The sequence below is a fragment of the Trichoplusia ni genome, chromosome 6 (assembly GCF_003590095.1).
Source record: "Trichoplusia ni isolate ovarian cell line Hi5 chromosome 6, tn1, whole genome shotgun sequence".
NCBI lineage: Eukaryota > Metazoa > Arthropoda > Insecta > Lepidoptera > Noctuidae > Trichoplusia > Trichoplusia ni.
Genome location: NC_039483.1, coordinates 6,260,595 through 6,404,773, shown reverse-complemented (window position 1 = coordinate 6,404,773; position 144,179 = coordinate 6,260,595). Strand labels below are relative to the sequence as shown.

The 144,179-nt window shown below is 34.6% G+C and overlaps 2 protein-coding genes across 3 annotated transcripts; one reads left to right on the top strand and one right to left on the bottom strand.

Moving 5' to 3' along the window:
* Positions 1-25,411: 25,411 nt before the first annotated feature.
* Positions 25,412-95,333, bottom strand: LOC113495121 (octopamine receptor beta-3R-like). The gene is made up of 5 exons (XM_026873718.1): positions 95,325-95,333; positions 90,786-90,912; positions 39,979-41,088; positions 28,966-29,077; positions 25,412-27,402 (listed from the first exon to the last, which is right to left on the bottom strand). The coding sequence occupies exons 1-5, from the start codon at positions 95,331-95,333 to the stop codon at positions 27,186-27,188; spliced, it is 1,575 nt and encodes a 524-aa protein (XP_026729519.1). The 3' UTR covers positions 25,412-27,185.
* A 34,464-nt stretch (positions 95,334-129,797) lies between these two features.
* On the top strand, positions 129,798-136,100 carry LOC113495407. Of its 2 annotated transcripts, XM_026874112.1 has the most exons (3): positions 129,798-132,255; positions 134,664-134,781; positions 135,095-136,100. In XM_026874112.1, the coding sequence occupies exons 1-3, from the start codon at positions 131,992-131,994 to the stop codon at positions 135,892-135,894; spliced, it is 1,182 nt and encodes a 393-aa protein (XP_026729913.1). In that variant the 5' UTR covers positions 129,798-131,991; the 3' UTR covers positions 135,895-136,100. The 2 variants fall into 2 exon arrangements, with proteins under 2 accessions (XP_026729913.1, XP_026729914.1); XM_026874113.1 differs by lacking the exon at positions 129,798-132,255 and having other exon boundaries at positions 133,924-134,781.
* Positions 136,101-144,179: the final 8,079 nt, after the last annotated feature.

Genomic DNA, 144,179 nt, shown 5'->3' with positions numbered 1-144,179 from the left:
CTCCCAGTGTTCTTAAGTCTACAGAGGGGTCTACAGCACCACTTATCCCTACTTAACTTCTTACAATCGTCGAGAAAACAAAGGAAAGGTGTTAAAACGTCAATTAGTGCAACAAGTTAAGCAATTACTTTCTAAAAGAATTTTGTTAATTTATGGACGAGATTTTAGAACGTTTTATTCAATTTGATTTCTTTTTACGGTGGAGTTTTTTTTTTTGCCTGGAAGTTATCTAAAATAGTAAAGCCAATTGTCTTTTGGTAATCTATTCTGATCAAGGATATTCCAATTCTGATTAGTTTTATACTGAAATTTTATTTTTTCTTTCTTCCGCTTTTTTCCTCAAATAATAATGAGCCTAATGTACGCTCTCATTTTAATTTTAAATTTAACACCGTTAAACTTTTCAATTATTATCAAAATATAGTGTGTTTTAAACCAACAAACCAACACGTACTTCTCGAGTACATAACCAAAATTTCATAACAATGATGGTTCTGTTATCAATATAAATCGCTTAGACCTACATACTGAACCCTACCACCTCCTACACGATAACCAAACATTACTACATCATTATCATTCCTTATTCCTCAACTCAAACAGCTGAACGTCAGTTATACAGCAATGAAACGCGACTAGTTTTCAACTTTAGTAATTACGAGAGAAGTGATCTGGGTAGGTATCCTCGTTTCATTGTAAATTAAACCTTATTTTATACGATTCTAGGGATTTTTATTTTACAGGGAATTTAAAAAAAAAACAAAAAGAATTTGTTTACTAAAAAAGGTGGACTTTGGAGTATTTGATTTGTGGGCGAGCAAGCGAGAAATATTTTACAAAAAAATTGACACAGGCTCTGTGCAACCCCTTCTTTTTGGACTTCTTCTCGAGGGGCATGTATACAGAACCCACGCCTCACTCCTCATACAGAGCTTTTCCTCTTTGGCCTGTTATCTTTGTCACCTAAACCTTATAAATATCCCCAAATTTGGAACAAAATATTCATATCTAGAACACCGTGGGATCGAAATAGTAGAACAAAGCAAAAACTTATCGTTTCGACCTCAATACTCTATCCGTGTTATTTAACTGTTAGATATACTACGAGTATGTAGGTAACAGATACTGTCAGAGTATATTCTCATTTTATGAAGTAGGTAAACGGGTTTATCTTTCTACCTTTATCACACAATGCATAACAATTGTATTTGTCTCGTACCCATAACATGTCCTGTATACTAGTTGGAACTTGCGGTTTTTCTCGTTATATTTCTGATGATTTCTGAAACTTTTCATTTTTTTATTGTATCGTAATTCGATTGTTCTTAATTTCATTTTATGGTAATTTTTTTTATTTATTTAGATTGAAGTCTTACTGAAAACCTTCATCCCTGTAAAGTTTAATTAAAATCGGAAAAGCCGGTTTGACGATCACGGGAAACACATAGAAAAACAAAAAACCTACTTTCTCAGGTATCATGGAAACTATATTTAAAAATATAGGCCTTCAGTATTATAAAACCAATAAGCTTTGACAACTGGGTGTAAAAGGAAAAATCTTTTTAGTTCATCAGATGCATACCTATACCCATGTCATTAAAATTTGATACATATTTCTGCCTTTATCTGAACAATAGAAATGACAAAGATAAACTGCTTTAAATTTCTGGTGAAGAGCTTGTGACGTAACAGCTTTGCAAAATTTAAATACAAAAGTGACGTCACGCATATGTTCGGTCACAATTTATCCATTGTTATTTATAGAACTAGTATCTATTCTTCTGGTCGTAACAGACAGACTTTCTAACATAATTTATTCATATAGATTCTTCTCTGATACCACAATAGTCATATGCATGAATACTTTACTATCAGAACGTTTGTCGTAAACAATAGAACGTAAAGTTCACGTAAACCCCACGTAGATATCTGTTTGTGTTATAGAATGAGATAAACCGTACGGTGCTTTTAGTTTTGTTGTAAAACTATACTACAGTGTTATATTTTATAGTTATTTTCTACGCTGTTTAAATGTTTGTATATAATATGGTTTAAATAAAAAAAAAATCCTACTCCAAATAAAAGACTACTAAGATTCTTTATAGACCGAATTACAGCTACCAACAAAATCGGTTCATGTAGTAAAAAAAAACCTAAAAAAATGCCGACGAATTAAAATCTTTTCTTTTAAAAGTTGGTTGAATGGTTTGAAAAAAGAAGTTTAGGAAATATTCTAACAACCTGTGTATGAAAAACAGAAAACTACTCAAGTGCGAGTAAGACTCGTGACGAAGGATGTTTCATATGAATGGGTTATTTCTATTACCACTATAACAACAAAAACTAAGAATAAAGACTGAAAAAGACTTGTAGATTGTAACAGTCGCATATTTGTCACCCAATCTTCCTTTCTCTAGCCCATTTATACAAAACTCTCATTCTTGCGATTCCGACTCGCTCTTGACCGGTTTTTCATTAAAAAGGTTTAACGTCAGTCAGTTTCCCTGAAGGAATAATCTAATATTAGATAATTGAATAAAAAATGTTAATTGGCGTTAAGTTCAGTCTCACGACGGAAAAGGCTTCGCAACTTATTCGGTAACTTAGTTGGCTTGCTTATTGTACTGAAATTATGTGACGGTGTGGCTATGAGGTAAGCGATTCTCTTTACTTTGCGAAGCAGTATGTACTTTGAAAGAGTATCGGCCGCTTTCTATATTCGATCCCGAATCTAAGATTCCGATCAATCCAGATTTTACTCAATCCCTCGATTGAGCTTGAATCTGCATTTCATTAATCGATCTCGTCTCGAAATCCATCGAAAAAAAACGGATAGATCGCCCTGCTAAACGTTTTGTTTTACGCATGTGCAAAAAAAGTACTTCAGCGATTATTTGTGAGTAAAATGGTGGCTTTTTCTTAAAGCTTATCTATTTTATGTATAATCACTAGAAATTGCAAAAAATACAAAAATAAAAGATTGGGAAGTCGTAGCGGACAAATACTGTAATTCTACCTCAAGATTAGAAAAAGCATAAACGACAATAAAACGTTTATTGATGAACAACGGAACGTCCAGTCAATCAAAAAGTTGTCAGTCAGTTTGACATTAACATAATATATTTTAAAATCGCAAGTTTATTTGTTGTTTGTTTTTCCGATGTCTCAGTTATAGAATAGAATACAGCGGTAATATTCGAGCGCGATCAGAATAGTTCACGCGCCATCTGTACAAGAAACTGTATGGGGTGTATCCTTTCTACCTACTCATGGATCCCACTCTATTCTGGGCATGGTTGGCAATAATCAACTGTATATGAGACGGGAGGCTGCACTGTCGTCTACTTGGTGAAGGTGCTTCGTGGAGTGGAGAATCACCCGGAAGTATTGCAGCGCTTGAGTGTGTGTACCGGACCGCTACGTGTGGCGGCGGCGAAGCCCGCACCTACTGATGTTCCTACAGGGAATATATTTGCTCGCCAAAGCACCTCTTACAAGAGCTCTCCACACCACCAACTTCTTCAAAATCAGACTGACGTGTTTATGTGTTTTTAAATAATGTAATTGTTTCAATTTTTGTTTAGTTTAAGTTCTTTGCTGTCGCATTAGGGTAAACCCTGTAATGATACTTCATGATTTTAAATAAATAAATCAAACGAGAATATTATAATCGTTATCTATTCATTCCAGTATTACAGATATTGGTAAAAGTGTACTTAGTACACAAAAAACTATAATACCGAAGCAAAAAGTTTAAGCGTCAGCTTATGCTTAGCAATCCAAAAGAATTACTGAGCGCTGGTCTTCAGCTTAAATCCTTGACTCCCGTTTACAAGTAAAGTACAGAACAACCACTCGATACCTACATCACAATCACAATTACAAATTTTAAGGACAGAGTTTGTTCTACTTCGCTGTCACTACTATCCCAGTCCGATAGCTGAGCTAATACTTCAAGATCGCTATCACTATCACTTGAAAATATTTCCATTTTAACAGATTTCTCATTACAATCCGTAAAAAATTGGGGATCGCAATTATAGATCTAAAACGTCAAAAATCGATTTGTCAAAACCAGAGATCGGTTATAGAAAACACATAACTGTCACTTTCATACAAATACCAATCTAAAATCTCGATCCGCCCTCCCAAAGATAGATTGAAGAAAAAGATCGAGAAAACGATCCATGGATCGGTTATAGAAACACTAAAAGTTGTAAATGGATTCAAATGTCCATCTCGATCCGTAAATTAGGGATTGAGATGATATAGAAAGCGGCCGTATATAATGTACTTTGAGAATCTTCTACCTAAGTAGTGCAATAGTTTTCTACGAATATTCATCGAGATATAGAATCATGAAAGGGTTTGCAGAGCCTTTGCACAGCAGTGTGATACAGTTGGCTAGAAAAGAGAGTAGAGATTGCCTGGCTTCGGATCCAATCGATACTCTTAATTTTGCATAGTAGTTATAAATCGAATTCTTCTTTATGTATGTAACTTGAATGTCTGTAAAACTCCCACGGTACATGGACACCACTTCTCCTACGCGGGTCTGCTGGTAGAGATTTCTTTGAAATAAGCAGCACCCTTGTACATCCTATTTTGTAATGTTGTGTTTTTCTTTTATTATTTTTGTGTACATAAATAATTAAATAAATAAATAAATGGATAAAATCACATACTGTGAAAGTTTATTTAAATAAAAACTTTTTCTTTACCCGAAATCGCTTTTCTAATGGCCAACTTTCATTGCGTAGAGTCAGCAAGAAATACTAGTGTTCATTTAAGCAGGTGCTTGTTCACACGCGGTGCAGAATTAGTAGGAACTTTACAGGAGTTGCAACTTAAATTAGTTTTTAAGTGGAGTGTGCAACTGTGTATTTCTTTAAGCATGTTTTGTCGTAGATTTTTTCTTTATATTGCTTTTTTCCTGAAGCATTAGTTTGTTCTAGTGATTCAAAACCATTTTCTGGTCAAGACAAATGAAAGAAAGATGGCATGCAGTACGATATTATATGTGATTATATTATGACGACCTCTGTGGTCGAGTGGCGTACGCACCGGTTTCAAGGTGTCGCTAGCTCTGATGTCCTGGGTACGATCCCCGGTCGGGTCAATGTAAAAAAAAATACATTTCTACATTGTCTCGGGTCTGGGTATTTGTGGTACCTTCGTTGTATCTCGATTCCATAACATAAGTGCTTTAGCAGCTTACTTGGGTCCAGAACAATGTATGTGATGTTGTCCGCATTTTTATTTTTTTTATTATATACCAGAAATAATTATTGTTTTTATGGGGCGATATCCAAACGGTAAAAACGGACCTTTGTACGTTCGTTTACTAACAGGCTGTGTCTTATTACCGTAACAACTAGATAGAACTATGCGGTTGAAATTTTCAGACATCTTTTTTTTCTTGTCATTTTAACGTAGAAATAAAGATTAATAAAAAGTAAAGTAAGTTTTAATAGACATCATAAATTTTATGTTTCAAAACTTTTCTCAGATTTGATTTCTAAATTTATGTTTCAAAGCTTTCTTTGACCGGGATGGTTGGCGCTCTTTGGGGGAGGCCTACGTTCAGCAGTGGACGGCGATAGGCTGAGATGATGATGATGATGAAAAGCTTTCTTTGGAAATTTGATTTTCTAAAGCCTCCTTGTATATAACCTTCAGTGTCACGAGTCGGACTAGCATTCCCGGTTTTACGGCACTCGAAATAACGACTGCACGGATAGCTGTGTGCTATCATGTATATGATTACTCAAATTGTCAAAGTTCGCTACGTGCTGCGGTTGATTTGGTCCCTGTGTGACATTACGAGTATGATAGGCATTCGTGTGATCTACAATTCCTGTTCTTAGTCCGGATGCCCTCGAACGTGTATTGAATCTTTGTGAAATCCTATGACACAAGGATTAAAGAAAATGCCTTATTTGAGTAACCTTTGTATGTCTTTGTGAAATCCTATGACACAAGGATTAAAGAAAATGCCTTATTTGAGTAACCTTTGTATGTCATGACAAATTGTATTAATTTAATACAGTCTTGCCTTTAAAGGTTGAACCCTTCAAATGGCATTTACGACAAAAACATCTTTATCTAATATCAAATACTAATTATGAGAATTGAACTTCTGAATGGATTCATAAGATCCAACGATCGGAGGTCAAGTTACACTGGTCCTCTCAAAAATTCATTTTAAAAGCTAACGTTACTTGATACTTGAATTTAAGTAAAATGGCCGACGTTCAGAGCAGGAATCTTCGAAATAACTTTAAGGAAAATGTAACGTTTCTATTCGATAAAAGTATCTAATACGATTTAAAGTTGTCCCATAAAAAGCGGTCAAAATGGACTGGGATGAACTTTGACAAAGTCTAATTGTGGATAGTGATGGGACATTTCGTTGAATCGTTGGTCGAAATCGAGAATTCATCTGGGTTGAAAAATGAGTTCTCAATATTATTATTCAAAAAAAGTTTTTTTTTATCGAGATCTAAAGATAATCCGTCCACCTGTCTTTCAGAAGCCTTTTTCTAATGAACTGTAATATTAAGATAAGAATTTATCGTGTAAACCTTCACTTGTCCTGCACCTTCACTCACAAAAACTATTAATCTAATTATTTTTTATTTGCATTCTCATCCATTTCAACTATAAACATATTTCAAAACGATAGAAGATTTTTGTTACCATTTTCTTTTCCTAGCCCATGTTTTGTAAGAGAGTCGCGACCTATTTTCTTACTTCATTACAACTAAGGGGTGACAAGACTAACTTATACTGTTTTAGTTTTTATTCCTTGAATTAATAAAGTAGCTTTTGCTTTGAACTTTGTTTTTTATTCATTGTTCTTGTAAACTTGTCTCAAGTTTTCTTTGAGTTAGAATACTGGCCATTTTGCCGTCTCTTAGAAATAAATAATGGTTTTCTCTTAACAATATTTGTGAATTCTTCCTTTCAGAATGATTTTACGAACGGTTGGAGACATGTGTTCAACTTTATATATTTCTTTAACTTGTTGAGTGAGTACAAGGAATGAGAGAGTTGTTGTATCTAGAGATGTGATCAATTACCTTCATGGCGATACACTAGGCTATTGAAATTTTATGTGGGATGAAAGTAATAAGACAAAAAAAGTGTGAGTGTGACGGCGAGAGAAAACCGAAGAGATGAAAGAGATACATAATAATATACTGAATTATTGTAATGGTAAACCCCGGGTATGTAAGACTTTAATGAATGAAAATTAAGATTCATCTAGAACTGTTAAAATTAATTTAGTTATTTTTACGGATCCCGTTGTAAGGATTTTAATCCTTGTATCGCGCGGGTTTCACAAACATTCAAGTCACTTGCACAAAGACACTTTGAAATTGGATCAAATTCGTGACACTCCGCTACCAATGGGTTAGGCATGATCACATCAACTGCTCAGGCATCCATGCAGAATCAAACAGTTTAGTAAGAAGACGAACAAATTATCTACAACACTTTTGACTTCAATGAGAGTAACAAAAATCACTTCGACTTCTCCCCTTACTCCATCTTCGAAATTAAATCACCAACGAGTGGCTACCAAGATTTCAAAACAAATATCTATCTATAGATGTCTATAAATTGATACGTTGACACGTATCTGGGACGCTCTCGTTTCGAGTTATTTGTGAAGTTGCATTGATTTTTCTAGTAATACTTTGACTTGGGGTCGAGGCCGGAAATAATGATGATAACATTGATTACTAATTGTTTGTTGAGTAATAATAATTCATCGTATCGATAGTACAGTTTTTGTCAGTTAGTGATACATTTTTCGTTTTATTTTTCTTGGGTTCCGCTGACAAAGGTGCAAGGCAAATGGAGCTAGACTCTATTATTAAGGAACCAAAGTTTTTGTCCAGGTTGTATCTCAAAAACTCTGATAGCAAAACACTTTTAATTTTCACAGTTAATGCAGGATTTCCATTGCCGTTATAACAACAAATACTCGCGAAATTGAGGGTTCTACATAAATTGGTCAAAAACAACCGTCAGTTATTGTTGCTGTATCACATTATTTATCTGACAAAGTTCATGACATACAGCGTAGACTTTAATTAGCATTAAAAAAATGTACCGACGAATGTAGAAACTGCCGCCTTTAAAGCCTGCTGCTTAATTAACCCTAAAAACACATTTCAGAATAAAGTAACTCAAGTACAGATAAATGTTAAGTTTTAAGTCCATGTGTAAGATATAAGGCAATAGGTATATTTCCCAAGGGTACTGATGCAGTAAAAGTCACAGTAAACAAGACAAGACACATGTGAGCCATTAGACAATTTATGAGCGTTTCTTGTTATTTCATGTAGCAATCAAAACCTTAGTAGAGATTCTTCGAATTTTAAAGCCTTTGGAACGATATTTACAAGAATTTATGGGGTTTTACTGTGCCATTATGCCAGCATTAACTTTTCATTTCACTAAATAATTTATTTTTCGTTAAAGTTAATTTTAGGGTTAATTTTTTATTCATATTTTTTATTAGTAGTATTGTAGTAAATAATAGATTTTTTTATTCAAATTAATTTATGTAAATAATTGCATTGGGTTGGCATTTAATGATAGTAGGTTACTAATTTTCAGAAAAAAATATATTTCTACGTAACTTAAATGTTTTGGTAGAAACTTTTATATATAAGTTACGTACACGTTGATTTGCTCATAACAAAAATATTTTTAATTAATATTAATACAAAAAAAAATGTGTTGTGATTGCCTACTATAAGTTACCACATGAAACTTTTTCGTCTTTTATTGTTACAATTGTCACGTAGCCAATTGAAATCATCAAGCAGACTCTATATTCAATATCTTAATGGAAAATAATCTGATATCAAATAACAGCGAATAGCAAAAGTGATTTTAATCTTGAAATTAAGATTGACTCGAAGTACAAGTCAGTTCTCATTTCAGCAGATTTTACTGCAGGTTATACATTACCTTGATAGCCAATAAATATCAAGAATTCTGTCTGGAAAATCTGCATCAGCCAATCAGCGTCGTATATCTCCATAACTCTTTTCCTCTCAATATATTTTTACGACTAGACGAAGATAAACAGTAAATCTTCTGGAAACGGTCGAAAGACACTGGACCGGTGTCTTTTTAGGGTACCGTAAGGACAAGGTAAAACGGAACGGTTGACTTCACCGAAAGGTTGAGTTCCCCACGCCAAACCCACAGAACGCGACGTGTCGCGTGATCAACAAGCATTGGTGTGATTCAGGGATGCTTGGCCTGAGTCTGGGGGTCTTTGTGAATGTGGTAGTGCTTGTTTGTGAAAACTCCCACGACTCAAGAATTAAATTCCTCAAAGCAGGAGTTGTTCTTTCTTATAAGAATATCTATTTCTCTTGCCACTATATCGTTAACAACAATTACTAATAATCATTTCCGTAGAAGAACAGTTGGTACCATCACGTAATTAGATAGGTAACCATTTTGTTTGAAATTTGTTTATTAGGCTATTTATTTATGGAACCCTTGGTGTCAAAGTCTAATACGCTCTTGGCCGATTTTATTTTTAAAGTCTAATAAAGGTGTCACTTCGTTTTATTTTTAACTGAATTCGAAGGACCTTTAACTGCGATTTTGCTATTTTTATTTCTTCACAATCTTCACGTTTTTGATGCATTTTTTTGTTAAACTTTTGTCTTTTATTATCACATCAGTCATGTTCTTAGGAATAATCACGAACTTACGCTGTCACTGTTACAAATTATAATCAGATGTCTTGAAATTAATTTTGATAGTAATTTATTTTATTCACCAACAAAACAAGAAGTAACAAGATTAGTAATAGAAAATTGTACTTCCAAGTTATTTAGTTTCAAATAACCTATTTAAATAGGAAACTTGTGTAACCTTATCCAATTCATTATTTATCATTATTAAAGGTCCCTATTCCCCAGACAGGAATATTGGATGGTAATGTAACATTTTATAAATTAGGTTTCAATTCACTTCCATTTTCCATCGTCCTATCACTAAGGCTTATAATAAACTGGAGGTGTTGAAGCGAGACGGCATATTATACGGTGTATTGTGGCATCCCTGTGTTACAATAACAACATTGATTCCTATTGAGGTAGTAGGTGGCGTGGTCATTTTGTTGGTACTGGAAACTGTGGGCAAATAGTTCTCTTTAAGCCGTGGAGGTTTACTAGTGAACAGAGGGATGGGAATTGAATAATTCCTCTTTTTAAGCTTATCACTACAGAAGCATTGTGTGGGTATAAAATTGACTGTTTTCAATAAAGAAAAATAAACCACCGCTCCGTTTGCTCTAAGGAAATGAATCCTTTTCTTGTGAGGACTTTCACACACATTCAAGTCAAAATAATGACACCCAGACTCAGGACGAACGTTGTTAGATCACACAAACGTTTGTCCTATGATGGTACCGATTGACATTTATATTATACTAGCTTTTGGCTGAAGCTTCTATCTCTTGAATGTCTGTTACCCCTGCAAAAAGGAGTTAATACAATTTTTTGGAAGTTGACCTATATCCTAAGTCCACCATTGAACTGCTAAGTTCAAGGTTGTATGTTCAAATTATAGCACGCACGTATGTTTTTTCAAAACAAAGTAGACATCACATGCTAAAATCAGTGAAGAAAAACATCTTTAGGAAACCAGCACACCTGAAAATCACCCAGGGGTTTGTTTTTCTTTATTAGAACAAGAAATTTTGAGTCTTATCTACGTGGTCAAAAAGCACACAATTATTTGAAGTCAAATGAGCTAAAATAAATACATAATCTAAATTAATCATACGAAAAGAAGAAGATGACCTTGATTGTAAAAGAGGGAACAAGACTTGGCCTTGAAAGCATGGCAGACAAATAGACTAACGGACCTACTCTTGCATATTAAATATAAGTATGGATACAATAGAGAGTAGTTTCTCTAAAATTAAGAACAGTTATAAATAAAAATCACAGTCATAATTAATCCATGGAATCAAAGTTACCAGTAGTTAGCATATTAATTAGACAAGTTGACAGCAATTAATCTGCGTAGGGCTTCTAATGATTCCAATCTTCAAATTGTGGATCAGCTTGAGTCATAGTGTTGGCGGTTTAATATGAAAAGTGGAAAAACCAGTTAAAAAGGTAGTGGGGATGAGGTTTTTTGTTATGTGGATAGTTAGATAAATAATATTAGTAACGTATTCTTTCTATTAACCCAAATAAAAGATAATTATCTAATTACTGGGAATTTAACTAACGCGTGACATCATTTCGATGTATAAATTTTGCTTATTCGTTCCGTTCAAGACCCTTCTTCAGTTTAAATAAGTTTATCTTTGTCTATTTAATTGTCTAGATAAAAGTAAAAACACTTGTGAAATATTTTTTACTCTTTTTTTTGGCTGACTTAATAGATTTTTATACGTTTATAGTACCCAAGTTTTAAAACTAAAATTCAAAAATACGTAAACCACTTCCGTGGAACAAAAATACACTAACTCACGACCTGACATGTATTTTAGGCCAGACTAGACGAGGTCGGAGTTACTGGTATTGTGGAGCAATTCGGAGAATATAAGACATAAGATTTTCATCTGAACTTCCACTGTAAGGCACATCCTTTAACAAAACTTATTTACAATTAGTTAAAGAAAAACCTGGCGTCAGGTGCTTATGAGTAATAATTACTTTATAGTATGCAGATGCATCGAAAAAACATTTAACTTCAAATGTCATTATAATCATACTAGCTGTTGCCCGCGACTTCGTCCCCGTGGGTGAAAGATATAAGTAATGATTTATACCTGCCATGTTTTTTTTTCACATTTTCCATTGTATCTTCTTGTTCATCTGTAGCTTAAAGCCTTCCTCAATGAATGGTCTATTCAACACAAAAAGATTTTTTCAATTTGGACCTGTAGTTCCTGAGATTAGCGCGTTCAAACAAACAAACAAACAAACTCTTCAGCTTTATATATTAGTATATAGAAGTATAGATGAATCACCATCTGATTCAATCAGTCCTCAGCTGAACACAGGCTTCCCCCGTCAACCTCGACAACGTTTAGTCTTGCTGCTCCCGTCCAACGTTTTCCTGCGATCTTGATCAGATTGTCTGTATCATTTGTTCTACGGCCACATCATCAGCCTATTGCAGTCCACTGCTGGACATAGGCCTCTCCAAGTGCACGCCACTGAGATCGATTTTCGGCTTCTCGCATAAAGCTCCTGCCAGCCGTCTTGCGCAAGTCATCACTCCACCGTGCCTGAGGACGTCCTACACTACGTTTGCCGAGGCGTGGTCTCCACTCTAGAACTCGTTTACCCCAACGGTTATCGGTTCTTCGGCTAATACGGCCAGCCCACTGCCACTTCAGCTTGCTGATTCGGTGGGCTATGTCGATGACCTTGGTTCTCTGACGGATTACCTCATTTCCACGGCCACCGTTGGACACCGTTGAACACCGCTGCCAAAAAAATTGCTACTCACCATCCTTTATTTGTCTAAATCGCTTCTCTCATGGTATACCACCCCACCCTTACACACACATACTCGTATCCATTAGCGAACGCTCTTAACGCTCACTTTGACTGGAGTCACAAAGATTAAACCGATGTAAACTTTAACGACTGCCACGATCCTCAGATAACTGTGGATGTGGAAGATGGTTCAAGGTCAAAATATTACTTGAAGCTTGCAATATGTGAGTAAACGTTTACCGTAAGACTAGTGAATAAAATATTTAGTGGATGAAAGAAGAGATATATGTCGATGAGATCTTATTGCAGAATTAATTTACAAGAAAAAAAATGTGTTTTAATTTTATTGGACAAAATGATGATGTCACTCGTTCCTTCTTTCCCAAATCGTTTTACTCTCTGAATGTAATTATGGAACATTATGGAAAGGAGAGTTCATTATAATTTTGTAAAATATAAATATTTTAGCTGAGACGTAACAATTTCTCATCAAGTTTTTTTGACATGGATCTCAAAATCTTTGAAAAAGTCACGTTTTCATTACTTTAGCCACAAGAAAGGGTCCCTTGGCCAGAAATCCCAAAAGATGAGAAGAAAAAAAGGGACGCCTTTGCCCAGCTATGGGATCTCAAGGAGGCTCGATGTATAAGTAATTAGATCTATATAAAAATTAGATCTAAAGTAGCATAATTGCATAAATTCTGCGCAAAACCTTTCGTCACATATCACACCCAATATTATTAAGTTACATACGCCATTAGTAACTTCTGGATCACAAAGTTGTCGTGTTCGTACTTAATTTAATTAGTTACGCCGTTGGCTTTATGTCTTTGAAAATTCTGTAAACAATAGTTTGTGCTCGCTTAGTTTTCAAACTTGTGTGATTTGCAAATTGGATTCGGCTTTACTTACGCATGTACTTAGAGTACATATGATATTATAAATTCACGTGAGAAAGTTTATTAATATTCCCTAGTATGTAATATACGAATAATGTTTCATTGTAATCAGCTAATAGACCAGAGAGGGAAGCCTAGTCCTACGCGTCGAGGAGTGTGGACTCTTTTCATTCACCCTTCGAAAAGAAGTCCTTAGTAAGTCTGAGACCAGATAAAGTTAAGTATAGAATGCCAAATTGAATCCGTGGATCTAGCTCAGGCAGCTGAAGGGGTCCGGGGTATTTTTAGACAGTGAGAGTCCGATATATCTTCACTCTGTGCTTTTGGTGTGGCCTGAAGCCATTATCTTTTTGCGCTTTTCTTACAATTATTATGGGAATACTAACTATTCTACAAACGTTGTTTTGTCATAGTGGAGAAAAAACATTACAGACGAATCTATACTTCTATACTAATATATAAAGCTGAAGAGTTTGTTTGTTTATTTTAACGCGCTAATCTTAGGAACTACTGGTCCAAATTTAAAAATTATTTTTGTGTTGAATAGACCATTCATCGAGCAAGGCTTTAGGCTATAAACCATCACGCTGCGACTAATAGGAACGAAGATACAGTGGAAAATGTGAAAAAAAACAGGGCAGGTATAAATCATAACTTATATCTTCTACCCACGCGGATGAAGTCGCGGGCAACAGCTAGTAAAAAATATTGCTCTTTGGATTATGAAAAATTGGTGTTCGATTCTCAGACCTACCGAATATGTACACAAAATTTCATAACAGACATCTCACTCTTATGAATTTTTTCGAGCCGTTTCGGAGTATTTTATATATTAGATAATTCGTTTATAATGTGTACTATACACCTATATGCATAGACTACCAACTACCTAGTACTAGACTACCAGCCGTATTCAGGAACTCTTAGAAATATATAGATAATACATTATTACATTTAAAAGACTCCAAGTCATGAATGCAGTGTTGGCAAGAGGATTTTTGCAAATGTCCACTGGCGTTTATTTTTACTGGACTTTACTTAACTGGTTTTAGACCGTTCCTTTTAATACTCAATTAGTCGACGGCGGCGTCAGTAATTAAATAAGTTTTAAGGTCATTTTGTTTTGTTTTTATCGAGTTATAAATTGGTGAGTGTATCAATTTTTTTTTAAATGTGCTCACCTGTTAACAAAATATGATTTCATACGTTTCGGTAAAAGTTCGTGGAAAAATATGCCAAATATTTAATTGATTAAATAATTTGATCTGTTTAAACATTACGGTGTCTTTGGTCACTTAACTAACATCCCACCCATTCTTTAATTTTACTTATGGCACGGTACTAAATTGTAATCGATTATAATTGTATCGATATAACAATTTCGAAAACAGTATCGATAAAAATACTGTAAAAGAATCACGCGACCTACTTCTAGAATGAGGACAGTCAGCTAAATACGGAGAAACAAATGAAAACCGGCTGGAAAAATCGTTACAAGTTATACAATGGAGCGTTAGACAGAAGAAGAAAGAGTAATTAAAAATTGGAACAGCATGTATAACAAATCATTACCGCTCGTGAAAAGTCATCATCTTTATTCAAGACCTTTTTATTTTTACTTTATCAGTAACCAAATCTTGCAAGTTGTATTTCATCCTCCTATGGGTTCACGATTGAGTTGAAATTTCTGGTGAATGTTATATATAATATGACATGGAGCTGATCTGGTGCTGGAGTTAGAAAGCAGGTGGTCATAGGAGCTCCACAAGAAAGCGATACACTTTCATCAAGTGTGGGATAATTCAAATGTCTTGAGAACTTGCTAGTTTATCGGCAAATTCTTACATTATATAAAACTAGCGGTCACCTTAACCCGACTTCGACCGCGTGGTATATCATTGAAAAGCATAATCGTGTTTTTTTAATTGGTAAAAATAGACCCTATTTTACTTTTAAGCTCTAAAATAAAATATGTGCAAAGTTTGATAACGATCGGTTCAGTATTTCTGCGTGAAAGTGTAACAAACATACTTATATTCATATTTATATAAAGTGGGATAAATGAAACAAATTCATACATTTATACTTTTATTACTGTTTACTTAAGACTAACTAACATTACGACATTAACATGTTGCAACAATACTCAATTATTAATTGTATTTAAACATAAAAACATTATTATTGAATGTACACACAACTATTACCTTTAACAACTATTATTGCTCTTATTTATTATTATAATAATATTCATTTACAATATATACATTTATGCTAATTAATTTATAAAAAGCGTTTAATGAGATTTGAGTTTAAAGACATTTTTGTAACAAAAACAACAAAAAATGTGCCGCAATCAATTCTCTTTAAGCGAATGGTAAACTTATAAAGTGGAGTCTCTTTAGCTTTGCAAAATAAATTTGAACAGACTTAACTGAAGTCTCCATAGATTTGCGAAATAACAAAGACGTGATGCCCATTTTAATGAGACTATTTTCAAGGTTACATAAATATTTGGAAAACCCTTTTTAGCCCAAAAGTTAGAACTGCGTAGGAAGCCCAAAAAGCCAGTGTTTTAAAACAAATTACACTTTAAGTTACAATTACGTGCAAACATATTTACTTAAACTAAAAAACCGTAATCATATTTTTTTATAAATTAATCTTATCATTTAAATTACATACATTTTAAACCTAAGCCTTCTATAAAAAGCTGTCGTTTACAACCAATTCATTATAATAAATCTATTTACATTATTAATTAATTAAATATTTTACAACACTTATTAATTACGTATTTGTTTTCCCCTTTTGCAAAATTACTACAAAGGCCGGTGGCACCAAACTTCATCTTAATCACAAGTTTAACCGCAGTTAATAGTTGAACTTCGTTTGTTGTAATTGAATTTTCTGGTTTTCAATACAGAGCGTGTTTGTAATAAGTTTAGCTTCTAAAGTTGTTATTTCGATTAAATCGACAAATGTATCTGTAAATTCAATTTGTTCTGAGCTTCAAAGCCGATTATTCTCAGTAAAAATAGAATTTTGCCTTGATTATAATCTTTATGACATACTAGCTGTTGCCCGCGACTTCGTCCCCGTGGGTAGAAGATATAAGTTATGATTTATACCTGCCCTGTCTTTTTTACATTTTTAATTGTATCTTCGCTTCTATGAGTCGCAGCGTGATGGTTTATAGCCTAAAGCCTTCCTCGATGAAAGGTCTATTCAATACAAAAATAATTTTTCAATTTGGACCAGTAGTTCCTGAGATTAGCTCGTTCAAACAAACAAACTCTTCAGCTTTATATATTAGTATAGATTAAGTAACCCATGTCGACAAAACTGTTTCATGAATCGCCATCAGCTATGCACCAGAATTCAGCAATTTATAATTAATAAGTTATTCATTTACGTATGCAGTAAGGTTGACATTCGCGTAAACATATATTTCCATAGTAACGACATTGTTAAGTGTCATTTAATTAAGGAATTAGAAATGATCTGTTACGGCCACTTTGCAATAACATGGAAATTCATGTTAATTTGTTTTGACAAAATTCTTGACTAATTAATTTGACGGCGCGCGGATTAATTGAGAATACTTTGTTTATTTAGACGATTTTAATTGATTGTGGAAATGTGTATTAAGATAGTCCATAATTATTATTATAATGAGTAAGTGGTAAATTATAAAAGGGAGCGGGTTACCCCGAATAGAGTAGTAGGTGGCGCTAGGTGCGACGACGTTCGTTTTGCTTGTCAAGACAGTTGTCATAAAAATAGCGAGCACGTACTAACCTATTGGCTCCAAATAATATTCCATCTCAACCGTCCTATTGTATTCTACTCCATAATGTTATAAGTTCACATTATACAATCTACAAGATAACATTGACGCTTTTATTTCGAACATCCCGTCGCTCATACGCCCAAGATGGAGGCCAACCTAGACTGTTCGGAAAATGTTCCTGACGCTCCCACATCAGAAGTGGGATTACCAGCGACGCATCGTAAAAGATAAATACAGGTCAGCATGAAAATATGTCCTCAGAAAATTATTGCGATTGTTGGAAATATCTTTTTGCAATGCAACTACGAAAAACATTTGGTGAAGATAATATAGACCGTTTCCTGGAATAGCATGCCTGAATTGAAGACGTGTTTTGGCAACATTTGATCAATTGAAAAAAACCCCAGCTGCAAATTTATGGCGATTACTCAATAGAAGTCGATGATTGATATGAGTTATGAGCACCTGAACCGCACGGATGAAGTTCCTGTCAGTGGAGAAGACTGCTATTGCTTTTACATTGGCGCACGCAGCGATGATAGAACCACGATTGTACAGAATTGCATTTACCACAGATATTAAAAGTCGCAGTAGACTGCAACAAGAACTCGTCGCGCTTACTTTTAGAAAACAAAGCCTACTATGTATGAGTATACCATTTCGCCGATAGTGGCAATGAAGTCACGAGTAGAAGACGTTCCAAAGGCCTATAGTTGTGGCAAGCAGGATTACGTATCGAATGAGTGCCGCAACCGTATAAAGAAAACAATCAAGTTCCTGTATAAGCTTCTAGAAGACAGAAGTGAGGTTGTTCTGAAATCGGTATCGACGATAAAGCAGTTTGTACGAGAAAAAGCAGGTTGACAGATCAAGCATTTGGAAGAAAGCGGATTGATTTGGTTTGAAATCTAGATTTGAAAATGAAAATTGGCCAACTATATACTACGTTGCTGTCTTACAATGCGTACTAAATTGAAATTCGGCAAGACGTTTAAAGGTTTGATGGTTATTGTACTAAGTTAATAAAGAAAAGCAACGCACGTAAGTGAATTTGTCTTTGCTAAATGGAATGTAGCATCATCACTTCGAGTCAATTGTATGTGGTCAAGTCAGTTGTATGTCTTGTGTTTGAAAAAAAAAAGTGAGTAAGTATAACGATTGTAGCCATTAGGCGAGGTATCGGAAGTTTAAGCAAAATGTCTTGAGTTTGATTTTTGTATGGTGCCAATATTGACAACTAATTATTGCTCTTATTACAGCTTGTCGTCTTATAATGTCGATTCAAAGAGACAGTTATTTGCGGAGGAGGAGCGACCTATGTCGACCGCTATGTCTGTACCTTAAAGTCATCGAGGGAAACTGGTGCGAAGTGCGGAGAGTGATCTGATCGTGTTGCGCTGTGTGAGCTCCAGCGAGTATCGAGTTAATTTGAACTGGGTGCTTATGGTCAAGCTTTCCTTAGGGTCACTAACACAACGGTGGGTCGATTACAATTTATTTTTGATAAGGAGCGGCATATTTATCAGTATGAGTTGATGGCAGTTTCGTTAAGAAGTTGGTTATTTAAGATTTTAAAGTTATTGATTTACAAAAGGGGCTATGTATAGGACAAATAAAGTGTCAAATTGAAAGAACCAAGTTTAATGTTATTTTGATCAAGGTTTGAGAAAGTGAGGTTCTCTAGTAGTGGGTGTTGTGTTTGTAACCGGATGGAAGTTACGTGTGGTAGTGACTGGATAGAGGTTACCCGTTGTGATCGTTACCTAAGGAGGTTGCATGATCATGCCCGGAGGGAGGTCATTTTGGTTTGATGCTTATGATTGGATTAAAGTTATAAGTGTGATGATGAACATTTCCCAGGGTTAATCAAAGTTAAGCACTGATATGTTATAATAAGTTTCTTATTGTTTGAATGATAATAGGTGTTATTGCACATGTCATTGGCAGTTATGCGTTCTGAGTATAAGGCTGTTAACACTGTTGTTACCACTAGTAAAGATTTTATCCAAAGTGCCTATATCTTTAGTCCGAAAACTAAGTACCGTTCCAAATAAAGAACGAGGTCGAGAATGGTGATAGTATAGAATTTTAGGTCAATGGTCGGGATCGAAGCAGAGACCGTGTTAACTATGGCAGAGGTGGCGACTGAAGAGACTATGGTGACTCTGGCTGAGATTGGGTCTTGGAGAGGCCATGGAGTCGGGTGGACTCAGTATTCACATGGAATGCGTGCGGACTTTGTATGACTCAGATTCCTGCTTTGAGATTCGTGATTAGTTCCAGTAGTGAGTTGCTGGTGGCAACTGTAAGATTGTAGAGTTACTTGGTAGCTCTGACTTAATGAAAGGTTTCTGGTAAAGAAGATACAGATGTTAAGATAAAGTCAACTATTATAATCATGATAACGAATGACCGAGTGGTGAGTACTGCTGTGTTGTTCTTTGATGCATAATGATCTTTAATAAAGCAGACTTTAGCTGACAAGTTTCCAGGCTAACGTAATACAATGCTGTGCAATACGTAGCGATATTTTGGGTTGAGTCAACGCGGCCGTGGCCGTGCGGACTTAAATGACTTTGTCCTAAAAATTAGGATTTCATATTTTTCATAAGTAAACATAAAGAAATATTCTTGGCTGAAAACAAATGTTGAATTTTGAGCTACGAGGTTTCCGTTGGTCAAATAAGACCCAATCCACGTAAGTGTGGAGCCTGAATTTGGAACTTAACTGAGTGAATTTTTGTTCTTGGTTTCTTGTACTTTTGATAATTTGTCCCTGGGATACTTCATGAGTAGAATGTGCCGATGACGGCGCGGGTAAGTGAGTCCTACTTGTGTGGTTAGAGGAGATCACTACTTAGCAGTTGATTCAATTTATCAGTTGGACTGTGTGGCACCGATTGGACTGTGTGTTGGACTGTGTGTTGGCCTGTGTGGCAAATGGCCTGTGTGGCAAATAGCCTGTGTGGCAAATAGCCTGTGTGGCAAATAGCCTGTGTGGCAAATAGCCTGTGTGGCAAGCCTGTGTGGCAAGTAGCCTGTGTGGCAAGCCTGTGTGGCAAGTAGCCTGTGTGGCCAGCCTGTGTGGCCAGCCTGTGTGGCCAGCCTGTGTGGCAACGATTAGCCTGTGTGGCGACGATTAGCCTGTGTGGCGACAACTATCCTGTGTGGCACAAACTAGCCTGGGTGGCGAACCTGGTTGGCATTCAAGGGCCTATGTGGCATTGGTGAGCCGGTGTGTTTAATATTTGCTAATCTATAGCTATAGCTGTAGTTGGAGTATAGTTCGGAGATGGATTTTATAATTTTTAAGATAGATTTGTGGAAAATGTGTCTTATGAGAAATGATAAGTGATCAGCAGTCACCCAATTGGTCAGGAAGGCCAAGACGAGAGTGTAGTGTATCATTTTATCTAATGTTTGCAGACAACAACGATGCACATGAGACACACGAGGACGTGTGACGACGCAGGACGGCCGTGACGGCGCGCGGATTAATTGAGAATACTTTGTTTATTTAGACGATTTTAATTGATTGTGGAAATGTGTATTAAGATAGTCCATAATTATTATTATAATGAGTAAGTGGTAAATTATAAAAGGGAGCGGGTTACCCCGAATAGAGTAGTAGGTGGCGCTAGGTGCGACGACGTTCGTTTTGCTTGTCAAGACAGTTGTCATAAAAATAGCGAGCACGTACTAACCTATTGGCTCCAAATAATATTCCATCTCAACCGTCCTATTGTATTCTACTCCATAATGTTATAAGTTCACATTATACAATCTACAAGATAACATTGACGCTTTTATTTCGAACATCCCGTCGCTCATACGCCCAAGATGGAGGCCAACCTAGACTGTTCGGAAAATGTTCCTGACGCTCCCACAAATTCATTAACATGATATATTAAAAACGGAAAAATACGGAATATGATGTCAAAAAAAAAAAAAAATAAGAAAAAATTTCATAACATGATTATTGTGGTTTATCTAAAATGTAATCTGCTCGAGTAACGACATGGTTTAAAATTGCATGGATTGACTTAGCTTGCTTTATTGTAATACGTTCTTAGTGTTTAAGAGGATATTCTTTGTTGTTTTAAAAGTTTCAGACGATTTATAGTTAAGATGGGTCATTACTCAATTTTGTAGATAGTATATTTCAAAATCAGTTCGTAGAATTCTGCATACCACTTAGATCGCAGGGGTTTCATCAACAAGTGACTTGCACAAAGACACCCAGACTCAGAACAAGCGTTCCAGGATCCCACAAATACTTTAGATAGAACTGGAGATACGTTGCGTTTAGAGGGCGTCTTGACCACTAGGCTATTCCAGCAATCAAGAGGCTTAAATCTTACCTTTACATAATAATAAATAAATAAATAAATGCGGACAACATCACATACATTGTTCTAAACCCAAAGTAAGTTGCTAAAGCACTTGTGTTATGGAATTCAGATACAACGAAGGTACCACAAACACCCAGACCCGAGACAATGTAGAAATGTGAATTTTTACATTGACCTGACCGGGGATCGAACTCGGGACCTCAGAGCCAGCGACACCTTGAAACCGGTGCGTACGCCACTCGACCACGGAAGTCGTCACATCACTTAATATAACCGAATATCTTTATTATTCGTTAGCTCTGAGCGTTAATTAAACCGCTTAATACAAAGATTTAAATTGTTTTAATCAGTTCCTTCAGTTAATTTTGCCTTATGACTTTAATTAGATGCTTAACAATGTGGAACTGGTATTCAGGGTAGAGGTTAAACTCAGTTTACTGAAAAAGTTTGGTGCAACCGACCGCGAATGCTACTAAGATTAAAGTTAATCCACAATCTAATCAAATAAGCTTCGGCTTTATTATAAGCCTAGTTAAATAGATAATACTGTGGTTTACGCACAAATAATTCTTAATATACTTAAGCCTTATTATAATAGTAGATTTATATATTGTATTAAAATAAGTTGAAATTCCTTTTCTTCTTTAATTTACAGGAATTTCTACCGTTAAATTAACCTTTTTTTGCCATGAGGTATAAGAAAATCGAATTTAGTGTACCTACATAATAAAAAATGAGAATGCAAATTATTACGCAGGTGCATTATAATGGCGAGTTCTCCTTACTCAATATTTTATACCATACACGTACAAACGAAATTTTTTAAATCATTGAAAGATTTGGATTTTTTTGATTGAATTATTTTTCTGTGTATCAAACAAGATAAAAGATAACAATATACAAATCTACTATTTTCTATCGCCTACTAATAATATCACAATCAATCTAATTAGTGACTAAAGTTTAGAACAAGTGCTTAAACATTTTAATACATCAACAGTCATAATATCTTTTCGTAAACCAACGAAATAGCTAGCTCAACGTCCTTTGGAAAAGTAAAAAAATACGTTTTTTCCATAGCTCTAACTGCCGACTAAACGTTAGCGTAGAAAACTTAAACGTATTTGAAGCGTAGCAGCTTGAATAAATACTTTTTTTTTCGTGTGATTCACATTCAACCTGGTGTCACAGTTCAATTTACACAACTCTTTAAATAATATAAGTTCCTCTAGCTATTTCACTTGTTTACATTATGGAAATATAAATATAGTAGGATTTTTTTAAGCGAGAGTTAACGAAGGTTTTTAAATATAATACACTGTATATTTTTCTATTCTTTTGAAATTTTTAGTCATTTGTTTTTAACGGTTTTGAATGCTGATCTGATCTAATGGTCGGTTAAAATATACCGTTTTATGTATAGTATTTAATAACTGAAGGACATCGTATCTTAGATTATTCGAAGTGCATTTAAAGTAGAGCTAAAAATATATTTTTTTTTTATTTATTCTTTTATGTATTTAGAAGTTCTACTGTTTTTTTTTTAAGAAAAAATTAAGCTTTTTTCTCCTTTTTTTTAAAAGAATAATCAAGTTTATTTTTTTGTTTTTGTAAGGGCGCGAAAGGATCTGACCTCTAGTGTCTATAGCCGCCTATTATCTTATTTTAAGATATCAAAATAAGTAGTTAATTTTCAACAAAGCTTGCAGCAAAATTATTTGTACCTACAACCTGTTAGGTTTTCACTTCAGTACATTATCCAATCGTAGTCCACTGCGTTCCGATTCACGCATCGCTTGTTGGGGCGCGTCGATGCGTTCCAAGTTCCATTGTTAGATCGTTCAACTAAAACGGAACGTAACGTAAGGGAAGGATTGATTTATGGTCTGTGAACCGAGTTATGTCCGTTTTTTGGTTATGAATATATATTGGAAAAAGTTTTGGTTTTACAGCCGAAGTTTTTACGACCGGACAAAGTATGTAGCTATGATTTTTTATTCTGCTTTTCTTCGTTTGGCGTTGTGGATTGAGACTTTTATATTACTTTAAGTTTAGCTGTCTGTGTGTGTGTGTGTGTTTCTTTATAGATCAATGTAGTTACTTTGGAACAGTTTATGTTTGTTTGTCTGTTGGCTTATATAGTTAGGAACATGCTTCTCTTTTTAGAGGCCTAGGTATCATCAATTAGAAAATAATCAATTTAACTTTAAGTTGGCTCATCAGTTATCACTGTTTATGGAAGTATTTGACGTTATTTGGATTTCAGAATGCCGTATCGAATTAGTAAAATCGGAACAATAACAGAGGCACCGCTGTTTATCCATCTGTCACCAGTCTGTATCTTATAAATCATGATCTGTTGTCGTTCAACATCAGATCTAAAAAATAAAGAGATGGATTTTTTAATTCAAATTACAAGAAAACGATGACCTCAAAAAATAAAGCTTTCTGCAAATCATTTAACAACATCAGTCTTAAAACCAATTTCCGAAATAATATCAAAATGGTGTTCTTTTGATTGAGCTTTTTACTCTTACGCCTCACACCTGTTATCCTCTTTCAACATTTATTTGACGTACTGGGCAAATATTCACGGGCTATTAAACGCCATGTTGGATACCTGTCATGCGTGAAACGGATTTTTTAGACGCGAAAATTCTACCGTGAAACGAAACGGTTCGACGAGCAGCGATCATTTTAAGCGGCGTTTAGATTTTTATGACTTAAAAAGTGTCGTGTATTGAAAATTATCGGTAAAAGGATTTACAGCAAAAAGTTGGTGTGAGTTAGGGGATATTTTCTTTTCATTAATGCATTTATACCTTTTCATGATCCTGGAAATGCGAAGTTGAAAACAAGGAGTGTTTTATTTAGTTAACTAAATTTTTAAACTAAACTAAATTTTAATTTAAAAAACGTAATGTAACTGTAGGTCCTTTTTTTTGTTTAAAAAGTCTTTTGATATTTTTGTTTCGTTACCATGTCATCAACTAATCCAGATTTATACCATCATAACTAATCTAGATAAAAAGTCCAGTTATTTCAATAATTAACAACAATTATTTCAAACAAGTGCACAAGAAAAAACATTAATAATATCAGTAATGAACCAAAGTATTTTTATACAAGTTACAACCCTATAAATAAGTCACCGCTCAAGGTCAGTATTTCTACCTTCACGTACCTTCCTACCCGATAAAAAAATACAAAAATAACTTCCTCGTTCCAAAGTTACAAAACTTATAATCAAAATAACCGTAAAGAATTTATTATTACAATGTAATATACCCAACACTACAAGCATTGAGATATAATTTATTATTTTGTGTATTTCTATCGAAAACACGTAACATCGCATGTTGATAAACATTTAAGGTTTCATACCGAACAATTATGGCTGCCGTTTAGCACGATTTCGGATTTAATTACATGTAAATATATCTTGGTGGGAGGCCTCGGAAGCGGTGGCGAGACGATCTTAACGCTTACCGGGTTGGTTCCATGGCGGCCAGAATAGAGAATCGTGGAAGGATTTGGAAGCGGCCTTTGCCCAGCAGTGGGACACAGTGGGCTAGATAAAAAAAAAATATCTTAGCGTTTTTAGCCCCTGACTACCACAGACACTTAAAAGGAAATCGTAGATGTTTAAGAAAAGAGATGGCGCTATACGCGGTATAGAGCGCTGTCGCAACTGGGGTATTTAACTAAATCTACTAATAACAAAAGAATTAAAAAATCTAAAAAACACCTTTTTAAATGTTACTCAATTCGAATTTTGACAAATCGGTTTTTATAGTTGTAAATTATATTGTCATTGAGTTTGAAGCTTCCGTGAAAATTTCAGCCTGCTAGCTTATGGGGAAGTGCCTCAAAACTGAGTTGCAAAAATCCAACGCTCAGTATATTGCTTTGACAATGCTAAGAGTTCTCATTAGAGTTGATAGCGTAGGTATTTTTAGTAACACAGGTATAGAAATATACCTGTCATCATTCTAACATTTGCCTTTTTTTAAATAATATCATTCTTCGCTTCTTTCTTCTAAAATTTCAAATTTTAAGTTTTCTAATCTTCTCATTTGTAAGATTCAAAGTTTAGTATTTCAATACGACTCTCAATAAATCAATTTTAAGTAAGATTTAAAAATCATACAAAAACTTCCGATCGCAAAATTTACCGAAAGATAAAATCATTTTGTATTTCGACTTCCGAATCAGCGTATATAAGCGTAAAGGTTAACCATGTTCTAATTTATGCAGGCCCTGATCCGCGCATGTCATGTAGAGATGTCAATGTGAACCTATAGGTATGTGTGTGTGTGTTACGTAACTAACCAACCTTTTTAGATCAAATCAGCGGGCAAACAAAGGACCGAGAAAAGAGTTCGGATAACGAACTTTAAAAGTTCTATTTGATAGTTATGATACTGGCTGAGAAAAAAAGATTTAAACGTATATTTATAGATTCTCGAAAGCTGATTTTAGTATTTTTTTTAATGCTTCGTAGGGTTCGACTCTAGTACGGCAATCCCGATAAATACGCGTGAGTAAACCGTTGTATCATTTAGTAGGTTAACCTTTGTCAAATCAGCTGATGACAACTGTGATTGGATGACCACTAGACCTAAACCCAATCACACGCTAAATGTATTTGAAAGCCGATTAACTAATTGCGTGTAGATCAGCTTTCGAGAAATTTGGGTAAGTGATATTGTACCTATTACAAAATATCGGTATCATATTAGTATTAAGTATAGAGATTTAGGGCTTCAAGAAAAATAGAGGAAGATTTATCTATCACTATTAGTAGGTATTTTATATACAAACGAATAACAGTTATCTACATATATTCTCACGATATCGAATACTTATACTAATATATTTAATAAATGCTTATTGCCATCGAATGGACAATTTGAGCAACTATTATTATTAAACTAATATTTCACCGACGAATATCTACAAAATTACGAACAAAAAAATACTAGAGTATATTTATCTGTTCCATCACTCCTTAACATTATTGGTGTTTAATATCTGTGACAAATTTACCCTAGTATTTTTATTGAAATATCAGCAAAAATTATTGCTATACCAAGTATAAGACTAGTATCAACTATTTGTAGACATTGCACCCGTACTACGAACTTGTATCAATACATTTCAACTAATCACTTATTCAAACAGAACCTAATTTTATTCTAACGTTAAAAATAAAGTCTTCTCTAGACGGGACAGTAATATTACTGCGATTTAAAATCGCACGCTTTATCAAATTTAGAACTACTACTTTACCGAGCGACACTTTTTGACATTTAAGTGAAGGTTCTACATTTAATTTACACTCATCATAGCTACCTTAAGTTAAGCTTCGAATAAAAAACGCAAACATACAGACACCCTAAAGGTTATAATAATATTGCCACCTTATTATACATACAAGAGCAAAAAACAATTTTCCGTCAAAAAAATCTTTCCTATACATTTTAGTTCTAATCGTATTACAAAGCCATTTATTCCATCTGATACATACAATACAAAACGTTTACAAGTAAAAGCTTACATAAAAAACGTTACAGCGATTTTCGATGCGGTAAATAGTCTAAGGGCGTTGCGATTTTTAGTCGCAGTTCTGTAATTACTACACAAACTGGGCCGTGCCGGTGTCCTTCCAGCAACTGAAGCAGCAAGGCAGTGCGCACATGAGCGTGTTCTTGAAAGCGTCTCGGAAGTCGCGGTTGAAATATGCGTATATGAGAGGGTTGAGAGCGGAGTTGAAGTAGCCGATCCAGAATAAGACGCCGACGACAACCGATGGCGTCTCACAGGGCTCGCCGCAAACATTTGTAGTAACGTACCTGTGGAAAAAGAGATCGTTAAGTATTTGTTTTGGGAGAATATTAATGTTGGTATTGCATGTTGAGAGTAAAAGGAGGATGTTGTGATGCGTCTTTGTGTGTTAAGACGAAAAAACATATTTCTTATCGGTTATCAAAATTGGTCTTTGGCAGGTTCTTAGGGTTTCGTGCCATAAGGATAAACACGAAAACCTATAACTGAGGCTCCGGTGGCTTTCTCTGTTAGTCTGTCTGACGGTAATGAGGCTGTATCTTATGAACTGTAAAAAAGACAGTTTAAAATTTGCAGGAAAGTATGTTTGTTGTCACTATATCAATTAAACATAAAAATTAAAGCTCAGCAACGATTAGTGAATGACTATTTTTTATTCTAAATTTGCTTTATTTCAGCCTATTTGTACTAAACATTCTGTGTCGTGAGATCGGTTAGAGACCGATAAGTCGGTGAATGGTGGCGTATATGTAATCGATTAAGTAATTAAACATTTACTTTTTGGGGTATTATTTTAATCAAACTAATGTGTAATTTTCAGCCAATTGCCTCAATCAAAACGATTACAAAGTCATTTCTTCAGCCTATACAGTAAATGATGATCAATTAAAACATTGATCAATCTTGTACCTATTAGAAAACCGGTCCAGTAACAGTTAGACTCGCGACACAAAGGATTCTGTACAATGAAAAATAACAAAATATAAACAAAATGTTCGACCACAAAACCTGGGTCTTTATTTATGATATTTGCTCTTATAGCGGCATTACAAAGAAATCATCTGTAAAAATTCCAACTGTGTATCAACACGGTTCTTGCGACACAGCTTGGTAAGAGACGGACTGAGGAGAATCGACAATAGGCTCTTCTACACTTTAGTTTACTCTAAAAATTGAATCAGACTAGTAAGACTGCATGGTGACTAATGCTTGTTCTTCCTCTCCTAAAGAAACGTCTTGCCCACCAGTGGAGAAAATTTTAAGCCTTATCATATTATACACAGCTGGTAACAAAACCTTAATAACACTATAACGGATTTCCATTTGTATCCAAAGCAATATATGGAAAGTTATGTAATAGAAAAACCCAATCACACCTTCGGGCCGACCTGAAAATTGAATCTATCCCAAATCCTTTAAGCATAAAGCTCTCACATAGGTAAGCCGTTAAAATGAAATGTAATATTCATTTTTATTTTATCATGTATATGCCTTAACCAAGCTCTTTTAAAACGTAGGTATTGGCAGGTATTACTGATTTTGAAAACTATACCTAAATTACACACTAATAAGTGTAATTTTTGAATGGGCTTAAGTGCAAGTTTTTTATAGTATACAGTTTTTTTATAAGGAGAATGTGTAATCATACTTAAGACACAATTTTAGCCCATGTATGAATAAAAACTCTAAGAAAGCCAAAGTTTAAACACAACTGCAGGCATTAAGAAAAAATGTTTTTTTCTCCCCAATGAAAACGAATAAGTATTTCCTTTACCAGTTGTTTACTAAGTAACGGCTAAGCCGAAGAATAAACCTCATCGTAAATCCAACATTAATATAGTTTTACTCACCAAAGAAAAAATGGCAGCCAACACAATAAAAACGCACCGACTATAATACCCAGTGTGCGCGCGGCTTTATGCTCTGCTCTCCACGACTTGCCTGCCGCGCGTAGCGTTGCTCCTGATAACAAAAAAAATATTACTAGTATTATTAATATTGCTATAACTGTACAAATCGGACGATCACAGATTCAGCTAGGTTTGACACGTTCGGTCCGCGGATGGGTGATCATTTATCACCTATTAACGAGTTACCCCGTGTTTCGGAAGTCACGTTAAATTGTGGAGCCCGGCTTTTATTCATACTTCTTTGACAGTCAGACAAACAGTCTTACTAAAGGGTATCATGTTACCCATGATTTCGCTTTTTATAGGTGTTAGATAAAACATTTATTGACATTAGTAATTCATTCATTTAGCAATTTGTTCTGATGTCTGGGTGCAATTTATCTATAATATGTATGTATTTGGAAATATATAAGTAAATTTATCAGTTGTCTGGTTACTATAACACAAGCTCTGCTTAGCTTGGGATCGGATAACCGTGTGTGAGTTGTCCCAGGATATATTATATTATTATATTTATATCCAGAGGCAGAAAAAAAAACATGATTTATATATTTAGATTTTATCCCTCTGTGACCTGCTTTTCTGTAGCTCATTTTACACACTTGCGCTACAATTTTTTAAAGCGAGACTATTCCAAAATATAATCTCAACTATTTTTTCCAGGCGTTGTAAAACGAACTTGTTACACAATGTAACTTTTTACCTCCTGGCAGCTATAAACATTTTTCAGTAAGAGTTATGAGAAAAATGTTTAATGGTGTAAAAATAAATTCTCAATGCACGCAACGTTCCCAAGAAGTTTCAAAGTTAGATGTAACAGATGGTCTCACTGAAAGTCAGGAAGTTTTCTCGAACCAAGTGAATAATAATGCAATGTTCTGGTCCATATTTTTCGAAGCTGAGGAATTTTTAAAGCTTGCTGAGATGCTTTTTAATATTTTGGAGAATACGTGTTGTAGCGAATGTTACTACATTTTTGTTCTAGTTTTGCAACGCCAGGATTGTTCAAGGAAGTCCGTTCTGAGTTCTGACTTATATTACCTTCTACCTTGGTGAATCCAATTATTTATTTCTGTTATCCTCTATTGCAACATGGTGGACTTACAGTTCGATGTAGGGATTTATATGCGGTACAGTTTAGGTCCAAATCAGGCAAAGTATCGATGTGACTTTTTTATATTCTTGCCTAATCATTGTTTGACTCCGCTGCCAAACGGTGAAGGAAAACATCATGAGGAAATGATCAATCCTCAAACGTTCTATATACAGACTGGGGCCTGTGCCCAGCATTGGGACGTATATAGACTGGTATCATATTATAATTATTAATGTTATCATACAACTGCAGCAGGTCGCAAGTTAGTTTTGAAACGACAATATTGAATTTGCAGATCAGATTTCAGATCCAAAGTCGCGGAGTTTTTTTAAAAAAAAAACGAGAACTTAAAAGTTCATTAATCATTAATATTGATATTGAAACTTATTTGCGGACTTGCTTTACAATGCAACAATAATATTTTTGCTATCTTATATTGCATTCATATCAATAACCCCACCACAAACATCTTTATAACTGTCAAAATCAATGTCTTCCTATAAACCCAGCTTCCAATCCACGCCTAGTCTGACCCAAGCTACAATCTTGCGGTAAACGTGACCAACATAATCCCACCTGAGGCACGGAATACAACCGATGAATATTATACCCGAAACCACTTTGCTAATCGACCTTCCATACCTTAACGGTTATGTAAAGAATTACGTTCGGTATTAGAATAATTTTATGAAGGATATAAAAAAATATGAGATCAATTTGACGTCATTCGTTTATGAGTTAGCTAATGCTTCATGTAGCTGCCACAGTACTCGTAAACAGGAGAATTTTAGGAGAAAGTTTTAATATGATGTGACTCATGTGACAGAAAGGTTAGTTTTAAAGGCTTGATGATTTGTCCGGGATATACTGGCGTCAATTACAATTTGAGTGACTGTTGTAGCTTGTCTAACCTGGAAGATAGTTTGATATTTACAGTTGGCTGGATATTTTCCTGACCGAATTTAATTCGTTTAGTCTCTATACAATACATTTGTGATAGCATTAGCACATCAAATAACCCCAAATATACATAGTTAAAGTGATGAGTCAAAATCTAGTAACTGTCTTGATTTTATTTTCATACACGTACAATTTCACCATAATTAACGCTTTCAAAAATGCCACCGATCGACGGAGGCTCATCATTAAACACCGTTGTCTTTGAATAAATTATAATCAATGAAGAAAGTTTTAAATCGTCCAGATGTTTAAAATTCCTCTTATCCAATATAACCTCTATCAACTACTTGTAGGAACAAGTCTCATTTATTACCTGCCACTATCGGATAGAACTTGTTTAAACTTGGTCTGACAGTGTTAGTAACATCCCTGATATTAGCTGAAAATTGGAAGCAAATATTCCAACTAATATCAAAACTTTGATTTCATCATGGAAAACTATTCTGTGAAGCTCTGAATAGTTTTAAGAAGACAGACTTCTTGGAAAACATATCTGTCAGTAGTTTTTTTTTTCTTGTATTTCAAATTGGAAAACGAGACAAAATAATCCCTTTCTTCTGCACGCTTTGTATGATATTGTTTCGATAGCTTTATTCACCTAGAACCGTAAACAAAGTTTTTCTAATTCAACTCATAAAAGTCGAATCAAGTGATGAGATACTTAAGTTACAGGAAAAATCAAATTCTGGCAAGCTGGCGTGATCAATTTTCCCTCCTTTTTGGACTAGAACCATTTTCTAGACAGTGCAGTAACAAAGTATTTTCCCGGTTATAAAATTTCAACTGAAACGCTGTAATTATTTCAACAAAGTTTCAAAACTCGAAATATTACTAAGAAACTATCCTACATCACCTACAAAGAACTTGAGAACCATTAATTAAAAGGAATATTCTCCAAGCGTCCCCACTCCAGCAGTAATGAGGAAGATAAAAATATAATGGATGGATTCATTTTACGTCACAACTTGTTACGCGTACTAATGTCTCTGAGATAAGAGACATTTGAACTTATATACCATTATTGCACGGTACTAAATGAGCTAGAATTTCTCCAAAAGGTACGCCTAAGATGGGGTAGCTTATACATTTGGCATAATGAGTACCGGGGTTTCTGGTTGGACTACGGTACATTTATGGCCTATGAAGAACCCAGCTTAGTACCACTAAGAATGGAAGAGACAAATAAACGGAAAATTTATAATATAAGGAACTAGTTCGCTATTTGGCATTCGAAAGTAGGCGGAGAAAATCAACAGGCACATGAGGTAGTTACCCTCAAAACATCAGTTTCAAAATCCCTCAAATGAATTTATTGGTCACGAGAATTGGTCATCCTATCTCTCTACATTTATTCAATTAGATTAGCTTTACCGGTTGTTTAATATCATTTGTCTAGGCGAAGTCAGTCTGAATAGGCATTCAAAGGGTTAAATTGTTAGGAGGATCATTTTCATGATTTACAAAAGCATTTCACAGAAGCAAAATTATGATAATTTTACGTTCGTAAATTAAATATGTCAGCATTATTAGCGTAGTGTTATAGAACATCTAGGTTTTATGTTCTTTCGTAAATATCTTAAAGACATCATTGACGAAGCGGGAAAAAAAAACATCGTGCGAAAATCTGGTGGTATCTAGGTTTTCGTTTTCGCCTTGAAATGTAAATGCTAGTGTAGAATTCAATGCTCAGACCTTAGATGGCGGGATGATGATGATGGTAATAAATTTGCTGGTATTATTCTAGGTTATCTTTACAATATATCATCTATATAAAATCACCTTTGCATAGGACAAAAAATTGTTTGTGTTTGGTCTGGGTAGCTTGTGTATATGACTAGAATGTCTAAAAAACCCTAGCGACGCAAGGACATAATTGCAAAAAGCGGGAATCGTGTATAAAAATGTAGAAGTTTATTTCAGAATAGTATACTTTCTACAATAACGTATATTAGGGTTGGCCTCCAGTCTCTCGAGATTTACTTGATTGCGGGTGGATGTTTCTTCATTTGTGTGAAGAGGCTTTAATATAAAACAACTGCCTGCTTTACTACCTCGAGTCATTTGAAATTGATAGATTAAAATATACTCCTCAAATCTATTCTGAATATTCAAATTACTAATCCAGACTTTTTCTAACTAAGCAATCAAGGGACCTCATTTTTCTAACTCTGTGACTCTATGAAAAATTATATTCGAGAAAAATCTACGTTCAATTTATTGCCAGCATCCATCTTTCATGAATTAATGACGTTTCATAATATTCTCATCAATTTTCTTAATGCATTTTAATCTGACGCAGCGACGGGAATATACTAAAACCCTCCATTAATAAATACTCTGGTTTATAATGGAAAATGGTAGACTTAAAAATGGTTTCTTATTTTCTGGAGTGTAGGAAGAACGGTTTGTCGAGGGATTAAATGGCAAGTCTTATTAGCGGCTTTTGAGCGTATGAGATTGTGAAAATCAGATATTGTGAGAAATTTGTTCGTTTGGTGATAATAATAGGTTTCTTTTTATGAAATTAGGGAGACTGTACTTGTACCTTTTGCTACTGGCATTAGAAAACAGGCCAAACAGCTCATCTATTACACGGTATCTTACAAACTAATTAACCGATTAGAATAGAATAGCTTTTGGATATGTTTGAAAAAAAAAAAATGTAAGCCATAATTTACTTTTCATCTCGATAATTTACACTAATTTGGGCAGATCCCGGGCAAAAGCAGCTTTTTAAATTATTTCTTAAAAAATAGTTTATGAAAATAAACTAACCAGAAAAAAATTCGCAAGACACAGACTTAAATCGAATACTTTTAGGAAGAGCTTGCGAGTTTTAAATGGCTGGCCAGAAGGTTTGTAGAAATTATAGGCATAAAATTTATCTAAAAAACTTCATTCAAATCTGTACACCCGTTTATAAGGTTCGGCGCCAGTACCAGACGCACAGATACAGACGAATAGCGTTCATCCTTCTTTTTGCGTCGGGGCTTGGATTTACTGGCAAAATGTTAGTTCAGAAAATAACGAAACCGTATCCTTTAGCCGTTAATCCAGACTTGATTAAAACCTTTTGGAATTTGCTTAATCCTTAATAGGTCAATTTGGGGATTAAAAGTAGGTCCTAAAGTTGGGCTACTGTGAACTCAGAAAGCTGGAATTTTAAATAGGAATTACGTGCTTTAATAAGCGTGAAATGATTTGATTAAATTGTTATGTGTAAATTATAAATGTTTTACATTTTCATACGAATAAGCCATACAAAAAAAATATATTTGGCGGTAAGTTACTTAACGGACCCATCAAATTTCTGCTCGTAATAGCTTAACCTCGATTTTTTTATTTGAAGTTATAGCGGCAGCAGAAAACATCTGTAAATTTTTCAACTGTCAGGTATATGAGATATAGCGACACTAGTGACACGTGGCTTTAGTAAACGGAACCCTTCAAAGACAGTGTCGTGGGTCGTACTTGTGATAATTGTTTTGTACGTGTGTTATTAAGAAAATAAATTGCAATCTTTCTTTATAGACTTTCATAAAACGAAATTCTCCATTGGTAATATCGTAGTGGAAAATGGACAAGTATTCACATTTTTGTACCCCGACTACATTAGTAGCTACGACGGCACGTTTTCCTGTTTGCATAAAGAAGCCGGTCTAACATTTCTTTCCTTATATTTTCATCTCGAAATCCTTATTCACTTCTCCAGAGTTTATTAGGTGATAGTTCATATTTGCGTCTCAAATTTTCAGAAGAAGTTTCTAATGGAGAATCTTTGCTTCAGGGTAAGGCGAAATTGGGATTCGGGGAATTTGGTCCCAGATGTGACCGTTCAACTATAAGCTAGTATGATTGATTGCTGGAACAACAGGAAAACAATTAATGTGTCATATACAGACTAGCTTATTTGGTCATCTGATTGGATTTTAGATGAACACACAGATTTGAGCTAATGTTTTGTAGTATAATATTTTTAAATACTTTTTACTTTTGGCTTGGTTTCTGACGTGCCTTAACACACTATTGACAAATTCTTGAGTATGCATGCTCCTCATCCTTTAATAAAGTGATAATAACTCTGTAATTAGCAGATACAATCGTTAAGACATTAGTGCAAGACGGATTTTAACCCAAAACTTGCGACTTGGCAGGCCAACGATCATACCATTAGGCCATCTCTCAGTGAAATTATTTCTATATAATATGTACTTTTTAATGTAATTTTTTTCTTGGTCTTAATCGACACAAAATGATAATATTAGTTGCTGTAAAATACGATCTAGTTTTACGTTTTAACTGAAGCTTACAGTAATGACGCACATATTCGTCGGCTGAAAATAAATTTTATCAAAACCTTTGGAGTAAGAATGCGAATGATCAAAGAACGTATGTCATTAAACGTAAGTCTCTAACTACCTAAAGATAGGGTTTAAAATGGACTGGTCACTATTTACGTTCGGTTTGAAGCCTTAATGGCAAAACCTTACTAAAATTGTCTCCATCAAAAGTATGTCAGCAAAAAATATCAAAAAACCTCAATCCTAAAATCAAATCAAAATTCACTGACCCGACAAAAACCAAGCGTGATAGATACCCGGTTGGGTCAATCAAATTCATCACTAACAGCTCCATAAGCTTTTAATCTGAACTTCGTACCATAAAAGCGTAAAAAAAAAACCTCGTTTGATTTGTTAGAGTGAATTGAACAAATCATTGAATTAATTAAGGGGAAGCATACTCTTTTCACCGTTTACCTCTCCGTATTGACTAGCGAAACGTGTAGTGTAGTTGAATGCCGTGCATTTACGATGAATGCCACCCTATTAGGGATCGATCCAAGCAATTTGCAATCGCACAAGATCGTATGTTGTTGAATTAGTAGGGATATCGATGCGATCATTTTGTTCTTCTATGAGTCGTGTTTAAGCATCTTTAGTAATGCTTTTAGGTGTTTTAATCGTATTTATATTTATCCCATTATTTTTAGAAATGATTCTATTATTACATTTCATAAATTTATTAGTATCTGTTGAAACGAATTTTCTATTCTACTTTTGTTTGCAATTGTTAAAACTGAACCATATTGCTAAGGCTACGCTGACGGCCAGGCAGTGTTTGTTTGTCTGTAATCAGACTGTATCTCATGAACAGAGATAGTTAGAAAGGCTGATGATTTATCTATTTTTTATAAATTGTTTTTTAAACCTATTTTCTAAGCCCTCAGCGTTGCCAGTCTAACTCTCACTTTACCGTTTTTTTTTATTAAATTAAACCAGCTATTATGAAAACCTAGTTAAACCCCATGTAACGAAACAAACCATCTATCAGCAAAGTAACCGAAGCGTATCTCGCAATAACCAAAACAAGATTAATCGTATTTGTATTGACTGGTTTCTGGTGGGCATTTCGACGGGCCCAGCCAACCTCTGTCGCAAGCAATTAAAAGCAAATCTGATTGCCCTAACCCAATCTTCAGCAGAAGATTAAACTGCTTAGGGTTGTGCAAACAGCCTTACACAGATTAATTTAGAAGGTACCTTTAAACTGTTCTGGGGTTCATCGAGTTTGCGTTTTGTTTGTTTGTGTAGTTTCGAAACTTTTTCTTGAACAACTTGAAACTAGGGATGTCTTGTTAGTTGTGAGTATTGTTTGCGTTTCGTGTTGATTTTTTTTGGAGTTATAGTGGTGTTATGTGCTTATTGGAAAGTTAAAGAAAAGGGTACTTGAGGCAAAAATTGTATTAAATAAGTATTACGAAAACTAAATTGGAAATATCAGAAAAAAACCGGTTCGCATATGCAAGTCACATCATATCACAGGCAAAGAGACTTCCAGACTGAGAAAAAGCGTTCGTGGAACATACTACGTTTAATTATCCTTCTCAGGAATCGAAAATGGGACAAGTCACTCACAGTGGGTTTGGTTTGGTGGCCTATACCACTCAGCTATCCATGCAGTCGAACTCAATGAATCCGAGAATATCCTTTAAGCATTTATTCTATTAGTTAGAATTAGTATCGTACAAAGATAGCATATAAATACGGGTAATTTTATACAAAAACTCCACTTACAATTCAAGTCACAAGGCCTACACACTCATACCCTTATACAGGAAGTGAAACCATCATAAAAATATAATAAAATCTTGTAACTAAGGGTCATTGAGACGAGGTCAAGTTGGATCATTGGATTGGAGGCCTGGGTAAACTTTGTATAGGGGATCGTACTAGATATAGCGATTTTATTTCTGAAATACCTAAGTTCTCTTGTAAAAAACGATATAGAATAGTATTTTTCGAAATACACGCTGTATGAGTAAGAATGATGAAGGAATGGTATTAATTGAATGCCATAAAATTATAAATTCTCAAATCTATTGCACGTTCCAATTATATTTATTACAATGTAATATTTGTCTAAAAAAGTGACTAAAAATATTATTTGTCGATGTAAAAAAAGTGTTCTGAGTAACCGACGTAGTTTTTTAGAACAAATTGTCTTATGACGTTCAAATAGAAGCATAAAATTTTGATATTAAATTGCAAAACAAATCCTAATGAATATATTTTTGTCGTGCTGTTATTGATGAGATAGATCCTAGTGACAGACGTACGGACAGACAGACAGACCGCGAACCTTCAGTAATGAGATACTGTATTTGCCTTTTGATACGAAACCTCTAAAAAAACCCACAAAAGTTAAGTAAAAATAGTCTCAAGTGAAAATATTTTCATTTTAGCAAAATCTATTTCATTACAAAGGGGTTTTCGTGGCTGCATCTTCAGAGTACGTAGTTACATTTTATGGACCACTTTGCGAGTACTACACGATCATTCTAACGATGTTGTAGCTCGAAATTGGTACTTATATTAAAGTTGTCTTAAAAGAAAATATCTTTCTTGAAAGTGACATTCTGTTTATTTCAGCTTCGAATATTATGGGTACACATTACCCATGATTAGGTTTCAGTTGGAATTTCTTTGTCGCTTTGTGTGTAATACTTGGAAAATACAGGCCAAATGCGAATGCGACTTGAAAACCAATTCTACGCATCTTTGAAAAATAAATTAACTGTTTTTTTATCGGTCTATTGTAACAGTAGCAACAGAAGAATAATAATAAAAAAGAAAAACGACTCCCGCACTAAGAAATGTAATATTTGAATGTTAAACAGTCAAGTCACCAGACTCAGAACAAGCGTTTGTGGATTATAGGTACAAATACTTCTCCTACGCGAGGATCGACCCCGCGACACGTCGCGTGCATTGAGTTGTTCGTGTGAACCTATCTATCTGTGCAGTTAGTCTTTGAAAATTGCAATTGTTTAACTATGGGTAGACGGACCGATGGACAAATAGCTGATTCATAATTTCAGGGTTCTTATTGTAAATCTTGGGTTTTATCCGTAAATCTTAGAGTTTACCAACAGAGTCTGTAAGTTATAGAATTTGTAGAAAAGAATGAGTTTATAAATACAGACAACATCACATACATCATTCTGAACCCAAAGTAAGTTGCTAGAGCACTTGTGTTATGGAATCCAGATACAACGAAGGTACCACAGACACCCAGACCCGGGAAAATGTAGAAATGTGAATTTTTACATTGACCCAAATGGTGGCAAAAGGCCAACATAAATTATGATCATAGAACGTTTTTTACCATTAAGAGTTGAATCTTTGGAATTACTGGATAATTTATGTATTTAACGTAGTTTTTCCTTTTACAGTAACTGATACATGTTTCTACCCCCCCTCCCAAATATATATACCAATAGTAGTGAATATAAGTCAGCCTAGAATTGAATTTAAATAGCTTGTACATTTTTAAAGAATATTGCTTCATCAAAATTCTAGGTGTAAAATGAACTGAGAAAAAAAATTTCCTTAGAAATCATTTATTATTCATCTACCAGATGAGGTATAAGAGAAAGAAGTTTTGTGTAACAAAATAAGTTTTGATCATTTCCTCTGAACTTAGTCTTTAGAATTTATTGTATTAGCTTACAGTACTTTCAGTATGATTGAAAACAAATGTTACAATTAACAATAAGGTATAATGGAAATACGTGTCCTTTTCAAAATTCCTACTGCCAAAGGAAGTATATTAAAAAAAAATCCGAAACAATAAAAAATACCATTTTCCACGAATATCTTTTTCTACTGATCTTTTTTTAGCACGATAAGTTGGATTTTACAAGTAGAATATATTTTCAGGAATAATCTATCTTATTGTAGAAAATAATTTCTTTAATGCGCAAACGCGGTATTTTAAATATGAGAACGAGTTTCTATTACTGCCTATTATACGCCATCATCAAAAGTCTGTCATGTTCTGAAACTTCAACATGACTGAGTTGAAATAAGTTTTAACTTTGAGCCTTAACAAGGATTTTCCGTTATCATTAACTGTCAAAGTGATCCTATCTGCATGACAAACGCTTTAAAATTTAACTTTCCATCCTACAGACACTCGGAATTGTCTAGTTTCAATTCGTTATCTTTATTAGTTCAAGACGACTTGCTTAGCATCGAGAATTTCTGTTCAGCATCGGAAGTTTGAATATTAATAGCCTAAGCACTATCTTAGCTCTGGGTTTGTAAAATTAATGTCGAGCCAACTTTGTTATCGTGAGCCATTTGTTACAAAAAGCAACAATTTATTTCTAGATGTAGGAGTTGTGATAACTTTATAGGTAGGCTCTCGCAAGATCTTGGCGGAATCTTGGACGATTTTTCAGACTGTTATTTTGCTTGGAAATAAATGGATGTAATTTAGAACATGTATGTGAAACTTTTTGTTTTTTGTCATCTTTTGTAGATATTTTAGGATATGTAAGATAATGTAAGTACTAATATTTAGTGTTCGATTCTTAACTGAAATATTAAGCTTACCTTGTGCATTGAGTTCGGTAGCAGCCTTTGCTAAGTCTCTTGTCGCCACAGCAGAGGAACAACTCGGTCTCCATCCCGGAGGTGGTTGCCCACTTGAAGACCTCTTATTGGAACCTCCAGAACAATATCCAGAACTCGCGGTATCACAGCTCACATTCACCGACTTTCTCGGACTAGCCTCCTTACTTGGACAAATGTCCCCAATCGACATCACCACTTCTCCACCAAATTCAGTCTCTTCGGGCCCTACTTCTGTAAACGTGCTGTAGTTCGGACTAATATCAGAAGGTCTTCTGTCAGGATGTAAGTAATGTGAATGATGAGCTGAATGCGACGTATGCTTCATATGGACAGAGTTCAAAAGAATATTCGACGAAGTTCTTGTCAAAGCTTCTCTTTGCCTAATAGCTTCCCTAAATATTCGACAGTACATTGAAATCATAACCAAACTTGGAATCCAAAAGGAGACACTCGATGAAACTATAGCGTAGACCATATTAACTTTAAAAGCACAAACATCGGGGTGATGTAATCTCTCTTGTCGATGTTGTTCTGTCGTATACCAGCCCATGAATATTGGCACAAAACTGATGAAGGCAGGCCATAACCACACATTTGCAAGCATAAAGCAAACAGTTCTGTGAGTCATAGTGACAGGGTATTCTAAAGGTCTCACTATAGCGTAGTATCTATCCACTGATATGCAACAAAGATGGAGGATTGACGCACTGGAGAAGTATACATCGAGAGAGTTGAAGATATCACAGACTAAAGGGCCGAAGAGCCAGGCGTCAGTCAACTCAGCACTGGCATTGAAGGTCATCGCGCATAGTGCGACGAGCATGTCAGCTACCGCAAGACTGACTACGTAATAATTTGTCAGGACTCGAAGCTTTCTGTGTCTATGGACAGATATGATGACGAGGGCGTTGCCGAAGAGTGCTCCGATGATGATTGTTGTGAAGATGAGGCCTTTGAGTATGAGTGATAGGGTGTGCTGCCAGTCGTGGTCGGGCGCGGCAGGGGGCGCCAGCGTCGAGTGTAGCTCGCCGAGGAACGCTGACTCCGTACCGCGCCCGCGCGCTTCTACCTCGTTCCTGAAGACGCCATCTGGTGACAAAAGATAATTATATTATAAACTGATCTATCCAGATAACAAAGCCCCATTGATAAGTCCAGAATGTCTTACTACTAGCACAATCCTGCCAGCCTGAGAAATACTGGTCGAATGAAATATTTATAATTCGGTATACCTACGGCAAAAAACCGTCGTCGATAAGAGGTCAGTAGTTAACTAAACTGAGACAAAAAGTTTATTCAATTTAGCATCATTAATCTATTTATTTCTGCCTGAATAAAGTCAGTTTGTTTGTTATGCTTGTACTTGTTGTACTAACACAACTAACAGCGTTAAATTTTAACTTGTACGGCGTGTACGACATAAATAACTTGTCTGGTTGTTTCGAGGGCAAAAATATACGGTCTTATTTTTCTTCAACCAGAATTTATTTTACGAAACAAATTAAATTTGTCGGATTTATGGGCTGTTACGACCACCTAAAGCGCGGTGGTTCGCAAAATTATTACAAAAAAAATCTGTAGCTTTTTAAATGACATGGTACCTCGAACAATTTAGTTGTTATCTCATACAACTTTTACAGGTATTTAATCTTTTAAATTAGCTTTTTTTAATGAATGCTTTTATCAATACAATTTCATACAAATAAAAGCGTAAAAAAACCAAAATTTTCACCAATCTGGTCTGTTCCTATCTGACTCGTCCGATCAGATAGACTTGTAGATATACGTATATCTCCCATATAAACAATAACGGACATAATATATGAAGGTAAAGCGATATACCGGAAAAGGAAAGCCGATATTTCTTGCTATAGAGATACCTTTGGCTTCCAATGAAATTAGGAGAGACTTTGATTTTATGATTGGCTTCCTTTGTAACTACGTATTTAAAGTCACGTTTAAGAATAAAAGACGCTTCATAAGAAATGTTATGGAAAATATTTCGATTAAAAAGAAGTATTGGGTGACAGGAAACGGGATACTTATTTTTGTCAAGACCTTTGTGTGTTTTTATTCTGTTACAGAAATATTGATCAAAGTATTTTTACAATCACAAAATAATATGAGTTTGGTATGATAAAACGATACACATTTTTTAAGTTCATGTTCACATGTTCCAGATTGCACGGATAGCCAAGTGGTTGAGTTCACCACGCCAAACCCACTGTGCGCGTCGTGTCGCGGGTTCAATCCCCGCGTAGGACAAGCATTTGTGTGATCCACGAATGCTTGTTCTGAGTCTGAGTGTCTTAGTGCATGTGAGTTGTATGTTTGTAAACCCCCCGCGAAACAAGGATTAAATTTCTTAGTACGGGAGTCGTTTAAAAAAAAAGTTTTGAGATACCAATAACTGGAATGATGTCTGAATACAGAACATTTAAGTACCTAAAATAAGGTAGACTCGGAAACCTTTTCCAAAATACCGTCTTGAAAATACATGACAAAGTAACATCACTTCTTAATGTATTACACGCTGTGGGACCGTCCAGTACAAACAAACCTTTCACCGTTATTAGGAGGCCATCTGAAATCCCTATCTAGGAATTGTACTTTCCAAGCAATAATATACTTAAAGAATCCAAGAAGCCTTGGATTTCGATCTTAGGAATCTAGATCGAAGAGTCTTTGTTATCAAAACTTGTCTCACAGAATAACGTTGAATAAAGAACGTCTTCCAACTGAAGTTTTAAAATGTACGACTTAATTTTGTAATGGGACGATTGTGAAAAACTCACTCGGAGATAATGATGTCAAATACAATGGTAACGCAAATTAGATTTATTTCTGAAAGGGAGTTTTAAAAGCAGAACTTTATTGTTGTAAAAGGAATGTCTTTTCGATTCCACAATTGCCATTGTCGTGTTTTAAGAGCTCATACTACAAGCATTGCTGTGCTAAAGAGATTAAAATTGCAGTTGGGAACACAACGGCGAATTGACTTTGCAATTAAGCCAAAATTGGAAAGCCCCGAAATGGATGAGACATCTGCAACGAAAAATACTGTATCCGAATTTTAACCGTCGTTGCAAGATATTTGTAATTTAGTTAAAAATCGATTATACTTTCAACAAGTAAGTAAGTGGTAATTTTACAGTCATAGTAAATAATTTTACTCTTACCAATTAAATCAATAGTGGCTCAAGTTGATTTACCAAAATGTGACTACACATAGACACAATGATATACTGTCACAAAACATATCTAACTATGACTTGACAAAATATAATTTATGTGTTTCGGATTTATTCCGTCATTTTAGACGCTACATACATAAAAAAGGCCAAATAAAATTGTTCCCATAAATTCTCTTAAGCTGATTCCCAGCCGAAGTCTCGAGGGTTTAAAGAAAATATTAAAGACAATCTTATTACCGTTTTAGATATAATCTAATATCGAATTCCGTACGACGCGTTGTTACAAAATCCGCTATCGATCGTGACCAGCTGAAGGTCATTATCTGACCGTCATTTGGCAGAGTCTCTTGGAAGCTTTCCAGGGAATGGTTTTGGGGGTAAGAGCAACAGGGGGGAATTTTATTGTCTCAAATGTAGTGTAATTTTTACGAGGGCTTCTTAACCAGTCAAGGTCGGAAAAACTTTCGATTCGACCTTTCGCCTAAGTTAAGTGCCGTCCCAGGTAATATTGTTTCATTTTGCGCGTCCAAGCGTTGTTGGGGAAAGAATGGGATTATTAAGATGAAAGTTATTGTTTTTATGATGTTCTTATTATGCTGATGGAGAAATATTTTGGTAGGGTGTTCTTTTGTGTTTTTTGTAGTTGTGAATATTGCAATTTGTGACAATATGTTTTCAGTTATTGCAAAAGGAGATTCTTTCAGAGTCTCAGAATCTCTGAGGCTGGAATCGTAGCATAAGGAAAACGTACATTTTTAAAAAAATTACCGATATGTTTTTTGAATGTAGTGGATCCAATAACGTTGTTCTTAGCTGCATACAAAGCAAAGTATCTCTTTAATCTTCAATTCCGTACAAACTCCTTGGTCCCTCCTTGTATTTGCTTATTTCAAGCTAGAACGGACGCAGGTGACTGCATAACTAGTTTGGCGGGACTTTAGCAGTTGCATGTTAGTAAAAATGTTACGTATACCAACATAGCTGTGTTGTACAACGGCACGTGTATTCACTGGACATTGGTAGCGCAATGCGTCGAATTCGTTTTATGCTACACGATTTGCTGACTGACCAAATTTTTAATAGGTTCGCTGTCGCTGTGTCACAGGTGGACGATTTTGGTTGGATCACTTGTTTTTTCTGTTTGGTTCGTTACAAAACTGGTTTTTTTGCTATTCGTTTTAATAAGCTGAACCGTATGCAGGATGACAAGTTAAATTTTGAAAGCATTTTATCACTTTGACAGTTGCTGATGTAATAGATAGTATATTATAATTATGCTTTATAAGAGCTTTTACTGAACACAAAAAATGCATAAGAGCCATATTTGACTTAACCCCGTTTTAGCCTATGCTATAAAAAGACTTTCTTTTTTAAATAAATTAAGTTTATTCAAATAAACAAAATCCATGATCCATCCATAAAATAACTACATTTACTGCACTTTTTTTGATGTTGGCATCGTTTTTGTTTTGTCCAGTGGCGGTCAACATTGTAAAGTGTCTTACGCTAATAGCTTTGCTAATGAGGTGCACATAAAAAGCGAGGGTGGTGAACTTAACAATCTCGTCCCTTGTCCGTCGCTTCACTAATTTTAAGAGGAATAGCAAATTTAACTCATTATAGTCACCGTATCGGCACCCTAAGGTTAACGGATTTCCGTTTATTGACCAGAATTTTACTACACATAGTTTAACACACAGTGTTTTTTGCATAAAAAAATCCCCGTTCTAAATAGCCGGTGGCAGAGTTTCTGAAACATTCAAGTGACATGAACAAAGAATTTTTTTTTCTATTTTGTGTGTACCTGCATAAATAATCAAAAAAATAAAGAAACTCAGAACAAGCGTTTCTGGATCACACAAATGCTTGTCTTAAGCGAGGATCCAACCCACGACACGTCGTGAACAGGGGGCATGGCGTGACATACTATACCCCTCAGCTACTAGCGCAGACAACATTATTTATACCGTTTTATCAATATTAAAAATAACTTCACCTCGAGAATAACATTGATCAATTTAATTAATTTGTGGAATGATGATATTATCTTGTACCGTAAACCTTTTTTTCTGTAATACCCTAGCAATACAAACGGAAAACAAATTCTTACAATTATATAAATAAAAACTTTAGATCTACCCATAATCATGGACCCTTAAAATTACTTTCTATGTTAATTTATGCCACTGATGACGCTCTGTTTCGTTTTATTTCTCCCTCGATACAAATATCTGTAAAAAAAATTATTACGCAATATAAAATAATATATCATGTTTTCATTCTTTGCATCACCAATTTAAATCTGTAAAACGTAAACGCAAAAAAATAATTGTAAAAACATTACTGGTTTTCATCGTATAATTAACAATTACAAATAACGCGACAAGTTGAATAACAAACAGTAATATTTCAAAGGAAAGTCAGAAAGCAGCGTCATATTTTACAAACAATATTATTCCAAATTCAGCTTTCGGTTTAAATCAAATCCTTGATTACGGTAACAAAAACTCGTAAGATTTACGGATTTTGGTCGGCAAAGGTCAAAGTGCAAGTTTTTGTCCTTGAGCCCTTGAACCTTTGTAATCCACAAAATAAATTCAAGTTTTCAGTCCATTTAGTATTTGTGGAAGCGAACCTTAACATAATCTCTCATTTGTCGGAGTTTGGGTCACTTCGAGATAGTCGGTTTGATTATGTTGTGTCAGAAGATTTATTTTTGAACTTTTGGGACCTTTGAAGACAACTTGACTACAAAAATGTAATCAAACCCAATAAAATGATGAAACTTTTGTTCTGTACTTCTTTTATTTACTATTTATCATGGACATCCATTCAGTCATATAAGTAAATTTTAAAGTAAAACTGACATTCCTGTTATTCAATCCTTCGTTTTGGATTAATAAAATTACACGTCCACATCCGTTACACAATTTCCAAATATCAACATCACCGTGTGAATGATTCGTCAAAACATAGAAATTCAATTCGTATCTTAATGTAAAGATTATTTCATTTCCTACCAAACCCCGATACATCCATTTCGATCTCATTAAATGAGCTTCGGTTCAGTTGTATTGAAACCGCCTGAATGCTTCAAAACGTTCCGGAGAAACTCGTAATGATGATATATTTATTTTACGTACACCGCATTCAATATTGTGGAGACAAAAACAGATGCTTACCTCATTCAAAGGCCTTCGTCAAAACTTGAAGTCCTTGAGGGACCCGGTTTCGATGGATATTTTTATTGAAGTACATTTTAAGTTGGTAATGTTATGTGAAGAAATGTCTAAGATACATTTCATTTTGATCAAACCTCGCATGCTGCCTGACTATCCAACTGAGTTATATCCAAATACCCAATTTACATAAGGATGAAAAACTGTGCTTAAAAAACAATTGTTTCAAAACGATTTAAGAACAATCCTCCACGCATAAATTCAACAATACTGTAATGAGCATCCTCCTAAAAATAGAATTCTCGACTGCATTGCATGCGGTCATCAAGGAAAAATATTTTCATATTTTTTCAAGCTCATTGAAGGCATAATGAGAGCTGTCTGGCGGAACGCCATTTACCGTACCATCTAAAAACGTTTGCGGAAGCTAGCAGCAATCGCTGCAAATAATACCGAGACTTTTTACTGCCATTACGGTGGTTTTTTTCTGAATGCTTACTAAATGCATTTTATATTGCTTGGAAATTTGTCTTTTGTTTGCAAATGTATCAAGTCGTTACGGCGTTTTGTTTTGTAGATTTAATTGCTCCTTTTGGAATATTTCACTGGTTATTTTTCCTCTCTCGTTTTCTTGTCCTTATGCCAAACTGCGTTCTCAGTTTTGTGTTATTCCTCTATATATATATAGACAAAACATATGTTAGTTATATGTATGTTAGCCCTATAGTCTTTCACAAAAAGTATTTAATTATGTTGCGGTCGGCTTCCAATCTATCCTGATGCAGCTAAGTAATAGTATGTAGTCAGCCTGGTTGTCAGACTTTTCAGGTTCCGTCCAAAACACGGAGGAAATCCTCATGATATAAATGGTCAACAATCCACGGACTGACCGTATCAGCGTAGCTTAAGCTGTTATCAACTTGTGCAATTGTATTTATTAACGAATCCTCCCTCTCAATCTCTCATTTTCATATCTTTGTGATAACCAAAACAGCAAGCTTTGGAACAGAGCTCTATCGTAAGAGGACTCATTGAACAGCCTCTTGCCCTCATTAGCGTACTCATAGCATGTTGAGTTTCGGATGTGCTTAAAACCCGTGCAACCCGTGCCCCTATCACGTAACTTTGATGTTAAAGTTCTATGAAATCATTATTTTGTTCCGTCCCCTTTCCATACAATATAATTCGCTTACTTTTGGATTTTGTCTAATTCCGTTGACTACATTTTTTCTCTCTTGCTTTGGTACGATTTTTTTACCTGGTTTCAGAATTTAAACTCCGCATCGGTTTTTGACGTACACGCTCTTAAAGAAAACATATTCTGATTTGATTACTTTGTTATACGCAAATGTCTTTAAAAAGACATGAAGCGAAAATGTCTCAAGTATTAAGAATTTCGTTTTCTTGTTCTTTAATAACGTGCAATGGTCGGTAAGTTCGTGTGGTCAACCTGAAGCAAGCGAGTGCTTGTAAGTAAGTTATCAATCGGTAAGATATGTGTTTCATAAACTAGTCATTTTCATTAAAGCCCGGAGAGCGAGTTCCTGTGGTCACGTACAAAGAAAATGAATATTCATTTTGGGTGTAAAACAAAAAGTTCCCTAAGGATAATTAATTATATATCGTTACCGACTCTACAAAATTCGGTCTCAACTTTAACTCAAAGGGTCGCTTAAATTTTATAGACACTCATTAAAGCAACGATATCGGTTTCAGAAGGAAAAACCCAACCCAAATTAATATTTTATTGAAAAATATTATATCCCAGTGGATCTTAAGCTAAAAATAATATATTAAATTAAATTATATATAATAAAATATTATTTAGAGAAAAAACATTGAGCTATAAGAAAAATTAAACTTGATGTGTTTTACAAGGAGCGACTGCCTATTTGACCTTCTCAACCCAGTTACCTGGGCAATACGAGACCTCTTAGTGAGACTGGTATTCTTTCTTCTTTCTAGCTACTAATTACCCGTAATGATTGTCAAAGTTGAATAAATAATAGCCAGGAACCACATTTAAGCGCCATCGAAAATACTTCGGAACTAATTATGATAACATTATGTTATTTATTTTGTGGATCCGAATTCTTTATTGATGAGTCAATAAAGTGCTGACAAGTGTTATATTCTCATTAGTTTTTTATTAAAGTCATGACCCAAAAAACCTACTAAGATAAAACATGGGAATATGGAGACGGCAACAATATTATTATCAACGCAAACGAAACAGCAGTATATTTAGTTAGAATGACTAAAAATGAAGCTCACGAAACTCATATTCTTACCATATTCTTTACGAAAAACTTATTTAGCAGAAGAAACTTTCGACCTCCCACAGAAAAATAAAATGATTCTCAAGTTATGTTATTACAGTGCCGACGATCTAAATGATGTTAACGGCTGTCATAAATAACAATAACATTGGTGTTTCAGTTCTACTGCAGGGCATAGGCCTCTGCTCTTAGGAGGGAATAACATTGATCGCCTCACAAGGTCATAGCGTGTTGCCCATTACAAACGAATTACGTTCTTCAGTTTTGTTTTGTTTTCCACGTTGATTAGCCTTAAGGCGATTGTACCAAAATAGATCTTGCTAAAAATAGCATTTTTGCCAACTCCCGCATTAGAAATTTAATCCTTGTGAAGGGAGTTTTAGAAACATTAAAGTTACAAGTGTTAAGATACCCAGACATAGGACAAGCATTTGTGGATCATTCAAACGATTGTCTTATGCGAGGATCGAGCCGAAACATTGTGGCCACTAGGTTATGACAATGTGGGCAGTCATTTTTTCTTATGAAGAATGGAGTGGTGAATCCATCAATCCTTAATTATCAAGTGGAACTTCCAGCTCCAAGTTAAGAAAAGTATAAGTTAGTTATAAGCTATTTTTTGTATTTTATTCCTCTTAAATTCGTTTCGGGAGTTATTCAGGTAGACTGACGATGATGGGCAGCAGACTAGCATTAATCGGGCAAAAGACAGAAGAAATTGGCATCAACCGATAAAGATCTAAGCCCAACAGTGTTTGATAGAGCGATGATACTGGACAACCTATTATTGGTGACTATGTATCATGTCACATAGCCTTAAGTGTAATATTTTATGTTAGCAAAAGCTGTGAATACCTTAACTAACGCATCAATGAGTAAATGGTAATTATTAGTGGGACTAATGCTGAAGCAACTCGTATCAACAAATTAACCCGAAAATCGAATAACACGTATGATCAACCGCTAGCCTAATGAAACGTTCGATCATAAAATAACTATCTGAAATCCAAATCCCTATTTCAGATATTCGGATACGACCCCTATAAGGCAAAATTAACATCTAAACTTCTCGCAAAGCTGAACGTTGAAGTTTAATGCGTGTTCATTTTTGCGGTTTAGAGCCGATATCCGATAGTTTCGGATATTTGGAAATTCGGATTTTCAGTTTTGCAATTTTAGATTTTGAATTTAATAGCTTTTGTGTTATTTTATTTTAATACGGGTGTGCATTTGGACGTACGAAAAATCATTTTTCACCTTTTTTGTTTGTTGATCATTTTTCCATTTGTTTGCGTGTTCGGTAACATCAAAGGAAGTCAATAAATAAATACTCGGCGTGATCCATTGAAATATTTTGAACTAAAAATATTTTTACTATATTTCCAATGTTTCGATACACGTATTTCGTAACTCACATCAAAGCAACATGTTCGATATTCGTCTATTGAATAACTATGGCTTTTAAAATATAAAGTTTTCATTCAAAGTCGGTTTACTTTATCTGATAGTGAAGAATGGAAATAGTAAGGCCCAAAGCCTGCCTAGGTTTATTCAATGCTTATAAAAAAGATACTTAAAATTATCTCATTTGAATTTCTTTTGAATAAACGCATAACCGAGTCGTATAGGTCAATACGCGAATCATACTGAGAATGATTGCTGAGAGGTCACGAATTTGATCCCGATCTAACAAGCATTTATTTTGTGTTATCCACTGGGTTTCTATAAATTATGCAGTTTTATTAAATAGCCAGCCAAAGATCTATTTCTAAAATCTAGTCATCACAAACCTTTTTCAGGTCGAAATGACATGTGTAAATAATAATAAAATTTATCTCAGTAAATCTAATTAACCAATATAGGCTTAATTACTTTAGGTTGTCAGCTAGGCAGGTGTAATGAACTGCGGGTTTCCGCTCTATATATAGGCTGGGGACAGGCTATCAATCAACTCTATATAAATAGCTGCTATTACTCATATTTTAGAAGCCTGCTGCCATTAGCCAGTTTGAGTTTAGTTGGGAAGTATATGAAGTTTCGTTGCTTTTCTGCTCTTCTTAAATTAGTTGCTAATTGGTATTTTTTTTTATATTATAACACAATTTTGACCTACATAGTTGGTCAATGTTTGTCTGGAAGGTAACGTGTTGGGAGCCCCTTTGAAAGTGAATGACCTTCAAAGCGATTGCGATAGCACCAAACGATATTTACCCATAGAAAAGATAAAATAAACTAGTCAGTGCAAGTTGGTATCACGGCATGACGTACTAATATTGGAAGGCTAAAGAAAAAGGAATGTGCAACATAATAGTTATCTAGTATGAAACCTTTTAAAAGAACGAGTCGTGACGTCACCAATCACTACGCTTTTTAATAGCAAGTGACGTTTTTTAGATCCGAAAAATTTGCCACGTACCTTTCCAATATTTTTTGGAAATCTGTCTAACGGAATAAACAGATTTACATTATTAGATTAGTTAAATACCCTATTGCATGACAATTTTCAATAGAGATACGTATTTAAAATGACGTCACGCTTTCGAAGAAACGCCATATTATTTTCATGGGCTCAAATGCGATGGATTATTGATTTTTCTTAGAAGTCTCAGTGACATTGAGTTTATGCATTCTTAAGTTCATATGCCCTAGAATTTTGCCTATAATTTAAATAAATAATGTTATAACTATGGTAAGTGCTTTTTTTTGATGATTTAATTTTCAATTTGTCTTAACTTGAGGCTTTTAAACGACAATGAGACACATTTCTAATACTAATTATCATTTTGAGGTTTCCAGTCACAAAATAAAGAGATTTTGTTTCTGAATATTATCTCCAGAAACGCAGAAACAAAAACTCATTTTTTTAGTTTTTGAGGATCAAAACTATTTAGAAAACCTACTTCAGAGATCTAGTAAATAGTTTTAATAGATTTACTTGGAGTCCATATTCTACATCTAATGTAGCTGACGGCATCTCTATCTTACATTTTACAGCAAGACCTACAGTTACCTATTTAAGTATGATTCTCAGATATACAACAAAAATCAATAGAAATAAAATATGCGAAACATCACTCGAAATTAGAATCCCAGCCTCACCTGCCCTAATCCAAGGGCAAAATTACAATTCGGGTCCACGAAACACAACGGCATAATTTCCATTAATTATTCCCATTTCTTCTTAAGTTGTGACGTCATCTCTCGAACAAATCTCGGGCGTAACTTTTTAAACTAACTTAAGTAAAATGGCGCCCACAAAACGTTACAGTAACTTCGTTTGTCAGAATTGCTTTTAGGGATTATAAGCCGATTTGAGTGAAATGTGATTATTGGCGTTTTCTTTTTCGTTCTTTTGAAGTGAGTGAGTATATGTAGGTATATGTGTGTACATATGTATGTATAACAAAACCTATACTTTCCAACAAGTTTATTCCTACGTCACGATATATATTTTTATAGCTAAGTAGGTACGTATTGCTATTTAAAATCAATATTTTCTGACGACTCTATCTTTATCTCACGGTTATTTATTAATGAAGCACTTGTTATTAGGCTATACTGCAGTGTTGTTAAGTGTCTTAAAGACATTATCAATTTAGATTTCATGAACGCTACCTGAAAAAAGGATACTTAAGACAAAAAAGGGGCAGGAAAAAGAAATATTGTTGATCATGAAGTATGACAACTCAAATCCAAAAATGGTGGTATTTGGACAAACAGCCAGTTTAAACAATTAAACGCAACCGTAATAGATCAAGAAGTAATCCACAACCCCAATAAATAGATGAACAAAGGAGGAAATTAAGTGGAACACTATTTGGGCCGTTCACATTGCTTAATAGCACTTTAAGGTACCAAGACATTAGGATAATTACTTTATTGCTACTTAACGAATCCTTCACTTGGAAGTTCAGGAATGATCTTGATGTCTTTGTGAATAAAATTAATTTAGTTTTTAATTTTATAGCGAAGATGTGTTTACTGAACTAGGCTTGAAAGAGATTCAGAGCTGAAGTTATAGATTGCACGAGTTGCTATGTGGTATCATGGTATACTTTCATCCCTGTAGAGAAAAGCAATCGTGGGATTTATTGATACTTTATTTTAGGAGCTGTTTTTGTGCTTTTATCTAAATAACTGTGAAACCCCCTTGTTCTGGTGAAGTGAGAAAATATATTGGTGAAACCTCATTTTGGTTTAGTGGGAGGATCTCCTTGGACATCTACCAACCGGAGGACGTAGCGGAAGGTTTCAGACTTACTGACTAAACCTAAACCACTGTCTAATATCTCCTGCATTAAGTAGGTGCATGAGATTGAAACAATTGATCATGCAACATCTGTTGAACACTGCGGAGAGCAGGAGTCGTAAATAAAAACAATACCAAAGCAAAACCTTCAGCTTCAACTTTCATATTAAAACTTCAGCAAAATTAATTCGCTTGTAATAAATTCCAATATTGGTCAACAAATTAATTCTGAACAGCCAATAAACTGATGAGTACAGTACCCCCAAATAACCGCAAACCGTTCCGATGGACGCGACAATTAACTTTAATTCGAACATATTTTAGAGAAGGACAATTTTTTTTTATTATAGCTGTTAATTTGTATGCCATTGAAGTCGTTTTGACGGTATTAACAGTCATTTGGCTTTTTTAATTGGGTTGCCCATCAGCTATGCCAAGGTTTTATGATTTTGTTTTTAAATAGGTCTTTGTAAATTTTTCGAATATCATGGTTACATATTTTGGACACACAGTTACCAAATTTTATTGCACTCTAACTATAACTAAATATTTTTATATGAATATTTTACTCAGATAATGTTAGCAACATTTTGTTTCGAAAAGTGATGTTACCTTGATTAGTCAGTTCAATATGTTTGAGGGGTTCGTCAGCGGTAGCGTCTAACGTTGTAACATATATCTACAATTTTTGTGGGTAATATTGAGTATCCTCAGGGATACCCATTGGGGAAGAAGTTGCACAGCAAACCGTTGTACAATTTCTTCCGCATGCGTTCGAGTCACAATTCCGATGAAGAGTCATAAAACAAGTCGATCGTCCGAAATCCGTCTTCTGTCGTCAAATCATTTGACATCTGTTATACATAGGTAGGTAGATGATCTTGAAGTAATAACGAGTGCGTTATTTTTTGCCTGAAAGACATACACATAGTTTAGTTACTTTAGTTTAAAATACTTTCTTTTGCTACACGCTTCAGTGTCGTTGATTATTGAGGCCAAAAGACATATCTATGAAATAAACCGAAGTGTTCTCCTCCCCCTCCCCCAACCCTTTAATTGTAATTAAGTCAACAAGTATTGAACACATAGTCAAATATAGGCCTTATAAAGTCACGTAAAACAACTATTACCCCGGAAGCTACTACGTATTTATTTACACGTGCCTCTGAAACGTTGTAAATAAATAAGTTTAATATCAAAAGTTTGAACAAAAGCTTTTAATCAAACATAACTCAGCAGCTTGTTGGTTATGAGTTTCGAATTTGATGTCAATTAAGTATGCTTAAACAAATGAAGTTGTACGGAAATTAATCCGTGTGGAGTAAATTATTTATGAAGTTTATTGATCGGGTGGTAAATAGCAGAACGTGACTTTGTGTAGAGCCAGAGGAAAGTGGTTTGACGAACTCGGTTTTTCTCAAAAATATGGATCTTGTTAGCTGTAGACCGAGATAAGAGGAAGAATGGGAGGACTCTGTACCCCGCAGTGGGACATGAATGGCTAGTAATAATAAAGAAGATAGTAGAGTCCGTACCGTACATTTAAAATTAAAGTTCTAAACAAAGCCTCAATAACATATTATGTTGGACTTGTGTTACCGTGTAGATCTTTTAAAAAGGGGCTGAGTCTTTTCCTATGAAATTAATTCGAGACTGAAAAGAGAAAATATTGGTGCTAAAATACTTAAGACAAGACGGGTTAGAGGACTAGTACTTAGAAATTTTCTTCGAGTTTCGGTTCATTTTGTAGCTTAAACAAAGTAGATAGAATAAGTATGGCCAGCCTTATATGGTCTTTCAATTTGGTGTCTATTATAAACGAAAAATACACAGGCAATTTTGTTTTTATCTATACGACTAATGCTCTAACGAATTCAATCTTTGTGTCAAGTGGATTTTCATAAACATACAATTCACATGCACAAAGACACCCAGACTCAGAACAAGCATTCGTGGATCGCAAAGTGGTTATCGAGTGATGACCTCAACCACTTGGCTATATTTTGACAGCTATGAATAATTGTAGGTTTACATTTGTTTTTTTTTGGCAGCCAATTATAGCCTTTTTCAACCTCAGCATTTTTCATTTCATCAATCCTTGTTCCATTCTTCTCATGTAGCTTAAACATTCGCCGTACCCAATTAAAAATCCCAGAAAAGCAAAAAAAGGACTTCCAACATAAATACGATGAAGGCCTTTATTCGCTGAGCCAATCAGGATGGCAATTAGTTAATCAAATTATTAATTACAGATATTTGTCGGCCCTTAAACTGCCAATCGACTTAATTAACCGCGAAACAAATAAATAAGGGTCGTGGTCCCTTTTGGTATGTAGTCAATTACAAACAAATCAATCTTTAGGCTGTGTTTAAACCAAGCGAATAGTCGGCTTAACGTGAGCGAGGAGCACTTAGCATATTTAGTTTTTTTATTCACACCAAATTGACATTACAAATATATACAACGAATTATAACAGTATTTGTAGATACTGACTAAAATAAACACATAATTTGTAAGTCATGAAAGGAGATTGTAAAATTTAATTTCAAATTCTTCTACTACAATAAAAGCCGCATCCAAATCGATTCACCCGTTAAGGAGCTACAAACACGCATAGCGGTCAAACTTATAGCATCACATTGAAATGGCTTAACCCTTGACATTGTAGAACCTCATACTTTGTTTACGAAATAAAAAACAAAACATGATTTCGAAAATGTTTCTTGCAACATGAATTTGTTGACATTTATTTGTGACTCATCAACAAACCTATGACCGTAGAAAACGTTGCTTAATATCAATTTTTATTTTTGTAATAGGAGTAACAATAATTAATACATCATCTGTGAAAATTTCAACTTTCTAGCTCCCACGAGTCATGGGATATAGGCTGGTGACGGAAAGACGAAAAGGCGGACAACGGAGCCTAAGTACGAGTAATAGCGTTCAGTTTTCAGCCTTTGTTTGCGGAATCCTAAAAATAACAGTTCTTTTGAATGAATAATACTTTACAACGATGTCAAAGGCGAAGTGTCGATTCGTTTTTGTTTCTACTGCAGAACAAAGGCATATTTTCAGGAACGGATAGTGTTGTATGGCGTACGGTGATATTGTGTACCAAGTTTTTAGAGATTTTGATTGCACGGAGTTCGATCCCAGTGTACGACAAGCATTTGTGTGATTATCGATTGTCTCGAGTCTTTGTATCTTTGTGCATGCCTTGAATGTTTGTGAAAAGCAACGTGACAAAAGGGCTAATTTCAGTTAGGAATTGCACAAAAAACGATCTATGACTTCTTTATTGATAGAATTCCTTTAACATGTTTGCTAAAGCTTCAAAAAAAAGATCATATTGGTCTTCAAGCTTTAGTTCCAATTATTGTTGGTCTGACTGACATACACCATCTATATAAATTATCTCATTATCACTTTTCATGATATACAGCCTGATGACAACAGTGCCTCAGCTTTAATTTTCCGTTTCTACCCCTTCAGATACGGAACTCTTAAAAACGTTTCTCTTTTACCATTATCATTTAGAAAAATACATTCTACCGTATTTCTATATTCTTTAAAAATGATTGCGGCTTTGAAACGTTGCAGCACATTGCGTTGATATCGTTCAAATTTCCGCCGAGGGAAATGAAGTGTGAAGATTACAAGTCCCTTTTCTAAGACTGCTTAGAAAATAATATTTCTGAAGCGGTTTCTGGGCGGTAGGAGGCATTGTGTACTTTTGTGGTCTGATCTAAAGGCAAGAATACAGGCAGGTATCGTTATTGAACAGTTGCTTTTTTGCTTTTAAATGAATTTAAAAATTATTTCAATGACATTTTGATTTCAATTAGACTATTGGATATTTTTTGAACTTTATGAAATGACACGAAACTATCCGACATGGATATTTTACTGGAGTAATGGATTATTTTCTTAAATGAAAGACAAGGTATGTACAGCAGTCCGTTTGTTTCTAAATTTTACTTGACAATAAGAACATGATATCTTTCTTCTTTTTCATATGCAAAATCGTTAATTAACTCCAACTCAAATGTTGTATGACTAAAACCTACCCATGTTCCTTGTTTGACACTAAATAATGGTTTTATCACTAAAGCCCGATTGCATTCTTGCTATGCTTGATAAACTTTTTGTCAGGAATTATAAAAAATACTTACTCAACCAAAGTTAAGTGACAACATTCTAAGAATGTTCATCCAATTAAAATCGTCCGATAATCCTACTTTCGCAATTAATTTATAATCGATTCAAAATTATCGATTCTCAAAATGTCATTAACTCCATCGATAAAATATCGAGTAGTTGTGGCACAACAGTCGTTCCGGGCGCTGAATTGGAACAGCTAACTGTTGTTCTGAATTCAAAACGATAATGACTTGATGGGAATTCGATATTCAATTTATACTGGACTCTGAATATAACTTGTGACTTCGGTTTCGTACCGACGGCAATGGAAAGTGGTTTTCAATTTTGTATTGTTGGTATTAAGATTTAGGACTTACTATTTATTGGTAGCCTTGTACCGTCTTAGTAAAATTTGTTTTATTATGATGAAATTTTAGTTGATGGTCTTTTTTTACATGATTAACGCATTAAGGAATTTCATTCTAGGCTCACGGGAGTTTTCACAAACATTCAAGTATTTTTTTTAGTACCTATCAAAGATTTCACAATGATTTCTACGCTGGCTTCATAAATAGAGATCTTTTGAAACTTACCTCGTTTAAAAATCTATAGAATTTAAGTGAAATTATTAAAAGCTATGCCTATGTCTTTTTAATCTAAAAAAGAAAAGAATCTTACTAAATTAGTTTTTAAGCACTTCAAATGTAGTTAACATTCTGTTTCACGTAACAAAACTTAAAAATAGTTTCGTTCAAGAAAACGAGCCAACTTTTTCCACTTCTCCCACTTAAATAGCAATTTCTAACTTGGAGAAGCCATAAAAATACAAAAATAAGACATTATCGCGAATTCCCACAATCTTTCCCATTAAAATGGCCATAAAAAATAGATCAATTGCACCCTACCTTGGAACAGCAAGGTTACGCTTTACCAAGGGCACCCATAGCGTGAGAGGCCGGCACGGTAATTTCACTAACCTTGCCACTTGTGGGGGTGATATTTTTTTGTTCTAAGTTTTTGATTACTTTGTTAAGTTCAACATGCAAAGTTCAGGAACCTTGTGATTTTTCGGGTATGATCGCGATGGCGTTTCGTGTGAAAACTATGAAAAAGTATTTGTCAATGGAAAGGATAGGGAAAATTATTTTGGTATTTTATTAACTTGAATTTTATTATGGCTTTTATATATGCCTGATCCGATAGTCACACTTCAACTCTTCAACACCTTCAAAACTTGTAAACTTACACTTAGTTCGCAATAAAGATATTTGAATTTGAATTTGAATCAAATAAGAATTTGGAAGGCATAATTAGTGGATATTAAGATTAATCATCATCATCTTTTTTTACTTCACTATGATAAAAAATATTTTTGGAATAGTACAAAATTGTGAAATTTCCTAAAAAGTGAATTTTCAAAATGAAAGATCATCTCATCATCTCAGCCTATCGCCGTCCACTGCTGAACGTAGGCCTCCCCCAAAGAGCGCCAACCATCCCGGTCCTGGGCAGCCCGCATCCATCCGCTGCCAGCCACCTTCTTCAAATCATCGGTCCATCGTGCCGCAGGACGTCCTACACTACGTTTGCCTAAACGTGGTCTCCACTCTAACACGTGTCTGCTCCATCGACCGTCTGTCCGTCTGCAGACATGGCCGGCCCATTTCCACTTCAGCGTGCTGATTCTGCGAGCAATATCGGTAACTTTGGTTCTCTGGCGGATGACTTCGTTACGAATTTTATCCACCAGAGATACCCCGAGCATCGCTCTCTCCATCGCACGCTGAGCAACCTTGAATTTATGGACCAGGCCCACGGTGAGTGTCCACGTTCAAATGAAAGATATTGATCCCATACAAAACCCCATGATTCAACACACATTTATAGATCTATAATCACCATAACACGGTATGCTATTCACGTAACCCATTGTCGTGTGATCGTAGGCATGTATATTAGGTATACCTTGGTTCGGTGTGACGTCATCGAACATTCAGTCACCGAGGAATATATGGATCCTTTTGACGTGTACCAACTCACAACCATTAGGCTACGAACATCTGATTGTTAGACCCACTATTTGTAACTTTGTGAGAGCTTTGTGTGAATGTTTTGGTAAAGGAGAATGACTGAATGGATTATATTAATGAATGCTGCATTGAAATCTTAGCTTGGGTGTCCGGAAAATGTCCGGAATGTCCGGAAAATAAATTACTGATTTTTCTTATAGAAATAAAACCAGACAAAAATGTATCGACTACTCTGAAACGAAGATTTAGAACCCAAAAACTTTAAATTTCGTAGAAATCTTTGATAGGAGTAGCTTGTTTTCTTGTCTTTTCCTATATTTGATTTACAAACTTTGTGTCAGCGTGTTTAAGCCATCTCTGGCTCCTGACGTGATTTAGCACTCTCACTCTTTCAAGTGCACCGTAATTAAGTATAACATATTTAATAAGCACACAATTTTGAACATTCGTCCGTACCGGGATTTGAATCAACGAATTTTGCCTTGGCGGTCTAATAAAGTTCTTACCACTAGCCTCCCTCTGCTGTTAAAAATGGTTTCATTTTTTCGTATAAAAAGGTTGAATGAAAATGTAACGAAACTCTTTCGTTGCAACATGACTCCCGACGTAGTCTTTCCAGTTAAACATTCACCAGTGACTTAACAAGAAAACTAGTTACAGCACACATACAGTATGAATAAAGGCCGTATGAACAAAGAACAATATAGATCGATAGCTATCCATTGTAAAATGGAACATATTATATTAGTACGACCTAGTCGACGTACGAGTAATTTATAATGAGGCCAACTAACTATTGGTGCAATAGAGTATTTGGCTTAAATCTAATAATATTTGGAAACAGTTAAGACCGTTAGACCGATTTTCCAAAAAAAATTAAAGTATTTTTCACTCATTAAAAAGTAAAGAAGATTAAATAAGAATTTAAATTGATGAAATGTATCCTAGCGTAGTGGAAAGTTTCGTCACACGAGTTTATAAGATCACGTATTTCTTTGTTTGTTAACTACAGCAATTTTGCTGCAAATGACTGCAATCATTTCGGAAACTAAACAAAACTGTTTCATTTACAATAGCCATTATATGTGGTAAAAATCTTAACCCAGTTTCGGTGATGAAAAAACAAAATTAAACCATAATAAATAGGATTACTTAATGAAAATTCTCTTCCCAAGATTTATTGTATTCGCATGTGTCAAAACAAGTATTTTTTACATTAACTACGACCCTCGTTAACTGACCAATCTTCATAACACGAACATTTTATGAGGCAATTAGTTTAAGATGCCCACATGAGGAAGAACTTAATAATTGAATTTATGAATACTTTACACATCTTTGAGCTCTAGAAATGAACCATAAGTTACGGCATTTGGGCTTTATGTTACGCCATTTGGCGCGGCGGTAGGACCATGAATGGCCTTCTTAACAGTTTGTTTTATTACCTTATTTTATACCACAAGTATGATACCACATCCGGAAAGTTAGTGCAGTAAGTGTAATAAATAGGTATAATGGTACAGTTTTTGATAAAATGTTAGTTATTTATTTCATTAGGGTTAAAAGAGGAAGGAGAGACAAAAGAGAAAAATGCTTTAATTTTTCAGTTTATAATTCAGTAAAAAAGGGAACGTGCTGGATTTAAAACAAAAAACAAAAATCATTTATTTTAGAATCTTCATTAATGTCTTACTTCAAGGTAAGGTAGCTCAGAACAGGCCACAAATAAGGTTACCCATATCCACCAATAAAATAGAACATGTTTTAACACGACGAACACAACTATGCTTATATTAAAAAAAAAGGGTTTACTCAGAAGTTGGCCACTTGCCCAGTGAATGGAGTAACTGGGATATCGCATGGCATTTAATCCAGCCTCAATGATATAGGTGTGCCAGCATCCTGTCAAACAGTTTAAATTAGAACGTACCTGTCTAGGTTTGTTTAAGGTGTTAGTAACTGTTTTATTTGTTTGATTGGTCCACGGGTTAGCTGGTGCTTCGATCATCTATGAGGAGGTCGGTTAAGTTATGGTAGAAGTTACGTCTATTTAATGTGAATTTTGAAGAAACTCCTTGTAGTTTCAAGCGATATAGTCATTGTTTGATTTTGGATAGAGTACAAATATTCATGAAGATATATCATTAAGTTATTTTTCACCAAATACATTTTTACGAAAAATTCGTTAGCGAGTCGATAAAATGTGTCAAATTTTATTATTTATTTTGTGGAATACGTACATTTATTTCTGACATGACGTGTTCACTTATCACATTTTCCGAACATGAAAAACAAAAAAACAATTCTCATTCTCGATTCCACATCTTCAAAAATAATACATCTTCATAATCGAATAAATAAATTTATTATTCTATCCGGCTTACCACGACACATGTTGTTATATTTCCCCATTTCACGCTTACCCCGAACCGTAATAACGACTTAAATTTCCCTTAAGCTGTCAGATAAATGGTTATACATTTATAATAAGCGGAGGCGTGCAACAAATTTATAGAAGAACTTATGCGCGTTCGAAATGAATGGGGTAAATAATGTAGTCATCATGACTTGGCGGGACGCAAATGAGATCGTGCCGAAATGTGGTGAAATTGGGCTGTTTCCATATAGTTTTCTTTTGTTTTTGTTTACATGCACGATATTCCACGATTTCTCCAAGATTTAGATGGTATATTACTTGAAAGTACAGTGGAATATGCCATGTGAGATGTGAGATTGAGAGAGTCAAGGCTTAGAAAATAGCAAGTGTCGATCAACCTTAGCATAAACAAAATCCGGTCAAGTTCGTTTCTGATTCGCGACGACAAGTTCCAAAAAGGTTCACCCACCAAACATATCCATGTTCAACCTCGATTTTTATTTATATCTTTATTTATTTGATTTACAGCAACAGAAATAACTCTGACGATCGACTGCCTCCCTCATGGTCCATAAGAAATCTAATAAACTATCCGTGTAATGATAAAGGGACGTGACACCTCTGACAAACTGTCAAGGAAAACATCATGAGGAAACTTGGATTCCAAGTATTAGAACCTGAAATCATTATTGCACAGTCAGTTTAGCGAGTTAATCAATTCTTAAAGTTTCCCCTGTGTGGGCAGAGGCCTGTGTCCAGCATTAAGACAACTGTAGGCTGGTGTAAGTATTTTTATTACTGACAATTGAACATAAATAGTTCTAATAAATAATTCATACTATTCGTTATTCTTTTGTCAGTATTTTTCGACTCAATTTCATACACAATCAATCATTAGTGATAACGTATTAACTAACGTAATGAACTTATCATGACTGGGCAGAATTCTGCACCCGGCAGTAAATGAGTGTGAGGAAAATCTGTTATTATTTATTGATTTGGTGTCCTTATAGTAAATGGAAGATTACTATATCAAATATAGATACTTAATAATAATTTATCAGTATCAGATCTTAAAGTTAGATTCCCGGCTTCAGTCGACTGCGTAGCGTTAAGCGTAGCGGTCTACGTTCGTAGCGGCGTAGCTTACTCATTAGTGACAATTCAAATATTTAACTGCAAACTCTCTTTAATTTGCCCACAGTAGAGTTGATTTTTAATCTGAATACATATTGTAGCATGCTTTATTAAACTTGACAGTATTACATCCTTAACAGACAAAAATAACGCACAAAAAAACCCTTCGGAAAACAATCATATTAAAATTATATTTTCTAAAAACAGTATTATAAATTCAAAAAGGTACACCCTAATACCCTGTTAATACAGACCGACATTTTATTTATTTGGCATTTCTGTACCTCACAGGCAGTCAGCAATTTTTCGTCGACCACAAGTTTAGACATGTCTCGCCAGTAAGTGATGGGGGCCACTTATCTTGGGTTCGGTACGTGCGGTGTTAAGCCCAGGCAGTTTGAATTTACTGCGCTTTTAAGAGTCTCGTAGAGTTTTTCTAGAGGAGAGAAAAATGGTTTTTGTTTGTTTTATTAGGTGAGTTTTTTAAAAGGATTTTGTTCTGGGAGTAAATTTACTTGTACATGTATTTAATTAATTAATGAATGTGGTTGGTGATTTATTTATCTAGAGGACTTGATTTATTTAAGAATTGCCTCCCATTTTTTTAAGAACAATTTGCAAGTGATTAATTATCGATAATTTAAAAAAATCTTGTATATGCCTTGCATAAATCTTACACTTTGAAGAATATAATATTATTACAGCCAGTAAGAAAGAAAATAGAAAGAGAAGAAAATGTTAAGATTTTTTTTATTTCAACATGAAGTTTCATTTAACCCACAATTTATTTCTTTTAACCTTCTTATGTGTTACAAAAACCGTTTACACAAATAACATATATCAAAACAGAACACATCAAAAGCAACACTTTCTTTAACTATACGCCTTAAACAACAAAGTTCCTTGATTAATTTCTCAACATATAATTTTACATTTTACTGGAATTCTTGAGAACAACGTTAAAATATTGGTAATTGAATGAGTTACTTAACTCTGAACAAAGAGGCAATAAAGTTACGTATACTTACGTATTCGTAACAGCCGCTGTTAATTTAATTTCTTTGATATACTTTCAGTAAGTATGTAGGACTAGCTGTTGCCAGCGGCTTCGCCCGATCAAAGACGAAAATGTTCCCACGGTAACACAAAATCGAGATAAAAACTATCCCAGCACTGGATCTCGCTCTTGCTTTGATTGAAAAGTATTATTACAGGACTGAATCGAGAAAAGAATCAATTTCGAGTTTTTTTATATCTTTTCATTTATGTACATTAGTAATTAACATAAAGCATGTATTTACAATCTATATACACTTAAAATAAATACTAAAAATAGAAACAATAATTAAAAACATTCATCATCATCGCTGCCAGCTTTAATTCGAGTTAAAATAAAAAAAGAAAAAAACTCTTTTCTTAAAAAAACCTATAGGTGCTTGAACTAGCTCGACTATCACCATTAGGATGAGTTATTCACAGTTTAAACCTTTATTAAAAAAGTAACCATATCGAATATGCCAATACTTTAAATTAACCTAATATACCCAAAATTGATTTTCAAACTTCACGTTTAATTTAAAATTAAGTTAATTACTTCGATTTTCTTTCATCGTGTAAGGTTCAAAATATAATTATGTTTTGCTATCGAAACTCCTTTCTCGTTTGATTATCGTATTAGTGAAAGTTTGGCTCTTATGTTTCTGCAATGTCATCAAATGTCATCGAAAATAATTATTTTTAGTGACTGACATAATTATACTTAATAAAAAATATTGGGGAATAGTTTTTGCCCGTGCCTTTGCTTGCGATAATATTTGAGTTTACCGAGTATAAGTAGAATAAAACCAGTTTAGCAAAATTAATTCTTGGTCGTATAAAAATATTGTTTCTTTTATGAAAAATATGATTTTTCCTTCGTTACTCTCATCTTATTTTTATGAACTAAAATTACGTCCTATTCAGACAATTATTTGGATGTTTTTAAATAGTGCTCCGACGACTTCAGTAGAAGCAAAGGCGCTTAGGTATGTTTCTATTCTAGTTCAACACAAGTGATTAAAAGTCATTACATTTTACTCCCAAAAATATTCAAAAAAACAAATATAGAAACCTATATAATCTCCAGTGCAACAACCTCCATTAAATTTTTTACAAAGTTAAAACATTAATCACAAACCTTGCTTCGCATTGGCTATTTTGGAATCCATTTTAGGCCTTTATTACTCTACTGCTGGGTAAAGAACTTCCTCCCACTCATTCACAAAAGGCATTAATCATTTTAAAATTAATAAGTTTGCAGATTATCTTCTGTGAGATAAAATTTCTATCACATATATCTATACTAATATATAAAGCTGAAGAGTTTGTTTTTTTGTTTGTTTGAAAGCGCTTATCTCAGGAACTACTGATTTAAATTGAAAAAATATTTTTGTGTTATATAGACCATTCATCGAGGCTTGTAGGCTATATAACATCACGCTGCAACTAATAGGAGCGAAGATACAATGGAAAATATGGCAAAAACGGAAAATACTCATCTTCGAGGGCTCTCGTTCAAAAAATCCTAACTTATATCTTCTAAGCACGCGGACGAAGTCGGGGGCAAAAGCTAGTATTGATATTTTGGGTACAAAATTTTGTGGTGAAATCGAAATATATGACCGCAAATCGTCATCAAAATTCGTCGATCATTAAGTCTCGTTACGTGCGGTAAACGTTAATTAGAATTTCGGATTTGCATATTACTCTGTGTTATATGTCGATTGGTTGCGGTAAATAATTTCGTCTGTGTATTTTATTATGAAGTTAGGTAAATTTTGTTTAAACAAAATTGAAAAAAGTTATGTCATGTATTTTGAATAGGATCTTGGGAACTTGAGTTTTACAGTGTACAGTGTACAGCGTAAGAATTGAGCAGTGCATATGATGCTGTAAGATATGCCAATATGTATCACCTTACATATTGTGTAAGCTAGACCGCGTGTTTCAAATAACCAAATCCATTATGCGCGATTTATAATATGGAAAAATGACAACAGCTTCGAATGCTCAATCAACCTTCTTCCTTCCTTAAAAATAAAACTTTGGTATTGCGGGTCCGTTCTCCACGAAGGAAAAGCATTTGCTTGATCCACTAATGATTGTTCTGAGTCTCAGTTACTTATGCATTTGATTGACAGTCTTCGAGCGCCACTCGCGACACAAGGATTAACTTCCTTGGTGCCTGAGTCGTTTAAGTGGACTTCACTTTTACCTGTCTTTTCTGAAGAGAAATGTCGAAATAAACTTGGGTTGCAGTCTGTCTTACAGTCCAGACAATTTTAAAATGCTAGTGTTAGTGTATAAACTAAAGCAGAGTATTTTTGTGCACTGGCATTTTGAGGAAAGTACCAGATCAATATCAGCAAGTCTGTGCCAAGAAGCGGCGTGCAATATCTAGTCATAAAATGACTAGTCATAAATACGCTACAACTCAGGTTTAACTAATGTAGCCAATGAGGCATTCGCTTCAAAAGAGAACAAAAAAGATTAGCTTAACCTGCGATGTAAACAATATACGATCTAATAATAACCGAAACACCTACGCATATAGCGGCTTTATCTCCAAAAATATAATAATGGCTACTTTCTCGTTATTATTAAGTCTTAGGTCAACCGCATGAACGGTTCATTAAGGCCCAATGGCTTGCGAGTAATTTGCGCGCCGAAGTTACTTATCAAAGGTAGTCTTATCAATGTGGTAGGTATATATTTTCATACCTACACCGATTGTAGGTTTTTGTCTTCACCTTGACTGATAATGACTTCTGTTGAGGAAGCTTGTTAAAATGGTCTAAGAGCCCGTGGACCCCATCCCTACGTTATTTTATAAAAGCTGAAACATTGTCAACAGGTGCTCCCAATATAGGTAAGAACAATGGTCGATTATGGAGTTCAGGTCATGGTGGCTTTGGCAGATAAATGGTCCACGGGCTCTTACTCCAGAAGTAACACTGTTCAGATTCATCCATTAAGTTTCTTATCGTGAAGCTGTGCCCAGCCAAAATGGGAATCATTATAATTCAAAGCGCTCTCTTATCCAAATACAATATCATAGATAATGTTAATTACTAAGGTACTATATCCCAAAAACTATACAAATACGCAGGGTCTTCAAAGCGTAAGCTCATTATTTATTGACGTCTCTTTCTTACAAGCTATCACTACGTCAAATGTTGTTGTGTACAAATGAGTTAGCATCATTTCCCACAACACTATCACTGTATAGGATACTGTAAGGATAGTTATTATGTGTACTACTCATTATAATTATTGTTTTTGTTTTTAATACTTCTTTTTAAGTGCACATAATAATATGTAGATCTTATTTTTGTGAATCTATACTTATCTATACTTATATATAAACCTGAAGAGTTTGTTTGTTTGATTGTTTGTTTGAACGCGCTAATCTCAGGAACTACTGGTCCAAATTGAAAAATTATATTTGTGTTTAGGCTAGTGTTTAGGCTTTAGGCTATAAACCATCACGCTGCGACTAATAGGAGCAAAGATACAATGGACAATGTTAAAAAAGACAGCGCAGGTATAAATCATAACTTATATCTTCTACCCACGGGGACGAAGTCGCGGGCAACAGCTAGTATGTAATATGTACTTAGTATAATGTAAGAATATACTTACAAGGAAGTCCAGTATATAGCCGCAGCCGGTGCGAGCTTAACGAGCCTTATAAAGCCATTGAATCACCACAAATTTTCGCTCCCGACATAATTCATTAATCATAATTAATAGGCTGTAGGAAGTACTATATTTGTAAGCTCAAGGCTATAAAAATAAGTGTCGTTTTGACGGTGCCTTTGTATATTCTCAAAGGGGAATATAAGCTTGATAAATGATGGAAAAATCGAAGGCTCGATAGTCTACGTTTTTTGAAGGAAAACTACTTTGACTTGTGAAAGTTGCAACACACATGACGAATGTCATAATTAAAAAAAAAACTCTGTAAAATATTTCAAAAAGGGATACATTTTTTTAATTTAAATAATCAGTTCTATAAAGAAAATTATGCTTTTGTAATATATCGTCACAATGATACAAATAACCAATTAACACAGGGGCTACTTCTACGTCCCAAAGACGTTACTATGGTAGTGGAGAGTGACAGCGAAATACATGGTATAGAACAACGTCTCTCTTCCACACACAGAGAAGTATTTCTCTAAGACTTGGTGGTAAGCCCCCGTGAATATATTATGTTAACAGTTATACATAATTTTCAAACCCAAGTTCTTTAAACGTCATATTAAAATTTTATCAAAATCGGCTAGCCGTTTTTATAGTTGTAAAATCCATTGTCAGGTTTGAAGTTTCCTTGAAAATTTCAAACTGATAGCTTATCGGGATGTACCTCAAAATTGAGTTACAAAAATCCAACCGGAACGACAAACAAACAAGAGAAGTGGTGGTATATTTATAAAAACGTGGGAACATGATCGAAGCGATGACTAAACGCTGATAGAAAAAAATATCCTTACTCTCAGAATTTCAGCAAACAACAAATCCTACTACTATTATAAAGGCGAAAGTTTGTAATTATGGATGTATGGATGTTTGTTACTCTTTCACGTAAAAACTAGTGAATGGATTTGAATGAAACTTTACCACAATATAGCTTATACATCAGAATAACACATAGGCTACAATTTTTGAGGTTTTTCGCGCTTACATTGCAAACGCTGACTAAATCCTAAAAGATAGATAGAAGGCAGATAGATAGATAGAAGGCAGGTATAAATTATAATTTATATCTTCTAACCACGCGGACGAAGTCGCGGGCAACAGCTAGTACTAAATAAGAAAACATTACAACTGCAAAGTTTTAAAAGTATTTGACGTTTAAAGTAGCGAACAATAAAGATAGCTTAAAAGGTATATAAAGATAAAGTTTACGAGCTTGCGAGTCGTAAGTTGTATTCTGACGATACTTGGAATGCTGATGGTTAATACTTAAGCGTGCATACGATGTTGATTTCACTAAATAAATGCACTATTTATGTGTAGCATGACGGGTGTTGTCTGAGTATAAATAGAAAGAAGGTTTATTTAGACGAATCTATTAATAAACCAGCTAGCCCAGCAAACGTTGTTTTGCCGAATACTTTTTTTTTCTAGTTGTATGTATTTTTAATTGGCACAACAAACAATTTCGTCCAAAAAATAAAATATATTTTTTTAGCGTGAGCAACCCTTATCACTTAGGGATATGAAAAATAGATGTTAGTCGATTCTCAGACCTACTGAATATGCATATAAAATTTGGCTAACATCGTGACACGGGAATTTTATATATTAGAGATAAACAATTGTGACTGTTTGCAATATTGTTATAACCTTAATGGACAAAAATTAAATAATAATGTATCAAAATAATATTTTTTCGTTAATTTGTTGCGGTTAATCTTTGAAATGGCTGAACCAATTCGACGGGACTTTAGTTGGTAGCTAGCTGACGTAATAAGAGGAACTAAGGCTTAGTAGAGTAACCTAGTGCTTGGAGATTTGTTATTTACCGACATCCCGTCCCCTCTCTTGTTCATAAAATAAAACATCATTAAAAAGAAATATTCGGTCAGTGTTATCAACTTATCAATACACTCATACTATGGATACCTTAAACTTTAATACTACATGATTAACGACTATGACCAAGGTTACAAAAACAGGATGACACGTGACATATCCAACAAACAAAGCTATTAACCCATATAATAACAAAATCCGTTTAGCAGTTACCACATTATGGTAAGACAGACAAACTAACATTTTTTTTTTATATCTAGCCCACTGTGTCCCACTGCTGGGGAAAGGCCTCCCCAAATCTTTCCACGATTCTCTGTCCTGGGCCTCATGGAACCAACCGGCGCGGTAAGCGTTAAGGTCGTCTCGCCACCGCTTCCTACATCCGCTGGCTGCCATAGTGTGGTAACGTTGGCCCAACGATCGCTGTCCATGCGGCTGACGTGAACCACCCAATCCCATTTTAGCTTGGCAGCCTTTTTACCGACGCGTATGATGCCAGTTTTGGAACGCAGCGTGGTGTTTGGTATTCGGAGTCATAACATACAAATAAACACAATATACAAATATTTCCTCATATTTGTATTAAATCAGGATGTGTGTTTTGATCTTCGGACTATTCAGTAAAAGCTTTATTTTTTCTATAATACGAATATAGCCCTTCCCAAAGACAAGAACACAAGAAGAATTTGAAATGAGAAAGGTCCACATACCTAGATTACCAATACAAAATAATAACAAAAGGGTATGTTATCGACTTATGTCAGCATGTATAAAAAGATTTTCAACAATTTTATTTGGGCGGTAATCCTTTTGTTTATGAGTCAGCTATTGTGTTTACGTAGTTTAGAAAATATAGAAGGGGCAAACAATGCAATGACTGGATATGTATTTTTTTACTTTCGACCCTTAATTCCTTCATAGATAATTCTCATCCAATCAGTAAAAATACGGCTTAATTCCAGACACCTGTAAAACCAGTACAAAAAATTAAAATAGTGGTAATTCCACTACCTGAAAATTAGTAAAGTTTTTAAAAATGAAACTACTTAAAACTTTTTTTTTGTTTACTGGTTGAATGAAAAATATTATTCGGATTATATCGCAGAGAATATAATAATAATATTAATTACAAGAGATACAAAAAGTCGTTACCGAATTGATGAAACCCCTAAAACATAATCTCTGCTTCAACGAATTGCTTTCTATAGAAATTTTCAAGTCCTAAAGCAAACAAAAAAAACCTCTTATATTTCTTCATCTGAACGAAAGATTTCAAATTAATCTTCGATTTTAATCTAACAAAGATAATATTTCTGCCGTGGGCAACGATTTTCATCTCATTTTTTATGCAACAAGTAAACCAGCTCGGGAACTTGTTTAAATTTTTATTTGTTATTTTGCGTTAGCTGAATTTGTTTTTGTCATAATGCAAAATAAACAGTTGTAGTTGTGTGGACTATTTGAACGTACGCTTTTCATACACTATGTATTCATAACAACAAGTATTGGGCACTATTGGAAAAATTAAGAGACAAAATCTCCTCATACGGATCGCTAATCAAATAATATGCTTGAGGTAAAAACATATCTAAAGAAGCTTACTTAACAAACTATAATAATTAACCAAGGTAATTAGTACCTGTCAGAATCAACGCTCGTAAAGACTCATCACGATTCACTACTAAAAACAGACATGACTAAACAAAAACGAATTTAACCAAACCCAAAACATCTGTAAACCGAGAAAATATTTATTCGGTACGGAACCAAAATAAAAGACTCCCCGAGGAAAAGCCTATCGTGTCACTACTTGATTGATTTATTTGAAATCCCAAAACAAATCAAGTAGAAATTGCATTTCGAAAAGATATAATACTTTTTGCGACACATTCGGGTATCAGCTTGGGAACTGAGTATTGAAAGTTGTCAGACCTTCATCTGTCAAAGTTTGGGTGCACGATGTAGGTCGTATATGGAACTCGAATAAATTACTTTCGGATAACAGTGTTTGGAAAGGATGAAGTTATTGAGGAGGTGTCAATGAAATGAGTTATGAAAAACAAATGAAATGGAGAAAGGGATGGCCCAGATAATGTGATTTTGGGAGTTCGGAAAAGACATGGGTAGACTTGAATTATGTGTTAGCATTGAGATGGTCTATGTAAAACCGATAAAAGACGAAGGTAAAAGTTCGGTCCTTACTTTAATTTTCACTTGATTTTCGTCAAAATGATGGTATCATTTTACCATGTGAGCTGGATCCTTGTGGTCTACAAAAGAGAGTCATGGAAGAATATGGGGGACTTTGCGAGGCAGTGTAATACAGTGGACTAGATAAAAAAAAATCGGTATCGATATTTTACATAACGATCATAGGAAAATACCGTATAGTACACAATACAAAATTACAATACCGTTTAAATGTACCATCTGATCAAAAACTTACACCAATTCACCAATAAGTCAGCCGCCCAATATCTATTCATTTGTCAAACCTAATTTACCAAGTATTGTTTTCGATCGCTACCCTATCTCTACATGTCATCAGTGAATCCTCGTCATCCCAAGGAGCTGAGCTGTCAATACTTTGGTATAATCATGTCATAAGAGTACGTTATGAACATATGCTAAACCCACTTGTCTAAACAAATTGCTGTTTGAATATTGTGTAAGACACATAGGTGAACATTGTTTTGGTAAGGATGACGTGATGATAATATAATATTTCACAACTTTCATACAACGCCATCAAGTTGCGAGCAAAACAAAGCTTTAATTATGAGAACTACTGATAGGTATACTTAAATACATACATAGTATAGTAGAGCGTGTGTAATATAGTCGTTACAGGTAGTCAGAAGCTTGAAAAGTCTAACAACCAGTCTAGCCAAGTGGTATCGTGTTGCCCAGGTAACTGGGTTGAGGAGGTCAGATAGGCAGTCGCTCCTTGTAAAACACTGGTACTTAGCTGAAACCGGTTGGACTGGTAGCCGACCCCAACATAGTTGGGAAAAGGCTAGGCCGATGATGATGAAGAGTATAGTATAGCGTGCTAAGTTATGAAGCGATTAGCAAAGTGCTGTAAGTTTGACGTTTCTTACTTTCTGTCCGTGACATCATAGCTCCAAAACGGATAGAGCGATTTCAATTTAGTTTGTTTTGTATCAAACGTGAATATTGTTCGACTGTTCTTGCACATGTTTGATAAAAATCGGTTGAAACATTTAAAAGATGTGGGGGAAAGTTTTTACGGTCGGAGTTTTCTTTTTAAATCAAGAACCATAAATGTTTTATATTTCTACACACCTCCAAATATTTTTTCATTTTTTAAGAGTAGAACCACTCTTCCGGAACATACAACCTAATCTTCCTTCTATACAAAATGAGGTTCTCCTAAAAAGCGTCTATACGAATTGTGCTAATTTTTCCCCATGACATCTGTCATTTGAAGTTGACATCAAGGTAAGCATTGTACCTTATGCACTTGTGATAAGAGCTATATCAGCTTGTCAGATACGATGGAGTGGGGTAAAAAGGTCATGATTTATTATGTTCGAGAGTAGCCAAGTGTGAATGAGAAGGGTAGGTCGCACCTATTTTGATGGAGTATAGAAATTTAATTTAATGGTACGCGATTTTTGTCACCGTATACAGAATTTTTATTTTTGGACGACCTTGGTTGTTGATTATTATTGTCGTAGTTGATACCACCATGGGTTATAGTTTCAAACTATTTTACATTGAGCCAGGAGTTGCAGGTGGAGAATCAGTGGTTCAGTGACTACCGGGTGGGGATTCTCGGTACACCGAGCTCCATCACAGAAGCCTGTAAACGTCCCAGAAGATTTTTGCGCTTCTGGAGGGATTTGGCAAGGCTGGACTGGCAGTCTCGAAAAGCCATCTGACTCACGATGGGCTAACTTGGAGAAAATCGAGCCCATTAACTAGGAATCCTAGCCCGCTCTAAGATTTAACTGCGACTGTATTTAATTGAAAATACTTTTCGCAGCGGTTTCCGCGTGCCTTAAATGAGTTGATTCAAACATAAATCAAGTTTGAGTTTAAGTTCCTTTTTGTATTCATATCATTAGTACCACAAATCCACTTAATCTACAAACAATTTTAATTGTAACCCTTGAAATAACTCAAAAAAATACTTGAAGTGTTTCCATTTCAGAGTAACGAAATGAAAATTGTTTACACCCCCATTTGTTCAACGTCAACGCAATTAGCTTATCGATGTGTTACCAAACTTGACATGACACAAGCACTTTAAAAATCTCTCTCAGTTTATTTTCTGCCGACAAAAGACATTTTCAATCTTTCATGTAAAATCTGAGCAAAATTTAGCTCACGATTTTCACAAAGGCTGTTCATAGCGTCACGCTGTATGTTCGGTCAGTATTTTTAACTATCCTACTAATATTATAAACGCAAAAGTTTGTATGTATAGATGTCTGTATGTTTGTTCCTCTTTTACGCAAAAACCACTCATCGGATTTAGACGAAACTTGGTACACAGAGAGTTTATAACTAGGATTGACACTTAGGATATTTTTTTTTGTTCCCGTGGGATCATTTTCAATTTCCAGTGGGTGGGCCTGCGGCCAAGAGCTAGTTTTTTATCTATGTACAAGTAATGCGGCGTATCCTTAATGCTGTAGGCGACCTACAGGGTTTCAACGAGACCGCGGGCATTTTTGGAGTGCATTATTGTTTATTCATTTGCGATAACTCGCGATATTGATAAATGGCTGACGTTTCCGACGGCAGTTTTGTTTTATGATAATTCTATCTGGAATCTACTTGTTTTTGTTGTTCCTATCGTGTTAACTTGCATTGTTTGTAAAATGAAAGTTAATGAAGAATAGCTGAATATTTTTATTAACTTGCATGTGTGTGTATTTCGAAAGGCACGTTCAGGTCCAGGCTGTTTTTTAAACATACTTTTTAGACAATCGTTATAGATAGTCGGAAGCTAGAAATTCAGACAGATAGCCTAAATAAGGAATATCAGCTATTTTACTTCAGTGAAAACTTTTCTTACGGAATAAAAACTACACTCACTACCACCTAACAATGCACAGTGTAAAATATGAAATAATAATAATAACCTCAGAACAAAATTCATAATTGGAGTTGAACAACAAAACAAAATGCATACAATCCCAAGATACCGCTAAATTCAAAGCACTAACAATCAGGCTAATTGGCATGAAATGCTTGCTCGTGACGTCATCATACAATTAACTAGTACACACTGATATGCCTTGATGTTAACTAAGCTAATTCGTATGCAAATATGACGTTTATTTGTAAACTAGCTGTTGCCCGCGACTCCGACTGCATTGATTTCAGCTTTCAGTTCTCGTATCTGTAGGAATTCTGGAATAAAATGTAGCCGTAGTACACATAGATAATAATTGTAAATAAACAGTATTTCATTCAAATTTTAAAGCCGTAGTTTCAAATATTCAAAAAAAAAAGTTTTATATAAACACTAGCTGTTGCCCGCGACTTCGTCTCCGTGGGTAGAAGACATAAGTTATGATTTATACCTGCCCTGTTTTTTTCACATTTTCCATTGTATCTTCGCTCCTATTAGTCGCAGCGTGATGGTTTATAGCCTAAAGCCTTCCTCGACGAATGGCCTATTTAACACAATTTTTTTTTTTTCAATTTGGATCAGTAGTTCCTGAGATTAGCGCGTTCAAACAAACAAACAAACTCTTCAGCTTTATATATTAGTATAGATATAGAAGTATAGAAGTATAGATTAACCCATATTTCAATTTTTTTTCTCATTAAAATGTAAGGAAGATTAGAAGCATTTCTTTATGGTGATTAAAAACGTACTAGTAAGTAACGTCATACGAGATTTGAAATCATTGTAATGTTCAGTTTATAAGACAAAAGAAAGAATCTTGTCATAATATCTTTTTTGGAAACCAGTCTGATCCGACTAAACAGGTATTTTTTTGTCAAATATATTATCCCTATTCATCATCTCAATCAAAACAAGTTGAGCTAAAGTTTCTATGACATCATGTTACTCCGTTTTACCTCTGAACGGTTTAATACCGTCTCATAAACCTTATACGCTTACCTCTCCCTTAGCGTATTTCCCTTTACAACTCTAATTAAATTTTTGGACGTTTTACGTCAACGGTTTATTGCACCCATGCATTTTCAGCTATTTACGATTGCTAGTTTATTAATATGTAATTTAAACGCAACTCCTGCACTAAGGTATTTAAGGGGGGGGGGGGGTTCACAAACATTTAGTTTACCTGTACACAGAGACTCAGGACAAGTATTCGTGGATCACACAACTGCTTGACCTACGCTTCGGATTCGATCTCTGAATCAGCAAGCAGTTCCCTTTGTGGGTTTGGCGTGGTGACTACAACCACTCGGCTATTTGTGCATTCAATATTTATTTTCGATTGCTACTTTATAAATAACTCCCGCACCGCTTGCAACGATTGTTTTATAACGATTCAAGTCACTTGCCCAAAGACACCCAAACTTAGATCAAACATTAATTGAAAACATCAATTCTTGTTCCACGTTGAGTTTGAACTAAGGACATGTTTTGGCGGAGACCTGTACCAACATATCAATGCTATACCAGAAGGATCAAAATTAACATATTATTAACACGAAAATAAAAAATCTAAATCGTTACAAAACAAATTCAAAACTATTGATTCAAGTTAGAAATACAAAAGCAATAAAAATAATCAGTTTCAAAATCATTCACATTAATTTTGAATTAGAACGCTTAATTGTAGTTTATCTGAAGTGCTTAAAACAACATTTGTACTATGAACTCTTAGACTAAGCCTTAAGCCAGTGTGGAAGGGAGACACCACTCTATATTGCATGTGGCATTTCACTCTCGCAACGGCTAAAGTCTTGCTTTAAACGGATTCAGTATTAGTTAATACGTTGAACTTTGGTCATAAAACTTTAATCTTGGTTGTTTAACGTGATTTATTATTTGAATTGGGGTTTTAGAGAGCTTTCCAAATAATCTTTATTTTATTAACTTTATTTTCTTCGTCTGGCTATTAAGTTCTATTTCTCTAGATTGTCTAAATACAGATCAGATGCATTTAGTTTTGATTTTAATTGAGCTCTACATGATTCGTAAATATTTTAGTGTGATTCGATCACTGAACAAAGGTAATATATTTCTGTTTATAAATATGTAAGTATTTATGAAAATAGTTTTCGTCTATATCTCCACAATTGGTGGGTTATATTTATCACTTACACAATCAAATTATTAATTATTATTATGCGTTAGTATAACTGCAAATAATGTATATTCGAGTTTTTTGAAACAAACAAATTTTGTGCAAATTATTTTTTTTTCACTTTATATCAATTAATTTGCAATTAATTGATATAAAGTGAGGGAAACTTATTTTCAATAAACTCGGTTATTTTTACTATTCTCGGTTGTTTCAAAAGCAACAAATATCCGTAAAAAATTTAACCATTTTAAAACCTAAGGTTAACCTAAAAACCTTATAATAATATGCAATATTTTTTTGTTCATAGTTTATAATAGATATCGTTAACAAAGCTAAGAGGCTATACTCTGCAAAGTAAATAGCAAATTGGCCCTATTGTATTTGTAATCATTAGCACGTGATATCACTAGTTTTTGATATAAACATGTTGACTACTAGTTAATCAGAATCAACCGCTTTACAATGTAAATATAACAAGCCAATTCACAAGTGAATCGGTGAGTAAACATCAAAGCACAGAATTCAATTATATTAAAATTACAGAGCACTTGCTTTCGGAATTGTGCTATTGGTGTGGATATTCCCAAGCGGCGAATTAGCTAACTAAAATACAGTCGGTTTCATTTCAAATTTTAGTTACGATGTAAATAATTTCAGTTTTTAATTTGATTAGCTTCGTATCAATTTAGAATTGAAATATAAATGCCGAAATGGTCTTGAGAATTAGGGAGTAAAGTTTATAAATGTATTTAATGAAGGTTGAATTAATTTATTAATATATTTTAAATAGTTTCATTTGTATAAAGCTACTCTTAATTTGATATGTTTTGCTGAGATTTTGACTTAATTGGTATGTTAAGGGAAAGTTATTTTGAAAATTGGAAAACTCTTGGGTATACTGTATTATCAAGGTACTGTTGGGTATTTTGTAGTCAAATATGGTTGGCAGTGTTTTAAGCTAAATGATAAAAAAATATTATTCTTAAAAATTTCGGAGTAATATTTAGAAACTAGTCGATAAATACGCGTGATTAAACCATTGTATAATTTAACTCTTTTTTTATTAACTCTTGCACCAATTCTGGATTAATGTCTGATGGAAATTGTTTGATTTTAATTGGTTGAATACTAATCATAAATATCCATGTTCATGTATCCTAGTAAATAATTATAAAATATGCGGTGTAAAATTCATTTTTTTGCCCCGTAAACTTGCGAGAAATAGTATTATAGACCAGTGTGCCTCTGTATAATAGAACCCGGTCCACTTTAAAAGGAAAGTGTGAAAGTTAGTAACTTTGTGCCTCTTCCCAGTTGGAATACAATTTAAAATGCATGAAACTAGTGTCCGTTGAGCACTTACGACAGCTTTTAGCCTTTCAGAGAATAAAGTATGTACTAAAGTTGTGCTTATACTTAAAGATGTAAATATAATTTAAGTCCTACTAATATTATAAACGCGAAAGTTTGTATGTGCGTGCGTATGTACGTTCCTCTTTCACGCGAAAAGCACTGAATGGATTTTGACGAAACTTGGTACACAGATAGTTTATAACCAGGATTAACGCATGGGATAGTTTTGATTCCGATTTTATGTTCCCGTGGGATCATTTTTGATTTGTTGTGGGTGGGCCGGCGGGCAAGAGTAGGTTTTGAATAATATTTAAATTACGTCCGCCATAAGACGGCTTACCAACCAGGCTGGTTCCATGAGGCCCAGAATAGAGAGTCGTGGAAGGATTTGGGGGAGGCCTTTGCCCAGCAGTGGGACACAGAAGGCAAGGAAAAATAAATAAAAATAAGACGAGTGGTAGAGGTCCCCAAACCAAACCTACTGTACACAATTTGTTTCGATTTTAATACCCGACAAGCATTTGTGTGATCCACGAATGCTTGTTCAGTGTCTGGTGTCTTGTGGATTTGATTTGAAGTTTTGTTACACCCACCCTGAAATAAGGTTTCAATTACTTAATAACGCTGGAATGAATATTCTCAATAAAGTAGTCCTTTATACACAATTCATAAAAACACAGCTCCAAAGAGACACTACACAAATGAAAATTAATATAAAATTGGAACAACTGCTCTTAAAATTATGTCAACTACGTGTTTAAAAGGACACGTATTTAAATCCAGGGTATATTTTGATTGTCTTTCGTTAACTTTTGTTGGAACAAAACGGTTGCATTTGTTTTTCTGTCTCTCGACTGTCGCAAATTATGAAAGTCTGCGGTTGACTTGTGTTGTGTGTGTAAGCATTGTATCCTCTGTTTTTTGTCAACTGAAAATTGTTCCAGCCGTTAGTAGAAAAATAGTGTAGCAAAAGTTCTGACGGTATTGTATGTCGTGAATTAAATGAATGTTGTTGTTAGTATCAAAATGGCGAGTGGTTAAGTCTAGCTTATTTGTTTAGTTGAATGATTGAGGTGGCAATTTTCAAGGTTCCATACCCAAAAGGAAAATTGGATCACTATTACTGAGGGTCAATAATTATCTGGCCGTCGGTCTGTCCGTTAGTGCGTTAAATCATCGTCAATCAAGGTAGTCAGGAAAAGTCCTGAAAAATGGGACTGAACTTTTTTTTTCTTATTCCTACGTTTTTATATTCTTACTTTCTTGTTTGTTTGTTTGTCGTTCCGGTTGGATTTTTTGATGCACTTCCCGATAAGCTAGCGTGCCGACATTTTTAGGGTAGCTTCAAACACGATGACAATTCAATCTACAACCATAAAAACGGGTATTCCGATTTTGGTAATTTGAATGGAGTGATAATTAAAAAGGTGGTTATTTAGATTTTTTTAATCTTTTTTTTTCACGAGATTCTATCGACGCTATTTTTTTGTGCGTGAAACCTTCGGTTAAAGACCATCTGCCCACGCGATATTAATTCAATAAAAGTCGAACAACGTTTAATGATTAACAAAAAGCTTATCCGGCAATAATTTTTGGTATTGCGTGACATAAATAGCAAGGGAGCGGTTATCGTTCAATCATAATATAAAAATAAATGTACAGAAGGTTAATAGGCTATTTGACTAAATTTAATAATATAAATCAGTTTAGCCCGTCAGACAGAATAGATGTCCAAAAAATTATTGGAAAAATATTTGTCATGTTATCAATTTATTCAAAAGTAAGTAGTTCCCTATTGTTTTTCCATCCACATTTACATGTATATCTCAAGTTGCACGTCAAGTTTGCACAAATATAGAAAGAAGAACGTGACATGCAGAAAAGTAGCATGAAACTATAAAATGTACATAAATAAACAATCACATATACAAAACTACTTTTACGGATTTTATTGCAGCTACCAACCATGATACCTGCAAAGGTGTCGAAACTTCTGGAACTAAAATCTAAAATTAAACCGCGATAAAATCCGTAAAAGTATTTTTATTTCAATGTCTAACATTCTCCTAAACCTACGAAACCACCATATATACAAATTTAAACAACATCATATTTTTAAATGCGAAAATATCACAAAACGTTTCAACTTAAATTGGTTACATAAAATTGGGTCTTCTGCCAAAACTTTTTCTGTGGTTAAAACGTTATTAAAAGCAGATCATTGGGTTGCGGATTTAATTATCGAAATGGCCTCGTTTGAGGTTTTTGATAGTTACCTGTAGGTACACGTTGTGTTGTGATCTCTCTGGTTTAAATCATTAATGGAAAACCGAGCATAGAGGTTTGATAAATAAGTAGAACGATTTAAAGTTTTTGAAATGGAAATGAATGATTAATGAGCATGTAATTGATATTTAAAGAGACTTTATTTTACAGGAGCTCGTGGCTAAGCTGTAACCGCAGAAGTGAAACGATCACAGGTTAAGCTATGCTTGACGCGGTTGGTCCGTAGATGGGTGACCATCTTTGTCATAAGGAGTTCCTTCATGTTTCGGAAGGCACGTTAAATTATGGGTCCCGGCTGTTATTCTTACATCTTTGACAGTCGTTACAGGTAGTCAGGAGCTTAAATAGTCTGAGAACCAGTCTAACCAAGGGGTATTGTGTTGCCCAGGTAACTGGGTTGAGGAGGTCAGATAGGCAGTCGCTCCTTGTAAAACACTGGTACTTAGCTGAAACCGGTTGGACTGGTAGCCGACCCCAACATAGTTGGGAAAAGGCTAAGCCAAAAATACTTTATTTTACAATGTTTATTGGAACTCATTTTGGTCCTAAAGGACTTTTCTACTTCGAGTCAAATCTTGGCTTGAATACTGATATTGTATAGAAGTATAATATTTGAGACTCCCAAATTAAAATCTCCACCACGTTGCTACAGAATGCAGAATTTATTTGCAGTACAAAATATTTTTTGATAACGTAGATGTGTTTTTTTATAACAGAAAGTGGGTATTACTGTCTATACTCAATCGCCATAATATATAAAGATATGATAAACATACTGGTCTAAATATTTGGTTATGAATTATATAAAGAAGCGTAATCTTTTTCTACAAAACTTATTAACATGCACGACATTCAACATAGACAAAGCCACAATCACAAAACATTATATCTCTATATTGCATACGTATCCTAATCGGTTCACCCATTTAGGAGATATGGTGCCACAGACAGACATACACAACATATAACATAGAAAAATACTAATTTTCCTCAAAAAATCCATGATACGCGCTAGAAAACATCTTCACACAGATTTAATCACAGGCACAACTCAACAAAACACAAACGCACAAATCAAAAACACAGCAATTTTTGCGACGGGGTTTAAAAATGATAGATGGTAAGATATTCTAACTAGGTTCAATTCTATCTGTATGTTAATCTCGGCTACGTATTACCATTCAAATATTTTCACCGATACGAACAAAAATAACCCTTCGCACATCTGTGATATTTCTGACCATGAATTATTTATTACTTGCTTCTGTAATGCTTTTACGTACCCCCGGGTCCCATTTTGAAAAGGTATTTTTGGCCATAAGAAAAATGTATAGTATTGTAACCTTGCCAATGTTGTTGAGGACTTATTTGCCAATTCTGGATATTGCATTTATATTTTATGTGTATATTTGTATGGTCGGTTGGTCTAGTGGCTAGTAGCCCTGACTGCAATACCGAAGGTCGTGGGTTCGATTCCCACAAAAGACAAATGTTTGTGTGATGAGCAAGTTTTTCGCGATTTATTCTTTCACTGTTTGTGAGAAGTGCTTTAAAATGATTAGGAAGGTAGTAGCAGTTGGTACTTTGTCTACGTTTCGATCGAAGCTGCACATCTATACTATCTATACTAATATATAAAGCTAAAGAGTTTGTTTGTTTGAACGCGCTAATCTCAGGAACTTACTGTACTGGTCCGAAGTGAAAACATCTTTTTGTGTTGAATAGACCATTTATCGAGGAAGGCTTTAGGCTATAAACCATCACGCTGCGACTAATACGAGCGAAGATACAATGGAAAATGTGGAAAAAACAGGGCAGGTTTAAATCATAACTTATATCTTCTAACTACGCGGACGAAGCATCGCGAGCAACAGCTAGTTGTGTACAAAAATCCATGCATAAAACTTCAAGGCTATCACAGCATTGTTTTTAAGACAACCAGACCTCAAACTTTCCCAAAAAAACACGTTCTTTTCGAGAAAAACATTTGTTTATTTCGGTAGCCGTTAAGAAACATACCAACAGTCTCTATTCATTTGTTACACAGCATGAATACCTTCGTTAAATATAGATGTCAATGCGTTTCGTCGAGGTTATAGTGTCGACACACGAACGCACGTCCTGTTAGAGTTCCGAAAATACAAAGGACCTTTTAGTTGCGATGGTTTGTTTGCTCATTGTGATGCGTAACTGGTAAAGTAGGTAGTTGAATATTCAGTGTTTGGATACAGTGCTTAAATTAGAGATTCATTTAATTACTTGTTTTACTGTTATACAGAGTTACCGAGGGTTGGTGAGTGAGTGGTCACTCAAAGACTCGTCTGTTCCAAAAGTGACGGTCCAAGAATAGCGATGATGACTGGGTATAAAAAGAAAAAATCTCATTAGTCCCTCAGTTAGATAATTGAAAAGTATGAGACACGTATTTTTTCCTTTATCAGAAAAACTAGAATTGACAAAGATTAATGGCTTTAAAGTTTAGGAGAGGGGGCTTGTGACGTAACGATAGAGTAAAATTTGTATTATATATCATTTTTTTATATATTTTATATTATATATCAATTGTGACGTCATGTGTAAGTTTCATTCACTATAATTTGGTCAATTTATGTTTGCGGGACTAATAAAAAAATACGTATCCATTATTATACAAAAAACTACAAGAAGGACACTGCAAAAAAAATTGTCGTCATCCCTATTATGTGAGTACGAAATCGGAATTAACAGGCTTCTTCCAAAAAAATGAAGTGTGGGATTGGATTAAGTTCAAAATCAGACTGGACAAATGCATCAGTTGCTTTAGTAAAAAAGGCAAGAGTCACTGACTAAGGACTAAAATTTCTCCATTGTGTTGTGTTACGTCTTATTGGCGGAATTATGTTCCTTAAATTTCATTTATTCATAAATTTTCTATTAAATACTAGCTGACCCAGCAAACGTTGTTTTGCCTAATAAATTATTTCCAGTTGTATGTATTTTTAATGCCACATTATAAAAAAATAAAAACAAATAATTTCATCCAAAAAAAATTTTTTTTTTTTTTTAGTTTGAGCAACCCTTTACACTTAGGGGTATGAAAAATAAATGTTGTTCTATTCTCAGATCTACCCAATATGAATACAAAATTTCATAAAAATCTCTCGAACCGTTTCGGAGGAGTACGGTAATTAATAAAGTAACTCATCGTGACACGGCAATTTTATGTATTAGAAGATATCCTTTACGCAACATATCATATACTAGCTGTTGCCCGCGACTTCGTCCCCGTGGCGTGGGTAGAAGATGTAAGTTATGATTTATACCTGCCCTATTTTTTCACATTTTCCATGGTATCTTCGCTCCTATTAGTCGCAGCGTGATGGTTTATAGCCTAAAGCCTTTCTCGATGAATGGTCTATTTAACACAAAAAGATTTTTTCAATTTGGACCAGTAGTTCCTGAGATTAGCGCGTTCAAACAAACAAACTCTTCAGCTTTATATATTAGTATATATAGATATAGAAAAGAAATACCAAACCTATGTAGACCTTACTAACAAAACAACGGAACGTACTAAAACAATTGACAAAATAAAAAGCTTCTCGCAACTTCTTACTACAGTTTTCAAATAAATGAATCAAACGCCTTTTAATTTAAATCCGATTAAAAACAGAAGTGTAAAATCGTGTTATCACACTTCATTAAAGAGCACAAAATCCCCTTCAATTATAACTGGCCTCTCATTAATCAAGTCAAATTAATTCGCATCGGTTCATCTAAACTCTAGAGACATAATTCATCATTATTAACATTTCGCGTCAACCAATCAGAGATGAGCATTCTGAATTCATTCTGACAATGATTAAAACATATACGGAACTGCGTCAGAGATGCTTCTCTGACAAATTGTTTTGTATTTATGTACGTATATTTAATGTATTTATAGCTCTCGCGTTTAATAACTGTTGGAACTTGATTTATTAGTCAGATAGTGGTGTTTTGTTGTTTCGTCGTTTCCGTTGTGGTTTGTATATGTGTGGGATATGTCTGCAGATATACATAACGAATATCTGCAGTTGCTTTAGATCAAAAAGTTCACAATGTTAGTTACAATGCTCCTCCGCAACACCTAGATCGATTTTTATAAAATTGTCTGTGGTTACTAGGCTAAACATAATGCAAAATAAACAAAATTGTCTTGTTTTAAGTAATAGACAAATAAATACATACATTTAATCGATAAATTACACCCAGATATAAAACAAATGATCGTGCTCATCACACAAACAAGTGTCCTGGGTGGGATTTGAACTCAAGACCTCCGGCATAGCAGTCAAGGCTACTAACCACTAGACCTAGACTAGACCTAGACTAGACCTTAGGTCAGTCAACCTTATAAAAAGATAATCCTGTTAAAAAATTCCCAGTATCCATCATATGAAGTACTAAGCTTCATCCGGTACATATCCGTTTATACAGCTCTGCGCACATCCAACGAAATGTTTTTAACATTAAATTTAACGTTTAAAATGCCGCCATGTTAAACTGTTAAATATTCATTTCAAATTATTAACGCCTATCGTCTACGTTCCGGCTCTTAAATCTTGCTTAATTGACTTACTTGTGACTTAAATGCTGTATAATTAGATCGTTAATTATTCTTTTTTTTGAATAAATTTTGAAATCTATTGCTAATGTTGATAAAAATTGCTTTTGTTATCTATTAGACAAAGCTTATAAAATTTGTTTTGTTTTAAGTTTTCGTGTATTTTAAAGAGTCGTTGCTTGTAACGTTATTTTTAATGGATTTTGAGATTATTTTTATGGATGTGAAATGTCAAAAGCTTATTAAAAAAAAGTTAAAGCGTCATTATTTGCGAAGAACATGGGGTAAGAAAGCCAAGCCACATAAAAACTAAGTCTTTTTCCAGAATTGAGATGATGAAACCTACACTATCATAGAAAGATTAAAGATTAAGGTAGATATTGTACTTTAAGACCAGATTTCAAATTATTATTTCCAAGAATCCTTATTTCAAACTACACTTAATCACACCCTACAATAATACAGCTGCACATTTCTTTTAATCCTACAAAAGTGACTTTAATCATTTTTGTTCGTTAGTAAGGAATCTTATAATTTCATAATCTTTCCTTTGCACCCGCCATCATATTTTCTTCGCTGCGACATGTGAAAGCTTATTAACTGAACACTGGGAGCCTACAATAATCTCCTAAAATAAAACTCCTGCTATTGAGGAAGCGAGACAAAGCTCTACGCTGGATATCGTGTCATTTCACTCACACAACTGCAAGCCTTTCATCAAGAGATGTTGATAGACGCCGTTGGTACTGAACAGTTTTCACTTGAGTTATTACAAAATGTTAAATCTCTTTGGACGTCTTAAAAAAAAACCTTCTATAGTAGCTGCTATTTTTTTGCTGATGACCATCTAAGGACGTTAAATCGTGGGTACCAGCTGTTATTTATACATTTTAGGCAGTGGTTTTTTTTGACAACCAGTCTCTCAAAAGTGTATCGTGTTACCCAGGTAGCTGGGAGGTAGGAGGTCAAGGAAGGAAGCCCAGTGTTTGCTCTGATACTTAGCTGCACCCGGTAAGATTAGAAGCCGACCAATGCATTGTAGAAAAAGATGAGACAATAATGATAATTGGTGCTATTTTTCAAGTATGACAAATAATAAGCAAACTGTAATGGTTTTATGTTTTAATTATTTATATTTGATTTTGTGCCGGAAATCAATATTTTTATTTCAATTGATTAATTATGACTTAAATGTAAAACTTCTTTTTAATAATTATGATTTAATTAGTAGTAGACATTACTAAGAGGGGACTATTGTGTCAGCTCTCACCTATTTTTAAATTTATTTAAGGTCCTTATACGAAAATAATCTTTGTCCCAAGTTGACACGTAAGTAACATTATTATCTCATAGAAATACGAAGGCTGTCGCACTGAAATACATTTTCCTCTAAAGATATGCACAGTGCATGAACTGAAAGGCAAATAGTTAACACACTTCACAACGTCTACCTAGACAGGTGGCGTAATTTGTCACTCTAAAGCGACTGAAGCTAACGTAACATGAAATAGTAGAGACATATACGCGTTTATTGGAAGAGAGTGTAAACGCTTAATTTATCAAGAGCAGAGAGCGGCATAGCAAAATTAAACAGAGTTTAGGAAACAGGTAAATAAATTGTTGAGGGAGTATCGCTATTCTTGTTTAAATTAAATTTGTTTGCTGACTGCCTTTTTAGAGTTCAAAACCCGAATGTTATAATTGTATCCCTATTATTAAGCTTACTAAGACCTTGTTTGTTTGTTTGTATATTTATTTTTGTTAGATTGCTGTTTACAAATTTAACGATGGCTCGGATGGCTTACATCAAGAAAATAATGATATATTCATGAGAAAACAAAAAAATCTGTAATGATTACTTCATATATCATGTTGTGCGTATGTCTAAGTTGCATGTAAAATTAGTTCAGTTTAATTTATTGTAAAAAAATATATTTTGTATAATAAAAACAAAATACTCATGTAAAATTATATTTTTTTAAGTTTTTAAGTTTACAGCCATCGTAAAAAAAAGCATAATTTTCCACTCATTCTAAAACCAATGAAGCCATGAGCATTAATTGAAGTCAATCGTTTATCACTATAAAACCAATTACCTGACTTCAATTAGTGACTTAGTGACTAAAAGTGGCTATTACACAAAAGCTTGAAATGTAATGCATGTGCAGACTACACCGTGTACACAGTTGTCATATAGCAATCGATGCATCGACACTTCAACATACACCGGCCTTTCATACGCCGCTCCGACTGGCATATCTCCATTTTGAATGGCTTTAGGCATAAATACGCTGGGATTGGCTGATATTTCTCTCGTATTGTGTGATGCTGGTGCGATTTGCGATTGCGTTGATATTCGGTGGATATGTCGAATGATTTTTGATGATAGGGATATGGGGATAACGGTTGATGACGTGTCAAATAGTTAAGTAAATTGAATATTTCGTCAGTAGTAAGTTTTATTCTGCAATTTTATTTCCATTTAAATATCAAAAACGCACTTGCAGATAAATCGGGCCGTCGGTCAGACAGCAGAGCCTCAGCAACAGGGTTCTATTTTTATCTTTTGATACAGAACCCTTAAAAAAGTCTCATTACTCAATATAACAATATTAAACCAGCCTGTAAGGTATTTTACTTTTTCAATTACCACCTTTATTTATTGAAAATGGTTTTTCATTTGTTTACAAAGGAATTTACTAAGGCGTTGGATTAAAAGTTAATTGCTTAACTTTTTATTAATTGCCTCGTTATTCTTCCCTCCTGTTCGCGTCCGTCTAAGCTCTCTCTATAAGATTGTCGCGATAGCACCTATTGTAATGAATGGGCTTCTGTAATTTTCCGTCAATTACTTTGAATAAAACCTTCATTCCTATAAGCGAAGTATTTGTTTTATACTTCTGCCTGTAATAACGGTAGTGGGTTTCTAGGCCCAAAATAAATACCATACGATTTAAGATAATCCTTTCATTGTTCAAAGTTAAATTAATGCCCACTTTTTTATATTCCTGTATTGCAAAATTCGTGCCCTTGGATTATATATCGACTGCACGTGCACGGATAGCCGAGTGGCACAGTCACCACAGTAAACTAACTGTAAGCGACGTGTCGTGTGTTCGATCCTAACGTAGGATAAGCATTTATGTGATTAGTAGTAAATTATAATACGATTCGTTTTATTTTCTGAAGGAATAAAATTGTTTCGTCCGTCAGTTAGATTTGGAAAAAATATTGGATACGTATTTTTTTTCTTTTATGGTCGTAAACAAAAAAAGAAGAGGATGCGGTGAAATATAATTGCGTATGACGTCACTTACCAGTACGCTATTTAAAATGGCATTGTCGTGGTTACCTCAACCTATTGTCTAAACGTGCAAACTATGGTTGGTATAGTTGATTAAGGTTCATATTGGAAAATAATGATGACTCCTTACGCCCTTTGTAATTCGAATGAAAATTAATTTCCCAAGATAGAATTCAACTTCTCGATTTTTTTCCCCATAATCTCATCAGATTTAAATGAGACTACACTTTAAGTCGACAGGGCGAACTCTTAAAAAAATAACGAACAAAAAAACTTAATTCAATAGATTGTAACAGTTCCCATTTCCGTGAAACTCCAATTAATTGCAGCCAAAGAGGCTGTTAAACAATAATAAAAAAATACAAATTGATCTTCAAATGGGGTCTTCGGAATCTAAATTGGATTTGTAGAGTTTAATTAATTTGAAGATAATCTTAATTTATATGAATAAACAGGGAAGTCCTTGATTGTGTTTTGTTTAAATTTGTACTTTACTTAAATACCAGGAATCAGCTTTTGCTCTGTAAATAGGTTTAAATCCTTTTGACGAAACGATTGTGTAATTTGAACAGTTAGAACAATAACAGAAAATTTTGTTTTTTAAACAATAAGGATGATGACTGGGTATAAAAAGAAAAAATCTCATTAGTCCCTCATTTAGATAATTGAAAAGTATGAGACACGTATTTTTTCCTTTTTCAGAAAAACTAGAATTGACAAAGATTAAGTGCTTTAAAGTTTAAGAGAGGGGGCTTGCGACGTAACGATATGATAAAATTTATACTCAATCGTGACGTCACGCGTAAGTTTAATTCACTGTAATTTGGTCAATTTATGTTTGCGGGACAAATTAAAAAATACGTATCCATTATTATATAAAAAACTACAAGACGGACACGGCAAAAAAAAATTGTCATCATCCCTATTATAAGATTACATACTTTACGGAAGTGACAAGGCAAAATAGTCGAATTTATATACAATTTTGACAACAACATTATGATACGTAAGCTGTCAGTCAATGACAGACATTTGTCCGATTCATTATTTTACACTTATGTCAATGCAGAGGCGTCAAATTGGGTGACATTTGAATCGAGTAATAAGTATACTCATCAACTATATTCGAATATTCGAATACTAGTCGAATATTCTCGATGTGTTATGGTATAGTCGGCTATTAATACCGTTTGGTAGCAGGTAAAGTAACACGTTATTTAACACCTTAACATAGGTCCATCATCATCATCATCGGCTCATATTCGTCCACTGTTAGAGACAGGCTTCCCCAATTGCATGCCATCGATCTATCTTCTATCAGTCATAGGTTTTTCGACACAAAAGAAACGCCATAAAGAAACTATAATATAAGTAAGATCCTATTTTCACAAAAGCTCTTCATCATTGGCCTAGCCTTTTCCCAAGTATGTTGGGGTCGGCTACCAGTCCAACCGGTTTCAGCTAAGTACCAGTGTTTTACAAGGAGCGACTGCCTATCTAACCTCCTCAACCCAGTTACCTGGGCAACACGATACCCCTTGGTTAGACCGGCTGTCAGACTTTTTCAAGCTTCTGACTACCTGTAACGACTGTCAAAGATGTAGGAATAACAGCCGGGACCCACAATTTTACGTGCCTTCCGAAACACGGAGGAACTCGTTATGACAAAGATGGTCACCCATCTACGGACCAACCGCGTCAAGCATAGCTTAACCTGTGATCGAATTACTTATGTGGTTATAGCTTAGCCACGAGCTCCTCTGATTTTTTGAGCTTTTTCACAAAAGCTCTTAAATCATACAAATGTTGAATGAATTTATTGTATTCCATCGCCTTTTTTATTTATCATGTTATGTAATATTTTTCTCGCTTGCTACTGGCTATAGTTGTATTTAATCTGGTAATATTTGAATAATTTTTTTGGAGCTGTTTTTGAAACAAATATTAAAAGCGAGTTAAGTGTTTTCCTTTGGTATATTTATAAAACCTTATACACGCGTAATTTCTTTGCACTGTCCTCTTAATACACATATTTGTTAAATATGTACGAGACAGTCATATGTAACCTATATAAGGACAATGAATTTAATAAAATGAATTGTCGATATTTAAATTTATAATATCCCATTAAATGACTATAACGCCGTGGTTCTATAAATAGAAGCTAAATTTCAATATATGAAGAGTAAATTACGCTTTACATTCAAAAGCAAGTAATAAGTAACATGTGTACGTAATTAATAATTCAATTTAATGGAAAACAGAATTACAATTTAATTAATAATTGAATATAATAATTGATTTTTTCTTCTCATCCCATTTTATAAATGGGAAATTATAATTAAATTTTCTTCGCGACGATTATGCGGCCGTAAACAATTAAATGGAAAACGCCAGGAATGTTTTTATGGAACGTGACAATAAATAATGACTTATAACGGTTTTATTAAATATATTTTAGTCTGATAATAGGTGTATTTGTAATATACGTTGTTCTTATAAAATGTTTGCAGAATAACTACAACTTGTTTAAAGATGTAAGCTTATAATTAAGTAATATTGTATAGAGTATTTTTAATTATGATAATCGAACTTTCAGGTTATAATAATGTACCAACAAACGCGAAATAAAGTTAGTATGCTGCGAAAGAATGGGGCCAAAGCTGGAACACAAAATATAATCTAGACAATATTGAAATACGTAAATAACCTCTTTTATCACCTGAAAGTCAGTTATTAAAGGAAAAAAGAAAAATATATCGAATTATCACACCGGAATCAAGAAAATAAAAAACAAAAGAAACTTTTAAATAAAGTATTTTCATACCATCGTCCAATCCGTACAAGCCGCTACCATTCGCTTTCACAATTATATTGTACGTTGAACTATCGGACAAAAACTTATCCACTTTTTTACATAACAATATGACACACAATGAAAACCTGTACGCTTGCTACGCACACAAACATAATTCCTTTTTAGATACTATGAAAATTACGAAAGTTGCTCGACCACGTAGGCGCGCTACGATAGGAGTCTACGATCGGACTGCCGTAGCTTTTAGCCCGTAGCTACGAAGCTACGGCATCTTATATCGGGCGTCCCGCTCGCGCGTCATTGTTTTTGTGTTGCCGTCCTTGTCGCTAAATACGGTATCTCAAATAAGAGTAGACTGTTTGGTGAAGGCTTGAACTAAAATCATTGTTGCCGTTTTAACGTTAAGAATTTTTCTTTTTATGTGTGTGTGTTTAGTGTATTGCTTGATTCTTGTATGCGAAGTGTGAAAAGGGTTTATGTAAATTGACAATGTAAAAAGGGGATTCGTTTGAGGGTATTTTGGTTTTAAAACATGGGTTGTGGGGATTGATGACCCGAGTTTTCTGCGGTCGGATTACTCCGCAGTTCTGGAAACAAAGGTGGTTTTTAAATATTCTATAGGAATTAGTTAGTTAGCACAATCATATTTTGCGGTTAAATTCGCTTGTAAAATATTTGGGTGTTTTTTATGACGGTCTTGTGGAGGGTAAAAAGAATTTTATATGTACCAGCTTGCAGATATTGGGATCGAAATGGGTAATGAGGGCAATTTTCGCACCTATAGCCAGTTTCGATTTGGAAAAATCAGAAGAAAATTGGACAAAAGGTAAACGTGCGGTACGTCACTTTAGTAGAAAATTTCTATGAAAAAAGTGGGAATTAAACTCGAAATGGAACGGGAACTTGTCTTGTTTTGGGGTCAGAATTTGTTCCCTTGGGTGCTATAGTTTCCAGTTAAACCAATTTCATAAGTTAAACTCATTATGTGGCTAATGCAAGTTGGCTGAAATGGTTACGAAATGGAATAAGAAGACTGAAATTACAAAGAACTATTTCGTTTCAAGTCAATTAAGTAATTAAATTATATATATTAGTCGACCAGCGGCATGATCTAAAAATAAGGCTTCATTCTACGTAATAATTTATTTAAAATTAAACTTTAACACATCGCGTATTCTATTAATAATGCTACGTCCTTGTGCTATAATAAGCTGGCGATGTATGTCGTCTGCACAGCTGTAGGCTTATAAAAAAGTCAAAGTTAAAATCTTGACCGTGACACAGATACGTCAGCGCTGTGTATGCGGAACCTTAAAGGCTTTACTCACGAACTGCAAACAATAACCGTGAAAAATATAACCAGCAATTTATTTTTATTTCAAAAATTTAAACCTTTCTAAATACTACATGGCCATGCGACCATTCTTTTTTCTTAAATGAAAAGTAAATCATTAGGAATCTAATTTTTTTGCGGGTGTTTTCACAAACATCTATGTCATATGCACATAGACAACAAAATTCATACAAGTATTCATGGACCACACAAGCGCTTGTCCTACGCTGCACGCCCATTATGTTTAAGGACCTTTACCACGCGGCTATGAATGCAGTCGATTATTCAGACTGAAGAAACACAATAGAAATTAATGATTTAAACAAAACAATTTTAATATGAATATTAATAACTAATTAAACATGTCTATTTTTGGATCGCTCAGTCAATTTCTAATTCTACAGAAATCAAAACACGTCAGATCTGTTACTGGTATAGACCTTTACTTCAGGTCTGCTGATTTTTATACTAATTTATATTAATTATAATAATCTTTTACAGTTTTTTCAGTGAGAATGGGTCTTTAAACATCGGATACAAGACTACGAATACAAAAGAGGTGTGAATGGAAGCTCGTGTGTTAATATGCACGAAGTAAGCTGCACGCCTCCCCGCTTTTAAAGTAAGACTGTTGTAAAGAAAGCGAGACAAAACATTGCACGGTGTAGAGCGACGTCTCTGTCACACACTTGCATTTTTTTAAGGTGGTTTTGGTAATGTCTAAAGGACGTCCACAGGCACGGAGTGATGGTCTGCACAAGATGGTTGTTAGGAGCTGGATGCGAGCAGCCGAAGATAGATCTCGATGGCGTGCAATTGAGAAGGCCTATATCCAGTGGACGAATATGAGCTGATTATGATGATGCTTGGTTTATCTGAAAATTTTTGGAATCATGCCTGTATTAATATAGATGGATTTAGGTGCGAAGAGACTAATATTAAATTTAAGCTTGTTTTTACGGGCTATCATATACAAGAGTGAAAATATTGATCTATTTCTTTGGAATATTGTTACAACAGGTGTAAATGAAATAAACTGCATAATATTTTGTAGATTCCAGTGTGAAAAAAGTTATAGTCTAGAACGAAAATACCAAAACATTGTATCACAAACAGCGTTTTAATTGCAATACAAAGAAATAAATGTATACATGTCAAGTCTTAGTCACATACATAAGTTAAAAAGGTCAATGTGTAATAGCCGTCCTAATACCTAAGACATTTTCCACAAGTCATTTTGGGCAATAGAACATAGAATAGATATGTGTTGTAGATATAACATAAAAACGAAGGTGGAATTGGAATTACATTTATTTGTTTTAATTATATCGTACTTACGATTGTTGCACATAAAAAAAATTGCTCTATTTTAAGGTCGATCGCACAGGAACATAAAATCGGGCTGAAAACTATCCTGTGTTTATCCAGGTTTAAACTAAATGTGTGTATAGTTTTGTCTAAATCCGTTTAATGGTTTTTGTGTGATAGAGTAACTAATATCAAAACTTATGCCTTTATAATAGTAGTTGGATTTTGTTGATTTTGAATTGATTTAATGGTAGTAAGTTCTGCTAAATCATCAACGGTTAAAATTCAGATACCAAAATCATTAAACCAAATAAGGCTAATACGTAGCACGTTTTGAACGCCGTCGGCAGTATAATGATTTTTCCAACCTTCAGCGCTTTCGAATACTTAAGACTGTGGAGAAAAAAAAATGCTTGGCAGTACCCTGATTACGCACTCATCTTCACCATTTTCAAAAACTCTATCTAGTGGTTTCTTAGGTTTACGCGAATGTTAGACATTGAAATGAAACGACTTTTACGGATTTTATCGCGGTTTAATTTTTGGTTTTAGTTCCCGACGTTTCGACACCTTTGCAGGTATCATGGTCACGGGCAGACTGAGATGGTGTTCGTCTTGACAGAAGATGTTGCTCGTTCTACCTTCATATTTTTAATTAATTATTTATGGTCCGACCTACGCAGTATGAGCTCACTGTGTCGTGATGTCTTGCAGCGCTGCTCTTGGGTTTAGCTTTGAGTTTTTGTATTATTGGGTCCCAAGTAGGTGATATCTTCCAGCCATCTTCTCTATTGAAATTAGGGTGTTTTTTAATCTCAATAGCCTCGCGAAACATCCTTGGTAGGAATTTGGATTCTTTAGCGAGGATCTGTGGTTGATCAAATCTAATATAATGGCTGGAGCCTTCAGCATGTTCGGCGACTGCAGACTTCGTTGAGCGGCGGTGTTTGACGTCAGCTATGTGTTCTTTTACGCGGGTCCCTATGCTTCGTTTAGTTTGACCGATATAAGAGAGGCCGCAGTCACAATCTAGTTTGTATACTCCTGCATCTTGTAGAGGTATGTGACACTTGACAGATGGTAGGGACTGGCTAATCTTCTTGGGCGGCTTGAAGTATGTTTTAATTGAAGCTCGCTTCAGGATGTAACCAATCTTGTCAGTGACTCCTCGGACGTATGGTAGTACAGCAGGCAAACGATCAAATGTGGCTGGCTTCACTCGGTTTCTGTGACGGGGCCGTGGAACTTGGAGCTTGTTGTCTCGCAGTACTTGCTTGACGTGTTGAAGCTCAGCGGCAAGGTGTCTGTCATCACAGAGTCCGTGTGCTCTCTGAAACAAAGATTTTCCCACGGTAGCTAACTGTTTCGGGTGGTGGTGAGATTCACCGTTTAAGTACCTATCTGTATGGGTCTTTTTGCGATACACGGTGTGACTTATGGTCTGATCAGGATTCCGTTTAACTAATATGTCTAGGAAGGCAAGAGATTTGTTATCCTCCAACTCCATAGTGAATTGAATTTTGTTATTTATGGAGTTGAGATGTTTTAAAAATGCATTTACTTGGTTAGATGGTAAAATTGTGAAAGTGTCATCTACGTACCGTTTATAAAACCTGGGAGTGAAAGGAGCTGTTTTTAAGGCTGTCTCCTCGAAGTCTTCCATGAATATATCAGCGACTACAGGGGATACAGGCGAGCCCATCGCTACACCATCTACTTGTACATAGAAATGATTGTTCCACAGCATGAAGTGAAGGATTCATACCACTTTGTCAATGAGATTAAAAATCTACATCTTCATGACAATGAAGTAATGGTTAGTTTCGATGTACAGTCCCTGTTTACATGCCTACCAGTTAAGGATTGCATTGAAATTGTCTCCAAGAAGCTAGCAGAGAACAACTTACCTCTAGCATATGCAGAACTCTTAGAACACTGCCTCACATCTGGCTACCTGCTGTGGAACAATCATTTCTATGTACAAGTAGATGGTGTAGCGATGGGCTCGCCTGTATCCCCTGTAGTCGCTGATATATTCATGGAAGACTTCGAGGAGACAGCCTTAAAAACAGCTCCTTTCACTCCCAGGTTTTATAAACGGTACGTAGATGACACTTTCACAATTTTACCATCTAACCAAGTAAATGCATTTTTAAAACATCTCAACTCCATAAATAACAAAATTCAATTCACTATGGAGTTGGAGGATAACAAATCTCTTGCCTTCCTAGACATATTAGTTAAACGGAATCCTGATCAGACCATAAGTCACACCGTGTATCGCAAAAAGACCCATACAGATAGGTACTTAAACGGTGAATCTCACCACCACCCGAAACAGTTAGCTACCGTGGGAAAATCTTTGTTTCAGAGAGCACACGGACTCTGTGATGACAGACACCTTGCCGCTGAGCTTCAACACGTCAAGCAAGTACTGCGAGACAACAAGCTCCAAGTTCCACGGCCCCGTCACAGAAACCGAGTGAAGCCAGCCACAGTTGATCGTTTGCCTGCTGTACTACCATACGTCCGAGGAGTCACTGACAAGATTGGTTACATCCTGAAGCGAGCTTCAATTAAAACATACTTCAAGCCGCCCAAGAAGATTAGCCAGTCCCTACCACCTGTCAAGTGTCACATACCTCTACAAGATGCAGGAGTATACAAACTAGATTGTGACTGCGGCCTCTCTTATATCGGTCAAACTAAACGAAGCATAGGGACCCGCGTAAAAGAACACATAGCTGACGTCAAACACCGCCGCTCAACGAAGTCTGCAGTCGCCGAACATGCTGAAGGCTCCAGCCATTATATTAGATTTGATCAACCACAGATCCTCGCTAAAGAATCCAAATTCCTACCAAGGATGTTTCGCGAGGCTATTGAGATTAAAAAACACCCTAATTTCAATAGAGAAGATGGCTGGAAGATATCACCTACTTGGGACCCAATAATACAAAAACTCAAAGCTAAACCCAAGAGCAGCGCTGCAAGACATCACGACACAGTGAGCTCATACTGCGTAGGTCGGACCATAAATAATTAATTAAAAATATGAAGGTAGAACGAGCAACATCTTCTGTCAAGACGAACACCATCTCAGTCTGCCCGTGACCATGATACCTGCAAAGGTGTCGAAACGTCGGGAACTAAAACCAAAAATTAAACCGCGATAAAATCCGTAAAAGTCGTTTCATTTCAAACTCTATCTATGCAGAACTGCGCATCCAACACTGCCGCACACTTTACACATAATTTCCTTCTCACACTTACAAAATGAACAAAAATGCTCTCCTCTATTATTTATTTCTCAAACCGCCGATAAAGGAACGCTTTCAAATACAGATCGCTTTAATATAAATCAGGTGTCGAGCGGTGATCGAGAGGTAGTATTGGCGGGAGATTTGCATAGCTAACTGAGTTCAATGGATGTCTGGAGATAGCTTATACGAAATCGTTGAAACGAGTGTATAAATGTAACACCTGGATTTTGTACTTGGAGATAGAGGTAGAGCCTTTTGAAATGACTTGCTGTTATTTAGGTGTGAAGAGTTTATTAGTAGTTTCAGTATTCTGTTTTGAGTATCTTAGGGAATGTAGAAAACTTTATTTTTTTGTTGTTTGTTTGAATACATTTTGATTTTGTGTGTTATTATAAAAGTTCATCACTCATCATCATTGTCTTAACATTTTAACAACTATGTTTGGGTTTACTTCCAGTCTTACCAGATACAGTTAAGTACCGGTGCTTTACAAGGAGCAATTGCCTATCTGACTTCCTCAACCCAGTTACCTGGGCAACACCATACCCCTTAGACTGGTAGTCAAACTCTCTAGCTTCTGTCTACCCGTAACCACTGTCAAAGATGTATGAATAACAGCTGGGACCAAAAATTTAACATGTTCTCCAAAACCTGGAGTAGGTACCTAGTTATGACAAATATGGTCACCAATCTACGGACCAAGCGTGTTGAGCATAACTTAATCTGTGATCGATCAACTTTTGCAGTTGTAATATTTAGCCACGAGCTCCTTAAATTTTGTTTTATTAAATTAAACAAAGAAATTGCTTACAGATAGATATGGTAGATAATAAAATCTCAACGCCTATTGAAATTCAAAAAGACTATAGGAAATAGGTAGACATACGGTATTGATGTTAAAAACCTAACCTAACTAAACACTACACACATAAAACAGTGCAAGTCATCGTTAATATAAAAACAATAAAAAAAATATGAATGCGCCTTAATCTAATAAAAGCATCGATATTATTACCTATATTATTCAGGTAGCGTTGGGGATTATATGAAAACGCTCAAGTCAACGGCAACCTTTGCGTCGAAGGTGTTAATATTCTAGTCACCTGAACTATCATGAAACACGGACTTGGAGAATGAACAGTATTATTTTTTAAGATTTTTATTTCTAATGGAAAAGATGGAGTCCTTTTAAAGAAGTTGCCGTTATCATAGATAGAAAGTATGAATTTCTTTGTGGATAATTATTAATAAGTATAGAAAAATAAGATGGAGATTTGGAGGTATTGCGCTGACATGGATCAATGCAATTAAGTAAACTGCCGCATGTAAGGGATGCAAAAGGGCCATACGCCAACAGAAGAAAATAAGGTCAGGTTTTTGTGACTTAAAGTATTATTTATAATATTTTTTTGGTGTCATGTAATCATTAACAAATTGAATTAGAACAACGCACAAGTTAAAAAATGTCACATTGTTATGTATTTTCTTCTTTTTCCGAGGCGATCAGTATAAAAATTAAGAGTCATTTCCCCAGCAGTAACACAATATAACAAATGTTTGTTTTCACATGCAATTATAATAACAGTACCTTAATTACATTCAATTAATCATAAGTAATTACTCTCCTAATCTCTAGAATTCTGAGCACATTTTCCTATTATATAATTACGGTCGATTGCATTACATTAGTTTCAATTATGCATTATCAGAAGTTAGACGGTTCAAGTCATTATCTGTAACTAATTAGCTTTGTTTGTTGCCATAAGCTTGTATTTGGAGTCATGTTAGCATGAATACACGACTACTAATATGGTTGTATGGTCAGTAGCCGCAGTTGGTTAATACAAACAGATTAGCATAATTTTAATCTGTTGTTTTATTCAAATTCTGTACTTGAAAAGAACTTTTTTTTTAAATGACGCTCGCATAAACGATTTTAAGAATTGTAAAACTAGGCAAACATTGAAATCTCATCTTCAAAGACACCCAGACAAGGTTTCTTGGATCACTCAAATGCTTGTCTAACGCGGGGATTGAACCTGCGACATGTTGTGAAAATGAAACTTTATAACTGAGGGTCCGTTGTCTATCCGTCCGTTACTATACTTGACCAATATTAACTCATACGAACTCGCAATATTTTTTGTCTATGTAATAACTAGCTATCCCAGCTAACGTTGTTTTCTTATAAAAACGAGTTTTAGGAAAAAATGGGTATGTAAAATGGATGTTGTCCAAACCTCCGAACTACCCAATATGCATACAAAATTTCAGAATCGGTCCAGCCGTTTCGGAGGATTTCAATTACGTACGCCGTGACACAATTATTTTATATATAAGATTTGTTTGTCAATTCTCCCCGGCTGTGTGTCTCGCCCCACCTAGCATGTCATTGAAATAATTTGCATTTTATATTAAAAAGTATTTTACAGTACATCCTAGACTCCTGCGTCTTTATTGAATAGACGAAGTATATATTAAAACATTTTATACGCCAATACGTAAAATGAAAAAGGAATTTCCTGGTGGCTTTGCATTCTAGGTATGTATGGATTTGTATGCTCCCGTTACAGGTTAGATACTATCGTAGGCAAAGTATCAATGTGATTTTTATTGGGTTTATTGACAAAGCATTAAAATGGAACCCTACTACCGAGGCTCTTTTGTGTACGTCCGTCTGTCAACAAGCCGTATCTCAGGGACTGTATAATGTGTTTTTATGGAAAATGGTGTATGATATTTTTGCTTTACGAAATACATAGATATGATATTTAAAATACTGACTTAGCCAAAATGAAATATACGTGCATACGTAAAAAATCAACAAAACAAAAACAGAAAAAAAATATGCCTCATTAATAATTTATCAGGAATAATGAAATTTACAAAACCGACATGCGGGTTCCTGAATTATGCAGAGGCATGAACAAGTTTGCGTTTTTATTTAATTAAATACATGTACTGATAAGAACGGCTTAAAATAATTTGCATTTTTCCCCTTTTTTTCACATGTTAGGCGTAAATTGATTTGTTTTACTTAGTTACTTAGAATAATCCTTGTTAAGAGTACAATTAGACTTTCAAACACAAAATTGTACGTTATTCGGTAACCTATCAAATTCATTACGGGATTAACAGTTGCTTAAGCACGATTTGTGTTAGACAAAGTCAATTAAATTAAAAACAAAGACACCACAAACTGCAATAACATTTTCCATGCTTCAACGCCAAAAAGACTGAAATACTTACTTGAAATATAATTAACTAGCTGTTGCCCGCGACTTCATCCGCGTGGTTAGAAGATATGACTTATGTTTTATACCTGCCATATTTTTTCACATTTACCTTTGTATCTTCGCTCCTATTAGTCGCAGCGTGATGGTATATAGCCTATAACCTTCCTCGATGAATGGTCTATTCAACACAAAAAATATTTTTCATTTTGAAACAGTAGTTCCTCAGATAAGCGCGTTCAAACAAAAAAACAAACTTTTCAGCTTAATATATTAGTATGGATAATATGCCGAATCATTACTCATTTCCAAAAACTTAATTAAAGTAACATAAACCTCGATAATACCGCTCCATCATTCCACTAAGTTATATTATGTATGAGTAAACTAACGGAATAAACTTATACGCCAAACTACGTATAGCATGTAATTTGCAAGTCACTTCTATTTTTAAGTCATAGGTACTTGCATAGAACTACGATTTGACTAGAAACGACCATTTATGTATTGTGATAGGTGACGTTGGTTTAGAAGGTACTTCCTTACTAATAGGTTTTGGCACACGGCGGACACGTTGGTTGCTTGCCCGATAATTTCTGAGCCAAAGTCTTTGTTCAGTAGGTTCCATCCAAAATAAGGCGACCCCGAATAAAAGGGCGTGATACAACTATAGATAGGTCAAAGTGGAAGAATTGAAGGGCATCCACTTGCACTGCAGTAGAACAATAAAGAAATAAAAATTGAAGGGTTTGTGAACGATCTTTGTCGACAACATTTTAAATTAATAAGAAGGACGAATAGGAACGAATAGATAGTGTCATTTTAAGCCAATGTCTTTTCATTCATCGGCAATTGTAAATAGCTAACGCTACTAATGTCACTTAAAGTAATATTATTGGTGTTCTTGAAGCGGGACAGCGCATCAGCACGGTGCACAGTGCGTCTCTTTTCTCTGTTATCTCCGATGTCGATTCCAGTACCACCTAATTCAATGACCAACACTAAGCAAATACAAAGTGACGGATGGATAGGCGACAGACAAGTGACAAGGGTTATGCATTGTACCGGTAGAAGTAGAAAGATACTCCAGAATGAGTAGTGACTACTGAAAAGCAATGACATATTGAAGAGACAGTTCGAAAGTCATGAAATTGGAATAAAGGACGGAATTTTAGTTTATTTCTTTGACTTTTTTATTTATTATCTGGACTCCTCTTTGCTCTTTTTTTAAGCATTATATTTCTTACATATAATTATATTTCTTACATATGATATATAAAATTATAATGTGCATTTATTAATGTAATACATAAAAAGATAAAATAAAATTTTAGATAGGCATATGTACCATGTATGTATATAAGGCTATTTGTTACTGCTTCCTCTCTCCTAAGATATTTGCTGTGATTTAGATTTTAAGACCTTAATGTACATTATGGAACGCAATAAATAATTGAGTATTGAGTATTAAGTTTGAGGAGTTCGAATTCTGTCTAGACATGTATGGAGCAGCAATTTTTTTAAGAAGTTTAAGCTATTAGATGTATGTGGTATCGTTTTTAACGGTTCATCTTAATATATTGAAATTATCTGCCACTTTGGACACTTAAACTAATTAACAAATTTCAATCAAGCTTGTGTGTGTAGTTTGAGTAGTTAGTGACCCTGACTGCTGTACCGCAGGTCGTGGGTTCGATTCTCACCCATTTAAAATGTTTATCTATATTATGCTTTTATATAAGTAGGTTGATCAGTTTTCGAGTACTCAGAAAATAAAAGTTTTGCTTATTTTGAGACTAGATGGCACTATGTGAAACTTGTGGAATATAAAAAAAAACAACTGGGACTCGTCAAAAAGACATACATTACCGTCAAATTTACAAAAGTTAAAACTGTCAAGTCTGTCTCTTGAAGACAAAGACGCTTATGTCAGTGATAAAATGACAAATAGAGCAATAGACGTAATTGGATAGCGTTGCTGATGAGAGTCCAAATCCATGCTCTTTTGGCTTGTCGCCAAGCTTTAGACGATCTCTTTATGTTAAATTTCCTTTGTAGTTAATGAAGGTGGGCCGATTTGGGATAGTGTCTACATATACCTACTTATGCTGTACTTTGTAATAGTGTGGATCTGTCATGTTTCTTGAAAGATTAGCTCTCGGCATGTCTTTTTTTTAAAACGACTCCCGGATTATGGAATTCAATCCTAGTGTCACATTCACATGTCTCATGCACAAAAACACCCAGACACAGGACAGTATTGATGACAAAAATTATACTCAGATAGATTGTTTTTAATAAATCACAATTTATCTTTGGTTCAGGGTCATACCTATAGTATTTAAGATGTAAAGATTGGCTTGGTAACCTTTACCTTTGTTTCACCATCATCATCATTATCTACACTAGCACATATTTATCTACTGCTGAACATAGGCCTCCCTAATAGCACGCAATCAAGATCTATTTTTCTACTTTTGTTTATCTTAATCTATACTTTTATATTAATCTATACTAATATATAAAGCTGAAGAGTTTGTTTGACTGTTTGAACGCGCTAATCTCAGGAACTACTGGTCCAAATTGAAAAATTCTTTTTTTGTTGAATAGACTACTCATCGAGGAAGGCTTTAGGCTACAAACCATTACGCTGCGACTAATAGGCGCGAAGATACAATAGAAAATGTGAAAAAACAGGGCAGGTATAAATCATAACTTATATCTTCTACCCACGGGGACGAAGTCGCGGGCAACAGCTAGTCAATTATACAAAAGTATCAGAATTACTTAATAACTTAAGCAACAGTTCCGAGATTTATTTCCCACTGACTGATGAGAGTATTTGATTGATGACTTATTCCCACTTGAGTCCAAAACCAAGCTGTTTCTCAGCAGTATAATGAAACATATGTTGCCTGATCTATGTCATAAAAGTAACTTTTGGATAAGTTAAGATGCAATCAATCAACTCAATCATGATCCAGTACTGGGCCCCAATTCTGCTATTTACAACGGCAGATGAATCAGAATTAGAATAATTTTATTTGTAAAACATAGGATATTTACATACAGGTATTATGTGCGCTATGTCTTGCCGTGAAGGCGTACAAATATTATTTAATAACTAAGTTTATAATTAGGTACATGAATGAATGTAATTTGACTTTAAATGACAATTTTCGTATTCTCTTAAGCATTTTTCTACACAATAATTGGAAATTCAGTACGGAATGGTACACTCAAGATCAATACAATTAATTTCCAATTATTGTATTGACAAAATGCTTAAGAGAATAGGAATATTTTTTAAATTTAATTCAATTGGCATTCATTCATCCGCCATTGTAAAATAGCAGAATCGGGGCCCTGAACCCCCCCGTAGCTGAAGCCTTCTCTACTTTCTGAATTCATTTTAGAAGGCTACTCTCGCCACCTTTTTAATAACACTGTTGTTGTTTAGGTTGCAAATATAGTCTTCTGCTTTTTATGTATAAAAATGAAATGCTGTTCTTTAGCGCCTAGCTAAATCTCGAGGACGGCTGAACCAATTTGGCTTATTTTACTCTTGAAATATTCGTAGTCAAGTCAAGGTTTAAACGGTGATAAAATATGGAAAAGTTGCATGTATTTTTTTGTCTAATCTCGATATCATTGCCTGCCAGACAGTCATTTGTAAATTCAATAAATGTATATGCTAACCCCCAAGACACGAAGCTTAAATTATTTTGTTCGGAAATTGTTTTAAAACACCTCACCTCGTGAACGTCAGTTTTATTGTATGATTTGGCAAATTATTTTGTTTTGGAGGTTGTCTTTAATTTTCAATTGACTACAAGAAGAGATGTTCAATTTGCCTGCATTTTTATTTTAGAACTTCGAACTTTAGTAACCCTTTTGTTGATTATTTTTTAATTATACGTGATATAACTGTCGTTTGATCCTATCAAGTGAAACAAATATACCTTCCAGCACATTTATGTCCTTACTAACTGTTGCTTAAATCGTTTTTTTATGTTTTGTAACAAGAGTAAGATCAATTTATCATCGGTAAAAAATGAAACTGTCTAGTTTGTCTGACCATGTTCTAAAACGTTCTGGTCACAGACGGAAAAACAGCGGAACCTCAGTAAAATAACCTTTCATTTACTTTTAATACGGAACCCAATCGAGAAGCCACTCTTACCCTTCCACATAAAAATGAGTAACATTTTGTAAAAGTTGAAAATGTTAATTTTAACTGTAATTTTATTATAATCAAAGTTTAACATTTTAAAACTTTTGTTTTCAAATTGTTCGTGCACTCTAAAAGAGGGTTGCGGTATTTTCCATTTGATGCACTTTGAACGAGTTAAACTTGTTAGTTTATTACTATGCTTTGGTATTTACAACATTATACAGTTTTTTATTTTATTTATTTTATTTTATAGACCACAATGTAGAGGTTACAGGGTTTACCGGCACATACTCCGCGCAAAAATAAGTTGAATTGGCTATACCATACTATTTTATTAACTCAACTCCAAAATAAACACTTAAGCTACATAAATAGAAAATAACTGATGACAACTCACCCAAAATTACCAAGCGAATACTACAAAATCTAGCTTCATTAAAACTGGAATACAAACCTTAGTCTAATTTTAATTAATCCCCGATTAGTTGACTCGTTAAACTAATAGCGGTTTAAGATAAATTGACAAATATTTCGGCGGTTTAACTTAGCGAGAGGGCATTAACCTAAGTTATTTAATTTAAACCAGCGGATTATATATCTGAAAGAATAATGAGGTTAGCTTAAATTTAAGACAAGCTTTCATTATTGTAATTATTTTTGTTTGTTTATTGTTGCAATCCATCAAGAATATTGTTGAAAGAAGATTAGAGAGACAAAGTTTTAAACTCGAAAATGCTTTGATAGATATCTGGGGATCTACCAAGTTTTAGAGTATGTCTGTTGGATGTGTTGGAGCGAAACAGCACATAACACGACGTAGACTGGTCTCTCTCTCTCCGACAATAGCAATGATTTTAATTGAAGTGGTTGTGGTGGGCGTTTGGAGTGACAAGAATGGTTGGATAAGAAATGAACTCAAAGTAAGATGAGAGATCAATATTTGAAGTAAGAAGTTTATGTAAAAGTTTTGGACAATTTTGATGATTGCCTAATACTCAAATAGGCAAAAAAACAAAAGGTAGGGAAGATGATGCTAAATACGGAGACGCTGTACGGCAGTTCAGGTTTAGTCAGTAAGAGTCTGACACTACCCATTTCCTCCCCGAGGAGGTGGGTGTCCATGAGGATTCCCACGCCTAACCAAAAAAAAAAAGGGAAGATGGTGGACTTAGGTGAATAAAAAAATGGAACTGGCGTCTATAGCTGCTACGAACAACTAAACATTGTAAACATTTTACTTGTGTAACTAATAAACCAGGTATCCTAGCTTCCAATCCAAGTCTAAGAAAATCTTCATTAAGTTACAAACTTCAAGCCACTTTACATCAATTTGAGCGCTAAAGTTCACCTTACCTAAGTCTGAAGGCCTATCGCTACAACTTGAATATTATTGAAAGTGTGGAAGCGAGACAGAGCATTATGCTATGTAGAGCGCCCTCTCTTTTCCACAGCTGAAATGATATTGCTTTAAGAGGTGATTGGTAGGCACTTTGCTCTTGTAATTAAAGTTAGTAACTAATGTTAGGTATCGATGATGTTACATTGTTGTTTACATTAGCATGTTGTGGTGGCCTTGTGGTGCTATGTTTGGATTTGTATGCATGAGGTGCAGGTTCATTCCAAAGGCAAAAAAGGTTTAAGTTTTTGGAAGTTTTTCTATTTGTTGATTATTTTAAGACACTAATGACAAATGGTAATTTCATAAAATAGTGAAGTTACGTTAGATAATTATAGTAAAACATATTTTTATCAGCCAGTTTTGTGAGAATTTCAGGTTTCTTTAGGAAAAATTATTGTCGTGTGTAATTTAATAAGTTGTTTATGCATTATTTCAACCGCAAAGACCACTCGTACTAATCTATACATATAATAAAATTGTAGAAAAGTGAAAACTGTACATTGAATATTTTTTTTAAAGAATAATTGCTGGGTGGTCTACGAATGATTCCGAAGCCGAAAATATGATTTTTAGATTTTTTGTCTGTTTGTCTGTTTGTCTGTTTGTCTGTATGTATGTCCGGAAAGATCTCGGAAAGTACTGGATAGATTTGAATCAAATTTTCAGAGAATATCAACAAGAGGTCTGGTCAACATACTTTTTACTTATTATCTCGCTTTTCTTTACAGGGGGTGAGCAGGAGCCTTTTATATCTACCAACAAATATTATATTATCTCATAAACTACTGAATAGATTTCATTCAAATTTGGCATGAACATTGTCGAACGCTTGATTCAACATATATATAAAAACCATAACGCTACTATGCGGGGGGCATGAGCAGTAAAGTTTTTAATTTTTGGTCCCACCTGTAACATTGTGTAGTATAATTATGAGGTGTATTTTCAACCGATTTGGTAGTGGGTAGTTCGGTCATCAATTTACACAAAAAAAAACATCACGCTATTTATCTTAAGACTTTTGGCAGAGCAATAATATATTTTTTCGAAAATTAATCATTTTCAAGAAAATAGTCATTTTATTCTCTTTCCAGTCTATTATAGGCCTAGCGCGACTAAATCACAAGTAAAATAAAAGAAACATAAACTATTCATACTTTTTTTATTCTTGAAACATTGGAACTTAAATTATTTTTATTTTTATTGATGTATTAAAATTACTAAAGTTCAAACGTGAAATGCTGTAATACTGATTTTGTATAATTATTTACGATAGGTATACTTTTAACTTTTACTTTTACCTATATGTTTAACTCAGTGATGTTGGCAATGCTACTTCAAGATCAAAACATTCGTATTCACAGTCAACCCAAAGTCGCATGTAGGTCACATTGATCTCATCTATACCTGTGCATAACAATAAATTAATGAACAACATAGTTATTACCTTGGTTCATCTGTAACAACTAGCAACAAAAGTTCATTGCATTTCAAAAAATGAAATCATGTTTTTCTTAAATTTGCAACATTACATGGGCCAAAAGTATTCGGGATAAAAAACCCACAAAATGATAAAATTGCAAAAATATCTGCATATGGAATATGAAAGATATAGATCTATAAGACTAAAGCTATCATTGAATAAGACGGTACGCTAGACGGTTTTTGACATATGTATCTATTGAATTTCGATAATTATATCAAAAACACACAGACATCAATAGAACAATTTCTACTGATAGGTATCTGGGTTTTTTCAATGTCTTGCGGAGTTTATCAGTTTACTATATCCGCCATTATAGAGACCGTACACATGGTTCTTCCAAATATTCATTCCTATCCGTCATACACTGTCTGGAAAATACTTTTGGCTGTCGGTATCGGCAGTCTTCGTGCGGTCAGCGTAACTTCATCACCAACCTCATGAAATAAACCAGACAAGTGACGGGCTAAATAAGCTGAAAAGTTGAAGCTTGGTTAGTGTTTAACAATTCCAATATTTTTTTATATAATTTATGAAACTCCTTTTTACAGATCGTTCGAAAGACAACAACCTCTCAATATCTAGAAAGGCTAGGAATATTATACTTGCATAAACTGCTAACCCTCTTTTTTCCGTATAGTTCTTTATTTTAATTCGGGATGTCGGTAATGCACTTCAATGATCGTCAGGTAGGTTAACGAATAAAGTACGTAATTTCTCTTCGTAAATCGGTACAGTAAATGGAACTCATGCATGAAGTCACTTTTATGTTCATATTTTGCTTAGTCCTATCATTCCACATCTCCTATTCTTCAGAATTTTGTCCCTGTCAATTTAAAAAAATGCGTGACTGATATTTTTTAATTATCACGCTATTTATTTATCATGTTATTTAAGGGCAAGTCATGATCAGAACACCAGGGGGCCAAGATAACACGTGTAACAACTTTTCTATTTTGTAAATAATCCTCATGTTTGTTCGGAAGATCAGTTTTAATATTAAAAGGACTGTCAAACATAAAGTGTTTCACTTCACCAGTTCCGTCCACAAAAATAATTTGACATCTCCTTTATATCGTCAGAAAACATCGTGTGTAGAAATTGCAACTGTCTGACTATCACTGTTCCTGAGATGCCAGGTGACAGACGAATAGACAACGGGGCCTCAGTAATATGGTTCCGGTTTACCTCTTTGGGTACAGAACATAAAAATTGAATGATACCTCAACTGGCATAATCCGTCCAGCCATTTCAGGTGTAGGGCGGGCCAAAGTACAGACGTGCTCGAAAATCATAACCCACCCTTCTACAGCTGTTGGGTAAATAAGATAAAATTAAGAAATGGAAATTCCTCGAAAGTAACAAATTTTTAGCAGAAGCGCTAAAAGACTGATTTAAAATCTAGCTTGACAATCTGAGTTCCAAATCCATTTTTCTACCACCAATGTTATCATCGAACGAAACTAAGAACTCGCTTGATTAAGTCTTCAATATTCTATTTCTGTTATCCTTTCCTACTTACAGCCTCAATTTCAATCATGTCTGAGAAAACTCGCATATAATTCACTTTTAAAACAAAATAAACTAAATTAAACTTGCTCAATACGTTCGAAAGCAAAGTCATAAACCCCTCTTTTTGACAAATAAGAAAAAATCATTAAAAACGCTGTAAAATATTTGACACCAGGATAGTATCGTAAACGATGAAACGTGTTTGATTCAAACATCTGATATTAAATAGTATTTGGGGCTCTAGATTCATACAAATTTAGAAATAAAAAAGCAAGCCTAAAATGAAAAAAATATATGTTTTTCAATATTGCGTTACATTTTTGCGATGATCATTATTATTAAACTTCATTGTTTTCACATCTCGAAAATCACGCAGACGAAGTCGCGGGCAACAGCTAGTAAAGAATAAAGTTTAAATAAATAACAAGAAAAAACTTTTAAAAAGCCCTACAAAGCGCATCAAACAAGTCGTTGATTTATAAGACATTCAACAATACAAACAATTACTATTTCAGACAGAATAAACACAATGATAGGTACCTCTTAAAAATATTCCAAATAAATCCATTCCCATTTATTTTGTCAAAGCTCAAAACTTTTCCACCTCGAAAATAACACTCCGAAGATTCCATTGACCATGTCTAACAAAACTACATTCAAACTTCTTACGATAAAAAATAGAAGCACAATATAAATCCATTAATGTCAGTAACCTCAGAAGCTATGAAAAAGTATATTTAAATAAAACATGAAATGCGAAATGTTGAAAAAGTCCGTCAAGTGCAGGACTTGCGACACTGATGATTTCGTAGAGACTTATATGCTAAAGAATACATACATATGTTCAAAAGCATGGTCAGTAATACAATTTATGACCTCAACAAACGTATAACCTCAATTTTTATTTTCTTTTGTAAGAAAACCGCTGTTTAGAGCCACGGTCCATATTTGCGAAAGACAGACAGCAGAGCCCGTAATAAGATCTCAGTTTGGCCTTTCGATACTGAACCCCAATTTGAAATACAGAAATATATTTTGAGATTTTCGGCTTTCGCAAATGGTTGCAAGAAGATAAGTCGTATTTATTTTAAAATTCATATTTTGATAAACCAAAATGATGACAATATTCATTTTTATAAAACGACTTTCAATTTACGGAATAAATCTTGTTGTTGTCGAGGGTAAAGTAAACTTTCTATACACTTACAAAACGTTTCTTTTTGCTTGTTAATGTCCTAGCTCTGCACAATTGACTCTTCTCACGCAGCAAAATAGTAAACTTTATAGATAGTGTAATGAATTCTAATCATTGATTCTCTAAGTTGATGAATTCTTACAATTATTATTGTTATGCTTCTAGGTTCGTACCTCTATATTCTAACTACTTATTAACTCAGACACAGAAGAAATGATCGCGCTCGTCACAAAAACATTTTGTCTGTAACACAGTTTGTACTAGCACGGACACAGACGTTCACTCTGTCTCTAATAATGTATAGTGTTGTACTTCATTGTTCTCATGTTCGATTGAGATAGACAAATTGTATGTTTACTTTTTGAAATAAACATTTATTTATTTATTTGTCCTGGGGCATCTGTGGGAATCGAACCCACGACCTCTGTTATATCATTCAGGGTTACTACCCACTAGACCAAAAACCTAGCCGAATTGCACAAAGATAGGATGGTGACTCGAATTGACTGGTATGTGTGTACAATTTAAAAGAATATGTGAATAAACAACTCCAAAGTACCAGGAGCACATAAACAAAGAATATTCAATACAAGATACAAACACAACTGCAATATTTGCTTGACGTACATTGCACAGATCTGTCAACTTTGGAACCCCAGACCAATACGGAATGAATAAATATGGGCAGTACACATTGAAGCAATTTGTCGGTTGAATTGTGTTTATGTGGGCTGGGGAGGAATTATGTTGCTTATACGGATTTGATATCGAACATTCAAACAAATTAGGTAAAAGAAGTGTGTTTAAAAACGAAAAATAAACTCTTGACTGTAGTGTCACTTTTTACTGCGAGGCAAAGACATATCTCAAATTTAAACTGGTGCTACTTATTTTCTGAACTACCTTCAACCAACAATTTTTTGACAGTAAAAAACGTTGCTTAACCTCGATCTTTACTTTTAGTGTTTATAGCCACAGCAATAATGCATCGTCTGTGATAACTTCAACTCTCTAGCTATCGCGCTTCATGAGAGCCTAGTAAGTTATGGACAGATAGCGGAATATCAGTAATAGATTTCCGGTTTTACCCTTTATGTATGGAACTTTAAAAAAGACGAAGATTACTTCGATATTTATTCTATTGCCTGACAGTAAGTTATAAATATTAACTACGACTACCGAGTCCCTTTGTCGACAGCCTCCCAAAGCCACACAAATTAAAAACACAAACAAATTCGGCTAACATTTTCGGCTTAATTTTCTTTCAGCAACTAGGAGTTCCACTTAAGTCATAACACGTGAACCAGGCCTAGCAAACCATGAAATAATCTTACTACAATGAGAATACGAACAATGAAGCATGTTACTATTGTTTGCAAAGCTACAACCTTCAGGAATCGTGTGCAGTATACTTGTGTGAACCTTCAGTATAAACTCAAGATTTAACGTTGCAATCAATCACACTTGCACTCATCCATATGCGAAAATATGTGAGTTTTCTTATATTTAATGCTTTATGTCTAAACGGCTGGACCGTTTTCAACTAATATTTGTTTTGGTAGCAGACGTCTGGTGGATACACGTGTACATAGATTACTTTTATCCACCTTCATTAAAGAAGGGTTATGTTGCTACGGAATGCTCTGATGACATCAAATATTGTTACTCAATAAATGAATAAATGATAAATAAATAAATAAATAAATGCGGACAACATCACATACATTGTTCTGAACCCAAAGTAAGTTGCTAAAGCACTTGTGTTATGGAATTCAGATACAACGAAGGTACCATAAACACCCAGACCCGAGACAATGTAGAAATGTGAATTTTTACATTGACCCGACCGGGGATCGAACCCGGGACCTCAGAGCTAGCGACACCTTGAAACCGGTGCGTACGCCACTCGACCACGGAGGTCGTCTGTGAATGATATTTAAACAAAGAAAAAAGAGCAACATTTTTTGGCAATGACATTGCTGAACTGAAAAAGTTTTAAGTTACAGTTACATAAGTCACGATTTTTTGGGCAAATATCCCTCGTGTATAGTTATAAAAAAGTTTTGAAACTTTCATCATAATCTGATCGCTTGTTTAGGCACTCGCACTGAACTAACATTTATTTCATATTCAAATAACATTTCGTGAAACTTACGCGGATTAAGAAACACTGCTTCGCCTGCAGCTAAACCAAGCTTGAATTCAAATGCATAACAATAACATGCTCAAAACGTTTCATTATGCGACCTCTTTGTTTACGACTGTACTAGCGCTGACAAAAGATTATGAATCGTATATTTTGTTGTGGAAATAGCTTTATATTTTCGTAGAACTCGGAATAGGGTCAGTTTTTAAATAAGTTTTGTTTTAATTTGATCTTAAAACTTTAAAAATCTTTTAATATACAACATTCTCGTGTCACGATGTACGTAATTGAACTCTTTCGAAGTGCCTAGACCGATTCTTTTAGTAAACCAACGTTTTCTTGGGTGAACCAGATGACGTCTTGTCATGACCTGTCCTAAGTTATCAAAGGAAAAATTCAGTAGTGGAATCTGAACGATAAATACTCCTAACCGATACATTTCAATTGGCAGATAAAAGAAGAACCGTATCTTGTTCATCTATAAAAAAAGAAAGCTGCTATTTAATCACAATAAAAATAAACAAAATACATTTCGATATAAGAACCTCGCCTTCCTCGAATGCATTTAAAAAACATCAACTGCCGAATGTGTTCCATTTATCGCAAATACTCGCTTTTCAGTTCAGATCCGTACTTATTTCCTTTGGACTGTAAACTTGTATTAAAATGTCGAAATAAGTTTACTTATTGACAGGAGCAATAAGTTGTAAGATTGAGCATTGGAGGATATTTTCACGATAAAAAAGATTTATTTAGTTACATTATTTAACGTCTATTTCTTTTTATATCTCTAGTCCCCAAGATACAGGCTACTCTGTAAAATTACAAGAAAAAAAGATAGTCCTAATTTAACTTTCAATCTTTATTGTTTAACTAGCTGTTGCCCGCGACTTCCTCCCCGTAGGTGAGGTATAAGTTGTGATTTATACCTGCCCTGGTTTTTTCACATTTTCCATTGTATCTTCGCTCCTATTAGTCGCAGAGTGATGATTTATAGCCTAAAGCCTTCCTCGATAAATGGTCTATTCAAGACAAAAATAATTTTTCAATTTGGACCAGTAGTTTCTGAGATTAGCGCGTTCAAACAAAGAAACAAACTCTTTAGCTTTATATATTAGTATAGATAAACGAAATCATCTCATGCTCCCAAAAACATACAAATTAAAAATAATCCAACCGTGTTCAAAAATAAATAAATTGCTAAAAGTGTCGATCTAAAATGTCAATTATTGTTGTCTTGTATTCTCTACATTCACTTAGTAATTACAAGGACAGCGTGACAATTAAGAGTGACCTTTTGTTCATGAGTCATTACTCCTTGGAAAAAAATATTGTTTCAAAGAGTCAAGCTAATTGTCTCTGCACTACAAGCTAATTAAAAAAAAAACTTTCAGCCTTGCACATCTAAACTGTGTAAAGATTTTTCGAGCCAATACAAATTTCAAACCTTCACAAATAAAGTGCATTCCGTTTTAAAAGATCGCCAATGCACTTGTGACTCCTCTGGTGTTGTGGGTGTCCATGGGCTGTCAAAAATCGTTCAGGTGATCCATCTGCTCGTTTGCCACCTATCTCATAAAAAGTAAACTTTTAAAAAGACATTTCAAACGAATCTTAACTGGATAATAATATTAGCACAGCTTCTATGGCCACCTTCCAGCTCCAGCATAAGATCAGTTCTATCATATCATATTGCTTGTCATGCAATATACAAACGCTGTCAAAATTTCAGCTCAATCGTAGACCGAGAAGTGGGTCAAATTCAACTTGCAAGATTTGATAGACAGCCAGACAGACACGCAACGGGCCAGGTGAAACTAAACAAAACCTAAATAAAAATTCACCATAATATTTTTATTTGGATTGGATACTTTCCCATATCTACGTCATACAGATAGGCAGCTGTATATTACAAAATAACTTAAACGCCGTGTACATACAGTAACATAATTGGATGAAAAAAAGTGTTTTGGAAAAACCTCCTATAAGCCATGAACCATAAGGCACACAAAAGTAATATAAAAATACTAAGGCTCTGTATAGGCGCACCGCAAATTGCAATTTGAATGCAGTTGACAATGCCAAAAGTCGTCCCACATTTTCACAATTTTTTTAATAAACATTTTTGAATATGCATCATCTTCACGAAAGTTATTACAGGCTAAAGAAATTAGTTTTCGTATGTAAAATTTCGTTTTAGTATTTAGTAAATCTGATTCAGTGAAACTTTTGTTGCTGACTACACAGCTGGTCGAAACACAAGGTAAATAATTAACGCTGATGAAGGTGAAATAATGTACGAAAAACTTCAGCCTCTTACCCTCTTAGTTAATTCACTTTGGACCTCAATCACGAGTCGCGAACTTAGGTTATTTCGGTGCGAGTTTTTGTGTTACCAGATGATTTTGCTCTAAATTGTTGATGCGTCAGCGAGTTTTGATTGGTTATGGTAATTTGTGATGACTTTAATTATGTATGCAGTTTGGTTATTCCCGTTTTTAGGATAAATGGGTTAGGAACGGGCTTGTCCGAAAAGGTTATGGAAGCTGTGGTACACAAAGGGCAAAGGATATGGGAGGGGTTTAGTAAAAGTCTGACTAGCCCTCCACTCAACCCACGAGAGGAGTTATTTGATGATTTTCCATCAGTAAAATGTTTTTTACTAATATTTTATGTACCTTTTCTAAATTTCTCTTTAATATATTTGATACTGACAAAGGCGTTTTCTGACTGTGTGGAACATGTAGCACGGGTTAAGCTACACTTGATCCTATCGGTCCGTAGATGAGTTACCATCTATGTCATTTTCCGTACTTCGGATGGCAGGTTTAGTGGCGACAGTCCTAAAGGTAGTCAGAAACTTGCAGGTCTGACAACCAGTCTGACTAAGAGGTTTCGTTTTTTAGTCACTCGTTGTAAAGTTCAGGACTTAGTTGCATCCATTTAGACTTAAAGCCAACCCAACATAGTCGAGAAAAGGCTCGGATGATGAAGGAACTAAACCTTGAATAGATATCTGTAAACGAGTTCTCAATGTGCCTATTTTTATCCCAGATGCATTTGGCTTAGTGATTTCAAACTAAGTTACAAGGAAATGTACATTACAACCATTAATACGAAGTGGCAAACTATCAAACTGGCAAACTGGCAAACTGGCAAACTGGCGACTGGCGACTGGCAACTTTTCAATGCCAGCTGATGGGTTTATAACTATCGTATAGCCTTAACATTTTAACCTTGAATTGTAAAGTACGATAAAATGCACGCAATATATTCAAATAATTTTGTTATAGTTTTTGATTGCTATTGTGCATGTAGTTTTAAAGGACAGATTTTTTTATGAGAAAACGTTCATTAGATTCGTATCATAGAAGTTACAATTTGAATTCGCAAAATGTTTTATTTTTTGATTCATTAATTTTAACGTTCCAAAAGTGTATAAAAAGCCATTTGTTTGATTAAACTAAAGCCTTGTTCGTATAAAAGTATTTAATAAATGTTTGTGAAATCCCCGCGACAGAAGGATTAAATCCCGTAATGTGTGAGTCGATTTTTTTTAAGAAAATAAGGAGTTTTTTTCCATAATGCGAGAAATGCCAACGCTTAGTTACATGATGTAATTTTTTATTGACTTTTTTTTTGAAACCATTCAAAATATCTAGTAGAGTATCTATGTCTTCGCACTCTACGCAGATTTTTTTTCATAACGATGTATTTTTCAATTTTTCACATTTATGAAAATTATTGTTAATTTTTTTTCCTCTTTTATTATCAGTGTACTTTATCTAAGAAATTATCCTGAGAATATCATTGAGATATACTATAAGACTGGTAATACCAGACAATTCCTTGCGCTACACAATATTATGTTAATTAAACTCTGTAGACTGACACAATTCACTTTTATTCTCTTTGACGTTCATTAGTAACAGTAGCTTAGTACTTGACCTCAGCGATGCGGTTTTAATTCTAACTGTACAGATAGGAACGACCTACATTTTATACAGACTGAGTATTTAATCGCTTTTATATTTTATTGGTCGCATAATTTGACATTAAAAGCATTTGTTCTAAAAGTTATATTCCAGAATAAAGCAAACAAGTTTTTGCCTATCTAAAATGGATTTTTAACCTGTAATTTTGCAGATTTATCTGAAAATACAAAACTGTTACACTGTTATACACTACTGGACCCGACAGACGTTGACAACTAAGAGTATATACAACTAGATTCGTCAGACGTTGACCTGAATGATTTTTCAAGCGATTAGGATATCAAACAAGGCATGGAATGAAAATAATTTAATTCTTACTAAATTAAAAAAATACCGTTATTGTTTTTTGTTCTCTGAATATTAACCATCCAAGGTGTCACAAAAACATACAAAAAACCCTTTAACACAGCCTAACCCTTCAGTGACACACCTATATTAGAATTACATATATAAAGACAGTACTAAAAACTTATACACTATAGTATATACGCAGTATTACAAAGACAGGTAGATATTACTTTCCAACTATAACAGAGCAATCAAAGGACTCCAACACGGCAATATCAGACGAGAGTGCCCAAACTAATCTTGCCGACTGGCGCCGTATTGTCTGGCAATCTTGACCTTTGCCAGACGCTATTAGCAATGGTGTTTGTACAGGAAAAAAGGCCAAATAATATGCAATAAGCGTTCCATTTTCCCTTTATTCCCCAAAAGGGGATTGCGTATGAGAAAAGATGGAAACGTTATGGAATAACACGAAACAATGTTTTATTATTGAACGACTTTGCTTTTGATATTTGGTCCATGGGGGAACAGATGTGTGAAAGAATCTGTCATATTTGGTTTTTCTTCTTTTGTAAGCGGGATTTTTTCGTAGCTTTTTTCAATATTTTTGGCACTTAGCGTAATTGTTTGTGTCACGGTAAAATGGAAAGATGACTAGCTGTCGCAGATTTGATTTCCGTCTGAGGTTTAGATTTTTACATTTTATATTTGTTCGATTGCAAACAAATAAGTATTCAGAATTATTAGTTGAGGAGGATAAAGATCGAACAACAACCTTCGTCCTTTTGTTAATAGTTTTAGCAAATGGAAATAACCCTTTTGAAGGAAGAAAAGCACTTAAAAATAATTTGAAAGTAAGGTTCACATATAGATAATGTAAAGTTTCAGCTAAAACTGTATTACAATTTTATTGACCGTCATACAAAGATGAGGAAAATGATTTTTGCCACCAAAGAAAAAAGCGAAAATAAAAATAAAACGGCACGTCAGATAAAATTAAGGTATCCAGACCGGCTATCCCCGATATTCCCTTTAACATTTTTCCCAGCCTCAAAGAGAATCGTGCCAAAAACCCGACCAGTTACTGCAGTTTTAAATTGTTCGGGATTGGATCCTTTTGTTTTTAACTTCACAGCCGTTCACCAGGATTGAATTTTGTCAAAATTGCGTGAATTCAAACTCCAAAGTTGACAGAAATGTTTTTTGGATATTGGGGAATTTATAACATTTTTCTTATCTTCCTTTACAGCCAAAGTTCGAAAAAATCAATTGAATTTACTGTCTGATCTGCGGCGAAAAATTATGGGAACACATATAACATGACATAAAACTATGCATTTTGTTATTAAATAGTCACTTTTCTCTTCAAAATGGTAAAAAGTAAGACAAATCGATTTCAAGAGTTTTTACTCATATTCTTTAAGTTCAAATGCAGCCATTTTTGTTAGATCCTAAGCTTAATATCCTCTGTCTGGCCGTCTGCCCATCCATCTAGATAGACAAATTTTCACATACGATACATTTTCGCTGCCTGAAAACAAGTCATCATCATCAACAATAATTGAAGTTACGACACGGTTGGTTCAGTCATAAATTTAATGGATAGGCTATTTCATCTTCCATAGCCTATTTACCTAACATCTTTATAACGCGAATGCAACTCACACTTCACTGGGTTATGATTTAGAAATCTTTTAAAGAGTACATAACATTAAATGTCATATCTACATACGAAACTCAACTTTTGTCGTCTAAACGACTAGTCACGCAAAATTAGAGCCATGCCCAAAAGCGTGTCGTCAAAAATTATTTGGAGCCAGTATACAATGAAGACTCCCTAGATACGAATCAAGTAGGGTTGGGTTGTACCCTCGCATTACTAAACTTGGAAATTCACCAGACATTTTAAACAACGTGTTATGTAAATGTCACGTCGAAAGCTAGACGAGAGGCCGCCTGCTATTAAATATTCTAGGTTGGAGCAAAGTAAGGATTTGTTAAAACCGACATGGGGATACGTCTATCTACTATTCATATTTTCCCGTACTTTGAATTCTGTGTTATTTTGTACGTGCTGTTACTATTCTATTTTTAACTTACGATACACGATATTTTTTATTGATGAATAAAAACTAGTTCGTATTTCGTGGGCCGTCAGAGATGCCGTTAAATTTTTCGATGAATTATTTAAGAAATTCTTTTTGTTTATTACATTTTTTTAAAGTGTGCTTATAATTGAACTAGCTTTTAAAATTATTAGTTATAGTTTAAAATATAAAGTTAAATCATTTGGTTAATGTTCGTATTTGATTTTATCAAAATTCAATCTGTTCCCACCGTACCCACACTAGAAATGTATGTCACTCAATATTTTCTTAGATTCGAGTCATTTGAATGCGTTTATTATAAATTAACCTCAGCTAAAATACTCAAAAGACTTAAAAATAGAACAAAAGAAACACAGCAATACCCTCTTTAATTACAATAGATATGATATGTTACTTCAATACCGTAACAAATGAAATCAAACAGCTTACAACAAACAAAACTCCTACAGCGTCTAATTAAAAAAGTTTCTCTTTCACAGAACCCGTTCGATCGCTTTGCGGACCAGACTCAGCGGCGTCAGTTCACCCTGCCAACTATATGGCTGTTATGACCCATGAACTTGAAGGTTTTGGAGCACACGACCTTGGAAACCCGAAGCTTGGCTTGAAGCCGGAGCGTGGGATGGAAAGTAAAATGTATTGATGTTGGAAGGTCAAGATCTTGAATCAAGTATTTATGAGTTATATTTTTTTGCTGTTTTTTAAGTTGTTTGTGGACTTTACGAGTTTGAATGGATGGATTTGGATATGGTAACCTAGAAGATGGTGCCTTAGAATTTGTCTTGGATAAAAAAATACCGTTGATGAGTACAATGTTAGTTTTTTACTGTCTGAATATTCTTAAGTGCATTAAAAGTTTTCTAATATATGGAATTCTCTTGTCACGGTGTACGTAATTGATTCGTTGAAATTTCGTGTACGTATTCGGTAGATTTCTAAGAATATAATTTTTCATTCGTAGATAATGCTTTTTCTGCACTATGGCAAAACAACATTTGCTATAATAGGTATAGCTAGTTTCACTATAGATTTTAAAAGTATTCTTAACAGTAATATTTCCAAAGCCTATATATAGCATTTTCAGTGCAATTAATATAATTCTATTTTCTACAAAGCCGAGCTTTATCGCAAATAGAGATCTCATAAACAACCTTGGGATGTTCAGAATTGAAAATAAATTATACAGCGGAGTCCATGGTGTTACTGTGTTTCTAATTTTGTACAATGCTATCACTGAAATTGTCTAGACAAAGTTATTTACTGCTACCATGATAATAAGAAATTATTTATGACGTTGTGACAAATGCTCTCTTGATTTAGTGTGCTATGGAAACATTGGACTTTTATAACTTAACTAGCTGACCCAGCAAACGATGTTTTGCCGAATTTTGTTTTTTTCTAGTTGTATGTATTTTTAATGCAACATTATAAAAAAAAATAAAACCAAGCAATTTCGTCCAAAAAATAAAATATATTTTTTTAGTGTGAGCAACCCTCATCACTTAGGGTTATGAAAAATAGATGTTGTTCTATTCTCAGACCTACCCAATATGTATACAAAATTTCATAAAAATCGGTCGAACCGTTTCGGAGGAGTACGGTAACTAACATCGTGACACGGGAATTTTATATATTAGATAAGGACTTTTATTCGTTTTTTAATATAGTATTTGACAGAAAAAATATGTTTTGGTCTGAAAGACAGATTTCTAAAAAATATTGAATACCTACGTGTTTTTTTCTTTATCACGTAAACAAAAAATAAATGCGACACAGAGATTTATATTCTCATTTGACGTCGCTTAACAGTAAGTATGCTTTTACTAGCATGTGACATTTATAGCTCCAAGTTACTTTTTAATGATGTGATACAATGAAAATTACGAGTCCAATATTTTTGGAAATCTGTCTGATACACTAAACAGATTAAAATTATTAGACTCGTATACCTATGTTAAACACGAGATCCGCCAGTGATGAACGAATTCCATTAGTGAAAAATGAGTATTTCATTTATGTATTTTGGCACAATTGCAGAGAAGTACAGAAAATTCGGACGCAATTTATATTTATTATTATTTTTAAGGAACTGGCTGCCATTCAAGCTTTCTTAACTTTATTTTTAAATCGAGGTTACACGTGCCTTGATAAATAGATGGACTGTTACAGAATGACCTCACGCTGCCTGCAATCAACTTAATGCATTGCCAAGATTATTTTAAGACCATGCTATTTGAAGTTATAAAACACAAACAATAAAGATTAAATTAAATTGAACCGTTGAGGGCAAGGATGAATATTTTAACATAAAGGTCTACCGCCACCTTAACCTTGATTCTTTGTTGAGGTGATTATGAACCTCTGTTATGAATAGAAGTCATCATCATCATCCTAGCCTTTTCCCTACTATGTTGGGATCGGTTTCCAGGCTAACCAAAATGTTTTTCCTGATAGGGGTGGTATATTATGTTAGTGATCACCACGCCGAATACACAGTGCGCGAAGTCTCGCTAGTTCGATCCCCGCCGAGGAAAAGCATTGAGTGATCCACAAATGCTTATTCTCTGAAAGTGTGGAGTTGTTTTGCGAAACCCCCACTATAATAAATGGATTGATAACTCTGAATGCGGAACACATACCAAGTGGTGGATCATATCAAGTGGAAATACATGGTAACTGTTAGTTACTGACACGAAAATGACTAAGTATGTTGTGTAGTCCTCTAGTATTCATAATACAAGGTTTGCTTAGTTTGGGACTAGATGGCGCTGTGTGACAGATGTGGAATATTATTACATTAAGCGTCAACGAGGAATCAGGAAATGTCATAATTTAATCTGAATGTATCTCTAAATTCAAGGCACACGTATTTAATTATGTAGACTATATAATGACGATCCCTACACCATAACCACAGTACATTCCGTTTGAGGATTAAACATCACAGCATAACTACTAATCAAATATCACTCTTAACTTCCACAGCATATAGGCTATTTTTGATTGTTATTTTGTTTGTTTTAGATAAGCGTACGGAACCGTCGTTACTAAGCAGCTTGTGGGGCAAATTAATTTATAGTACGGTGACACCAGCAGGAATGACGACCGTGTATTTAAAAAAAACTATTCAGTTCCTCAAATAGTTGAAAAATATTTGATATGAATTTTGCCTTTTTCTGAAAAAATAAATTGTTAAAAATAAACTGCTTTAAAGTTAGGTAGAGGGAGCTTTTGACGTAACAATTTCGTAAAATGTATACACCATCGCGACGTCACGCGTAAGTTTCATTCATATTCATCTGATCAAATTATGTTTTCGAGACAAAAGAAAACAAACACTCAAAAAAAGAACTGGCTATCGTTGTACCTATTAATTACATGGACAGTTGACTGCATTTGAAAAAGCAATTTATAAAGATACAGTCTTGATATATCTCCCTTAGGATAACAATTTATTGCATCAATCTAATTACAAACTAATTTAAACGAGCCATTATGCTTCGTTTACACTGCTACAGGGATAGCGTAGTGATAGTAATACTGAACTGCCAAGTCAAACGTGGTGGATTCGAATCCCCGCAAGCGGAATAGTTTTTTCGAAATCAAGTAATTATCAGGGTAAATAATCTAAATTTAAATCATTCGATAGGGTAATAAAATTAAAACTAATAAAATTTAGGGGTAAAGTCCCAATGCGGGTCCCTCAAAAAGTGCATGACTGTAACAACTGCTGCTTAACCTCGATGTTTATTTTTAGTACTTGAACTCATAGCAGTATACAGAAATACATAATTTTTCCGGGAAGTTTATTTTGTAAAGACTCTTGTAACAAGGAGTTTTGGCATACAAAGATGACACTTTATTACTACAGGGGGTTGGTTATACAAACATTCAAGTCATGAGAACAAAGACCACTAATATATCAATCTAATCTAATATATAAAATTCCTTTACCATTTCCATTCCATTTTGGATGAAATTTTTTGTTTTTATTTTTTTATAATGTGCCATTAAAAAACACATACAACTAGAAATAATTTATTAGTCAAAACAATGTTTGCTGGGTCAGCTAGTATTTTATATACATATTCCCGTGTCACGATGTTAGTTACCGTACTAGTCCGAAACGGCTTAACCGATTTTTACCAAATTTTAAATGCGTATTCGGTAGGTCTCAGAACCACTAACATCTATTTTTCATACCCCTAAGTGTTAAGGGTTGCACACAATAAAAAAAAATATTTTTTGGACGATTTTTTTTTTATAATGTGGCATTAAAAAATGCATACAACTAGACATAATTTATTAGGCAAACAACGTTTGCTGGGTCAGCTAGTCTAATTATAAATGCCTTTTCGTAATGAAAAAAGAAGTGTAACAGTGTATGCTTAACTTAACAACAGTGTCGATAGAATTAGTATTACTCCTTGGAATCGTTTGAGGGATGAAAGCGGATTATGTAAATGATTATGTTACCCTAGAGATAAATAACTGTAATTGAAGTGGTACTTGTGTATTTAAAAAGTATTTGATTTAAATTATTTTGGTAGTTATGCTGAAATCTAAAGGTCTCAATTGGAAGAAAGAAGTGGCTAATACAAACATAATAATATAAGCATGATTGAAGTGTTTGTTTGTGAATATTGGCAAGTAGCTGATGTAGTAGTGGTATATAATAGTAGGCGTAACGTAGGTTACTTTTATTTAATTAAAAATCTTTTATTTTATTAACTAGCAACCCGCACCGGTTTCGCACGGTTGCTAATATATACCTTATAAACGTTTTTCTTCAATCACACTATCTTTTAAAGAAAACCGCATCAAAATCCGTTGCGTAGATTTAAAGATTAAACCATTCAAAAAAAAGATAGGGACAGAGAGAGAAAGTGACTTTAAATACTATGTAATAATATAAAATAACTTATTGTTAAAGTCCTCGCGAAATCCTATGTAAAAAGTGCCCATTTTACTGTAAAATGCTTAAATTATAAAGTTTGGTTTTAAAAGAGGAATAATGGTTCATTAATGTTTTTGAGGAAAATGGACGTTTAAAAGCAGCGTTATAAAAAAAATACTATTTTTTTGTACTTAAAATCGAATGCACACAAATCACTTTCGTAAAAGACTTAAGCTGAAAATTAATCTTGAACTTAAGAACAATAAATTGTGATAACAATCTTAAGTCAGGGATTATAAACAATAGTCTCAAAATTTATGGTCGACGGCAAAACAAATCGGGCAAAGTTCAAATTTAGGAAGGCATGTTGTTGGATGGGGTTTCGTTATAACTGAAAGTTGAAATGCCGGTAAACCAAGGATGTGAAACGCAAAAGAAGTGCAATGTATCTAGACACGTATTCGTTCTCGTTCTATCGTAATGTTGAACGTTTAACACAATAGTGCTTTGATAGTCCTTCTACAGTAGCGTTAAACGTTTAATCCAATCTTGTCGGAAGTTGCATAAAAAGTTAAACGTCAAGTAAGAATAGGATAGATTCGAAGAAAAAGAGGAGAAAATATAGATTTTTTTAGTTTGTGTGACAGTACGCCCATATTAAATTAAAGCTATGGTAGTAGACAACGTCAATATATCTTTGAAAAAGTATCGTACAAAAAATAATATGACTACAAGTCAAAATTAAAAATCATAAATAGTCGTAACTTTTGAAAAAGCTCAACCGCTCTTTATTAAGATCACTTGCACATTGTATAATTCACCTTTAAGAAAACACGAACTAAAATGAAATCAGGAAACCGGGAGCTGATGTCACAGAGAGACAGACAGACAGACAAGTAGGTAAAACTTGTAAAAACTCTCGTTTTGCGTCTGAGTAAAAAGATTATCTAGGTACGTTGAACGATATAGATAAATACTTGAGGGATTAACTAAAAAGATTTATGTTATTTACTTTGATTTAACGTAAGATTTTGTTTCAGCGTTTGTCTACAGTTATTTAGTTTTGCAACTGTTCATTTTAATTTTAGAGTGTCGTCATCTTTGAAAATGTTGTTTCAGCTTTCCCGAAGCAAACGCTTTAATTAGCAATTAGGGATTCTGAGTTGAACTTAATAATTAGTTCTGGAATTCTATTTCCTATCTTACGATTCTATTTTATTATCTTATTCCATTTTCTTCTTTTGAATGCTTGTTCATGAATTTTGCTTTATCCTTAATTAATTGACTGCTGAAAACACTTATTATATGTTAGAGGACTGTAAAATGATTTTCAGTAAAGTATTGGCAAAACTGATTGTGTATGTGAGTTTTGTTTCCAAGTGGCCGTGGTTAAAAGCATTGTTTATCTTTTTTGTAAGGTCTGATGCTTAATTAACAAAATAAAATGTGTAGTACCCAAAGCATCAGGCCAAAGCTAATTATAAATTATGTAATTGGAATTTTCAAAATATTTGTATAAATCATCGGGGTGACATTTTCTATACAGAAAAAAACCCCGTAAATTAAAAAAGATTAAAAAAATAAATAAGACGTATTTTACTCTTAGGTTTTTAAAGGTAGAAATTAGGAAAAAATATCAGAAAAAAATTATTATTTTGATTGTAGATAAACGAGAAAATGCTGTTGAAGAAGATTTTTCATCGTAATGTTAAAAATATACCCTTTAAACATTAATTTAAAATTAGAGATCACACGCTATTTTTCTGGTCCCTCATTTGTTTCTTCGACCATTGTGTATCTTAGCAACGAATACTAATTAGAAAAAACAGTTACCAAAAAGTCATCATAAAAATTGCTTTAAAATATTTCCTTAAAAATATCTTCAACGGTTTTGAACCACAAACCTCAGTGAAACTGCCATTACCACTTCAGTTTTCATCTAATGAGCGCCTTTCATGTGGCCTCTCTGAACTCAGAACATAATATTTCTCTTCTGTTTCAAAGAAGTCAATTATACCTATTCATAATGTTTGTTTTTGGAATAAAACTCCATTTAAATTTTTATTTTTATGTAACCGACGTAATACACTGATTAGAAATATCTAAGTACAAAATCACTTGTCCTTTCGAGACAGAGAAGGAGAAAAAATTTATATTTAAAATGATAAGGACATTTAAATATTAAAACAAAAACTAAACAGAGAACAATGACACTAATTTAATAATACTAGATCGGACCTCCACGCGTTATTGTAGTTGCAGAAGAGTGACACCATTCTACGTGTTTGATTCCGAGGTATTTACTACTTATTAAAAAAAGTGGAAGAAATTACCGTATTTTCCGAAATAGTATCGTCGTATTGTAGGTAGTGTAGGACGACCTCAGGCACGGTGGAGTGATGATCTGCGCAAGAAGGCTGGCTATGATCTGGATGCGAGCAGCCGAAGATAGATCTCGATGGCGTGCAATAGGGGAGGCCTATGTCCAGCAATGGACGTTATGGGCCGATGATGGTGATGATGTTTGCGCATATATATAAGTCACAGCCTCACAGGTTGTAAACCAACCATACGACAAGAACATCCCTAAAATAGGTACAAATTTCATCATAGCAGTCCTAATTGAAAAACTTTCTAAGCTCTGGTCAAAAAGTACTTCAGAGGAAAAAAAAATACGTTTGGCTTGCCATCCGTTTTAATTAATGAAGGAAAAGTTACAGTTGGGCAGTTCATTTTTGTTTATCGTTAACGTTACGTTGCTTTCCGAAAACGAACGCGTTTTCTGAAATAACTTTGTGAAACAAAAATTATTTCGTTTTTGAATGATCACAGTTGTTTTTTGGTATTTTTGCCGTGGTGTTATTTTAATGAGTGACAAAGATAAAAATGGAGGCAATTAGTCGATTGCCCTTTTTAACCAAATGATAAAACGTAACACTTTTACTAAGATTTTTCTGTTTGTGGGTCTGTCTTTCGTTTGTTACCAGGCTTTATTACCATGTGACATGTGAAATTAAAAGTCAAGTCGCTGAGACAGTAAAATCATACATTTGTTGAGGATTTTCGAAGTAAGTGTCCAATATTTTTTGGAAATCCGTCTAATGGACTAAACAGTTTTTTTTATCAAATTGATTCATTCCTTTCCATAAGTAAGAAGAAAAAATAAGAAGAGTATAAATAGTTGTTGTTAATAATGAATTAGAGCAGAAAACAACAAAAAAAATTTTATCCAAGGCCAAAATCGAACTTAGCCCAAATAACACATCAAGAACGAACACATTGACATATTCCATCTTCTCAATACAAACAAATAACTCATCAGACCTCCATGGTCCACCTTGAATCTTGACACAAACCTTGAGAAGAAAAACAACGGTAAATAACTGCCAAAAGATTCGTTCAGTACGTGACCTACGTACAGACAGCAAAAAACCCAAAAAAACAATCAAATGGCAAAAAGGTTTTTTTTCAGTGACGGGTAAAAAATGGTGTTTATAATATTTGAACTACTAGCTGTTGGGCGCGGGCCCGCCCGCTACAAATAAAGGCGATCCGACAGTGACCTAAAATCGGTCAAAATTGGTCTCACGGAAACCTAAAATGAATATAAAAACTATGATATGTGTTAATCCTGGTCATAAACTACCTGTGTATCGAGTTTCGCCTAAATCCGATTACGGTATTTTTTGCGTGAAAGAGGAGCAAACAGCCATACATGTTTTGTACAAAATCTACAAAGTTGTTTGCAAAATACAAACTTTTGAATTCTTTAGGTTACCAAAAATAGGGAGATGTGGAGAAAGAGGAAAGAAAAAGGTTTCGTCTAACAGTAAAAAAAAAGATTTTCACATATTTTGTGACTTAATTTCAAGTAACAATTCATTGTAATTGATATTCATTTGATAACTTATTGATTTTGACGCAATTTTCTTGCTGACAGTACGATAGAGGAAAGCGAAAATAGGAGACAAGGTCGCCAGACACTATGGCTGCAGAACTTCACCCATGAAAGGAAAAATGTCTACACATAAAAGAAATCTGACGCACACATACGCAGACTCATCCATATGGAATCCCGATTGAATTGGCAACAGTGAGCGCTAAGATTATGTAAGGATCGTGAATGAGGTCATGAGTTATTTGAAAAGTCCAAGGAAATTCTAGACCAAACAGGATGTGCTAAAGAACATAAGAATAGTTTTAGATAATATACTTGTTCCTATCAGACCTAACCATGACCAAGCTATTGAATTACGTGTACTCGTGACTAGAAGGTTCTGTATTAAATAGCCTAAAGAAAAATCCGTTAGGTGATCAATGAATTTCAGGACTCATAAACTTTTCTTGTAACTAGTTCAAACTACCTCAACTTTCTAGCTACCATGGTTCATAAAGGACTGCCTGGTGTTTGTTATTTCCACTTAGGTCTTATATTCCATTCCTTTGTTGCGCTTTTAAGGGTAAATGCCTGCCAGGCCAGCAAATTTGTTCGGTTACCGCGGGCCCTGGTACACAAAGGACAAAATTAAAAATATAGGTGGGTTTAATCAGAAGAAGTCTGACACTATCCACTAAGGGTTGACTGGAAAGGACAACTCAACCTAGAGCTGGTAGAATCATTTAATGATTTGCCATCCGACAAAAATTGCCTGTAGACAAGTGGCAGTTCCTCGCTTACGCATTGAACTCACATCACGTGTCAAACAGATACAATATCTCGATCTGAAGTATGAAGTAAGATCTCTTGTATATCCATTCTAATACGATATCATTGTCTTAGCCCCTTACACAGTTATGGTGGCCTTGGCATTATTCTTGCACCCGGGCCCGGCACGGTCATTAACCTCACTATTGATTTCTGTGACCGGCGCTGTGCAGTCCAAAGATTACACTTTCAGATATGAAAGTTTATACATGAATATAACTGGAACTGATCGATAAATGTTGTTTGATTTAAATAATAATTGTTGAACATGTTCTAAAAGGCTGATTGGTGTTCTACATTTTTTTAAGCTCCGTACATAGAGGGAAAAACGGAACACTGTTCATGGCAGGCATCGCTGTCTGTCGGTGACGAAGCTATATCTATAGTTGAAATTATCGCAGATGATGTGTTTTCTTTGAGGCTATAACAAAATAAAGATTGCGATTAAGAAACGTTGAAACGGCTGTTAGGTGACAAATAAAATCATTTTCACCCAATCGATTGGTTTTTTTTTTTTGTTGCAATTTACCATCCAATGGATTTGATAATTTAACAACATAATGCTGAACTGAAGCATGAATATCCCTTTATTATTATTTATGATAAAAAGAAAAATTAAATATGGTTCAAACAAAAAAGAGTATGTATGGTACGGTCGCTTTATGAATACCTTAGTTAACCAATTTATTTTCTGAGTTTTTTGCATATTGCTTAAAAATTTTGCATTATTGATAGTAAAATAGTTCAGCTTTTCTAAATTGTTTCCCTTCCTGGAGGCAAAATTGTTGTAGGCATGATACCTGTGGCCACTTCAAACAAATCTCTGTGCAGTGACCTAATTCTATTGCCTCAGATTATATATATTGTCGATACACTGTCTTTGCTCTCATATGCATATACCTGTGTTATTTTGAGACTCATACCTAATAATCTGTAATACCATAGCTGTGATTACTTTGAAGACTCTTTGTAATTGTTAGGTCTATTTTTTTTTGTAAGAAGTGGTAAACCCATGGACACCCACTCCCTCGGGGGAGGAAATGGGTAGTGTCAGACTTTTACTGACTAAACAGCGGTTATGTGTTGGTGTAATTGTTAGCTTTGCTTTCTTAAATTTGGACTATCACAGCTTCACCCACGTCTATGGAACACAAGATCTTAGTTCCATAAATAAACAATGTAATGAACTCAAAGAATAGATTATTTGACGACTAGAAATTCCCGTGAACGTAATTTCACAGGAATGAAGTTATAAGAAAACAATATTTGCTGAAATCTGAAATGGAAAATGTTATTGGATTTTTTTCATTCATTAATTATTTTCCTATTAATATATTGACTTTGCGAAGTATCAAATACTGAGATCGTTGTACTTTGAAATTAAATTCCACAAAATAAAGCTTTATTGTTAGTTTTTATTGATTACATTTTAATTAATAAACTATTGGTGTTACCTATAACTGTACCATAATATGTCCCACGCTTCTGGCGTTTGTAACAGTGACCGCTGTGACCGAAATCGGCCCGGAGAGTATTAATGTGTCACTTTAGATACAGACTGCCACCAAAGCCACCGTGCGTGACGTGTCGCGGGTTCGATCCCCGCGTAGGACAAATTGTTCTAAGTCTGGGTGGCTTTATGCATGTGATTGTTAGGTTTGTGAAACCCCCCGCGGTTAAATTCCTTACTGCGGAAGTCGATTTAAAGAAAAAAATCTATGCTAATAAAATAAACTATTATTCCTCATAGAAATTGAACGTGTTGTTTTAAAGCTATGATATCACAGACATATAAACAAAAATCTTAACAAACGTGATCAATAAAATCTTATTAACAAGTTGTTACAAAACAAAAAACATGACATTGGAATGTTAAACAAATAACATGTTCTTATTTCGTTTACAAATCGTGTCACATAACAAAATAAATATTTGGAACAATAGAGATACTCAATTATGTAAGAGATGAAATTGCGAATTACTGCCAAAAATCGTCTCAAAATGTTTTTTGGGAACGCCAAAGACTTCAAAATTGCACGGCGGTTCACGTTCAACCAGAAAGAGTCTGACATCACCCACTTCCTGCCCCGAGGAGGTTGGTTACCACGAAGGTTTCCGCGCTTTGACCGAAAAAAAATTTATTTGACTTGTTTTGGCATCAAACTTGCACCAAGTGCAATTTCATCCACATTATAAAGAAAAAAGTTACAACGATTGAAGATTGGTTTTCTTTAAATACCTTAATTATACAAGTGTCTTTTATTCAGAGGTATTTAACTAACAAAATATTTTTTTTAAAGAAAGGTGAAACAATCAAGGGAATTTAATATTAATTTCACGCAAATTTACTAAATTAGTCTGCTTGAAGCCCTAACTAATAAATCATTTTAGGATCCACCATCCCGTTTTAATAAAATTAAGTACTTCCAGTCGCCCCTGAATACCATTCAACACAACCTTAGATTTGAATCAAACTACTCATTAAACCACAAAAATCACATATCTCCATTTCGGTATCATGCCAATTCCTCTTTTATGACAACTGCATAAAATCGAGATTTCAATACACGGCATATAAAGTTATGACATTTTAGCTACTGAATCTGCTTCAACTTTTACCGTGATAAAGGCATTTTAACGTTCAAAAGGAAGTTCGTATCGACACCATTGACCTTTGATGACGTCAATGTACCAGAGGCTTATAATCATGAACACTCGGAAAACAATAGATTTTACCCATCAACCCCGATAGGCTGTTGAACTAAATCTAATAATGTACCGGAATGAATCAGACAAATTTACAATAAATATTGGATACGTATTTTACTACACATTTTTTACCGCACCTTTAAAAATTAAGGAAGGAAAACCAATTAAGATGATGAAATGCCCCTAAAGGCCGCTTAACCACACGTAAAGGGGCCTGAAAAGATCACTTATATAATTGACAATAAAAAAGGTACTACGTCCCACGAGTCTTCATTTACAGTTTAATAGATAAAAGAAAATATACTTACACAATTTTTTTTCTAAATTTGTCTGACGTACCAAGAAAAAAAAATGACAAATACCCTATTTACTATGTGTTTTCGAACATCAGCTTATGACGTTTCTCAATTAAAGTTTCAACCTTGAAAACTCATTCGTATTCAGCGGAGTCGAATCTAGACTAGTCCTATTTTATCTGTGTTGGACATATCTGGAACTCGAACCAAATTGGTACATTTACATTTATATCTTCAACTGACAGACAATTTTAAGGAATGGAGATAGTTTTAACCACGTGCATACGTATAGTCAAGGTACAAAAGACAGGATTACTCAATATGGTGGTAAAGTATGCTCTAATCATAAAATTTCCGTGTAATTTTTCATATCTTTTCTTGCATAAGAGCCTTCTATCACGTGTGATACCGTGAACAAGGGAAATACTTACTGATTATTTTTTATGATAAAAGTATGCAACGGTTTACTCATGCTTATTTATTAGATTGTCCGATTTGCCTTGTTGCACTACAACATTCCCATCATCTAAATACCTCTAAAACATACTAGTCCTAAAAATGTATTCAAATTCCGACTTTCTAAGGACTTTTACACATCTATAATCCGGTTACTCCTTCTATCAACTGTACCAGTAATTGCAGGGTCGTTTCCACTCAATAATTCATTGGTTTTCTCGTCGGCTGCCGTAAAAGTGCCACTAGAGAAATGGGTTGACAAAGCTTTCTAATTCACATCTCTGACGTAGCCTAATAGCTGGCAATTATTCGCTGTCTTCCTTGTTTACGGAGCAAGGATTAAAACCAAAAGATAATATCAGTTAATCGTGTGAAAAAAGGATAACCGTGTAATCCTACTAAATATTATAAACTCGGAAGTTTGAATGTATGGATTTTTGTTGCCCTTTCATTTAAAAACCACTGAAATTATTTCGATGAAGCTTGATATACAGTTTGGTTTATAACCAGGATTAAAACATAGGATATTTTTAATGGTGGGAACATTTTTAATCGGTAGCGGGCTTGTCATTGAAACATATGAGTGCGCGCCGGGTTTTGAACCTACCACTTTTAGTATATCGCGTCTGATGAGTGCTGCTATTAAGAAGAACCTGAAAGCTGAAGAAAATAGTAGAAGGGATATTGATAAATCTTTTTTGTGCACGTGGAAATTATGTACCGCCGAAATATTGCAAACTCAGAAACCTTCTATGCCAAGTTAATGGATCGTGAAACTGTTCAATTTTTTTTCTCTTATCTTAGAACGCAACATGGAAAGATTGAACTGATTTATCCTTTTTTTATTTTCGCAGGTTTTTTCTGCAGGAAGACCAGCTTTCCCAATTTCCAGGTCTCTAGAAAACAATCTGCGAAAATTATAACTTTTTGGCTAGCATCCTGCCTGAGATACAGCCTGGTGACGGACAGTCATACAAAGGTATCACAGTAATGGGTTCCAATTTTACCTTTTAACCCTAATAATGCAATGATACCTCAAATTTTGCATTACTTTTTGTATCCTTTAAGACAATACTGAAATATTTTTAGACCGGTTTACCCGTGCTTATTTATCGGTATAGCCCGTTTAGTTTCTCATCCGAGCAAAGTCTAGAACAAAAAAATGTTTGTTCATAAATTCCTAGCCTTTTGCTAACCCATATTTTCTTGTATTGATCAAAAATCATACCAGTCTTCAAATAGGCCTAAGCTTTATGTTCAAAGTTTCGTATAAAACGACCCAGTTCCAGCGTAACTTGATCCTGAATGCGGCAAAAATTCCTACAAAGGAAAGAATTTTCATATTTCATAAGAAAAAGCTCGATAACCATAAACTTTGTATCGAGTGTGAATTCCCGCACACATATGTATACACATTAATATCGTCTCTCTATTTTGCCTATAATTGTTTGAGATTTATTTTATAAAATGTACAATATGGATTAAAAAAACACAAGTAATGTATAATCGATGGAGTGAAATTTGGGAGACCTATGTCCAGCAGTGGAAGAATATGAACTGATGGGGAATTATTGTAAAGGTTGGTTTCATCATCATCAGCACATATCTCGAGATCTATCTTCGGCTGCTCGCATCCGTCTCCAGCTATCTTGCCCAGATCATCACTCCACCGTGCCTGAGCACGTAAAGTCGCAGCGATTTTCATGATTGCGGAGCATTTATTGAATATTTAATCTAATTCTGAGGTGGAGAATTATCCTTGCTTATATAATTATAAATTGAAGGAATATTCCAAAAAAGAGATAACGGAAATAGCTTGGGTAGCAGTTGGAAATGCCGTTAATTTTAACAGATTGGTATCTTTTTATAATATGTATTCGATATAATCAGGAATGTACTCGAAGCAAAGTAGTAGGTAGCACTTTTTGGTAGTACTTTTTCATTATTAATTACGTATTACGTCAGTAGTGGCTAAATAGGCAATTCACGTCTTGCGATTCAATGCCGTGTGTACGGACCGTTCGCTACTCGATATTCGACACGATACTAAATTAGTATACAACATCAGTATACACTGATTTGTGTAGCGTAGTGTACGAACGGCCTTACACTTGCTGATATAATATGACATGAAATATTTTTCTAGTATCCCACTGCACATAGGACGACACAATTCAACATAGCAATAAGTTAGACTTAGATATGACGTAAAATATTGTTCCCGATTAAGTTCTTACACCTTGGATCCAAATTTATTATTGTCACGAGCCTTTCTGTGGAACTTGTGACTCGACTCCATTAACAAAGATGTGTGGACGGAATACGCAATGAATGTAACTTTTATCAAATGTACATAATATTCTCAAAAAGTTGCTCGTGCCAAAGATTTTACTCGGATATGAGAGGTTTTGACCAAAAAAATGGTGCAGGTTTTTTTGTTTTTAACTCTCACACAACGCCATCCAGTTTCAAACTAAGCAAAGCTTGTATCATGATTAAATATCAATGAATACATACATATTATAGATAACTTACACCCAGACACAGAACAAATGATTATGCTCATGACAAAAACCTTTGTCCTGGGTGGGAATCGAACCCACGACCTAAGGTATAGCAGTCAGGGCCACTAACCACTAGACCAACAGGCCAGTCGTTGGTTGGATTTGGATATTGAGGATTTCATAAAAATAGGCTTGAAAAAATGAGGCAAGACTATGTTGAAACCAGGGCAGGCAAATAAACTGTTAAATGAGGACATAACCGACATAATAGAAAATAAATTTCGAATAGCGATTTTACACATAAGTCCAGTCATTTTGTTTCTTTAGAAAAAAATGCTCCTTCACTTAGAATCATTATTGTTGAAACTTGATTGTAGCTGTAACAAAACTAAATAATTTGTGAATATGTTTATGGCAGAAAATTGATTATTTTCAGCACCCGTAAAAAAAACACTAGCTGTCACTATTTACGAGAAACAGAGAACACAGATGGGTAGACGGAAAGGAAAAGGCTCATAGGAACAGTCATCATTTTTTGACTTTAAAAACTCATAAAGAGAGATATAACATCAAAAGAGTCCAAACTACGATGGAAATGTTTGCTCAAATTGACACAAGAATGTAAAGTGAACCGAAAGTGTATATTTACAACACACTCTTGTATATTAATATAATTCTTTATTTACAAATAATCAGTCTTTAAAAGGCGACTGCAATTCAGGGTTTGATTCATTGCGATCTCATTTTCGTGACAGATTTATCTGTAATGAATACGCTGTACGTTTCAGTGATTCTTCTATTCCTTTTAAGTCACGTATCTGGGTACTGGGATACAGGGACTACAACCGCTGCGTACATCAGGACCGATTTATATCCCCGACAGAGTTTCTTCCGATGGCAGATGGTGCAGTCAGAACGTTTGAGATTATTCTTTTCACATTGGGACTGGACAGAAATTCGAAGACGAAGAAGACTTAATTGTGTCGCTGGCATATCTATAGGTACGTAATCAAGTGATCATTTAGCAAATCATGTCACTATTGCTATAGTATGCGATGTTGATAAACTAGCACACACGTTATCAGTTTCAATCAATTGTTGCAATTTCAGTTTGACCCCCTTATCGGTTTCAAATTGAATATATATTTATTTATTTTTTAAGTGTTTTGTGTGATAAGGCAATACTGTGTGGGTACGGCATTGATTTTATGCTGGAAGTTGCCCTAAGGAGCTTTTTACAATAAGACAACACAAAGTCATAAAAAAAAAACTAAAAAAGCGAAGTAAAAACATTTTTTAATGAAAACATTTCAGATTTGCTTTGTCTCGGCACGGCAGTTCTTCTTAATAGAAGAACACTGATAACCTCCGCCAATTACCTTGATCCATGGATGAATCGTATGAGGGACGTTCGTATTTGGGCGTTGGGCAGAGGTGGATACGAAAACATGCCTTATAGGTACAGAGTATGGCGAATCACAAGACTGTTTCCAAAAAGTTTAAATCCAGAACATTGGCATGGTCCAAGAGGTATCCATTCGCCGAGGCACGACGTTTCTGTTATTCATAGTCTTGATCAAATATACATTATGGCTTATCCACCGACCAGGTACCATCTTCCTTATAGGTGTTTTTTATGCGGTAAACATCACAGACTATCATCCGACCTTTGGTTTACTGGTTCCGGATACGAATATCTTCTGCATATTAAAGAAAATTATAAAATATTTTTCGCAATGACTCCTAAAAAGTACATTGTCGATTGTTCTAAGTATTTACCTAAATGGTGGGGGAAATTTATTTGCATCAAAAATTATGAAAATTTACCTGGAGTGCCAAATGGTGGTGCTTTATTTGATGGGGATCACATCGTTGGTATTGGTTGCTTTGAAATCCGATACAATGAGGATAGAATTATGGTGTTTACTGACTTAAGGTACTATATGGACTGGGTATATTTATATGCTGAAATCTCTCCAGGCGAGTACTACGAGTATGCGTACCCTCAATGGGGCCAAAACTTGGGATGGTTTTTTGATGGTTTTAACAATTATCCTTACATCCCTTGGTGGCAGGTTAGAGATGATTTTTACCCAATGGGAAAGAAAAAGTAGACTTCTGGTATTTGAAATATGGTCTGGCCATTTGCATGGATAAAGTGACAGGTTTCTTCGTCGACACATTATATTTTTTCTTCTTCGACATCAATCAATACGTTTCAAACAAATATGTTTATTAAATTGACTTTGCGATGAACCAAATGTAATTATGTTCCCTGTTGTATTTCTGTGTGAAAGTAGACGATAAATGCAAAAAATAATATTGTGTTTTTGTTTTTGAGTATACCCTGTTTGCGTTTTTATACTTACTATAGCAGAAGTTCTTCTTTAGTTTTTTGAGTTCAAAAATCGGAAATTAAAAAATCTATTTTTTATTATGAATAGGCCGTTTTTGTGGCATTTTTAAAACGTTACATGAAGGACTAGTTACACCAAGTCAAAGAGTCTTATGGAGACGTTGACTGATTGATTATAATTGCGTAAACAACATTCTCATAGGTCAATGTTTACACTTTTACAATGAACTACCATTCCACAACTATCACACAACGCCATCTAGTCTCAAATAAGCTTGTATTATGAGTACTAGACAACTGATTAACAACACAATATTAAAGATAGCTTCCACTCAGACCCAGAACAAATGATCGTGCTCATCACACAAACATTTGTCCTGGGTGGGAATCGAACCCAGGACCTCCGGTATACCATTGACGTTCGTTAATAACTCACTTACAAAGAAGTTCAGAAGGTTATTAGATATCTTGTACTGGATGGCCGCACACAGTCCATCATCCGGTAGCTTGACCGTCTAGCTTTTAATATTAAGCATGCATGGTCTGAAAATAAAGATTTATTGCTTTATTAAAACTATCCTCAATACCAAAGGTCATTCCAAGAAAGACACTGCATTAATTTACTCATCTCAAGGTAGATAGTTAGGAACACGAGCTAGCTTTAAAAATGACATGTAAAAATGATGAGGTCTATCATCTATACTCTATACTAATATATAAAGCTGAAGAGTTTGTTTGTTTGTTTGTTTGAACGCTCTAATCTCAGGAACTAATGGTCCAAATTGAAAAATTCTTTTTGTGTTGAATAGACCATTCATCGAGGATGGCTTTAGGCTATAAACCATCACGCTGCAACTAATAGGAGCGAAGATAGGTAAAAATGTGAAAAAACAGGGCAGGTATAAATCATAACTTATAACTTCTACCCACGGGAACGAAGTCGCGGACAACAGCTAGTATTAGCATAATATTTTTTTTCATTTCATTGTTCGTTTCCAAAGTGCACACATTGTCCTAAAATTGTGACCCACAACCTGTTTATAATGTCCAAGCATCTTACTGAGTATGTGAGTAGCCAATAGTCGTAAGCAAATGAAGGTGAATTTGCTTTTCATATTTTAATTGTAATGTGATCATGGCTCTTACCACGATACATCTCGACGATAAATAAAACAAGACGTTTTCGAATCCATTGCGCGGTTATTGCACGCTTACTGAAATGTGTCTGTAATAAGTAACAAATCATCAGCAATGTATGTAGTAAGCTTGTTAGAAACTGATTTAAGGATGTTTTTATAATCGGATTGTGTTAAGAAGTTTCGACTTACGCACGGAATGTTTTTCTTCCCGCTACGGTTTTGTGAATATTTCAAGCTCTCGTTGTTCTGTCAGTATTGTAAGGATCTGGATTTCAATTTCAGACGAGATATTTTATTACACGTTGGAGTGAATTTGTGAGTATTTGTGCTTTTGATGTTTTGTTCCGTGACATTTGGTACATGTGTCAAGTTCTAAGAATGTGATGTTTAAGCGTGGGAGGAGAAAGCCTTTAACGGTAAAATGCTCCTGTGACAAACCACAGTAGGTAATGTGGATGATTTTTAGAAATTAAAAATACGAAGTTAGAAAATTGATTTATACAGTAACTTCCATTCCTATTGAAGTCGGCTTTGTATATTGTTATTTTTTTAAGTTAGCAAATCAAGTCTTTTACATCAAATATTTGAAAATTTGTCATTGCTTTTTATTGTTCCGAACTGCATTGTTCAAAACTAACTTACAAACTGACTTAGGTCAGTCACCAGGCTGTATCTATAGAAATGTTAAAACTATCATCATCGGTCTATCTTGTTCCCAACTACGAGTACGTTGGGGTCAGCTTCCATTCTAACCGAATTCAGCTAAGCACCACTGTTTTAAAAGGAGCAACTGCCTATCTGACCTCCTCAACCCAGTAACCTGGGCAACACGACACCCCTTGGTTAGACTGGATGTTAGACTTTTATGCTTCTGACTACTTGTAACGACTGTCAAAGATATAAGGAAATGTAGTACGGTTTAAAAAAATATATTTCTTCAGTCCCTCAATGTGTATGTTGTATACTGTTTTTTTTCAACTGATATTTTCACTTTGTTATAAGCATTTTTTTTTTTGTAATTTTGCCCTAATTTTTATTGAATAGTGTAATTGGTGTTGTACCGTCTATTCAAATAAATAAATAAATACCCGGTCTGTCTCGTACTTATCCCGTTTTATATAACTTTCTCCTTCTTAATATAGACAAACTAGCACATTCGTATATTCATATTTATAAATAACACAATTTCATGTAAAATGCCATGATTTTCCAGTACTTAAGCCTTTAACTTAAATTTAAATGGACTGTTACCGGCAGCGTCATGTCATTGTTCCGTGTGACAAATAACGTGATGTGGACCAAGTTATAGGACGAATAAAATATTTCAGTTAACGTTTATGACGTCAAAATTGAATTTGGTCTCCGAATGCTTGTCTGGCTAATAGCAGATCTGGGTGTCATTTTTCAACTGACTTGATACTGGTGAAACCTCCTGCGACAGAAGTATTAAATTCCTTACTGCGCAAGGATTTTTGTTATATCATTTTATAGTATACTTAAATGAAGATGGTCCAATATCTGAAACCTTCTCTCTTAATTAATGTATACTTTTTCTGAAATGTATGTAAAATTTATAAAAAATGATTTCGGCGTTAAATATGTTTTACTTAACGAGATTTTAGTATTTCATTTGTTTTCTATCTTTTCAACAAAACCTTATTATAAAATGCCTGCTGTCTATACATCTGTCAGTTGAGCATTGTCGCGGAGGATGTATTTCTGATGCCACTATAATATCATCATAGAGCACAACCTTCGTCCTTCCACTACTAGGCATAGCCCTTTGTCTACAGTCCTATAGCAACAAAATATGTTAAACAAAAAATTGTGCTTAAACAACGCTTTGTAAAGACTTGATAAAACTTATTTTTTATTTTTTGACGCCTTATTCTTTTCACTTGAACCAAGCGCTGGTCATGGACTGGGTCGCCTCAGATGATCCTGCGAACGCATAACAACATAATTTATAAGGTAGGATACCGCTTTATTGCGTTCAACAGCGGGGCAGATTACCGGCCGTAGTATGCGCACGAATAATTATTTAACACTAGCTGCTTCACACGGGAGCGCCCGGTAGAAATTATCACACGTAAGCATATCTACGATTGAGATGAAAACTATTTTATGTGTTAATCTTGGTTCAATCATTAATCAAATATTATTTTGCGTCAAAGAGTACTTCCTCATTTATGATAATAGTAAGCAGTAAGTAAAGTTTAAGGAATTAAGCGCAGATCCAAATTATGAAATTTTTGCATTAAGGTTTTGACAGAACCAAACAACGTGAACTGTGTAGCTGTTATCGGAAACCCTGAAGACGATGAGCCGACAGCAGAGCCTTAGTAATAGGCTACCGGTTTTATTATTTGAGTGTGAAACCCTTTAAACTAATCTTATAGCAAAAAGAAAAAAAAATATAAGGTACAAATAAAATTAAAAGTATAAAGTTTGCAGGGGTTTGAAGTATGTGCATTGAGAGAGTCTACGTCCAATCGACTCTACATCCCAAAGTGTTGGAATCGATCGACTTGTGTAGGGAAGCTGCCAGACTCCGGGGAAATCACCAGTGTGGTGTAAAAACCTAAAGCTGCCGTCACCAACAATATTGATCTGTGCAAGTGAAAGGAAGCAGCGGTTTAACTGTAACTTAATTCATACAGTGATTTAAAAGCCTGTGACGTTACTTACCAGCCCACTTTTTACTAGAAAGTGATATTTCTAGTCCCCTACTATACATTTCAGCATCTTAAGTGCTTTGAATCTTGCTTACTATTTAATGACGAGATTTTTTCTAAATCTATCTGACGGACTAAACAGATTTTTATTAATAGATTTTGTCAAATACCCTTTTGCTCGTTCAGAGATATAAAATGTATAAGTATGATTATCTGTAGTCTAGTATTTTTAACAGAAGTTTTGCTTAGTTTGAGAAGTGATGGCATACCACTACGTTGCAACTAGACGAATAGCCGAGGTGTTGAGATCACCACGCCGAACCCATTCATTGCAACATGACGCGGGTTCTGTCCCCGATAAGTATTTTTGTGATCCACAAATGCTTGTCCTGAGTCTGGGTCTCTTTTTTGAGAAACCTCCGCATCACAAGGATTTAATTCCTTAAAACGAGACCCATTTATTAAGACAAAAAAAGTTAAGAAACCCATGTTCAGGCACATTCATTTAAACATCGCTTTTATACTTATTTCAAAGCTTCTTAACCCGCTCATGCGCATCACTTGAACTCCTCAACAGTCCTCTACGTCGCTGTATATTCGTTTTGACAGGAATGTCAGTCAAGAGTTTTGCTCAACGCTGTCTTACTTATTACCCGTTTTGATTCTGACAACCTTTAGTATTTTTGTGTCATTTTGACAGATCCAAGTTACAAAGACTCTGTAATATGTATGTACGATTGTTTTCTGTTTTCTCACTTTGAAAATGATAAAAAAACCTCTTTAAACAGTATATGTTTAGATTTAGAGAAGATTTTTTTTGTAGATTTTTTTTCATCAAACTGTTAACTCAAAAAATGCACAAATGCAAAAAATGCAGTCGCTGGCGAAACTGTTAAAACAATATTATATTCTGTTACATTCTAAAGACTTACTGATGCCTGCGGGTCCGCCTGCTACAAATCAAAAATGATCCTACGGTAATACAAAATCAGGTTTAAAACTATCCTAAGTGTTAATCCGGTTTAGAAACTAACTGTGTATCAGGTTTCGCCTAAATCCTTTCAGTGATTTTTTCGTGAAAGAGGAACATACATCCACACATCCTTACAAAAAAAAAACCGTTTATGATGTTAGTAGGATGAATTAAAATGTCGCTTCATACAAGACTTATTACGGTCCTACGCAAGTATTTCTCAACTCCTATTAATTTGATAGATATCACAAAAGGGTAATTTGGCTAATGACATAGAATGAATACGGTCTTTAGAAGCGTCGTAGATGAGAAAGGTACGGCTTTTCAATCGTACAGAAGGAATTAGAACCCCTTTTAAAGTCAGATTAATTTATTTTAACACTGGTTATTATGAGTGATGAATGAATGAGTATGACAATTTTGTTTGGAAGATACTCATTAGTTCACTGGTTCATACTATATTTTGTTAACATTACAAACATAGTACCAATGAAAAAACTGTTAGTTCTAAAAAGACTATTGTTACCAAGAAGGCGATTATCTATCTCATTAAAGATATTTAATTAAACTCTTCCATACAGTTTAAAGAAATATACTTTGCAGTTCCATATTTTTCAGCAATTGAAACGCGTTACACAAGATAATATGAAATTTTATGAAACAGCCATAACCCATGGAAACCCAGCGAGCTACATAACTTGTTTTTAATTATTGTAACATATTTTAGAATCAAGCCGATATTCATATTTATTAAAAGCGCCATCTATTTGAACTCTTACGAACGTCTTCTAACGTCAAATGTTTCAGAACAAGGGGTGGCGGGTGGTGGGTACTAATGAAGCTTCTGATGGGCGACATCTAGCGAAACATACGATTATTTAAACGTTTTACACGAGGAAACTCCTTCTTCTGGTAGGCTTAAATTCGATGCTTCAGAGTTATTAAGGTAGATGGCGCTTTTAATGAAAAGAAAAACATCGCAAAGAATGATTTCAAGAAATACTTTTTACGGGGGCGTTCCAAAAAATAAGAAATAATAGCTCTTCTGTTGTTTTGGATTTTTTAATGCAATTCTTTTTATCATTTTAAAACGGTATGCTATCACCTTGTACCTAGCTCTTCTTGTATCTAGTTGGGAAAACCTAGGATGATGATGATGACATATTATAGATATATCAATATCATTGTCACTTGGCAACTATAGACTAGATCACTAGAGCAAGTTACACCCTGCTTTTATACTCTAACCTGCCCTCGACTTTATACCCGGGGTAAAATAAATTCAAAGGCTATATTCAAGCGAGTTCTACTTACAAGGTCAATGGCATGCAGTATGCATATAGACTATCTCTCAACTGCAAACGTTACGTGTTGTACTCATCTATTATTTATAGGGCCTAAAAAACTAGGTTTTGGAGTGAATGTGGTGTGAATGCGAGGAACGAGTTTTGTAAAGGAACTAGTTAAGCATTGGGCTATCAATTAATTTTACTTTTTGCTCCTGTAGGGGTTTACGTTACTCTCCTCATTCGTCGTCTAATTTAATGTAAGTATAGGCGACGAATGAGGAATATTACTGTATCATAAAAGCCCAAATACTGGTAAATATTACGGTGTCGGTAAATGTAAGATTATGTAAAAAGAAATCTAAATAACTATTAGATTTCAGTCAAATCCTAAGATTCACCAAGTGAATGGTGGTAAAAGTCTGCGAATTACTATTAAGAATTAAGTCCGTAAATTTTAGGATTGGCAGTAAAGTCGTAGGATTACCTGTATTTTGGGCTGTTACAGAAACTCATAATACAACCGAAGGCTTACCGGCTGGCCTTTGGTCTAGTGGTTACAGGCCCTGACTGCTATGCCGAAGGGGGCTCGATTCCCACCCAAGACAAAATATGACGATAATTTGTTGTGAGTCTCAGCGTAATTTATTACATAAGTATATTTATCAATTGTCTAGTACAAGTATTACAAGCTCTGCTTAGTTTGAGACTAGATGGCGTTGTGTGAAACTTCTGGAATCCTACTATATTGTAAACGCGAAAGTTGGTACGTATGGATGTTAGCTCCTCTTTCACGCAAAAATCCCTCAACGGATTAAGACAAAACTTGGTACACGGATAGTTTATAACCAGAATTAACTAATAGGATGGTTTCTATTCCGATTTCGTTTTTTCGTGGAATCATTTTCGATTTCTAGCAGGCGGGACCGTGGGCTGTATGAAGGATTGCAACGCATTGCCATACACCGGTTCAGGTTTAGTCAGTAAAAGTCTGACACTACCCATTTCCTCCCCCGAGAGAGTGGGTGTCCATGAGGATTCCCCTGCCTTATAAAAAAAAAGGTGGGGCCGTGGGCTGCAACTAGTGTAACATAAAAGGAAGATTGTTGCAGTTAAGGAAGCGAGATGCTACTTACATTGTATAGTGCGCTATCTTGCTTTCACAACTACAATTGTCTTACAGTAAACCATGGTTACGGCCACCGGATCTGACGTCAGAGTCTTGGAAAAGTGAATACAACATACATTATGTATTTCGATCCCGGTATATTTGCTGAAGGCAGGCATTTCTATTTTCTATACTTGGAGTAGTCAATTCATTCCAATCTGTAGATTGTGAATATACCACTTGAGTTTTACATTGATATGTTTTTTGATCTTATATTTAGTGGTACATGAGAACTTTGGGCAAAGTGACGGACAACCAGGTAAATAGCGGAACCTTTCGTAATAGGGTTCAGTTTTGACAAATTTGGACGAAACCTGAAAAACACCTATATCTTAATATCTAAAATTTACATGCCACGTTGTTTGAGATTTGATGGATTCCTAAACTAGTAGTTTGCAGCTAACCCAAGGGGTAGTCGATAGTTGCAATATTATTTTCTTGCAAATTATTCACCTAAAATCCACCCTTTAGTCTAAAAAATATTGTTGCTTCTTAAACAAAGAACTAGGTTAATGTAAGTCAAAGTATCAGACGGAACCTACTTACCCTAATTTTCATTCCGTGCACAAAACTAGGGACAGCTGTTTCATACCATTATTTTCTTTTCTATAAAAAGAAAGGACTCCTTCAGATACCTGGGGTTTCAACATTTCTTAAAGCAAGACTGTTGCTTTTGTGGAAGAGAGATGCAACTAGCGCAGTGTATTATGCCCTCTCATTCCCCCAATAGTAACAAACCTGATTCTAAAGTGGTGGCTTGTCGTTGAATGTAATACATATAGATGGCTCATAAATTTTAATA

Coding starts and splice junctions, on each gene's coding strand:
- LOC113495121 (XM_026873718.1), bottom strand. Junction 41,089..90,785: donor CTTGTACGGATTGGACGATG/GTATGAAAATAC, acceptor TTTTGTCACCAG/ATGGCGTCTTCAGGAACGAG. Junction 29,078..39,978: donor TACCGAACTCAATGCACAAG/GTAAGCTTAATA, acceptor TTTTGTTATCAG/GAGCAACGCTACGCGCGGCA.
- LOC113495407 (XM_026874112.1), top strand. CDS start 131,992: ATGTACCGCCGAAATATTGCAAACTCAGAAACCTTCTATGCCAAGTTA. Junction 132,256..134,663: donor TGACGGACAGTCATACAAAG/GTATCACAGTAA, acceptor TATCCCCGACAG/AGTTTCTTCCGATGGCAGAT. Junction 134,782..135,094: donor TGTCGCTGGCATATCTATAG/GTACGTAATCAA, acceptor AAAACATTTCAG/ATTTGCTTTGTCTCGGCACG.